Source organism: Chamaea fasciata, unplaced genomic scaffold (assembly GCF_029207755.1).
Source record: "Chamaea fasciata isolate MVZ Bird 193981 ecotype frontalis unplaced genomic scaffold, bChaFas1.0.hap1 SCAF_7, whole genome shotgun sequence".
NCBI classification, from domain to species: domain Eukaryota; kingdom Metazoa; phylum Chordata; class Aves; order Passeriformes; family Sylviidae; genus Chamaea; species Chamaea fasciata.
In genome coordinates, this window is record NW_027094092.1 from 39,734,749 (window position 1) to 39,873,696 (window position 138,948).

The 138,948-nt window shown below is 45.9% G+C and overlaps 7 protein-coding genes across 13 annotated transcripts; 3 read left to right on the forward strand and 4 right to left on the reverse strand.

The window, feature by feature from the left end:
• Positions 1 to 1,557: 1,557 nt before the first annotated feature.
• On the reverse strand, positions 1,558 to 24,636 carry AREL1 (apoptosis resistant E3 ubiquitin protein ligase 1). 2 transcript variants are annotated; one of them, XM_066188501.1, is made up of 21 exons: positions 24,571 to 24,632; positions 20,166 to 20,298; positions 19,387 to 19,648; positions 18,174 to 18,233; positions 17,294 to 17,520; positions 15,436 to 15,673; positions 14,284 to 14,453; positions 14,025 to 14,205; positions 13,058 to 13,305; positions 11,262 to 11,339; positions 10,612 to 10,753; positions 10,084 to 10,205; positions 8,287 to 8,362; positions 7,754 to 7,863; positions 7,066 to 7,245; positions 6,791 to 6,916; positions 6,467 to 6,596; positions 6,322 to 6,380; positions 6,042 to 6,131; positions 4,893 to 5,068; positions 1,558 to 4,714 (listed from the first exon to the last, which is right to left on the reverse strand). In XM_066188501.1, the coding sequence occupies exons 3-21, from the start codon at positions 19,475 to 19,477 to the stop codon at positions 4,612 to 4,614; spliced, it is 2,607 nt and encodes an 868-aa protein (XP_066044598.1). In that variant the 5' UTR covers positions 19,478 to 19,648; positions 20,166 to 20,298; positions 24,571 to 24,632; the 3' UTR covers positions 1,558 to 4,611. The 2 variants fall into 2 exon arrangements, with proteins under 2 accessions (XP_066044598.1, XP_066044599.1); XM_066188502.1 differs by lacking the exon at positions 20,166 to 20,298 and having other exon boundaries at positions 24,571 to 24,636.
• A 22-nt stretch (positions 24,637 to 24,658) lies between these two features.
• Positions 24,659 to 29,990, forward strand: FCF1 (FCF1 rRNA-processing protein). The gene is made up of 8 exons (XM_066186903.1): positions 24,659 to 24,724; positions 24,812 to 24,879; positions 25,038 to 25,109; positions 25,375 to 25,523; positions 25,937 to 26,009; positions 26,872 to 26,959; positions 27,410 to 27,504; positions 29,621 to 29,990. Exons 1-8 carry the CDS (start codon positions 24,722 to 24,724, stop codon positions 29,667 to 29,669), a joined length of 597 nt encoding a protein of 198 aa, XP_066043000.1. The 5' UTR covers positions 24,659 to 24,721; the 3' UTR covers positions 29,670 to 29,990.
• A 4,676-nt stretch (positions 29,991 to 34,666) lies between these two features.
• On the forward strand, positions 34,667 to 69,038 carry YLPM1 (YLP motif containing 1). Of its 5 annotated transcripts, none has more exons than XM_066188503.1 (21): positions 34,667 to 35,740; positions 40,896 to 41,132; positions 42,027 to 42,221; positions 43,391 to 44,133; positions 45,174 to 47,498; positions 49,861 to 49,966; positions 51,775 to 52,255; positions 53,422 to 53,514; positions 53,882 to 54,056; positions 54,209 to 54,354; positions 54,713 to 54,900; positions 55,534 to 55,596; positions 55,888 to 56,007; positions 56,289 to 56,465; positions 56,684 to 56,767; positions 56,997 to 57,080; positions 58,523 to 58,609; positions 61,631 to 61,682; positions 66,519 to 66,649; positions 68,098 to 68,277; positions 68,641 to 69,038. In XM_066188503.1, the coding sequence occupies exons 1-20, from the start codon at positions 34,703 to 34,705 to the stop codon at positions 68,242 to 68,244; spliced, it is 6,672 nt and encodes a 2,223-aa protein (XP_066044600.1). In that variant the 5' UTR covers positions 34,667 to 34,702; the 3' UTR covers positions 68,245 to 68,277; positions 68,641 to 69,038. The 5 variants fall into 5 exon arrangements, 4 of the variants coding, with proteins under 4 accessions (XP_066044600.1, XP_066044601.1, XP_066044602.1 ...); XM_066188504.1 differs by having other exon boundaries at positions 52,012 to 52,255; XM_066188505.1 differs by having other exon boundaries at positions 52,012 to 52,255; positions 54,746 to 54,900.
• Positions 69,039 to 87,420: 18,382 nt separating this feature from the next.
• On the reverse strand, positions 87,421 to 94,066 carry PROX2 (prospero homeobox 2). The gene is made up of 7 exons (XM_066186984.1): positions 94,024 to 94,066; positions 92,766 to 92,837; positions 92,545 to 92,576; positions 88,944 to 90,549; positions 88,336 to 88,511; positions 87,707 to 87,901; positions 87,421 to 87,606 (listed from the first exon to the last, which is right to left on the reverse strand). Exons 1-7 carry the CDS (start codon positions 94,064 to 94,066, stop codon positions 87,421 to 87,423), a joined length of 2,310 nt encoding a protein of 769 aa, XP_066043081.1.
• A 516-nt stretch (positions 94,067 to 94,582) lies between these two features.
• Positions 94,583 to 110,729, forward strand: DLST (dihydrolipoamide S-succinyltransferase). The gene is made up of 15 exons (XM_066188509.1): positions 94,583 to 94,707; positions 99,152 to 99,185; positions 100,520 to 100,568; positions 101,617 to 101,672; positions 102,028 to 102,102; positions 102,488 to 102,543; positions 103,242 to 103,353; positions 103,850 to 104,005; positions 104,286 to 104,371; positions 105,016 to 105,113; positions 106,967 to 107,097; positions 107,659 to 107,732; positions 108,535 to 108,618; positions 109,134 to 109,301; positions 109,768 to 110,729. Exons 1-15 carry the CDS (start codon positions 94,639 to 94,641, stop codon positions 109,900 to 109,902), a joined length of 1,383 nt encoding a protein of 460 aa, XP_066044606.1. The 5' UTR covers positions 94,583 to 94,638; the 3' UTR covers positions 109,903 to 110,729.
• A 1,857-nt stretch (positions 110,730 to 112,586) lies between these two features.
• Positions 112,587 to 120,885, reverse strand: RPS6KL1 (ribosomal protein S6 kinase like 1). The gene is made up of 10 exons (XM_066188507.1): positions 120,550 to 120,885; positions 120,128 to 120,252; positions 119,234 to 119,326; positions 118,398 to 118,445; positions 117,594 to 117,726; positions 115,346 to 116,254; positions 114,461 to 114,550; positions 114,225 to 114,307; positions 113,845 to 113,940; positions 112,587 to 113,719 (listed from the first exon to the last, which is right to left on the reverse strand). Exons 1-10 carry the CDS (start codon positions 120,785 to 120,787, stop codon positions 113,609 to 113,611), a joined length of 1,926 nt encoding a protein of 641 aa, XP_066044604.1. The 5' UTR covers positions 120,788 to 120,885; the 3' UTR covers positions 112,587 to 113,608.
• Positions 120,886 to 124,609: 3,724 nt separating this feature from the next.
• Positions 124,610 to 132,209, reverse strand: PGF (placental growth factor). Of its 2 annotated transcripts, none has more exons than XM_066188511.1 (7): positions 132,043 to 132,209; positions 131,834 to 131,873; positions 130,988 to 131,184; positions 129,462 to 129,538; positions 127,761 to 127,790; positions 127,594 to 127,670; positions 124,610 to 126,898 (listed from the first exon to the last, which is right to left on the reverse strand). In XM_066188511.1, the coding sequence occupies exons 1-6, from the start codon at positions 132,106 to 132,108 to the stop codon at positions 127,604 to 127,606; spliced, it is 477 nt and encodes a 158-aa protein (XP_066044608.1). In that variant the 5' UTR covers positions 132,109 to 132,209; the 3' UTR covers positions 124,610 to 126,898; positions 127,594 to 127,603. The 2 variants fall into 2 exon arrangements, with proteins under 2 accessions (XP_066044608.1, XP_066044607.1); XM_066188510.1 differs by having other exon boundaries at positions 124,611 to 126,898; positions 127,608 to 127,670.
• Between the last annotated feature and the right edge of the window lie 6,739 nt (positions 132,210 to 138,948).

Here is a 138,948-nt window from a genome sequence, read left to right on the forward strand (position 1 = left end):
TAAGAACAGATTTTATCCAAATCAAGCATCATTTCCCCACTTTCTCATTTAGGTATCTGAAGAAATTAATTTTCTCTATAGTTCTACAACTGAGGCAAAGCAAGTTGAGCAGAGGAACTGAATGCACAAAAATCCATTTTCCCAAGCAGCACATCCTGATACACCTCAGGTCAAGTGGCTGTGTACGGAATCAAGGATCCAAAGATATCAACTTTTTGCTATTGCTGAATATACTAGCTGGGGCATGTAGAATTCCAGCATGAAGTGCATGGGCATGATTTCTCTCAGAGCCTCAACTCCATGCCAAGTGCCAGGATAAATGGAGGCTGTGGAGTCAGCAACAGGGCACTGTCACCACTCCAAGAAATCACAAGAAATTGGAGATCAGGATGGACTATGTGAGCAGCCAGATGATATCATGCATCCTGTAAAGAGAGGCTGAAACTTTAGAACTTACTTCATGCTAAAGTAATCCAGCATGCTGAGCTCCCTCCTTCACACCCAAACAGAGAGTTTCTGAAAACTCCAGGCTCAACTTGGCCCCTTCTTATGAATTGTGCTGGTCATGGCATGTAAAGTCATGTCCGCATGGCTTGCTGTGTATCATTTTGCTCATGCCAGGTTTACTGGCAAAGTCACCTGCCTTTTAGTTCCCTGGTCCCAACTCCAGCAGCTCTAAACTCACAACATCTGCAATTCTCAGGGGACACTAGAACTTCAGTTTCAGTATTCGTAATGCCTTATGGAAACTCCCTCATCTGAGTCCAGCATAAGACAATTCTGTTGCAACAGGAGTTTTAAAGTAATACCATGACCCAACACAGTGTTAGAGGCAATCCCTAAGAATCGTATGCACCACTCACTCTCTTCTTTAGCCAGTGCTTTTGGCCTGAAAGCCAGAATCAACACGAGATGCTGGTTTCACATGTGTGAACATCCACCTAATTATGTGGTGGAACACACACAGCCAGCCAATGCTCTGCTGGCTGAGGACAGGCTAAATCTTCTACAGCCCAGAAAATAGTGTTTCATCACTTTACAGACAGAAATGCTAATAGACACAGAATCGTCTTGCAGAATCATCTCAGGTTTTAAAGTTATGATTTTAATCCTTAAGGTGTAAAGGGCTCAAGAGCCCCCTCTTCTCCTGGCTTCACCTAATCTTGACAGAACGGTGAAGCACAAGCCCTCCAAGTACCTGAAGCTCAGAGAGTCAGGTAATACACAGTGAGATGAAAAGTGATTGCACCAACTGCATTATTAATTTACATAAAGGAGTCCTTAAAATTTTTCTAGCATTGCTAGCTTTACAGCACTTTCCAGCCTACCTGCAGTGAGGCCTCGCAGTAGCCTGCAAGCCCCAACTCAGAGTTCTGCCTCTTCCCAAAAGCTCACAGGTCCTGGCTTCAGTCAGTCATTTGAAAGGCTACAGGTGGAGAACCATACCCTCCCCCCTCCACCAGACTTCTGCTAGACATCTGAAGACCTGGAGAGGCCCCTTGCCCACAGACAGCACCAGTTTGATTCCCTCAGTAAAGCCCAGAAAGAATGCTGAGCTGAGAAGGCAGCATTTTTAAAATATTTTATTTATTATACAAACTATTTACAAAATCAGCTACTACAACCACAGGCTTCCAAATTTTGGCTGAACTCTGCCAGAAATTCACCAGAGGGAAGTAGGATTTGACCTGTATCATCCACAGCTCCTGGTTTCTATAAACATGCAACATGGCCAGCAGGTGCAGGCTGAAGCCAGGCACCCTGCACCTCAAAGCAGCTTCAGGAAACACAGAACTGGACTAAGATGGTATCAGGATCCTAAGGATTTCTACAGAAGAGCCTCTATTAAGTGGCAATAAATAAGGAGTAAAAAAGGAAAGTAATGAGCCTCTGCCAGAAGTAACACACAGTATAGGTGACCAAAGCACATCCCCATTGCCAGCACTAAGGGCAGCATTAAATGTGGTTGTACTGGGAAAGGGTGTAAAGCTAGAGATAAGTTTAGAAATATTGTGGTGGAACTCAGGAACATGGGAGCAGCCTAGGGGCCTGTGCAAATAGAAGGGTTGGGTTTAGTACTCTTAAGTACCCATCCCAGTTCTGACTGCACTTGCCTTAAGAAGGAAGTCCTTGTTATCTTCACAGCTGCTGGGAAGTGTTGGGTGCTGGCTGCAATGAAATGAGAAGCATTTAGGAGCTCTTTCCAGTAGAAGTCCACTCAGTGGTCAGCTACTTCATCCTCAGAATAAAAAAAGGCCAGCTCAAGAGAAGAAGGGAGAAGATTCCTGAGGGAGATGTCACTGTCAGAGCTGGCCAATAGCTACAGGACTGAAAACATCCTCAAACAGGTGAGGCTACAATATGGAAAAAACACCAAGCTACGCCTCCCAACAAACTGGAGTTGAGCTGAGCACCACCACCTCCTCTCAGTCCCTGGAGAAAGCACTGAAGCAGTGGCATGGTAAACACAGGAGCTGTAACTCTACTGGCCATGGAAGCCAACTGCAGTATAAATAAAATGGTACCATACTCTCCACTCAAAAAAGGTCAGAACCTTGCAGAATGCAGCCTGCACTAAAAAAGGGAGAACAGCCACTACTAATGTGATCTGTCAGAGCACAACAGTGGCAGCTATCAAGCTGGCAGCCTCGCGGAACCTCGGTGCCAGTGAGGGAATGAATTCACAAGGCAAAGAAATCCCCCTGAGTAGTCTCAATGTTCAGCTGACTGCTTTTTGGCACCAAAATGGCTTATTTTTTTCTGTACAGAAGTAACATACTAAGCCCAAGAATGACTAAGATGCTGCCTTTAAAAACATTTTATAGATGGAGAATATTTCCCTCAAATTCCCAGTCAATTCAACTAAGCTACATTTGAAAAGCACACATAGTTAACTTAAAATATCCATACTGTGTTCAAGTCTGACCGGACCAGCCTGAGGACAGCAGAAGGGGACTGAAGAGGATGATGTGACATTTTATCCAATATAGTGTTCTAAAATTAGCTCAGGATGCCAGTCTGAGAATCCATTCTGGAAGAAATCCAGCAATTCCATAATCCAGTGAAAGCTTACATTGCAGGTAATAGCAATGCATTTCTCCCACTTTGACTCCTGCATGGCTTTGCCTTACTTGTAGACTGTAGAAAGCAAAGATCTTGAATTTTGCTTCACTGAAGAACTCAGTGATTCCCAGATTCCCCTTCCCTTTATTTCCCTGGGAAGGGCTCAATGGATTGCAAACTACAACAGACCCCAATAACAAGCTTACTTCTCATTCTGGTCTATCCACTCCTTTCTCCACAAGCCTGACAATGGTGGGTGCAAGCTGTTGAGCGACCACTTAAGTGAAATTCTAGTTAACGTTTTGTGCTGGAAAGCTAACAGCACTGAATGGAACATGTGGAAAGGAAAGATGAAGAAAGACAATAAGAAAGTTGAAAGGGCAGAAATCTAACTGCTCTCCAGGCACCAACAACTTCCTGGAGACTCTGACTGAAATGCAGTAGAGAAAGAGAAGCCTCAGGCTGCTGCATGATAGAGGTAGAAGCCAAGATCCTGTGGGATGCTGGGGTGGAGGTACCATGTTCTGCCCAGTACCATCATCCCAACAACAAATGCAAGCACAGTGCACACTGTAGCTGCTTATTGATCTGTCACTGGTACCACATAACATACATACCCTGAAGGTGAATGTGGGATAGGCATAGGTGCTCAGCATTGAGGGATCACACTCATGCCCATACTCTCTCTCCTGAGAAAGGGAAAAGAAGGCAAGGGCATGGAATAGCTTTCTGTGCAACATCAACTGTCAGAAACATTCAGTGGAGGAGAAACTCCTCGTCCAGTTCGTTTGCAGAGGCTAATTACCAGCCACTGCTGGAGAAGGGCGCTTCTGCTGCTGGACCCTGGCGGAGGTAGTACAGGATCACTGCCAGGGCCAGCACTTGTGCTCCAATTAGATTGTTTTCCTCTTTGGGTTACTCCCTCCAGTGGATACTGCCCTTTTTTCTCTGCGGCACAGCAACCAGAGCAAGATGGAGAAGGAGAACCAGAAACCTTTCTGGGTCAGGTACCGAAAGGATGGACAACTCTATTCTCCCCACGAGTCATAAGTGAGATACCAGGGAGCATCACTGGGGGAGTTGAGCCAAGGTAAAGGAAGTTACTAAGGCTTCCTATGAGCCAAGGCTTCCAACAGAGCTCCATGCTGGGCTTCCCTCTTCCTCCTAGAGAGCTACGGTAAAGGCAGCTCAGCAGATCTCATGCACCTCAATGTAACTACCGCTTATGAACTTCATCTTCTCACAGAAGGATGGGTATACAGGGTGCATGGAAATCAAGTATACTATCTCCTTGACAAATGCACCAGTCCTTTTGCTTTTTCACATTGAACCAAAGGGAGAACGAGGAAAAGGGAAAAGATGAGCTCTTGATGACATATTTGGGATACAGAAAGGCCACATGACATCTTCTGGATGACAAATTCCTTTACATGGAGTCTTTGCTTTGCCTCCACTGCCCAAGTGAAGGGAAGGAGAACAAGCAGAGGATTGAACCTGGGTCTTGCCCCAAAGAGCCGAGATGCTAAATGGTCTCCTGGGAAGGGGAAATCACAGCATGCCAAATCCCTCACAACCCTCGCTGATAGCTAGCTGCAGCATCTTGTGCACTTCTTCATAGGAGTCATAAGTAGGGAGGCACAGCTGGTTAAAACTGTAAAACAAAAGAAAAGTTCCATTCAAACTAGGTCTGAGAGGGAATCATCCCCATTAGCTGCCTTTAGATGGACTGACACAAGAATCACACACATTACACTGTTTGCCCATCACAACTAGCTGGTGCCATCCCCAAAAGCACAATGAAGAAAGTTCTACCACCCCAGAATACTTGCCAAGTGTGGGCTGTCGGCAAAGTACTGTGAGTTGGAGCTGCAATGATCTGGAAAGATGGACAGAGTGCAGCAAACCCTCCTGGAGGCAGCTGAGAGGAACCAGTAGTGAACTGCAAAAGCCTGGCCAGCTCTTCCTGTGTGAAACTGGAGACCACAGTCCAAAACCACCTCATGACCTGTTACAAACCAGGAAAGGTAAAGACAGGTCACCCAAGGAAATCAAGCAAGCATATTAGCAACTTGCAAGAATATCAGTTAATTGCCCTCGCAAGCAAGTGTTCTATTCACAGTCAGAACTGATTTGTTTTACCAGGGTGACACATAGAGGCAAGTTTTACATAGTTCCTAATCAGTTAAGAGATGACCCATGCCACTATCTCCCACCAATTCTTTCCCTTAAAGCAGAACAGCTTCTTCTGCTTCTGCTCTCCCCACAGAGACTTTATTTTTAGAAATACCTGCATAGCCAATGAGGTAGGTTTACAATGCAGAAAACGCACTTCCTTCTTGCACTATGTTAACTTTTTGGTTTTTCACATCATCTGGTACTTCTTCAGGCAAGTGGAACCATCCCAGTGTTTACAGATTGAAAATACAAGTTTCTATCTCTTATCATCTGGGGTGTTTTGGCAGCTTCCATTATTTTTCTAAACAAAGCTGCTACTATTCCCATACCCCTCCCACTGGGAAATGCAGAAAGGGATGAGAACCATTAGGGGGTACAAATTTAGGTTACTACATCAGTAGTACCACAGCATTAAACTCCAAACACTACATGTGGGCTGCAAGCATGTTTTTCAAGCATCTCTTAGAGATAAGTATATCACCACGAATATCTCCAGTAGCAGTAATTCCCACCAACTCTGCCTGACTCCCTGCTGAACTGTTCTTAATTAGAGCTGTGTTGGATTTTTTTTAAAGAGACCACTGTGGACAATTTTTACTTGCTGGTATCTGATTAAGCATCACCTCTGGTCAGCCAGGCTGAAGGGATCTCTCTAGGGGGAAGCATTATATCATAATGTGTGCAGTCCTGCATGACCCCTGAATTTTTCAGTTAGTCCTTCTGAAAATCTAAATTCCAAGCAATTCAGCAGTATTTGGGGTAACTGGTTTTGACAAGTAGGAAGGAGAAACCCTTTCATTTACCTTCTCGCGGAAGTGCCAAGATCCTCCTACCACTACAGCATGTGCCTTGAAGTCACAGACACTGATATCTCCAGTACCGCACATAAGCAGCTGAAAGGCAAGAGACTGCAGTCAGAAAGTCAGGAGCCCGTGAAACAAGGCAACAGCTACTGTGAAAATTGCAGATACTTAAAGTGCTTAGAGAAGAAACATTTTGGCTTTTTCCCAGATCCAGAAAGCACTCCATTTGTCATACAGGAGGGGAAGTAAAGGTAGAGCTGCTTAGGGAGGCAGCGATTACCTCAAGCTCATTCTCATCAAAAATAGCCAGGAGGTTCTCAGGAACTAATTCATTAAGACCTGGAAGAGAAGAGAAGAGAAGAGCAGCATGTGCTATGGCCTGGGACATAAAGGCAGAGAGGAGCAGGGAGCAGGCAGCATGTTACCTTTCAGGAAGTGATCCACCTCCTCTCTAACCTGATTCGCCAGCCTGTACTGTGCAAGCAGATTTAGGTACAAGATTTTGTTTTCATTGGTCACTGGTACTTGAGCCCCTCCTGCCACCAGTTCTACCACCTGAAAACAGAACACTTGACATGAGTGTGACCAGTAGCATTCTCCAAAACTGAACTCCCAACCACAAAAAAACCAAGAAAGGAGTTACTTCCCACAGTAAGCTCAATTTTCCGGGGCACAGCAGAATTCTTGGTCCCCACTGCTGCAGGCAGTAGGGGTTAAACTATCCCACTTACAGGAATAGTTTCCCTTACCTTCTCCAGCTGTCCTGTTTTGCTATACTTCTCTTCAGCAAAGACCAGATCCATCTCGCTCACATCATTGTTCAGTATGAAACACACTTTGGATTTATAGAATTCTGGGTCATCCGTTTCAAAATACTGTGTGAAAGAATAAGAAAGCAGGGACATAGAGGGAAGAACAAAAAAACCCCTTACACTGTTAGCCAGAATTCTGGGTTTGCTACTACACCAACACTCTACTTCTCCCAAAACCGACACAGGCTTCAGACAGGGCAGGGAAGCTTTACCTTGTAATGCATACGAAGTCCTATGATCTGAGCCAGGAAGGATCGAGTGAAGCGAGCTCGAACCAGTTGTTTATAAGCACCTCCCAGAGATGATTCGTAAAGACACTTTCCTACCAGGCGGCCCGCAAATTCATATACTTTGAGTCGTAAATATGTGGGACGCCCTGGGTTTGGATGTACCTGCAAAGAAGAAGCAAAATGAAATATCCAAGTAACAGACTGACTAGCACAAATAGCAAATATGGGACCATTTCAGTCACTACATCTCTCAAGCTGGCCAAGAAGCTTTAATGTAATGTCCTCAAAGACAAGCAATAGAAATAAAATGCCTAAGCCTGCGTAGGAAGAACATGAAATGTTTCACATGCACAGGCAAGAAGCTGTATTAGAGGAGAAATGGATTCTGAAATATTCAGACCCAACAAAACCTCTCAACACTTTGATGTCACCTCGTCTTGCCCAAAAATCCAGTATTTCCTGCTGACTTGCCACCCTCTACTGGTCATCCAGCCAGTTCTTTGACACTTCAGTGGGTTAAGATCATTAAGCAAAGCTTTGAGAAAGGCACTGGAAGTGACTATGAAGGCAAGCTTACAAATGAGTAAGGTAGCACACCACTTAGCAGCAGCATTTTTTAACCATCAATGGTCACATTTCTGTGCATTCAGCATAGGAACTGCAGACTCACCAGGGCCTGGTTGTTATCACTAAAGCGGGTAAAGAGTTGATTGGTGGTATCAAATAGTGCCTTACAAATGAGCTCAAACCACTCTCTGCGTGGACCTCCCCAGTCCAGAGCTACAAAATAAAACAAGCTTGGTCATACACACCGAGCCATCAGTTCAAGAGTTTCATGCATGCTGCTCAGTATTACACAACACAAGAGTTTATCACAATGAACAGGTCTGTTGCAACGTGGCACTAAACAGGGACTGCACAACTATAGGTTCTTCTCGCAAACCTAGTCCTAGCTGGTTTTCTGGTTTGCTTGGGGCTTTTTTAGGAGTAGAGGGGCAGGATTTACATAAGGTTTCAGGTCCCTACATGAACTAGGTATAGAATAGCACCAGCAGGATAATTCACTAACATTTGTGAGAAAATCTAAGGGCTGGAAAGCCATAAAAGAATGGACATACTACAAGAAACCAGAATTCCAGACTGAAACTACTCCACCATAATTCCTTTCGCTTCCTCTGCTTATATAGTCACAGGATAACTCACCTTCTTCATCCTGAAAAATCACTTCGAAGTTTTTGCTCCAGTCAGAAACAGAAAAATTTCGTGTTGCTTTAAAAGACTGAAAAATAGAAAAAGTAAATAGCAGAAACCATTACTGCTTGGCACCCCATACCCAATATGCAGTCCTGTAAAAGTGAATGGGCAAATGCAAAACTCCAATAGTCTAGCACTCAAAAGTATAAAAGTGAAAATTAGAAAAACCTAAGGTCTATTTTTTTTTTTGTCCAAAGCCACAGAAGCCAGTTCCTCATTTTCTGTTATGAGACACATTACCCACATAAAATAGAGCTCATCCTAAAACCAGTGTGAGGTCTTAGCACAAAAATATCACTCTCAAGGCTGCAGTAAAGTATTGTTTGAAGTATTAAAATGCCTGTGGGAAGGAGCAATTTCTGTAAAGCACTTTCAGCCCACGAATGAGATTTAAAATAGGAATGTTTCAAGGAGCACCACAAAATAGCTTCAAGAGAATTACTGAGTTCATACTTAGAGCAAGTCACGATGCAAAAAAGTAATAAAATACCCCAAGTGTCTAAAATTTCCTGTGCCCTGATTCTGGACTCCAACTAAAGAAAATTTCAAAAGCTACATGGCAGTCTTCAGTCATACAGGTAGTTTTGGCTTAGTTTACCCTCAAACAGGTTAGAGCATCATGCTACTCACACCTCTGGACTAAACACATTCATTGGGCCACTAGAGCTTATAATTATTTTTATTATTATCATCATCATCATCATTAATATGGCACTGGATTTATTTTGCCTTACTAGACTGCAGCAGTACTCAAGACAGTGCAGGAATTTCCGTAATAATAGGAAAAAGTAGTAATGGAAATACTATTTAGAAATGAAGTCATTTTGTCCAAGGTGTAACTGAAACATAATCTCATAAACACTGCAAGCCGGTACATGCAGAAAATATTCTGAGACACAGATTTACTCAGTATAAATCAAGGGAAATCCCAGCCATTTCTGTTTTCCTCAGAAATGTTCTTTCCATCTTTGCAACATAACTGTTGTGAGACACAGGTGGAAACAGTAAGTCAGGATAACTGCCTCCCCAGTATAGAAAGTATTTAGAATGTCACTTAAAAACTGTATTATATGAATGACTAAGTTCTATCTTGGAAACAGTTCAGGTCAGAAATGGTGACGATTTTACTAAGGGACTCTACAGAATATTTTATCATCACTCCGAACCGCTACTAGTAGCCTGTTGATGCAAGACTTTCATTGCATGCAGCTGAGGAACATCTGACTTGACAGCTTATCTTGCTGAATGGTTCTGTGCGAGAAAAACAGGAGACAAAGACTCTGGAGCTCTGCGTTCTGCTCCCAAATCTAGTCCAGGTAGACAGTCTCATTGAAGGCCTCAAGTTCCAATGTAAAGTAGGGACAGAGTAACATCAGCAGATTTCCTGCTTTTACAGGCTATGAATCCCTTCACAGAATCACAGAATCATTCAAGTCGAAAAAGACCTCTAAGATCACAGATTCTAACCTTTGACCTCGTCAACTAGACCATGGCACTAAGTGGTACATCCAGGCATTTACTGAACACTTCCAAGAATGGTGACTCCACAACCTCCCTAAGCAGTCCTTTCCAATGTTTAACAACTCCTTCTCAAGCTGCCTGCTGGAATCTGCCTTGAAACAGAGGGACGAACCATTCTTAGCATGGCTGCCCTAGCACAATCCAGTTTGGACTTCTTTAGGCACTAAGCAGAATAAAAAGACTGGAGGAAGCACTGGGCTGAAGTAAAACAGCTCATACACTCACCGACTCCAGCAGAGAGTGGCGGCTGACCTTCAGCGTGACCTTCGAATGAGGTCTCTTCATATGCACCTGACGTAGCTCTCTCTGAAAGAAGTTCACTTTGTCTTGGAAGGTTTCAGAGCCACCTGAGAAGAGTGACAATGTGGGTGAGGCCTGAGCTGTCAACACCTCAAACATCTACAGAGCATTCCTAAGATTAACTGCACAGATCAGCTTTACAGCCCAGAAGTGCATTTACCACAGCAAGGTTTGGAGACAGAACTCTCAAGGTAGTTTTGCAATTAATCTTGCTGGTATTCATACTCACAGGTGCACTTTCAAAGAGCCTGACAGAGAAGCCAAGCTGAAAAGGAACAGCTGCTATGATGAAGTACATTCACTGGAAGCACCAACAGGAACAGCGCATGATACTCCAGGAACCAGAGTTCTCATCACAAGTCATTCAGTGCTGGCAATCTCTATTCCCCAGGGAAACTAGCAGACTCAAGTGCTAACTTCCTGACTACTGTACCCACCTCACTGTCCCTTTACCTATGTTTTTATGCAGAGAGCGAATGAAAGTGGCTGCCAAGATGTTCCTCTCCTTGCAGCTGAGCTCCACAGGGGGTTGGATCCCATCATCCACCACCAGTGTCAGTAATTTGTGCACAGGATCAGGACCAAGGTATGAAAACTAGCAGCAAAAAGATGCAAGAAAGGGTAAACCCATCATGCAGAAGGCACAGTATGTTCAGTAGACAGAGCAACACCACCTGTGCTCTTAAGACTTTCTCTGCTCCCCCATGTGTATGCAGTTAACAGGAAAACTATTTCAGGCATCAAGACTCCATTTAGGAGGCTGCTTTAAACTTCACACACAAGTCTGAGGGCTTCAATGGACACAATCACAGCATTTTAGGAAGGTTATGAGGAAAATAACCAAGAAAAATGCAAAGGAATCGAGATTTTTGCCTAGCATTGGGACAGAAGGCAGGGAAGAGTGATAAGACTTGGCTCCTAGTCACAAATATTAGCAAAACTTAGACACTAAGTGGGAATTCCAGAGCTGAAATTTGTGCCATACAGTGTTGTTCTGTGGGTGGAAGCCCTTCTCTCCAAAAGGAAAAAACAGACTCTGATTCACAAGGATGACAAGCTAACAACATGGAAGTGCAGTGGCAGGTACATGGAAAGAGGCTGACCTTTGTGCCAGGACACACTCTAAAGGTGAAAAGCCGCCACGGAATGATCTTCAGGTAAAATTCTTTCACTGAGAATTGCTGAATAACCACAAGGAAAAGAGAATGTTAAATATCACACATCTGTTAAGGGTTGTCCCTGAAACACATGAGGCAGAGGACAGATCCATAAGGCCAGACTTCCCTTCAACCCCAGGAACAGGTTTCTGCAGCATTTGGCACAATACTAGAGAACCTTTAAAGCTCCACAGAACTGTAAGCAACTTGTCAGTAGGACTTCACTGCATGCATTTATGACACATGTGGGACAGCATGACAGATTTTATAGCAGTAAGCTATTGTGTTCAGTAGAACGTCACCAGTCTAATTGGAAAGTAATCTTAAGTACACTTGAGAAGCTGAATTCAGGACAGGATTGTAACGCACTGACAAAAACATTTTGGTAAAAGTCACGCAAATGGACTACTCCTATTACTCCCTAATTTTCGTGACCATTTCAAACATGTTTTAAAAAGCACTTTTAGTTGCTAAATCCATGGGATTTGCCGAAATTTATTCTCAGTGTATTTCTGCCAGAACAAATGGCTAACTGTGCAACTCCTGTCTTCTGGAGAGCAAGCTAAGATAAAATTTTAGCATCTTTAGACAAAAAGAAAACCATTTCCTGCACAAACCTTTCCTAGCTGCAATGATTGGAAAAACTGACAATCAGCATTTGTCCACAAACAAGCCAAAAATGAACAGCAACTCTTTAAAATAGCAGCATGGTAATGGTTTTCTACTGTTTCTATTTCTATACATTGAGACATCCAGGGATACAATTATGCAAACCTAAGAATCACATTAACAATTTTGGCACCAAAAGGGAGCTTCTAACAGTACCTGCTTCTGGTGATCTGCTTAACCAGGTAATGCAATAGAAAAAGAGTATGGAAGTCCAAAACAATACTCCAAGGATGAAAGGGTGTTGAGCTCACAAGGACACAGAACTAGAAGTAAGTTCTTAGAGCCGTGTGCAGCTGATTTAGAAATCTCTAGCAGCTCCCTCCATCCTATAACAGTTTCCCAGTCCTCTTTCTGCCTTTGGCAGGAAAGCAATTTCTGGATTAGTCTTTCACTACTTTGGTATTTATCCCTGCATTTTTCAGAATGCATTTGAAGAGATAGATGAACAAAATGAATTTAAATTCATTATTAGATTTAGGGGAATTTTCCTTCTAGTTTCTGAATGCTTTTAGGCAATAATAATGGAAAATAGTTACTGTTAACATATTCTTACTGTAAGAGAACTCCCAGTTTCTCCTGTTTCTTTTACTTATAAATTTACCCTTTGTTCTCTGACCATTTTTTTCCTTTTTCTTTTTAGCAAAACATTCCAGAAACAGAACTAAGACATAAAATCTGAGAAGGTGAGCTTCTCTTAAGTTGAAATTTACAGGTATCAGAAACTGAGAATAGGAATTGCAGGTCTGACCTGAAAAAAGCAAAGGAAAGGCAAACAGAATATCTATTGAACAATCAGCAGGAAAATTTCCAGTAGGATTTGGATCAGACCTAGAAAGATCCTAAAATCTAAAAACACAATCTTAAAACTTCAAGTTCTAAAATGCACTCCTAAAAGTTCCAAGGCTCATTTTAACATTTTTCTCAGTCAAAGCTCCATGTTTGCCATAAGCAAACCTTTTTTTAACCAAATATGAGGCCCCTAAATCTGGAGCTAAAATACAGAGACCAGAAAGAGCTTCAGTTACAACACACTTTAAACATGCACTCAAGTGTGGTAACTTTATGACATCTACCTTAGGTGACACATAGCAGTACACTTTTTTAGGCTTCTTCACTTTCTCAGGGGTCTGGCTGTCAGAAGGAGAATCTTCATCTTCATCCTCAATTGCAGTAGAAGGACGGCGCTGGGAGGAGCTCAGGTGCATTGGTGGAAGTTGCCACTGAGTGTTGGTATAACTAGGAGCATCGTAAAGGTAAGCTTCAAAATAAATACTGACACCTGAGGTGGACACGTTGCGTTCTACAATGTTCTTTTCATTCTCTGAGGGAAATAGATAAGAAAAGAGTTGTGTAAATCGTAATGGAGACAAGAACGAAAAAGAATGCACAGGCCACCACAAATTAGTGACTTTGATTTTAAAGTAAAGGTTATACATCCAGAGGAAAACCTGGTCAAGTGAAACTTTGATAAAGAGAACCCAGGAGTGGGATGAAAAGATTTCAAGACGGCCGTTTGTCTGTTAGTGACTGGTTGAAGAAAAAAGGCATAGAGAACCTCTCTCTCAGAGCACCAGCCTGAAGGCATAGCCGTTTGACAGACACACTGAAGTCTGGCTCACTCCTGAAGAAACCAAGAATTACAGCATTGTGGGGAAAAAAAAAAAAAAAAACAAACCCACACCCACATAGGTTACAGGCAGTGTTCTTCCTCCATGTAACTTAACATACAATACATGACAGGGTCAGATGCCAAGTACTAGCAAGCAATAAAAATTGCCTTATCTCAGAGGTAAACTTCCTGAAATAGGGGAAAAACACTTGATTTTATCTGCTGATGGAGCAGAGAGTATCAGCCCCCAGAGATATCCCCTGTTAGAAGCAAATTCATTTACCTTGGCATTTTTAAATGAATAGGCCTTCCTTTAGCAAGTAAGCATGGCCAGCCCGCAGGGGAGCCACAAACAGCTCTGCTACATAAGTGTGCAAAGCACATTGTAAGAGGACACCTGGAGAATGAATACTCCTTAGTTCTTGACTCACCACTTAGAACAATGATGTCAAAATCACCATTGCTTATGGGCTGGTTCTGGTAGGAGATGCAGGCATGGAAACACCCCCTCGAGTGCAGGGTGAGACGGAAGAACACCTCACAAGTCTGCCGATTGGACACCACGGACTTCTCAAACACCACATCAGAGCTCTCTTCTTCTTGAGGACCCAGCTAAACAGAAAACAAATTAATAAAAGGAGCTCTCCAGCTCACCTGAAGTCAAGCAGCAAGGGGTGAAGTTGCACTCACCTCATGGATGGAGAGGCTGTAATTGTGCTCATCTATCAGGGACACAGAATTGCTGGTGGGATTGTCATATTCATCTCTGGGAGCTATCTGCAGAGTGTGCTGCTGCCCACAGGTCAGCACCAGAGTGGAGAAATGGCAGACAATTTTGGTTTTGGAGGGAACCACCATTCCTGAAGCAGACAATAATTTAGAGTCAAATAAATTTCAAGGTGAAGCTACAAAAAGCAAAAGAAAAGCACCTAGGGGCACAATACCCTTGAAAATGGATCAAATCTAAACACATTCTATGCCCCTACATTGAAAAAGCAAAGTATCTGAGCACTGAAGTATATGGTGTAGTGCACACCATGTGCCTTGGATCAGAGACTTAATACTAATAAAGCAAACCAAGTTACTAGTCCTCTAAAGAATGTTTTTCTACCATTCTAACTTCCTGCTCAGGAACTTGCTCCCACTGTATGTACAAAATATAAACCAGCTGACACCTAAGAAAACCTGCAAATGCAGCTTACCAAACAAACTTTATTTGGGTTAAACCTGAGCTGCTTCTTTCTGAAGGAGTATTTTAGCAAGCTTTGTATCTATTCACAAAGCAACGAATAGAGGTCCTTTCAATGACATGTACATGAAATACAAAAGATGCCAACTGGGGTCAAAAAAACAAAAGTAGAAGAAAACAAATTTTAGATGGATAAAAAGGAAATGTATTTACAGAAGTGTGTAATCAAAGGTATCAACTGCACCAGAACCTGACAAGAGAGTAGGGTATTCAGAAAAAGAAGAGGCAAATTATGACAGCATCTCCAACTCAGATACAAATAACTCAGTACTTTCACAAACGGCACTCTCTGACTACTACACAGATTGTGAGGAAGTTACTACAAAATGGAGAACGTGACAGAAGTGGATAGGGATTTCAAGGAGCACTAATGACTTGTTCTGTAAAGCAGATTCTGTTTTGTTATGTACTGGTAATCACAAGTATGTTTTACTCATGGGTCTCTTGCTGGGATCTACACATGACAGGGGTAAAATGGTGAAGGGTAACCCCTTCCCTGTCACCTACCTATTTTAGCTGGAAACACATTTACCTAAGGGCCTCCAATACCTCCAAATCTACTTTGAATCAATACAGGGCCACTTAGATCTTACCTGGCTGGAAAACCTTGTAGTAGGGGCTGTAGGCCACATTCAAGCCACCGAGTTTTACAGTGATTTCATATCTCCCAGCCCTGCGCACAGTGAAAGCCACTTTCACCACATTGGAATTGGGCTCTTGAAGAACTTCCTGGGTTACAGGAATATCAATTGCTAACTCCACATGGCAGATGTGAACTCGCAGCCCCACAGGCCGGTGAGCAGGGAAGGGTTGCCCATTTTTATAGAATAACTGCATGGGAAACAGAGGAGTCCAGGTCAGCAAAAGCATACAGTGCACAGAGGAAGAGAAAACAAGTTGCCTTAGGGAAGGGCAAGTACCTCAGCTTAGAAAAGGAAAAATAATTAATAGACAGCTCTGTCACACAGGCTGTGTTCTCCAAAATGAACAGGGACAAGTGGGCATTGAACAGCCCCATTTGCTTTTGTGCTGGGGTTCAAATGCATGCCCTGAAAAGAACATGCCTCTAGGCATTTCCCATCTACACTTGTAGTGCAATATTAGAGCAGAAATTATGAGAACCCATTAGCAAAAGGAAAAAAGTAAAGCCATACCCTTTCAGAGAAACAAGCAGATTTTGTTCATTTGTACAGCCAAGCTCTGAAAAAACTCTTACCAATTTGTAACAGAAAACAGTGTGATGAAGATGCTAACCTAAGGAGCTGACCCAGTCTTTACTGCTAAGAAGCATCATAATGAAAACAACACATAGATAAAATCACCAAAGTGATCTCCCGGCAATTTCAGAAGGTAACATACCTCAACCACTAGTTCCTTACAAGGAAAGAATTACACCTTAAAGCTCTATATGCATGGCTCTTCAAGAGCCAGCAGCTTGTTGGCCAGAGCCTGCCTACCATGTGCAATCAGCCTGCAGTCAGAAAGAAGTTACTATTATTCCCTGTTTCTAAGTAAGGGAGGATGTGGGGCCTGAAGTACTTTGCATCTTGACTGACATCAGGAGAAACTAGTGAATGCAAAATTACTGCTGATGAATAAAGGGCTAAGCAAATGGCACACATGAGTGAAGTGGAAAGGCACATTGCTGGAACTCGTGAGTGACAGCAAGGTGAAGAAAATAAATTTAAATAGTAGGAACAGAACAAGTCCCTTTTCCCTCAATTTTTTTCACTGCCTGCCCTGGAGTTAGAATTCTGCACTCATCATCAAGCAGAAGGGTTTTCTTCACCTTCCCAAGAAGGATTAGTATGGCAACCTAGCCAAACCTTTCTTCTTATTTTGATACCCTCTTGGATGGGAAGGTGGGATAGAAAGATAGGCACATAAGCCCAGCAAAACCTGCTCAAACTTTCTCCATAGCTCCAAACGCTCGGTGTTCACTCATCATACTTCCCCTACACTTGGCCTTTTGGGATTAGAGGGAAACAAGAGTCTTTGGCAGGCTTTTCCAGGTCTGATAGAAAAACAATTTTGCAGTTAATGGGCAGTGGCCATGGAGCTTTACAGCTCTTGGGTTGGCAAAATGCCCATTCCCACACCCTCAACTTGAGCTGTACAACCAAATATAGCACCATATTTGTTGAAGTCGAGGCTCAGCCTACTCCCTTCCCAGTAAAGGAAGCAGCGCTCAGGAGAAGCCTGGTCTCCTCTGGTCCTTCAGAGGATTCTGAAGAGCGGGAGATTAGACTTTAAGAAGTGCAAACCTCAAATATACACTTACAGAGTTTTGCAACACAGTAACAGAGCAGCAGGCAAAACCAGATAGCTTGCCTATTCCTCAGTTACATCTGGCTTAGCCCCAATAAAAAAAAAACATTTGAAGAGCCCACCCCTAACTCAGACCCCTGTTCCTGCCCACAAAGCTGCAGGGAAACAAAAATATTGCCTTACATGCACTCGGAAGGCCATGCTATGGCCCACCTCATAGGGGTCCTTCCAATCCCAGGAGATTTTGCAGGACCGGGGATCAAGGTAGTTGCCTCGCACGTAGTCATAAATAGTTCGCTCCCCTCGGCGTTCCCGGTCCTCATGCTGAAGGAAGCTGACTATACGTGCGGCAAGCTCAAAGAGGAACTTAATGGTGAAGAAGAAAGCTACAACAGATACTGTGATCCCACCTGCAGCAGGGAGAGAACAGAGGGTGGTTGCAGAAGCCAAGGTGACTGAGTCAGGCTCTAAAATCCTCTCAGCATCAGCCAAAGATGCCTTTCTGTTAATGATATTCTACTCAACTGCAAATTAGGTATTTAAGGCAGATGCTATTGTGTGAACATTTATGGTTTGTGTTATGATACAAGTAAGGTTAGAAAACATCAAGTCTCTTAAAACTCTGCAAATGACAGCAAACAAAGGAAATAGTTATAGGTGGTAGAGAGTCTCAGGTAAGGCTTGTGGACATCCTAACAGAGACATAGAATTCCCTTCAAGTTGCAAGTTAGAACTACAGAGATTCCTTTAAGGGAAGCAGATAACCAGACAACTTCTGCACATCACATAATGGCTGGATTAAGAAGCATCACAGAGGCAACTCCACTAGTTCTCAGACGAAAAAGTAAGGGAATGTCTTAGGAATCAGGCCAATGAAAGAACTTTAGGATTAAGAAGAATGGTCGAGGCAAGTCTGCTAGGTGGAGAGCACAGTGTGGGGTGGCAGTAACTTCATGTTTGTTAGGTAAACTATGAACTAAAATTAAATCAAACGCTTCCAAGAAACCCTTCTAAAACCTATGGAGAGGTCGTCAAGTACTGTGGCAGCCTTTCCTCCACTTACCAATAATGTAAAACATCAGGTCCCTTCGATGAGACACACAGCCGAGGATCACAGCTGCATCTAGAACACAAAATAGGCCAAGTCCAGTCCAGTGACTTCCTCACACATACTGGCCTAAATTTAATCTGTGGTTCCTCAGAAAAAATGCCCATTGATCACCTGTCTTCCTCTCCAAGGACATCCCTAAAGCATTATTCCATAAGATTGAAATATGTGAACAGGACAACATGCTATAATTAACAGTTCTCCCTCCGTCACAGATTCCCATTCAGATTCAGGGATCTATAAGAAGGACAACATTTCATCCCTCTGAAAACAGTGACAGCAGGCTCTGGGTACTGCAGGAAGGAGCTATTTTTGGCAGGATCACCAACTTCAACAACAGTGGCCAAAGCCACTCATCCAAACTGTCACACCTACTTGCAAGCCATGAAGTTATCTTTTACTCTGATACGAAAGCACGTTACAGAGCTGCCAACAAAATGGACAGAAGCTGACCCTTAGCCAGCAACCTTGGAAGAAAAAGCTATGGAATAAAAGAGTTGCAGACAAGACCATCCTTGTTCAGAACAAACAAAATCCTTCTAGGCAGAGGTGAATCCATTTTTGCCCTGCAAGTCTACTACAGAACGTACAAACGCAACTGGAAAAGAGTCCATTTGTATTTTCCTTCTCAATTCTGCAAAGCAGAGCCTCTCTGCTGAAACTATCAGTGATCAACACAAAAGTTGAAACCTTCTGTTTGTACAGCATTAAGTTTACAGCGATTTTAAGAGACACCAATCTAGGCTCAAGTTTTCACAGAGGGGACTGCTAAACAAACATGTAGTAAAAACACCACACCCAAAACAACATGCTGTTTGGTTGATAAGACATAGCTGACAGATGGAACAAGAGCAGCAGCAAGGAACACGTGTGACAATTAGACAAAGCATTTGGCATACAGTGATGCATACAATATAGCTCACCATGTCACCATTCAGTTAGTGAGAAGCTACATTGTGCATTGAAGCTGCCTTTTTTTTTTTTAAACAAACACAAAAGGGGAGTTATTCATCAGTCATCTCAATAGCAGCAATAACGGACATCAGCATGCAGAAAGCTTAAACGAGGTATTTCCCCCCAACAATAGCCATGACTTCCTAGCCCAGCGAATCCCCTTTGCTGGCCTCGGCACATAGTCCAGCCCTCCAACCAAAGAGCAATCACATACCTTTACACAAGTGCCCATGCTCTAAAAGCCAAAAAGAAGGTACCCATTCTTCAGCATCCTTCCTCTTTGTGCCCAGATCTGGGACAAACATCAGCAAGAAGAAGCCATAGAGAAGATTATCACAGAAAGAGTAACTCTTGGAACTTGCATCACAGAACCACTGCTGCAAAATAAGGACTTGAGCACAGCAGTTTCTTCCTCTTTGTGGAAAAAGGGTTGTCCTGCAGTGCTGTTTCCTTTACCCAGCAGTTTGTTAGCTTTCCTGGAAAAGCAAAAAAAAGGAGAGAGAAGCGTTAGATGTCTACATTGTGGATAAATCTAGCAAGCAGAAACATATGAGAGGTGCAAGATGCAAGAGCATCACTAGACATCAAATCCATGAGAGCTGCTATATAAAGTACCACTGTTGATGAGGTGCAAAGCTTCACCATATCCTCAACCTCTATCTGTCACAATCTCATTTCATTATACGACCCCCTGAAACTAGCACGTTCAAGATGGAACAAAACACATCCTTGCCTCCATAGGTTTCATGGAGCAGCTAAGAACCTGCATGCTGTTCATAAAGGAGTATTAAGGATGGAAGCAAGAACTGATAGCCTAGGAGGAATACAGAGAGATTGTCTCAACAGCCAAGGATCAGGTTAGAAAAGCTAAAGCCTTGATAGAACTAAACCTTGCCAGGGACATCAAGGGCGCCATGAAAAATTTCTGTAGGTACATTGGTGATAAAGAAAGACTAGGGAAAACATGTACCCCCTCCAGGAGGAAAGAGTTACCTGGGACAATGAGAAGGCTGAGTTACTCAACAACTTTTTCCCCTGAGTCTTCACCAGCAACTGCTCCAGCCACACCAACCAAGCCACAGAAGACAAATGCAGGGACTGAGAGAATGAAGAACTGCCCGCTGCACTAGAAGATCAGAGGGATTTTTTACAAGGGCATGTAGTGATAGGACAAAGGGAAGGACTTCAAACTGAAAGAGGGTAGGTTTAGATTAGATATAAGGAAGAAATTCTTCAATATGAATAGTGAGGAACCAGACCAGGTTGCCCAGAGAAGTTGTGGCTACTCCATCCTTGGAAGTGTTCACAACCAAGTTGCATGGGGCTCTGAACAACCTGGTCTAGTGGAAGGCATCCCTGCCCATGTCAGGGAAGTTGGAATTAGATGATCTTTAAGGTCCCTTCCAAGCAGAGCCATTCTATAATCAGGTACCCCTTCAAGTCTCCATACCCAACAAAATGCTATATACTATTCTCAAACCGATTTTGCCCAGATTTAAAGGGCTATTTGTAGTCAAGCCTCAAAATAAAAGGAAAAAAAAAAAAGTTTTTCACTATTCTTGAACCACAAAGCAAACTAGATTTTGGGTTTGGTGCTGTTGTTTTAGATATTCAGGAAATTGAGATCCTCATAAGGGAGTTCAGCTTCAGCAGCACTATCCACTAAATTACAGTTTACTGTCAGGATTGAGATAGAAAAAATTAAAATTTAACGGCAAGGATTGACGCAGCCCACAAAAACCAGGACACATGCCAGAAGAAACACCACAGAGCCTACACAATCAGTATCTGCTCATTCAGAGCACAGATTACATAAAGGAGTGAGAATGACAAGAACAGAGCCAGGCTCACCAAGGCAGCTGTCTGTTAAGATAGTCACCCCTTCTGGAGATGCGATGTGCTCCTCCCACCTGCCATGCCACCACCTCAGCTGTTACTTCTTCCTCAGACCCCCCTCCTCTGCCTTCCTCTTCAGATGGCTCCTATTTCCCTCCGCGCCAATAATCATACAGATCTGGCTGCCTTTACACACATCTACTAGCCTTTCTAATGCACATGAAAATCAACCAGTAAACCTGTGCAGAGCTTTTTGGTTGCGCTGCAGAAACAGCCAGACTTTCACTGTCTTTTCCTCACCCACACCTCAAGGAAAGTCCCACGCACTCACCTATTTTCCTCCTTCCTCTACTTTTCCTCACTACAACGTTGCAGTCCCTGGGGCATAAACTCTCATTCTCCTCCGAGGTAAAGCATCAGCTTTCTAAACTCATAAATTTCTCTGTGTTAAGGACCACAGACCTAGCAATTTTCTTGGTATTTTAGTTATTTCACAGTACATATCCAAGATGTGCTACAAATGACTGGTCGAAACTCTGCTCCAGTTTGGCCTGAGTGTGGAAGCTGTGTGCTCCCTACACAGCTGGGGAATTTCACAGGAACTTATCAGTATTCAGAATCCACAAGATCTCCCTCCAGCATCTTCCAGATCCAGTCTCTTCATATCACAAAACCCCCACAACGCTGTCTCTGTGAGTTCATCTAATCAAGCTATTTCTGTTTCACTCCACAACTCCTTCCCTTCTGTGAGGCACACCACAGATCACACAGCCTCTCCCTCAAGCATAGGAAAAGAAAGATCCATCATTTAAACTTCAGAGGTTTTTAAGTCAATTGGAACCTGAATCTCTTGATCTGGTTTGCAGTATTTTTGAACTCGGTGGACACACGGAATCAGTTATCTTAGTTATATTAATTAATCAGCACAGCAGCTTGTCATTTTACTAACCCTACATGATGTGGGACACCACAAAACACCAACTCGGGTGGTCACCGGAGATGAAGTGGCTGTTATACAATCAACTTCCTTCTAGCTTACTCACTGCCAGCAGCTTTAAGGGTACTACTCTTGCAACTGGAACATATTGAGGTGAAGAAATTAGTTGCAAGTAGGTGGTATCCAAGATACGCTGCCACCCACTTAACAGAATGCAGATGTGAATTAAAACGGTATCTGTGCTGGGAACTGCCGGGTAACAATCTGGGAAATAAATTCTGAGAAGCAGCAATATAACGTGCCATTATAGCTAGGCTGGAAAAGAAGGTGCTGAATTATCCAACAGGTCTTAGTAATCTTGATCCAAGGACAGAGCAAGCGATGGTCTCCTGCCACCTGCAGGGAGAATAGGGATTTGAAAGCTTCACCTTCGTTTGACTCAAGGAGAGGTACTGGCATAATCAGGATAGACAGCCTGGAATCATAAAATAAACTGCATTAGTGCCATTGCTTCCTCAAGTCAGCAAGGAAACGAAGTTCAGTAATGGGAATATATTTAGTTTGTGTTACTGCTGCTGTTGAAGCCAGAGGAACACAGTGCAGAGCACCAGAAGGAAGCATAAGCATAACATATACAAAAGGAACTGTAACATAGTAATGGCACATTCACGTGGATACAGCTACAAAACCAGCTAGGGGCATGCTATACAGAACAGGTGTACTGAGCTCCTAGGAAATCTGCTGTGCCTCTTGATTTTATTTGGTGCACTGATAAACTGCCATTCTTCTCTTAACAACAAATCTTTAATTTTGTTTTAAAGCCTTTTTGCAGGATAATACTACCTCATCCAATTAAGATGAGAGAACCATTTATCTCTATGCAGACTCTCTCTCAATTCATGTGCACCAATGTCTACCACCAATGGCATGTCTGTCTCATGCCACTCACAGATGACTATTCTCTAGTGAAAGAGACAGTATTTTCTCACACTAAAGCAGGCACAAACCAATGAACAGGAATGACCATGAGAACCATACATTCACAGAAAACTGAAAAGTCAGCACAAAAAGCACCAAGCAGGATGCATTATCAGCTGTCAAGGACAAAAGCTGAATCAATGGTCAGTGTCTACACAGTCATTCTCTTATTAGGGATGGAATTTGTCATATGCATTTACATACAAGCTACATAAAAGAGTGGCAACAGGGAAAAAAAAAAAAAGAAAAAAAAAAAGAGAGACTTCTGTCAACTGCTTAAGTCTAAGGACTTTTCATTGCAAACAACCACCACCAGTGCTCAGCTCCTCCCCAAACACAGCAAGACAGCCAGATGGCAACTTTCAGGCCAGTCTCATCTTGACACCAAATCTGCTTCCTGAGCCAAGACAAAATTCAGCCACTTACCCTGCTGCACATCAGTGGAGAAAGCAAATCACGCCCTTCTTCCTCAATTATTTCTTTCCAAACCACTGAGGGTCACTTGAACAGCAAAGCCCTACCAACTGCATTTCCTCAACTAACAGTTAAACGAGGTATGATCGATCACTCAGGAGGAAAGTTCAGCTATGGTTTCCCTAATCAAGACAGTTTTTCTTTCAGTCTGATTTTCTTCTTCATCATCAGAGCATGAGTCACAGTTCTACAGAGGTCATCACTTCAGGAAAAAACTCCAGAGTGGTTCTTCATTGGCTGCTTTTTCTGACCACACCAGATAAAACCGGTTGTATTTGGAGGATACTAACAGCTACAAGATCTCACTAATCCCAGAAGCTTTCGTGAGAAAGGCCTTTCTTTCTCCCTTCCCTGCACAGGGCACGAGAAACCAAGTGCCCCGTACCGGTCTGAGAACTTAGTGAACATTTTCGTTCATGTGCAGAAAAGACAGTTTGGGTCAGACTAAAACCATTATGGCTGCATAAAGTACAGCTAAAATTATGCTCGTTCGCTAAGATTTCTGATCACAAATGTGGGTAAGATCTATAGATAATGACAACCCACTGCTTTTCATTAAGAAGTTCATGAGCTAAGACGCGGCAAAACCAGCACTACATTAACTCTTTTAAAAAACCCCAAACAAAACAGTCCAGCAAGCTCAAGTGAGTGGGCTGAAGACCTCCGTAACGTCCCGGCTCTGCTAAACAAAGAAGAGGGGGAAGGGGGGCGATTGGTGTGCTGAGGTTCCCCTTCCAGCCCGCAGCGGTGGTGGGCTCGGCGGGGCCACCAATCCCCACGGCCTTTCCACAGGCGCCAGCTCGCCCCCTCCTACCCGACGAGCCCCGATACCCCCGCAGCGCCGCGCAGACGGCGAGGCTAAGCCGAAGTGAAGAGCCAGAGGCCGCCACTGGGCAGGCAGAACCGGCCCTTCCTGCTCGCCGGGAGCCCCGGCCTCGCCCGGCCCCGCCGCGGCCCTCTCGGAGCCATCCCCGCCGCCGACAGCGCGGGGACCCCGCCGCGGTTGTACCGGGCCCACCGCGGGTGCTCCGGGCCGGCAGCGGGGCCGTCACCCCGGGGGACGCCCGTCACGGCGGGGCGGCCGGGCTGCGGCTGCAGCTCCCTCGCCCCAGGAGCCCGTTCCCCGCGCCGGGACCCGAGGCGGCGGGGAGGGAAACGCGCTACCGCCGTTACCGTGGTCTCCGACGACGGCCACAATCCCGCTCCCGCTGCCCCGCGCTGCCGCTGCCCGGCGCTGGCAGCCGGAGATGACGCGCTCCCGGGGCGGGCCCAGTGACGCACTGGGAACACCGGCAGTGGTGGCGGCGAGACCGGCAGGGTCAGCATGGTGAGCCGGGAGCGGGCCGGGATGGGGGTCCGGCTGGGATCGGGTCTCTCCTTGGCTCATCGCGGCTGCGTGTCCGTGTCCTTGCAGGGGAAGCAGAAGAAGGCGCGGAAGTACGCGGTCATGAAGCGCATGATCAGCCTCCGGGATGAGCGCATGTGAGTGTGGCTGCGGCTGGGCCCGGTCCCGCGCGGGGCCCTGGAGCGTCCTCGTGTCCCTCTCGGAAGAGGCGGGAGGGGGTCCCGGCCCAGGTCTCTTGGCAGCTGGCAGCCCTTCCTTATCCCTGTACCCCAGCAGTGCCTGTGTTTCTTTGCAGTAAAGAGAAGGATCGCGCAAAAGCCCCTGTGAAGAAGAAGGAGGACCCGAGTGCCATCAAAGAGCGAGAGGTGTAAGTGCTGCCGAGTCACTGGGGGAGGGGGGCGAGAAGGAAGGAAGGAAGGGGGGCCGGCCACGCTGCAGCCTGGAACTGAGGGTGTTTCTGAGCGATACTCTCAGAAGAAATGGTGCCCCAAACCGAAGGGTTGTGCTTGGGAGGCAGCAGGAGGCCTCAGGGGTCTTTCTGCTCATCATCCCTCTTTCATTCTGTGCAAGTTGAGAATTGGACGTGATGTTAAATGCAATTAACTGATTTGAATTCTTTGTTTTCCTGGCAGCCCCCAGCATCCCTCTTGCTTGTTCTTCCAGTATAATACACAGCTGGGCCCCCCTTACCACATCCTGGTTGACACTAACTTCATCAACTTCTCCATCAAGGCCAAACTGGACCTAGTGCAGTCAATGATGGACTGTCTCTATGCCAAGTGTGAGTTTCTGCACCACTCACAGTTTCTTCAGACCACACAGTGCCACAGTGTGCTCGTAGTGTGCTTTGTCAGCCTCATGCCACTGGCTGAGAATAACAGAAATCTTGCAAAAAGAGTATGTGCTATAATCGTGGAGCTGTGGTAACCCTGGCAATGTCTCTCGTTTCAGTCAAGTAACAGTTTTAAAATGCTAATCTCAGCAAGGGTAGAGTACTAATAACTTAAAAATCTAAAATTACCCTGGCATGGTCAAACTTGGTGGCTGTACATTTCATCACCTTGCAACATTAAGAGTCATCACTGTAAGTAATACATTATAGAGTTCCAGGGTGTTTCTGGGACATGTGGGCAGTATGTAGAGGTCTGGGAATAAATACTGCTTTGTTTTAATGTGGTCCTTTTTTGCATTTAGGTATTCCATGTATCACAGATTGCGTAATGGGTGAAATCGAGAAGTTAGGACAGAAGTACCGTGTGGCATTAAGGTAGGTGTAGGGTGTTCTTCTGTTTCTAGAACTTAATGCTTTAATATAAATAACTGAAAAACACTTGCTGGTGCTCCTGCACTAGACGGTGGTTAGGTTGTTACAGGGTCCTGAACTTGGTTGTATTTCTCTGTCTCTATGAGATCAGTACAGTGGCTCAAGTTTTAGAAACAAAACGCTAGGTATGAGTGCACAATATTAATCTGTAAGTCTTTTAACCTCCTAACACTTTCAAAGTAATGTTTTTTCCCTGTTTCTCAAAAAAATTAAATTTAATTATAGAATTTCTAAAAATTAATAAAGAAGTGACCCAAGTCTTACAGAACTTTACATTCATACTTCATGTTATTCCTGTATGAGTAGGTACCAAGTACTGATAATCTAGAGCCAGGTTATTCTGTACATCACTCAGATGTAATTGTTTGGTTTTTTTTTTGGCCTGCTGTGTTGTAAAGTATACGAGTGCATACCCTCAACAGCTTTGATGTTGCCCTTCAGACAGGGGGTGAAATGTCCCTTTATGCATGGTACAAATGATCACATGCCAGAAGTTCTAGTTTTTCCCACACGTAACTTATTTGAAATTACTTTGTTTGGAAATGGCCTAACATTGTACAGATTTTGAATCCAACAAACCAGTACTAAGAAATACTTAACCTATAATAACTAGACAAATTGCATTCCTTTTTTTTTCTGCAGGTCATTTCGGTTGACCTTTGTCTACCACTTACTCCATCCCTTCATCCCTTGTTTTGAGAACAGTGTTCTGTAGGTCACAGAAAGGGGTGGTGTTGTTCCTCCATACTGTGTTACTGTACTCTCTGGTCTAATTGCTGTGATGCTGCTCTTTATGTCCACACAGAATTGCTAAGGATCCCCGGTTTGAACGCTTGCCATGTATGCACAAAGGAACCTACGCCGATGACTGCTTGGTGCAGAGGGTCACTCAGGTATTTCCCTTTCTGACATTTTCTATATCGTGTTAATGTACTAAAAATTCCTGAACCCTCCTAATTACTGACTGACTTAAATGTCCCACAGGGTAACTATTAAATCTCACCAAGGAGCATTTTCAGTTCTAGCACAACTTTATTTGATGCAAGGTATTATCTTCCCTGAGCATTCTTATTGTATAGGACAGCATCAAGAAGCATCACCATTATGATGGGAAAGCTGTCAGCTTCAAAGGCTGGAGAGAGTTTCAGAGAGTTCTCGACTCTATTTTGATGGGCAGAAGGATGTTATCAGTCTGCTGCTGAAGTCTGTACAAGTCCTGGTAATGCCTTGCTAAGGACTGTCAGCCTTCTTGTGTTCAGCGAGCTCACTGAATGTTTGGTGTGCCATGAAGTCCTTTCTGGGGTTCGCTGGTGTTGAATCTGACTTGCCTTCTTTTTTTGCAGCACAAATGTTACATTGTGGCCACAGTGGATAAAGAGCTCAAGCGGAGAATACGAAAAATCCCTGGAGTGCCTATAATGTATATTTCCAGGCACAGGTAAGGGTCCCCTGACAGGAAGGAATCCTGCCCAATGCAATCCTTGTCTGACAGGGACTCTGTTACCTCATACTTCTCTCCTTCATTGACTGTAGTGCAGGCTGCAGTAAAGGGCCTGGTGTTTACACAGAAGTTGAAGTACAACTACTGGTAGGAAGGGACTGGTCACAGACCCATTTTTATTGCAGTCTACATGTTCACTTGTCTTTACCTGAAGAAGTGGTTGCTTAAGGCCAGTGTTTCCATAGATCAGTTTTGCTTACCAGCAGCAGCAGGACTACCAGGCAAATGCATTCTACAGGTTCTTGAAGAAAAGAACCATTCTTGTTTGATATTCTGTTTGGTAGCTTTGTGTACCCTCAGCTTAGAGAGTGAATTTGCTTCTTCACTAAAAAGCAAGTCAACTCAGAAGGATACTAGTGCAGCATGTTGGAAATGAGGAGCTTCACTGCTATAGATATGTAAAGTTTTAACTGATCTATAATTAGAATGTGGCTCAAAAGATTTTTCTCTCAAAACACCTTTTCTTCTTATTCACTGTGGCCATGAATTTTTGGAAAAGGCTGTCAGGGGTGGTGATGGAGTCACCATCCCTGGGAATGTTCAAGAAATAATTTTACATAGCACTTAGTGCCATGGTCTGGTTCTCAAGGTGATATTCAGTCAAAGGCTGGACTCAGTGATCTTGGAGGTCTTTTCCAATCTAAATGATTCTGTGACTTGTAAGTTGAATGTCTAAAGTTTTATTTTCTGTGGTGATCTGCTCTTAAATCCTAAGTCAGATCTTACAAAACTGCACGTTTTTTCCTTCTCTGGAGATGGTGAGTTTTTGAGATGTCTGATTGCTGAGTTTAAGGTGAAGAATAACAGCAGAATTATGAAGACTTTTTACTTTCAGAAGTAATATTTTTCTTCCTGGGGATCTGAGCTGCAGATAGAAATACAACAAAGCTTCTTGCTATTCTGTCTGCCTGTAAGCCTGCTGCTGCATAGGTGATACAAATGAATGCTTTAGTCCACTTGAAGAATCACTGTCGAAGGTACACTAGCAAAAGCAGCTTTTAATATAAGATTGTAGCAGTGTGAGTTTAATGACAAGGTTCATTCTGTTACTACGTGGATGAAACATACAAAGGAAAATCGACTTAGAATCACTTTGGAATGTTTTGCATGAAGACCAGGGGTCCAAAGGAAGACCCTCCCATTGAGTCACGAGGTTTGGTAAGGATCTCCTTGCTTTCCAAACTCCTGATGGAGTCCAGATGCAGCTGCATCCAGTCTTAGTCCCAGCCTTAGTCTTAACAGTCTCTGTCTTAATTAGAATTCAGAAGCACTTAACTACTGACTGATTTAACATTTATAAAGTGATTCAATAGGGTTTGCTACAATTATAACGGTGACTTAATTATAGTTTCAGGAAGCAATATTCATACTAGACTCAGTAAAAAGTATTTCAACCAATTCACATGCATTCATACTGACACAAAGATGTATATGTAAATGTATAAAGGTACCGGTTAAAAATTCCCCTCAGGTCCAGTGAAACACATGGAATGCCTCTGCATTTCTCAACAGGCAAGGCTTGAGTGACGGTCCTTCAAGCATCTCAGCCTTGAGACCGAGAGGTGTTCTGCTCAGAGAGAGGTGCTGGTGCAGCCATGGCAGTCCAGGAAAGCTCTAAGGGCCTTACTTGAGACCAGTGCTTCTAGGGTCACAAGATGATTGCTTTTAGTCATGTATAAATTTTACATCTTGGCCATAATCCAGATTGGCAACTACTAGAGTTTCCAAAACTCTAGTAACATTGGTACCATTCCACTCAGGCCACGACTTAGATAGGATTGTCAGAGGATGACTGACAATCTCATCCTTCGCTAGACCGACAACAGGAGTTCCCAGTACAGTTAGTGCTGTTGTTACTTTAGTCATGCAAGATTTCCTGGTATGTTCAGGGGATGCTTCACCACCTAACTCATTACACAAAGGCCAAGGCCTAGCAGGAATCTCTGAGATGGTAGTACAGCCTTGAGGAGGAAAAGGGGATAGGTGTACCACCACACCTGGGAGGGGAGCAATGTGGACTAGATTGTCTTCATAAGTTTTCCTTCTTTCTCAGGTACAATATTGAGAGGATGCCAGATGATTATGGAGCTCCTCGATTCTAACCTGTCCAGTCAAGTCATCAATGCCAGGACTGTGAGCCAGGATAAGGGTTTTTCTGATTCCAACCTTCCTGCTTTCTTCTTTTGTTGGAACTCTGCTCATATGACTGTGGATAACACCAAATGGACATCTTAACCTTGTTTTTCTAAGAAAAGGCTATTTTGAAGACTGGTTTTATTCATCCGTCCTCTGCCTTGATCTGATTACCTGCAGCTGGGAGAAGCAAGAGGATGGCAGGACCAAGCATGTGCCTAGCTCTGCATTGGGATCATTAGAAAAAGTGATCTCAGCATTCTGCATTAAATATTGATGATGCAACTCTGGCTGAGAATGAAACCACAAGAGATTTTATAAGTTCCTTACTGCTGCACCTGTAGTGGGACAGGTATTCCTTTGGGAAGCTACCTCATATCTGTTTTGTCAAATCAGAATCTACATTCTGCAGAAAAGACATCAGATCTGCACCAGTTGGTGGCTTTCTCTGGAAAAGCAGTCTAGATTTTAATTCAGAATTGATGGGCTTTTATTCAACTGCACAGTGAAGGAAGTTTAAGTGTCTTCTCAGATTGCTCTTTCTGTATTGGTTAGCTGGCAGCCCAGTCCTTTTACTTGCATTTAGAGTGGTGGAGGGCAGGGCAGGGTTGGGTGGGGATGGGTCTTTCCCTCCTGTTGGTTTGGGTTCTATGCACCTCAAAGCCTTATCACTTCTGTTATGTATTAGGGACAAGAAGTAAAATGTCTAACGGGCAAAGGTGTTAATGTGGGCTGGGAGCGCAGTCTTGTAGAGGAATAAGAACAATGCTTGCAGATAAACAGTCTTCCAGAGATCTGCAGAATTTGCTGCAGGGAAGGAGGTGGTCAGGGAGGGAGGGAAAAGAAATTATTAAGCTACATGAAGAAATGTATGGGGAAAGGTATTTCAAAGCCATAACTCTGCATTCTCGTACCTCCTCCATTATTCCTTCATTTTTAGCAGTATCATTTGCTCTTACGATCTCTGCTGTGCAGTGAGGAGAGGGTCACCAGGAGCCAATGTGCCAAAGCACACTTCCTGGCCAAAATGCTGGAGGTGTGGTACAGCAGAAGACTGAAAATTAATATTCTTAGTATAATTGAGAAAATTTCCAAACCTTAATAATTTGTAGTCCCTTACACTGGTTTGGCTGCAGAGTGGCCACAAAGGCCAACAGCATCCTTGCCCGTATCAGAAGTAGTGTGGCCAGCAGGACTAGGGAAGCGATCCTCCCCTTGTACTTGGTGCTGGTGAGGCTGCACCTTGAGTCCTGTGTTTAGTTCTGGGTCCCTCATTACAAGACAAGACATTTTGGTGCTGGGGTGTGTCCAGAGAAGGGCAATGGTGCTGGTGAAGAGCCTGGAGCACAAGTCTGATGAGAAGCAACTGAGGGAGCTGGCATTTAGTCTGTAGAAAAGAAGGCTCAGGGAAGACCTTATTACTCTCTTCAGCTACCAGAAAGGAGGGTGTAGCCAGGTGGGCATCAGTCTCCCAGGTAATAGGTGACAGGATGAGAGGAAATGGCCTCAAGCTGTGCCATGGGAAGTTTGGATACTGGGAAAAATTTCTTCACTGAAAAGGTGGTCAAGCATTGGAGCAGGCTGCCTAGGGAAGTGGTCAAATCACTGGGCCGGGAAGTGTTAAAGTGTGGATATAGTGCTTAGAGACCCACCATAGTGGTGGGTTTGGCAATGCTGCGTTAATGGTTGGACTCAATGACCTTGGAGGTCTCTTCCAACTGTAGCAATTCTATAATAGCTGGACTTGGCTGTCTGTATGCTGGACAGCATGCAGTGAAGATAATTTCCTGTCTTTGGGGAATGCTTTGACATCTTGGTAACTTCCTTGCTAGCACCATACCTCTACAGATACTGCCGAAAACTTTGGGAACATATCAGACCTACCCCTCATGCTATCTCTTCCCTTGTTGCAGGCTCACCTATTAAACATCCCTGAACTAACAGCATACTGACACTTTGAAAATTTAGTCCCTTCCAGGCTATCACAATTAAAGTTAATTTTCTCCACCTCCAGCCAAGAAGAAAGTAGCCAACAATGGAGAGATTTTACAGTTAGTATATAAAACATACATTTCAAAAATAATATCTTTAGTTTTGTTCTCTCAATCCAATCCATATTTTTGAAGTTAATGATCAAGTATCATGAACACTTAAGCCCATTCTTAGTCAATTGAGGACTGAGAAACAGTTGTAGGATTAGGTCTCTGTAACTTGCTTTTCAGAATAATTCTAGTTTTGAAAGACTTCTTTGAGTCAGTAGTTAACTAGAATTGTTCCAGTGCAAATAACTTCACTTGAATTAACCTAAATGGAAAGTGACTGGAGAAGAAAGGAATGGACACTTAGGGTAACAACTGATAATAGTCTTTCTGGTACAGGAAAGGTCAAAGGCACAGCAGTCTGATGAATTTGGGGAACATATACCTGCCAGCAGAATGCCTTTTGCAGGGACTTAATGAAAATACATGTATTTAGCATGAATGGTGGGTAGGAATCAAACTAAATGTGCTAATTTACTGAAATATTTTATTCCTTTAGCTCTGCCTTGTTTTAGTAAAAGAAGGAGGAATCTGGAATAGGTATAAGACAATTGCAAAAGAGTTGTTAGGAGGGTTGGAGGATGAGCAGAAGAAAGTATTGTCAGTGAGCAAACCTATCAGGAAATCTTCTTTGAGTATAATTGGTAAGAAAAAAACTTGGCTATTAACTCAAAGAGCCTGGTCAGAAGATAAATAGGACAGGGGAGGACTGCCTGAATGATCAGCTGCTTCTCCTGCAATGCCAGGGAACCTGTGTACCAAACACTTGGTTCACAGGAAAATATTTATTCCATGCACACAGGGGCATCCCAGTGTCTGAACCAATTTACAGTATGTCAGAGGAGGAAAGATCATTGTCACAGGAGTTTGGTAAACTAGAATATTTTGATGTTCCCACAAATGCAGAACTCTGTTAGTCCAAACCAGAAGAGAAATTCCCTCCTGACTTATCTCTGGCAGTTGGTTTAAACCTGCACAGGATTTAGATATCAGATGCTTGCAGTGTTTCTTAGTAACTAGAGAATTCAGCCTCTCTGCTAACATCCTGTCTCCTGCTGTAGCCAGTTTCCATAGCTTCAGAAGACAGAGAACATACAGGAGCACCACATAAAGAAAATCTGATAATATGCAAAGGATAGTAGAAAATAATTTCTACTCCTTTCTGGAGCCACCAGAAGGTTTAAGATTACTCCTGTCTTACCAGATGAAGAAATTTAGGCTGCTGATCCAAGATGTGACACTGATCAATTGAGGGGTAACTGAAATGTGATATAATAGTGTTTAGAAGCAGGAAGAACGTGGGCTATTTAAAAAAAATTAACCCAAACCAACATGATGGCACCCTTTAATGTTACAGACTGAACAGAATAAAAGAATAAAAATTAACATATTCTGAATAAAAGAATCAGGGGGCATAATGTGTACTTAACAGGGTTGCTTTAAGGACAAGGTAACATTGGGTAAAGCCAGTGTATCTTGTCTCATGGGAACCAACTGTACTGCAACCCAAACCAGATTTGAATATTGAAAAAGCATCTGTCAAGTTATTTGGAAGTTACATTTTGGCTTCCACAATGTGGGCTGCAAAACAATTGCCCTGAAAGTGTTTAGGTACATGTATTCCCTCATAAGGGAAGTTAACAAACTTCTTGACAATATTGAGTAACTACAACAAACAGCAAAAATAGTGGGAGAGACCTGCCTGCAGGAAATAACTGTTAGTAAACTGATCACAAGAGAACTCACATAGAGTGAATAGATCAGCTGGATAAATTAAAGGATGTTTGCAACAGGAACTCCTGATTTGAGAAGGACAGATTTTAAAAAGCTTTGTGAATAAACTGGCCCATAGAACTCAGGTATATAAATGCTAAGTACAGGACAATGAATAGTAGATGGCAAGCTAAAAATACAAATGCTATCTGAAAGTCATATTCACTGCAAGAGAAATCTAAACAGACATCCTAAATAGAAAAGGATCAATAATCACCTCTAAATAAGGAGAACGGATACTAAAGAATAGAAAAGGCAGTTCTATATGTATTAAGATAGTTTTCTTAAAGGCTGGCATCTCAGTTGAATTCAGTCAAATATTTTCTTGCAGATTCATGATGTATCTCCTCTGTGAATTTCCTGAAATTTATCAACAGATGAACATAAAATCCAGCTTTTCCACCAGATAGGATAAAGCTTCTTCTGTACCTAAAAATGTGATTTTCTTGATACTGATCCTGACTGAAAAGTCTTAGGAGCTTTCCACCACATCTGCCTTTCTCCACTGGCCAGGGATCCTTGATTCAACAGGCAAGAACTAGAGACTGAACATGACAAAAATAACTCAGGTTTTTTGTGCTTGTAAAGGAGACCAAGGAGAGACACACCGCGGTGCTGGTGTCCTGCTGACCCGTGGCCACCAGGTTTCACTGCCCAGCCACTAGGATTCACGCATACACACACACGCCCCTCTTCCCTACGGTGGGAGTTCCTCACTTGGCATAAATCATTGCTAACTGCCTACAGAACATATCTGTATGTTTAACTCATACTTCAGCGTGGGTAACCGAGGACACCTGCGCCGCCGCCCCAGGGACACCACGGCCCGCGGGAGCGCCGGGCCCGCCATACACAGCCCAGCTTGCAGAGCGCCTGGCGACCCCCCTACACACAACGGAGGCCCTCGCGCAGGGGCTCTCGTCTGTCACCTGTCCCCGTCCCATCCGGCTCAGTCCCGTCTCTTGTCCGCGGCGGGGCGGGCGGGATGCGCCGCTCCGGGCTCGCCTCCGCCCTCGGCCCCGCGCTGGAGGCGACTGTCCGCTAGGGGGCGCTGCCAGCCGCCCAGCGGGGCGCTCTGGCGCGGCGCTCACGCTCGACTGCCCGGCGGGGTGGGGCCTGCCCGCGCAGGCGCCGTGCGCCGCCCGCCGCCGCCGCCGCCGCCGCGGCCTGTGTCCGCTCCGCGTTCCGCCATGTACCCGGCCTGGGGCTTGTACGGGGCGGCTGGGCACTACCCGCCGCCCCCCACCTCTATTCCGCCCCCGCCGCTGCCCATCCCGCCCCCCAGCGTGCCGCCTCCCGCCGTTCCGCCGATGCCGCTTCCCAGCTACCCGCCGCCGGGGCCCGCGCCCCCCGCCGCCGCGCCGCCACCCGCCGGTTCCTCGGGGTTCCTGAGCCTGCAGGAGCAGCATCTGGCCCAGCTGCAACAGCTCCAGCAGATGCACCAGAAGCAGCTGCAGTCTGTACTCCTGGGACCCCCGCCGCCGCCGGGGCCGCCCCCGCCGGGGCTGCCGCCGCCGCCGCTGCCCGGCTCCTTCACCGACTGGCAGCAGCAGCCGCCGGTGCCGCCGGTGCCGCCGCCGGTCCGCAGCTACCAGAAGCAGTACGGCCACCGCGAGCCGCCGCCCCGCAAGCCGCCCCCCGCGGCCCGGGACCGAGACGGGCAGGAGCCGCCGGGCGGGCACGGCGAGTGGGGCGAGCCGATGCCCGCCGAGCCGGTGCCCATGGACATGGAGCTGTCCTCGCCGCCGCAGTCCCCGCAGCCCGCCGCCCAACCCTACCTGCCCCCCGCCCAGCCCTACCTGCCGCCGCCCCAGGCCGAACCTTACCTGCCCCCCGCCCAGCCGCCCCCAGCCCAGTCCCCGCCGCTCCAGCCCTACCTGCCCCGGGCGCAGCCCTCCCAGCCGCCGCCCTCCTTCTCCGAGCCTCCGCCCTCCTACCTGGAGCCCCCGCCGGCCACCGCCTCCCAGCCCTACCTGCCGCCTCCTGCCCAGGGATACATGGCACATCCCCAGCCCTACCTGCTCTCCTCGCAGGCCTCTCCTTCCCAGCCCGCGCAGCCCGCCCTGGCCTCCTCCATCCCTCCCCCGGTCAAGCCATCGCAGGCTCATTTCCCCCCGCCCCAGCCGTCCTTGCCCCAACCCGCTGCTGCCCAGCCGGAGGCCGCGCAAGGTGCTACCAAGGAGGGCGGTGGCACGGAGCAGCCGGACCCCTCCACCATGACTCCCCAGGTAAGGCGGCCCGGCTGGCAGCGGGCGCTCTCCAGGGCAGCGGTGGCGATGAGTCGCTGGCAGGTACGGGATGTTGCAAAGGTCTCCGAGTAAGGGCAGTTAATGAACACACCATGTGTGCATAATATTGAAAGGATTTGGACTCAATCCGTGGAAGTGTGGTAATGGCACCGCTCGGGAAGCTTCATAAAGGCTGATATATCCAGTGGTGGTGGTAGAGGTGTAACAAATGGTCGTTCCTCGGGAAAAATTGTTTAGGGAAAAGTGAAAATCCTGGCTCACTTTCTTTCTCTTGAGTGTGCGTTTGTTTCTGTAGAATGTATTCCGAAGTACAGCATGTGGACGACCTGCACCTAACCCCTGTTGGCTTTGTCTGGCCTGTTGTGGGATGCAGCAGTCTGTGTGTTGCACACTGTGGGATGTCACTTGTTTTCAGTGATTTCTTTATTATAGTTTTGTAAGGGATTGAGTTGCAATTGTCTGCCTGATCAGTGTAGAATTGTGACTATTTTAATCTTATCACACAGAGTTAAAGCTGCAGGAGTGTTTCTGTTGCAGTACATACTTGCCCTCCACTTAGACTTAATCCACATTTTGTTCTACATGTGCTTGATCTTTCAGTAAAAAATTGCATAGGACATTGGTGGGAAATGTTCTGAAATACCTTGAAGTAAAAAGTGTTATTACTGTGTGGTTTTTATGTGTACACTAGGGCCAAAATACTGCAAAATGTTTGCGTGCTTCACTTCCTAAATGAGACCAGTTCCAGTGAACTTGATGGGACCATTCATCTGCATTGTCAGGGACAATCCAGGCTTAAGGTTCAGCATGAACAGCGAGGCACGTGAGTTGAGGCCCTCAGCTATAGACATGGGTCAGGCAGATTCGCTGGGCCTTTTGCACGGGTTTAGAGTTATTGGGATCCACCTGCAAGAACAAAATTAAAGTGCATACTTTAAAATTTCTTTACTTAAATCTATTTTTTTGGTAAATTGATCTTAGGGCTCTGATTTGAAGCTAGGTTTGCAAAAATCCTATTGTGTTGTATTGAAGTAACCGACACTTTAAATTTGCTAATTGCTGGGACGCCTTTTTAATTGTGTCTGTAAATTCCATTTTTACATTTGTACCATATAACTAATTACTGCCTGGCAAAGTAGTGCTTTCAGTTCCTTTCACTCAATTTTAGGAAGTTTTTGGACAGTACTAATTGATCTTTTACAGTGATAGCATCAAGATGTTTGTTTTAGTGACAAAACCAAAACCTCAAAAAACCACATGCAGAAAGTGGTATTAATTTGGTATTGAGGCAGCTTGTTGACTTCTTAAATTATTGAGCTCAATGATAAAATAGTAAACACTCTCCAGAAGAGTTGCAAATAGTGCTTTATTGTAGTGGGCACATGGAAGCAGCAGAATACTGATGAAGTTTGCATTGTCTGGTTTATGAGTGTTTATACAAACAGCTTCTATCTTAAGTAGTTTACTTGCTCTTATTCACAATTCAGTATTAATTGAAAAGGAATATGATAATATCCTGGTCATAAGTTTGTTATAACAAATTGATACGATTTTGGCAATCTTAGGCTGTAAAATGAGACAGGATTTGGAGTAACAAGTTCTTACACAACAGGAATAGGAAAAGCTAAGTGTAGTGATGCTTTCATGGTAGTAATCTGAAAAGCTGAGTAAAGAAACAGTGTAATTTGTCATTTGTAGTATCCTATTGAGCCCTTGTTTAAGCTGGTAATTGAAAGCATTTCTTTCTGTTCTCATCCCACAGTAACAGTGGCTGCAGACAAATAATCAGTGTTTTTCTTTTGACTCAGAAAATACTACACAATTTGCCATGAGTTGGTGTTTTATTATTTTCCTTTCCTGTCTGAGGTACGGTTCTTTGCCTTGACAGTATCGTGAGTTTAGCATAGTTTCTTCCATGGGTATGTAGTTGGATTAAATTGCTGCATTCTTGTCAAATTCAGTTAAAATAGCTGTAATGTTTCCTTAACATTCCATCTGGTAGTTGGGTAATATATGCTGCTATTTGTTTACAGTATCACAGAATGCATAAGGTTGGAAGGGATCACAGGGAGTCGTCTGGTTCAGCCTCCCTGCTCCTGCAGGGTCATCCCACACACGTGGCACAGGGTTGTGTGTTCCAAACAGTTCTTGAACATCTTCAGTGAGGGAGACTCTGCAATTTCTCTGGGTAATCTGTTGCAGTGCTCAATCCTCTACATGGTAAAAAGTTCTTTCTTGTGTTCAGGTAGAACTTCCTGTGCATCAGTTTCTGCCCATTGCCCCTTTCCGTGTTCCTTGGCATCACCAGGAAAAGCCTGGATGCTTCCTCTTGGCACCCTCTCTTCAGATACTTGTGTGCATTGACAAGGCCCCTCTCAGTTACCTCCTCTCATGGCTGAACAGGTTCAGCTCCCTCAGCCTGCCCTGATTACAGAGAGAGATGCTCCACTCCCTTGGCATCTTCATTGCCCTCCACTGGACTTGTTCCAGGAGTTCAAGTCTCTCTTGGACTGAGGAGCCCAGAACTGGACACAGCACTCCAGCTGTGGCCTCACCAGGGCTGAGTAGTGGGGCAGGATCACCTCCCTCAACCTGCTGGCAATGCCCTTCCTGCTCCAAGGATGTGTGGGTATATCTGTACCTATAAATATGCGTTTATCTACATCTGTTAAAGCTACCTCAGCTTTACCACCTCACCATTTAGCAGACTGCTGTGCTCTTTAAACAGCCTCTTTGTTTTGTAAGGGTGCTAAACCATTTTTTTTTGCAATTTTCACCTGAAAAGGACATAATGTCCCCCAAAATAGGTATTGTGTTATGGCCTAGGGTCACCTATATTAACTTTGGAGTAGTCTTCTGATGTGGTCGTCACATTAATGTGTTTGGTGGTATGTCCTGTGGTCAGGAGCTGATAGTGCTGGTTTCAGTGTTCCTGTGAAATGCAACAGGCCTAGTCTCTTGGTCAGTCAAAGATGGAAAAAGGCCTGTGTTGATGCTCTTGTTTTTCTTGGTCGTAAGGATTATAATTAGACTTGAAAAATTACAAGTCCAGTTGAATGACAAGTCATGGTGAGGAGGTAAGCACCTGAGGTGAGCTCTTCATCATGAAAAATTTTCTACACTAGCACTTCTGTTTTGCTCCAGCTAAGCTGTAAAAATCTACCTGTCTGCTTTTCTCATGCTTTTCAAATAGCACAGTAATAGATGTCACTGACTCATCTGCTGAAAATAATACGTAATTATTAGCATAGCTCTGGAAAGCCCATGTCCTATTATGAGTTCTAGCCATATGTCCGGTTGGTGGAATGAGGAGGAAACAAGATAGGTCTGTGGAGACTGCAATTCTGTGGCAATAGAATATGTGCTCACCCATCATAGCATCTAGAACCATGATGGCAAATCACCTTTTGAGATAGATAATTGATTCAGGTTTTGTGTAGCTGGGGAATTACACTCCTTGCACTTATTTCAGCATGTTGTTGAAGGTTTCTGACAGAGTCTATGCTGCAGTGTGAATGCGTATCTTCCACCCAAAACTATGGCAGCTCTTCTGAGACGTATTCTTGTTAAAAAGATACATGGCAGGAATAATTGCATGATCAATTTAAAGTCTGTGTAGCGTAGTCTCTCATTTCATTGACCTCATTTCCAAGGTATGGAAGTATTTTTTTATAAATACACCTCCATGTTTGTGTTTGCTACCAAGAGAAAACAATATTTCTGATCTGAGCATGAGGTAGATTTCTAGCAGAAAGTTACTCTTCTTTTAAACCTGTTTAAGATGGGCAGAGTGATGCACTTTTGAGAAATCTAATCGGACAGCACTTACTGCTTTGATGTTGTCACACTTTTATTTTAAAATGCCTGCATCTTTTGGATTATTTTCTGTTTCTGACTGGGCTTTTATATAGGTGTTTTTTCTTAACTGTGCATGCTTGGATGGAAAGGAAGAGCAGAAGGTATAAAAGATGGAGATCAGTCACAGGTTCTCAGAGGTGATGGAATTGAGAGCACAAGAATGGTTGCACTAGGTTAGACTGAAAACTACAGTATTTTATCATTCTGTCTTTGATAGTGACTAAAAGCAGATGATAAGAGAACTTAAAAATCAAGAGTGTAGCAATGCTTTCCTAAGATACAGGAGCTGCCTTAGCTGTAAAGGATGTATTTATTTTCCAAATAAGTATATTTTTCTGAGCGATGTCTTGAATTCAGAAAATTTTAGCCCTTGGAGAGGTCTCTAGTAGGGACTCTGGTGGCACAAGACCAAGTCAGGTGAAGAGCAGCCTCCTGCAGATGTCTTTCTATTCACTTGATGCCTGATATTTCTCATATTGGAAGAGATACAGGACTGTTGGCTCTTATTCAGGTCTCTTTAAGACACTACTGCTTAAGGGTTGAGATACTTATCTTTAGTCTTTTGTTATGTTAGTGGCAGCTTACTTTTTGAAGCTTCTGTCATCTGCCTTGAGTACTATTAATTCTACCTTGAAATATTTAAAACTGAAAGCCTATTATTTCTTAAGTGGATTATTTTTTGGGTGCAACCATACCCGCTTCCCTCTTCAGCTATTGAATAAATCAGGATTAATGAGTATTCAGATGATACGTAATCTTCACTATATACTGGTTCTGATTTTTTTTTTACTTTCCTTAGCTTTGTTCAAACATCTTCACAATTTCTCAGCTGTCATTTTCAGTCTACTTGATGTCTATGTACTCTGTTCATCCTCTTCATCTCTTCTGTACATTTCCTTCTTTCTCTCTTTACTGTAGTTCTTAGATATCAAACCCTCTAAAACCAATAAATAGGGTACTCATGGCGTAACTGTTGTAATTTTTCTTATTCTTGCCTATGCTCCAGATTTTTGTTAGTATTGTTTGCTATAGTTGTAGAGTAGTAAGCTTGTTGGGGTAAAAAGTAAATTCCGCTGTGGGTTCTGTGCATCACATAGTGGTTGCTGAATTTTGATTTGATCTTCTGACATCCATTGCAATACTGTTGCTGAAGAAGTGAGTTTTTCCTCAAAACAGTTTAAAAACTTTCCCACAGTATGAGTCTAGTGATTATCATTAATGATTTTCTATTGTTTTTCTTGTGAAAACTGTTTTAGAAAATTTACATCTATTACAGGAACAGCAGCAATACTGGTACCAGCAGCACTTGCTTAGCCTGCAGCAAAGGGCAAAAGCCCATGCTCAGGGGCAGCAGCAGATGAAAAGTCCAGTAGTGAAGGATGAGCAGAGAGCAAAGTCTGAAGAAGGGAAAATGAGTGCTTCAGCTCAGCAGTCTGAAGCTCCTACTCTTAATGAATCCCTGCCTCCGGCATCCAAAGAAGATGAGTCTTCTCTAACATCCACTGAAACTCAGGTAGGCTTTGTAAAGTGATACCACGCCATTTGTGTCCTAGATGAGCCAAAACCCCAGGAAAATTAATGCCATCAAATTCTCTTGTATGCCTTGTAACAATAACTAAATGTTGTGAAGCAGTCTTTAAAAAAATTGCCAGGGCTGCACCAATTAGAAAATACACTTCTTGTATATAAAATTACATATTCACCCACACGTGCACCAAGCAAGTCTGAGCTGACTCCCCCACACCTTCCACAACGTCGTCATCTTTGTCTGTGAGAACACCTCATTATATCATTGTGCAAAATCAGGTAGTTGAGGAGTGCTGTGTTTAAGACACTGTTTCTTAATTTCTCTATGGCAGTTTGTGAATTCTGGCTCCCCTTCCTTCTGTGCGTTAAGAGTTGGTCTGAGAGCCAAGAATTTTGCCCAGAGGTTTTTTTGTCAGTGTGCTCAGTAACAGTTCCTGTATAACAGATGGAGGTCATGATTGATGTTTGAACAGTATGTGCTCCACTTTAACTTAGAGCATGCAGATTCCTACAAAGTGACAAAAATAATGCACTTGTAGTTACTTTACATCATCATGAAAAACCACTGTGAGTGGTTTGCTGTGAGTGACAGATAACATATTTTCATTAGTCTCTTTCCTGCAGGTATTGTCTATGTATGAATAACCTAATTGCCATCAGCCTAACCTTTAGATTAGACTGTTCATATTAAGAAAAAGATGTGTCCACATTAAGAAAAGGTGGGAAAAAAATCAGAAGCTGTGGGTGACTGGAACACTGAAATAGAGTAATAAAGTAAGAAACAGTGAGAAAGTTCCTGTAAAATGTGTAGTGACCAAGTGTATTTTTTTTCTGACAGAAGGATCTTGCATTTATTTATAGTATTTGGCTTTTTCTGTAGCTCAATATTGAACCTCCTGATGACCCTGAGGAGGACTTGAGATTGCAGCAGTTGCAAGCAGCAGCAGCTCAATGGCAGCAGCACCCCCATCACCGGGTTGGGTTTCAATATCAGAGAATAATGCAGAAGCACGCTCAGCTGCAGCAGATAGTACAGCAGTATCAACAGATCATGCAACAGCCTCCACACTTAGAGGTGAGACACTAAGGAGGTGGTGTTTGATATACATCCTGGGTGACCCAGCACTCAGTCTGCTGAAAAATATGTGGCTGAATAATTTGTGATGGTTGGCTCATTTGTCTAGCTACTTGTTCTGGTTGGGTAGAAGTTTATATCCATTTTCCCTACTGTCATTCAACTTCAGAATAAAAAAGCATTGACAGATGGTGATGAACCTTCAGTAGGATGAGAAATACCAGACTTTACACTTCCCGTAAAATTTTTCATATATACCTAGGTAATACAGGAGCAAAGCTGAGCACAATATTGAATTTACTCAGCTTTGAATGTTTTGCCACTGGAGAAACAATTCAGAAAGGTCAGGTAAACAGATGATTGCGCAGAGTAATTTGGAAGCTGCTCTTTTTTACAAAAATAAATATTTACAATGTTAAATGGGGATGCCAAAAATAGACAGTAAATGTAATTAAGAAAATCAGTGTCTCATTGATTATTTTTAACTCAAGTAATCAGTTGAAACCAGTATTGTAAGCTTTAAGCTTTTAAGTAGAAGTTGATTACTGCATTAGAGAGTTGAGTCAGCTTTTACTGGGTTGGTAGAGTTCATACATTAAGCATTTCTTTGTAGTTTGGACTGTCTACTTTTTTTTTTTTTTAATCTCTTTGGGTAAACCTTAACAATCTCAGGCAAGATCAAGCCATGAATATTGATATCCTCACATAATGAAAGACAGAACTCCTTGGAAGAAGCTTCATTTGTGCAAATAAGGTTTAGCAAAGGCTTAGAGAAGAATAATTGCAGACAGCTGAAGCAATTCTGAGCAGGTTAACAGCAAAAACTGAAACCTTGAGAAATAGTCACATAGTGTATATATGTGAAGATTGATTTGGGCTTTAGCCATTGTTAGGATCCAGTAATAATACAGTTTATACAGATTATAGGTTTCTTCAGCTGCCTGTTGAAGTCTTCTATACACAGATATAGTATATAGTCATAAAATATGTTAATTTTCACAATGTCTTTAGATGTCACAGTTGGTTTTTGCTTTTGTTTTGGTGTAGCTCTTCCTCAGGCTTGCGACCAAGTCATCAGAAATTGTGACATTACAAGTGATACTGAAATACATGGCTCTGAGAGTGACGGTCTAAGGTATTTTGAACCTGTTCTTGTCATCTCATTGCAGACTATGTCAGTGGACATGCAACTGCGACATTATGAGGCACAGCAAAAACAGTTCCAGCAGCTTCATAAAGATTGGGAGCGGTCAATGAACCAGCAGTGGCAGCATCAGCTTCAAACCTACCCTCACAAAGACCAGCTTCAAGAATACGAGAAACAGTGGAAAGCATGGGATGAACAGATGAAGGTCACTCAGTCGCATCTGCAGGAAAAAGTGACCTCACTTCAAAATCTGAAGAATCAATATCCTGCAAATGTTTCACTGCCACCTCCATTTATTCCATATTCCCAAACTGGTCAAGGTGGCATTCCTGTTATGCCTCCAACTTTACCTTCAAGTACACCTCCACTGGTCCCCCCGCCTCTCTCTTCAGTTTCTCAGTTATCCAATTCCTCTGTCCCTTCAGGATCCAGTTCTCAAAGCAGTCAAGCTACTGAAACACCAAGGCCAGCTCTCCTTCCCACCCCTGGTACCTATGCATCAAAAATAGCTAGTTCAACTAGCTATTCACCTTATCACTCTCAAGTAGGTTCATCCTTTGGCTCATCTGACCATGGAAAGTCTCAAGGTCATCTTAGTAAACAAACTGTAAATATTTCATCTGAACAACAGTGTGGGGAACTGAAAGGCACTACTGCAGTGTCTTCGACACACACGCCTGTTGTGCAGGATAAACCGGTGAGGTCAGGTGGATTGCTTCCAGATCCTCCCAGATCAGCACGTTTTGAAGGCCCTAGAGGCCCTAGGTAAGAATGTTTTTGTTAATTTATACATATTCCAGGCTACAAGATTTTCAGTGATTTATTAAGAAATGAAATACATATCTTATTCTCAAATCTTTCTGAGGTTGTGTGAAGTGTGTATTTGTTCAGTGGAGATTTTGTTTTTAATATATGCACACCAAGCTGTCTGTATTTATATTTTTAAAGCAAGGATATATAGAAGTCTTTCACCCGAGCATAATCTAGAGTAGATTGCATTTTCTTTTTTTTTTGGTAAAGTGCTTGGGGATGCTGCTCCTTTTCATTCGCAGAGACACGTTGCTCCTGCTTTGAAAAAAAAAGAAAGCTGTTGAAAATGTTTTATGTCTTTGCTGATTTTGTACCTGCTGTGTAATTTGATCCAAGATCTTGTTTTTTGAATGTTTTTCTTTGACACATGATATCAGGGTGCAAAAACAACATCTGTTCTGTCTTCTCATTAGTTAGAGATGGGTTGGTGTGATGTCTGCTGAATCAAAGGACAGTGGTGTTCTGTTCAGTTGTTTCTGTCCTTGCATACTCTGCTAGACTTTAAAATAATATCTTCATGGTTATTTCCCTTCTCTTTGCTTCCAAATTGATCAATCATAAATAATAATTTGTGAATTGCTAGCAATGTACATGAACTTTATATAAATGAATCATTTTCTATCTCCTGATAGCTTTTAAAAAGTGTTTCCGTTCCTGGGGATTTGTTGGATGTACAGTTCTGAACAGGTTGTTTTCATGACTTGCTAGTGCATGTCAGCTCAGTGATATACAGTGATAGACACAGATTGTCTTTCTGGGCTGTGAGCAGACATTTCTGGTTCATGTCCAGCTTTTCATCCACCAGCACCCACAAGTTCTTCTTGGCAGGGCTGCTCTTGATCCCATCATCACCCGGTCTATACTGAGACCGGGGGCTGCCCTCCCCCAGGTGCAGGACCTTGTATTTGGCTGCATGGGGTTTCCATGGGCCTACTTCTATAGGATTTTAATATGACATGTTCATTTGAGTAAAATTTATATTGTGTCATCTGTAGATTTGATGGACCTCGGGGAAGAGGATATGACAAATTTGAAGGCTCAAGACAGAGAGGACCTCGTTTTGACTCTCAGCGGTCAGAAGGATACAGGTCACGTTTTGACCGACAGAATACAGATGGACAGTCTTCAAGCAGATGGGGCTCTATCCCACGAGGACCAGCAGGACAATTTTATACAACAAATGCATCATCACATGGACACGGTTCCCGACCTAGCGGTCCACGGTGGATGGGGCCCAGGCCTCATCTGGGGCAGCAACAGCAGCAGCAGCAGCAGCAGGTACAGACAGACTCACAGTCAGAAAGCAAAGAACCTTTTACAGACACAGATGGCGATCAGCAGTCTGTAAGCAGAACGGAGTCTACTCCTGACCCACAGAGTGCAGGTCCTGTTGAGCCAAATGAGGACCTGACAGACACTCAACAGGAGCCATCCAAACCTGAAGTCAAAGAACCTAGTTCAGACCCTCCTAAAAAGTGGACATGGAGTTCACATGACCCCAACCAGCAGGTTGAAGAGTCCAAGGCACCCACCTCACCTATTCAGAACCAGAATACAGTAGCCCCTGTAACAGGAGATCAGGATTTGGATTCAGCAGATGGCCAGTTGACTGCTTCAGATAGCACCCAGGGTCTACCTGGACCAGAAAGCAGAGGAAAAGGGCCATTTATGCATGAAGATAGGGGAAAGGGACTGGGTGGCAGAGGAAGGGGCCGTGGCAGAGGGCAGGGGGATGGCCGCGGCTGGGGAATGGGCCGCGGCCGGGGAATGGGAAGGATGGATGGTGGCCGGGGAATGGGAAGGATGGACGGTGGTTGGGGAATGGGCAGGATGGATGATGGCCATGGCCGGGGTATGGGCAGGATGGACGATGGCCGTGGTAGAGGATATGTATACAGAGGCAGAGGACAGGCTAGGCAGGCATCCATCCGTAGCAGGGGAATGTTCAGGAGAGCAGGCAGCAGGGAGAGGGTGCCAGAAAGACGGTCAGGCAGCAGGGAAAGGATGCCAGATGGACAGTCAGGCAACCGAGAGAGGGGACTGGGTGGACGGTCAGATAGCCATGAGAGGGTGTTCTCTAACCGAGACAGAGAACTACCTGGACGGGCAGGCAGCTGGGATAGGGGGCGGGCAGGAAGCCGGGAGAGAGGCCCGGTCAGACGGGCGTGTAGCCGGGAAAGAGAGCCCATGCGGCGGGCAGGGAGCCGAGAGAGGGAGCCCATGCGGCGGGCAGGGAGCCGGGAGAGGGTCCCCGTCAGGCGGGCAGGGAGCCGGGAGAGGGTCCCCATCAGGCGGGCAGGGAGCCGCGAGAGGGACCTGGTCAGGCGGGCAGGGAGCCGGGAGAGGTGTCCCATCAGGAGGGGAGATAGCCATGAGAGAGAAGCGGGTAGATCCGAAACAGGCAATATGGGTAAACCCATTCACCTAGGAGATGACCCTGACAAATTGCCTCCATACCATCGAGATGAAACATTCAGGGGTTCTTGGGGTCGTGAAGATGATACAATGCAGGAGGAATTTCCTTTAGAGGGTCAAGATGACCCATCTTTGGAGCATGAGCAATTGGATGACTGGGAAAGAGAACAATACTGGAGAGATCACAATTCTGATTATCAGGATGATTCTGTAGATGCATATGATAGAGATGACAGGTTGCAATCCCACCATTCACTGCCTCCATTGTCTCCCTTACCACCACTACCTCCTTTATCATCTGATCATGACAGACGAGATTCGTGGTGGGATGACTGGAAGGGGCCAAGAGAAAGGGAACTAGAGAGAGATCTAGATAGAACTGGAAGATCCTCAGACATTTATGATCAAGATTTAGACAGAGAATGGGATAGAGACTGGGACATGAGACCTATGAATGACAGAGAAATGGGGAATCGTGACCTGGATATCCCTCCTCTACCACCATTGCCACCCCTTCCACCTCTGGACAGATATCGTGAAGATAGGTGGAGGGATGATAGGAACAGAGATCATTATGACAGAGATCTCCGAGACAGGGGAGAGCTTAGGATTCGAGAATATCCAGAGAGATACGACACATGGCGGGAGAAGCAAGACTACCTTCCTGAAAGGACTGACTGGGAGAGGGAACGGTTGTCGGATAGGTGGTATCCAGATGATGGAGAGAGACTGCGGTCTTTGGATGACCACTCAGATTCATCCCTTCCTCCACCTTCACATTCCTCTGATATGCTGGGAGCAGATTCAAACCTGGACTCTGACCCGTCCTTGGGAGGAGTGATGGTCCTAAGCCAAAGACAGCATGAGATAATTCTGAAGGCTGCCCAGGAGCTCAAAATGCTTCGGTGAGTTGCCTGGTTCTGTGATTTTGAATAGGAATCTTGTTCTGTAGGATCCATTTGCATCAACACAGTAATGGCTTCATTTTTTTTACCCACAACATGATAGTAGGAGCTCATGTGGAGCAAGTTATTTGGGGTGCCTTTGTCACAGCTTTTGTAGATGGACTTTTTTTTTCTTAAATAGATGGTTGGCCGTTTCCCTGTGAATATGGTGTTCCCTGTATGTTACTTTCCAGGTGTGGTAGTTTAGGAAAATATCTGTCCCATCACCTGACTAATCTTTTTGTTATCCTCAAATAAATTTGTAGTTAGTTGCTTTTCAGTCTTTTTGGTGGTGTCAGGTGAGTTTAGTGATAATTTCTTTGTAGTACTTACCCCTCCAGATCTACATTAATGTGGTTCTTAAGAACTATATAATTTTTTGAGTACTGCTCACTTTTAAGTTAAAACATAGGTGAGTTTTTGGTTGGTTGTTTGGTTTTTTTACAGAGCTTCCTCATTTGAAACCCAATATTGTCAGTAAACAATTTTGTCAAATTTGGTTGATCTTAAGTTCTGGAAATCAGCATAAAAGGAGCGATATAACAATTAGGAGGATATGAATGCAAAAGTTCATCAAGACTGCATTTTTAGAAAGCAGCTACTAGACTTCCTAAGGCTTTAATAAGTGTTTATTATGAAATTAGTAATAGGAGAGACTGGGCTGTATGAGGCTTTCAACAACCTAATCTAGTGAAAGGGTGGCTGGACCTGGATGAGTTTTGAGGTCCCTTCCAACCTGATGCATTTCTTGATAGAGATGTTTTGCACTTTTCTTCAGGCTGTTCTGTTTTCAGATTCGTAAGATTGCTGAGCGCCTGTGCCATATGGAAGGTCTTAGTTGCATGCCAAGAGCAAGAAAAATAATTTTTTAAAAAGGAAGAACTTCTATTCTGAATAATTTAATAATTTACTACAATTAGATTAATTCAACAGTGTTATTAACTGTGAAATCTGTATTATAAAGTAGTACTTGCTGAAAGTTTGGAGTAATAGATTATTTTCAGCTTCCTGACTTTCCCATTGCCTCAGTTGCCAGCCATATGTTTTGCTGCTTATTGTGACTAGCTGCAAGCCAGTCACTTAGGCTAAGGACCGTGGTTTGGGAATTACTATGAGAGTGATTTATTAGGGCTGAAATATTTTAAACACAGTCACTAAAATGTTTAATGTTAAAAGTAGTTACATATACATGAAAGTAGTCTTTCAAAGCCAGTAAAAAGGGGAAATACAAACATGATACTGATTTTTAATAGAATATGAGGGTAATCTTAAAATTGGTTACATTAGTACTTCTCATTAGGTTCTTGTAGGCAGATGATTTAAGTCTGAACAGTAGGAACAACTTTATGGAGATTACTTATTAATTTTATGGGCATTTTTTGAGACAAGAGTTATACCAGTAGTGTGGTACATAACTGCTTTCATCTCCAAAACTAAGCCTTCATGTGGATTTGCTTATGGTGTGTAAAACAGCATACTCTCAGCTGCAGACTGTTCTGTATTTATGATTTAGTGTAGTGCTCGGTTTACTTTTTGTATTTACAAAGCACTGTGGATTCTCTTCTTTGAGCCAAGTTCCCCTTCTGCTGAACATGAAGTTAGTTAGGGTGGTTTCTATTATGTCTTGTTACAGAGGGATCCCATTCTTAGTTGTTATTTAGAAGCTGCTTCAATACACAGAGTTATTAGCAATTGAAAAACCTAGATTAAAAAATGCTAACAAAAACTGAAGGAAAAATAAATAATATTCACTAGAACTTTGTAATCCAGAGATTGCAGTACTCACAGTTGAACCTGGTCTCTGCTCTGTAGACCATGTATTGGTTGTGTATTAAATAGTATTTTGATATGTAAACCAAAGAAGCAAAAATTAGACTCACTGTTTGGGTTTTATGTATTGGAATCTCTTGTGCTTTGTTGGCTTCAATCCTGTTACCATGTGAACCAGAGCAAGTAACTGAGAGCACTTATGTATGCATTTCCAAGGGGTTTGTTGCTTGCAGAAGGTGTTGACAGAAGATAAAAATCCAGCTTTGCTCTGTACTGTTCAAATGGAGTGGTTCTGGCAAAGCACAAAAGCATAACTGCATGTCTCAGAAAACTTGTGATCAAAAAGCATGCAGCTAATACACTAAGTGCCTCCATGGTTAGGTGGAACAGGGATTTCTGAATCACAGCACTGCCCATATAAAGCCTGCTGTGTCCTTTTCTTCTTTTGGCTTTGTCTCTGATGCTAGTGTGTTTTCACCATGAGCATTGATTTCTTTAATTTTTCATTTAAGCTACTATAGACTAATAGCACTTTCTTATGATGCATGTGCAGAGAGCAAAAAGAACAGCTAGAGAAGTTGAAGGAGTTCAAACCTGACATTTCCACCCAGGACTCTCCAAGGCCACAGAACACAAGCACAAGGCCAGGTGGCTTTCAGGTAAATTCATCTTACACTGATAACATGTTGGTAGGAATTACTATTTATGTATGTTGAACCAGTTCTACACACTGATGGTCAAATTTCTCTGTCGTATGCCTCCCCAGCAATCCTTTCAGCCTTAGGTATTTTCTGTTGAGGCAAAACAAGTTCTTCATTTCTTTAAATTTTCCAAAGCGCTTTCTACTCAGTCAGTCCACCATGCCTTCTGAGTATGACCCATCATGGACAGTTGCACATGAGGTTCAGCAGTCTAGATTGCTGTGGGATAATGTGCAAAAAGAGGTGCGCTCTTCCAAAACAGGGATGTAAGGTTCACAAGAAGACCCTGGTTTTCCTTGCTTAAGTTCTCTCACCTTGCACTGCTTTTCCTACTTCAGGAGCTGTGTCCTCTTTGAAGTTGGAAAAATTTGAGCATATGCCAATCAGAAATTAAGATATTTCGATGTACCGTGGGCATTAGCCTTTTGTTTGCTGTTTTTATTGTGAATTCTTATTACCTTCTAGAATATCATAAAGTGCATGGAAACTCATGTTTGTGTACCTCCATCCTGTTGTGATACAACTACTCCTCTACTGCTTAATTTCCTGTTTAGCACTGGGAACTCTTCTCAGATGCTTGTATTTGGGTTTTTTGATAATTCAGAAATCAACTGAACTTCTGGAGTCATGGTAACACAGGTTTGTAAATCCTTCCTGGAATGAGCAGTTTTGTTAAATGCGTATCGGAAGAGATAGCTGGGTTGAGCAGTCTTTATTCTTCATCATATCTTAACCCCAAAGTTATTCGCACCAATAAATTTAGCCATAAGGTCTTCTGGGTCTGACGTTTAGCCAGACCAACCTTTTTTTGTCCCTCCATCCAGAGAAGTGTTATGCAGTCAGTGAGACACTGCTAGTTTTCTTTTTGCCCAGGTGACCTCTTCCTTGTTTACAGTGTCTGTAAAGTAAATTAATGGAACTGATTTGCTACCGTAGAACTTCAGGTATGTTGATGCCTTTAGGAAGTTACTTCACCCAATTTTGATATTTTGGATCTCAGACTACTTCATTCATCTGCCTAGAGGTTTTCAAACTACTTTTGTTGTTCTTGGAATTCCTGCCTCCAGATATTTCTGCTGTAACTTTGAGCTGTTATTACAGAGCTCAGCTTTGTATCTACAACCATTCTGCAATTTTTATTGCATGTTGCTAAAAAAACTGCCTGTAACTTGGCATCTGCTATGATGCTGAAAACTTTTGTAATGTGAGGAGTTTCTTGTTGATATTTGGTTCATGAAGGATGTGGTTTGGTTTGGTTTGGTTTGGTTTTCCACTAGGCAAGACCTTCCAATTTCTTATGTTCTTCTCATACTGATTTTATTAAGGGCTTTCCAGATATTTCTGCTCTCTGTGAATTTTTCCAGTGGTTTCCAAAAAGAAACTGGCCTTATCAATCCTTTTGCATCTCACCAAGCTGCCCTACTTTCAGATTTTCAGCCTTCACACAGACAACAGGAATCTTTGCAGACAGCAGGAGTCTTTGGGAATAAAACAGTAGACACTTTTGAAGTGAGATAGGCCTACTGCAGCTAAAATTGGTAAGGTTATTTTGAAGAAGAAAGTAAGTAGTGTTTAAGCCTTCATGTAGTGAGCAAACACAAAATTAAATCAGGCCACCAGCTTTTAAAAATAGTCCTCCTACCTGTAGCACCTTGATGGAGGCACTAGAAAATGTGTATGATTTGACTGCCAATTGCCATTGCACTTACTGAGGATGAGAGAAGGTTAGTTTACAGATCTACATTAAAAGTGCTTTCTGCATCTAGGTCTCTTCTCAGCTATCTTCAGAGGCACCAGTAGAAGCCCAAGCTATTAAACCTTCTCCTGCTGTTATTATAAAGCCTCCCGTGTTGTTCAGACAGCCCACCCCTGTGACAAGACCAAGTGCCCCACTGGCAAGGCCTACTACACCTATGACAAGGCCACATGCTCCAGTTTCTACTCCAACTACAATCCCAAGTCATGGTCAGTCTTTAAAACCATCACCTTCTGCTGTGGAACAGGAACGCTGGGATGAGGACTCTTTCCATGGACTGTGGGACACAAATGAGGATAAAGGAGCAAGTATGGAGTACGAGTTGTGTAAACAGGAGCCAATGATGCCTCCACCTGTCTCCTCACCTGTGAAAGTACCTGCTGTCCACACCTCCATTCCATCAGCTGCACCCGTGTCCCTTCCTCCAGTTATTCCACCAGTTCCTAAAGCACCCATCATTCAGCAAACGGTGGATTATGGCCACGGGCGAGGTGGGTATTGCAGTGTATTTGACATGTATCAAAGGGCTAATTAGTCCTCCTGACCTTTTTTTTTAAAGGAATGTGTCATACAAAGTATGCATATTCTGCAGTTGATGTGTAGACTTGTGTACATTAATGATGTAATGCTGAGCAGTGCAGTTATAAGGAGTCTCTAACCTTTAACTGGTTATGACCCTGAGTTTAGTGTTTTTCTTGATGCTTTTAGAAAGAGCTATTTTGTGTTGGTGAACAGTGTATATTCCATGGCTGCTATTCCATGAATAGTGTATAGCCATGGGTGCTTCTAATAAACACAAAATTATGTGTTGTATTTAGATTGATACTGATACTTTCCCTTAATCCCTTGTAGGTGAGTATGGAAATGACTGGGCTAGAAGGTACTTCGGATGGTTACAGTACTTAGGTGTGATTTAGTGATTTAGAGCAGAATGTGTCTTTGGTGTTTGCATTACTTTTATACTGCATAATAGGTGTGAGGTATCCTCTAGCCAGAGAGGGAGACAGAGTCTGGTTCTGAAGGGCATGCACCCTGTACAGATGTTCAACACATAAGTAGTGGAGGGTTCTGCTTTTTACTATTGAGCTTACCAAAGCTAAAATTCAACACTAGTTTTTATATAGAATTCATCTCCCTCCTTTAACAGGAGTGAAATCATGTCATAAGGAAGTTCTTAAATTGTGCATTGTCATTTAGAGACTTTTTTTTCTCTCTCTAAAGTACCATAACAGAACTGGAAGCCATATTTGTTCCATTAAGTGGATATTTGACTAAAAGTTGTTAGAAAAAACGTCATTGTTGTGAGACTTTCCGTTACTATTCTTGACATTCCAGTAGTTCTGTGCATTGTTGAAACTTATAAACATTTTAATGTTTATAATTTTCTGACACTGCATGCTTCCTGTACTCACCTGAAAAGGTAGAAGTTCCATTGTTAAGATGGAGTGGTTTACATAAACACACACAAACCCACTTCAGCCTTTAAAAACCATGGTGGTGTTTATGTAAAGCTTTTTGCATTATCCATTAAAAGAAATTATGAGAGTTTGTTCTAGTCACTTTTAATACCGTTGGCTGATTGCTTTTCATAGAGGGGAAAGAAAATGCAAGACTTGTTTTAAAATCTTAATTTTTTTTTTTGTTTATTTTCAACCAGATATAACCACCAGTAAAGTGGAACAGATTCCATATGGGGAGAGGGTAACCCTTCGTCCAGAACCTTTACCAGACAGACAAACATTTCAAAAAGGTAGGACATGCTTGGCTAACTTTCAAACAGTTAGTTAGCTCTTAAGGAAAGTTGCAAGACATTAAAAGCTCGTTCAAACTAAGTAACTGTTGTTTAAGCTACAACCACTTTATTTTCTTCAGAGGTCCGTAAGAATAACAGTTTATATTTTCAAGAGGAGTACTGCAGTCAATTCCTTAGACACTTTAAAAAATCAGTTTTGTAGCTTTAAGTAGGATTGCAAAATATGGTTGCCTGTTATGGTTTGGAAAAGTGTGTCTGATTAAGTCCATCCTGGCTCACATATCATATACTTTTCTTGCACTCTTGCCTGTTGCCTTCTTTTTCCAAAACAGTAGTTAGGGTTTCCATGGGTTTCTCCCTTCAGAGCATCCAGGTCGCTACAATAGAGAAAGGGATCGTGAGCCTTATTTTGAGCGTCAAGGTAATTCCAACCCAGATCATCGGGATTTTAAGAGGGAGCGAGAGTTGCACAGAGACCGCGGTTCTGTGGACTACGAACGAGAGAGATTTGAAAAAGAGCGGCATCCCCGAGATGACAGGTACGTGATTTTGGAACACTATGGAAATCAATGCATTTGAGGCTGTATTGTGTATCATCAGGCTGTCCATTTTGCCTGTGAGATACATGTGCCTTTCACTCTGGAATCCATAGTGGAAATGCACAAAAATACACAAAATACTCTTTTGGCAGGGTTCTTCCTACTACACCTTCAAGAACTCAGTCTTACCGTGACAAGAAAGACCATCCGTCCTCCAGGCGAGGTGGTTTTGAAAGACCACCATATGAACGAAAGACAGATCGTCCAGCATATGATCATGGGCCTTCCATGTTTGGAGGTACAGTTTCTCAATCTTGAAGTCTTGCTAGAATATTATGAAAAATAATGGACTTGCAGAGGTGAAGATGAGTTGGTAGAAGATAATTGATTTGCAGTATTTGTTCGTTCAGAATATATAATTCAGGAAATTTTCTTTAGGTGGTGGCATTCAGTTTTGTTTCTCAGTGGTGATGAGATCATGAATTAAACAGCTATACACTCTGCTAAAAACTGTCTTTGATTGTAATAGGTTTAAGTTCAGAAATTGTAATTATTTTGAGGACATATCTGTGAATTTAACTTAAAATAATGAAGGTCTGTTTAAATCAGCTCAGCTGGGTATGAACATCTTAATTTTTTTATTTCACTGAACTAAGAAAATTCTTCTGTCCAAACACTGGAATTTGAAGGTGATCGTAGAAATTACCCTGAGGAAAGGATTCCTATTACTGCTCCATCAATGCCTCGTCAGCCACCACCTGCTCCACGAGTAGAAAGGAAGCCAGAATCTAAAAATGTTGATGATATTTTAAAGCCACCAGGACGGGATAGCAGGCCAGAGAGGGTGAGTATACATTCTGGAAGCAGAAATCGGTTTCTACGAAGTTCTGTATTCAGATAAAATGCTGGTGGATGTAATATGTTGGGAACAAGTGTACATTTGAGGAAGCTCTGGAAATTAGCTTAGCTCCTTTGCAAATGCCTAGAGTGTTGTAGCATAACTGTTAGGAGTCCACAGGAGAGGTAAGCCTCCTAGGAATACTCAAAGAAAATTAGTGTGTAATATTAAGGTATTTTGGCCTCTTCTGAGGTCTTCACTTTGGTTTTTGGTGTATCAGGGAAAGACTCGTCTTTACACAGAGGTTGGGCAATGCACCATGTTATATAATAAAGAACACAGTTTAGGCTATAAAACATTTAGGTAAGTTTCATTCAGTTAAATGAAAGAAATTAGTTAAACTGAACCAGATCTATAACATGCAGCATAAACTGCTGAGATGATTAACATCAAAAACTCTGAATTATGTGGAACTACTACCATTTCTCACAGCCTGGTTTTGAAAACAGACAGTGAGTGCTTGATGAGATGCAAAAGTGTGAGCCCACAGCACATAATTCTCTAGAAGAAAATCTTTGCAAAAGAGAGTCTGTTAAATGTAGTACAGTATCATATCTTCTTACACGATCTTTGTTTCAGATTGTGATCATCATGAGAGGGTTACCTGGCAGCGGAAAGACACATGTAGCAAAACTCATCAGGGTATGTAAACAGGCACTCACTGTGTAGTGCTGCTTGTCTTTTACGTGTGCTTCCTCTGCGGTTTGCTTTCTGTTTGCCAGGGTTTCAAGTCTGTTATTTCATGTTCCATGTCTTCATGTGCTAATAGTGCACTATTAGCAAGCAGGAGGGATACTACTCTCTTCTTGTTTTGAGTATTGAGCAGGGAACTTCTGTTGACCAAAAGTATTTTGAAGATCCTGTGTAGCAGAATGGAATTTTTACAGCAAAGATATATAATTTCTTTTTGCTTTCTTCCTGCTTTCTTCCCAGGATAAGGAAGTAGAATGTGGAGGACCTGCACCAAGAGTGCTCAGCCTGGATGACTACTTCATCACTGAAGTGGAGAAAGAGGAGAGAGACCCAGATACAGGGAAAAAAGTTAAAAAGAAGGTAGTCTTAATTCTGATGCTTTTCTTGACAAAGAAACAAGACATTCAGGAAAAACAGTGGCAATCAGAATTCCAGTCTGTGGGTTGGGAAGAGTGCAGAGGTCTCCGGGCTGTTTTTCAAAACAAGCCAATATAACTTAGGGTGGTGTAAGCAAATTCTTAAAAACTGACCTGGAAGGTGTTTTTCTCATACCAGTGTACTTTGTGGTCATGACATTCAGGTGTTGAATATTAGCCATTTTATGGATGTCCTCTTTCTTAATGCTTTTGTCCTTGGTAAAGGTGATGGAGTACGAATATGAGGCTGATATGGAGGAGACCTATCGTACCAGCATGTTCAAGACTTTCAAAAAGACCTTGGATGACGGCTTCTTTCCCTTCATTATCCTTGATGCTATCAATGATAGAGTGCGACACTTTGAACAGTTTTGGAGTGCTGCTAAAACAAAGGGGTTTGAGGTAATGGAGCCTAAATAGCATTTGAACTTGCTAACAGCCACATACTGATATTTCTAAACTTTTGAATGGAAAGTGTCTCCCACATTCAGGAAAAATGCTGTGGTGTAGAGTTACAAGTTTGCCTTTCTTGAAGTGTACAACTGCAGAGTGTACCACAAGGTAGAAAATTAGCTCTAAAACTTTCTTTACAATATTTAATATTGTATTTTCCTTTCTAGGTCTACCTAGCTGAAATGAGTGCAGATAACCAGACATGTTCCAAGAGGAATATTCATGGGCGCAAGCTAAAGGATATCAGCAGGGTAACTGTATACATCTGGAGTAATTTTGTGCTTTTGGGCCTGCTGTTGTTTGAAAACTGAAGACTACATAATGCTTACACTTTTCCTCTAAGAAGTACTGGTAGTTATTTCATGGGATTGATTAAAATTACTGAAGTACAGATACATCTTTTTAGCAGTCAGAAACCAAATTTTCCGATGAATCTGTTTGATTTTTAGAGGTGCTTCATTTTTGTGTGTGTTTTGTTAGATGTCTGATCACTGGGAGGCAGCACCACGCCACATGATGCGCCTGGACATCCGTTCTCTGTTGCAGGATGCTGCTATCGAAGAGGTGAGAATCTCTGTGCTTGCTAAAACTACAGATTAGGTCTATGTGACTATACTGAAAATATGGACCAAAGATGTGATCACAGCAAGGCAGTTACAAGCAAGGTACTTTAGAAAGCCAGAATCACTGTGTCAGGAAAGTGTATTTCGTTATTCTTGTGAATCACCCCAAACATGAAGGTACATTTTTACCTTCTATCACCTTTTTGAAGCTCAGATTTAGTTATCTTAGAGCAAGAATTGAAGTCACTTTGCTCTTAGCAGTTGCTGAATACCAGTTAAGGAGATTAAAGAGAATCTTAGCTCTCTTAGATTAAACTCAGCAGTTTTTACAGGTTACTGAACTATTTAGATCATATTTTGAGAAAGTAGTTGGAGAAAGTTAGATGAGGAAATAAAAAATTTTGAACTCAGTCCTCGTTTTGAGAAATAGAAACATTTAGCTGAGAATAAAGAAATAATTAACATGTAGCAGAAGGTTACAACTGCCTTTTTACTTCATTTGCAGTATGCTGTGACATGCATCTTTGGTGTGTCAGCTTACCGTATTGTTGCATTCGTCTTTGGCAGTTGTGTCAGGAGCTCTGGGCATAAATTAATATGTTAGTTGTGTGGACTTTGTGGATGAACCATAGCTGCTTGTTACTGTCAGAACAGCTCTTGGCATGGCCACAGAATCTGGTAAACTGCTTACGTAGACAGAGGGTCTTTGCAGTTTGTCATAATGTTAGCATGTTATTTTTAAATCCCCAAATTCTTGGTACTGGAAAATAGTAAACTTTAAGAGGACAACCAAATATTCCACTCTAAAATAGGCTCAGAGAACCGCAGATTGGGATTTAGAAGGTTTTGCAAATTATGTAAAGAGCTGTACATACTTGGAGAGTTTTACGTATTCCAGAGTTTATACATAAGTCCCCAGTACAGCTGTGGAGCTCAGAAAGTATTGCATTAGATGAGCAGAGTTAGATGTATGTCTTCAAACATTGTTGTATTTTGTTACGCTGAACTCTGTGGTTACTATTATTCTTTACTGTGATTTTAAAATATATAAAAGATAAAGGCTCGGTAGAGATGTTCTGTGCAGAGGCAGCCATTCCAGTTATGTATAAATGGCAAGTTTAAGAGCTTTTTCGGAGATTTCAAGTATTGAAATGTGATTGTGTGGAAGGCAAGAGAAGTAACACAAGGAGTGTATGTGAAGGAAGGGAATGAACAGATTTTGCTTTTCCCCAGAAAATCTTTGCAAAGAATATTCTTTGTCACACTGTTGCTAGAAGAGAATGTGCTTCTGCGGAAAGCCAGAATGGACACAGTACTCATATATACTGCATCATCATACTTTCTTTTCTGTTTGAATTTGGACATCTCTACTTACTCTGTTAAAAAGAAAATAATTAAAAGCCAGGCAGTGCCTTGTAAGTCTGTGTATATGCTTTGGAACAGGTGGAGATGGAGGATTTTGATGCAAATATTGAAGACCAGAAAGAAGAAGTCAAGAAGGACACAGCAGAGGAGGAAGAAAGTGAACTGGTAGGAGACACATCATCCATCCCTAACAAATTGTTCATTAATGTGTCTGAGGGAGAATCTCAGTCTTACAAGTGCCAACCCATTGCCGTTCTTAGGAGTGCGATCTTAACACACGTGTTTCTAGTAGTTTTTTACTTAAACATTTCTAGGAGAACATTAGCGATAAATCGTATTATTTCTTCCTAATTTGTTTCTAAGAATATGTGAGTGTGTGCTACAAACTATTGTCAGTGGAGCATGGTAACGTGCCTCTTAGAGACATTTTAAATTGCAGTACGTAATAGTGCTGTCTTCCAGATAATCTGTCTTCCAGATAATGTGAGAATTACATGAAGTGGAGGGATGGGAACAATGGGCAAAGATTAATTTAGCTTATTTCCTTTCACGTGTCTAAAGAACTCTCCTCAGCTGTCACAGTATATGACAACAGTTACGAAGACTGCTTTTTCTACCACGGTTGACTAACTTTGTTTGTCAGGTGGTATTTCCAAGGTGAGGCATTAGGCCTCTTGGATAAATAAAGGTTATAGAATTGCCCTGAGGACTGGCTTTTTAGGTATGTATTTAAAAGGCTACAAAAGGCTTCCTGCTGTAACTTCTTGGTATGTGTTGGAGCTGCAACTGGTCTGTGCTTGATGAGTTGAACGTCTCAAATCTTGGTTCCCACAACCAAGCAGTTAAAGTTCAATAAACAGGAAGTAACCAGAAATGTCTGAGTTGAGCAAAGTGTTTTTCCTTGATGGAAATTTATGATTCTTCAGAAGTGGCAGGTCAGAAAGCAGTTGAAATCAGAATTAAAAGAAGCTTAGGAAAAGTGGATTCTAATAAACGTCTGGTTTTTTCAACATGACTCATTTATTCTCTTTGCTAAATTATTCTTGGGCGCGGAATATGAGACCGCAGAAAGTGTGATTAGAGCATTTCAAAGACGCATTCATGTTTGCAAGCATATGGCTGCTAGTCCCATTTCCATGAGCTATAGCTAAAAGAGAAAGTTGTCTTTAGCTTTTGAGACATCTGTGCATAAATTTGTGTGTGTGTGTGTGTTTATGGGTTCGGGGGAGTGTCCTAATGTACAGCACTTATAACAATAGGCCTTTTCTTTGAGACAAAGAGAAAGCTTGGTGGTGAAAACTATGCAAATTATTAAATAACTCAAAGTAATCGGCATATAAGAATGTGTTCTATTCAGATTTACAAGATACAAAAAAGAGCAAAGTATCATCTGCTGTATGTAATCTCTGGAATTCAGTCAGTTGGCTAATCTCAGAGAATTATATCAGACAGAAAGTGGAACAGGACACTGCATTTGGTATCTTTTGCCTTTTTGAGAGCATTTGTTAAGGGTTCTGCAATTCATTTTGCTGCATTTAATCCTGTGAGAAAGGGGAGGTCTGAAGCTCCTGCCATCTGGCAGATATACTTGAAATATCCAACTGTCTTGTACCAAAGGATAAAGTCTGAATCTTTGCTTATCCTATTTGAGGACCGGGATATTGTATAGATTCAGCACACAATAGGCTGTTTCACACCATCAAAGTCACTCTTCTTGCTATTATCTACTCCCATAGGATTGTTTGTAGCTTTCAGACAATTCCTGCTTTTCTGTGCTTGATGGTATGAATTATTGATACATTTAACTTAGTATTTTCACCAGTGTGTCACCCATCACTTTGTTTAATGCAGGCTTTTAGCTGTGGTGTAAACTTTGAGCAAGCTTTAAAGTGCTAGTTGGTTTAAATGTATAAATATATGTATATACATGAAGTTTATTTATTTGTTACAAGGAAATATTGCAGCACAAACTGTTTTGGTTTGCATTTATTACAGATTTGATTAAAAACAAGAAAATCCAGAGTTCTAATAACGTCAAGTCACTGATATATGCTTGATAGAAAAAAGGTCATTCAAGGATTTCTTTAAGAGCAGTGCTGAACATAATCAAATGCAGTGTGGCTCTCTGAAATTTACTGGAATACACTAATTTAGTAACACATAGTATTAACAAATACACATATATTTTTACCACAGTGGAAGCAACCTATAAATAAAGCAGGAAAGAAGTTAGTGTAATAAAACTGGTTTGTGGATTGTTTGTTTTCTTCTTGAACTCTTCTAGAGTAGTTCTTTTCCCTCTCTCTTAAAAAACATTCTAAAAAATAATTAAATTCTCAGAGGTCTTACGTTCACTACCTTGAGCTTTTTTATGTGGTTGCAGAGGAATATAAGTACTTTTATTCCAAATCTGAACAGCTGAAACAAACGTTGCTTAGTAACAATTTACTTGTCAAAGAATATAAAAACCAAAGATAACAAGAAGCTAACTAAAATAAATACCCTTTTGCCAAATTTATTTTCATTATGCTCATTTACAAAGAATAAACTGGCTAAAGATCGTTATGCATGGTGACATTATTTATAGGGAAAATTGTCTTATAAGAATCATTGCGCTTAGAGTACTATTTTAAAATGAAAAGTAATACATAAATCCTAGTGACTCAGCAGATACTCTTATTTAAATTTTAAAAAATTGTTTAATTGTGGATTAACCACTCATACATGAATTTAATATGTCCCTTTGAAAGGAGTAAGTGAAGCTTGTGTGTTCTATATCTGGGAATGTGTCCATAAAACCTTTTGGTAACTTTTTCATTTCTGTTTGTAAAGCTTTGAATATGCTTTATGCCTGAAAGTTGTGTTGCAGTGACTTTGCCACCTGGAATAATACAATACAGTAACTGCACACAGTGCCTTTGCTGTCTGTTAGACTTATTCTGGAGTTCTGTGTTTGCAGAGGGCAGCACTCTTGTAATGATTTGCAAGGGCTGCTGAAATCACTGAATGGAAAGTGGATGCAGAAGTTCTGAAATACCAAGTAATTGGTCCCCATCTGATAATGAGAATTGTGCCTTACAAAAATAAATACCTTAAGGTCCCATTATAATGCTGTTTCCAGTTCAAAAGTGATATGCATATGTGTCTCTCTCTAATCCTCCGAGCTTCTTTCTGTGTATGATTTAGGGTTACATTCCGAAAAGCAAATGGGAGATGGACACTTCTGAGGCAAAGCTAGGTGGGTATTTATTTTTTCCTGTTTCTTATAGTTGGTATCTAATGATGTTTGCAAGACCTGAATTTTTGTTTTTACTGTGCCTCCTTACAAAGACAAATAAATGGATTGATTTCATACATGTGTCTGAAACTGAAAAAGCGTCTATACAGAAAAGGAATTTGTCTTCTGGCAGAGGCAGGAGACTTTACTACTTTCTAATCATCCCTGTTTTATATACTCATTAATTGTTTTTCCATCTGTTCAAGGAAAGTATTTTGTCTTCAAATTTTAAAAAAACAGTATTTATATTCTTCATCTTTCCGTGTTTATTATTTTGATATAAGCAAAGAGTCAACTTACATTGCACTGTACTCTTTTTTCATATTGCATACTTTCCCTAAGTGTCGTCAGTAACTTCTTGCATTCTTGGAGACATGCCTCATAGCTGAACTGTACTCAATATGTTTCTCACTTTTCAAAATTGACATCTGTGAGGACAAAGTAGTGGCATGCTTTGAAATTGGTTCTGAATGATTAGGTATCAGTATATCTTTTCAGTCTTAGGCATTGAAAAGTTAAAGGTTCATTATGCTTTTCAGTTCCAGGAGAGCAATAGAATTCTTAGTATTATGCAAAATGGACTTTCTAGGAGCACACGGGCACAATTTTTGCTGTAGTTTTTTGTTCTCATTAGTGCTGATATTAGAATTCTGTCAAAGTCAAAAGCAACTTTCAGGCAGAAATGCATGCACCATGGCTGTGGTGAAAGGATTATCCATGGAGAGGAGTTTCAGGTCATTATGATCAGTTTTATCGTGGGGATTTTTTTACTGAACAGGAAAAGTTGTAAATGCAGGTTTTGTGTAGACAGTCTGCTCAGAACTGCTATTTTTGTATCATGTCTGTGAGAAGTCACAAATACCTAAATAGGACACAGCACGTCTTAACATTTTGAGGTTTGCTGCTTCATGTGTGGTACAGCCCTGTGCATCATAACTTTCCAATGACCAAAATCACAACTGCACTATAGAAATAGCATTAGAAGGTCTGGCTTACATAAAGCAGCCTTTCACCTTTGCTGTTAAGGGCTTAGCTACACCATCTCTTCTGCTGCTGTGCTCTCTTTTCAGTCATGTAAGTACTTGTGAATTATATCAATGATGTGCAGTACAAACACCTGCAGTACAAGCAGAGGCATCTTGTACTCAGTGATTTTGGCCTACCAAACAGGTAGGCATTTAGACTAGGATTGCTCTGCATTTTTGTTATAAGCAATGATTTATTTAATAATGTAAAATTATTTCTTAAGCTTATGCTAAGAACTGTGTTGCATTTCCTTCCATAATGAAAACTCCATAATGTAAAACACATGATTTTTATATGGTCTTCACTTAAATGTAAAATGGGGAGCAAGCAGCAGAGTCACTTTTATGCTGAAGTAAGTTACTTGCAAGGCTGTTGAAATAATCCTTCAACAGGCAAACTTCATTAACAAACTCAATGTTAGCATGCTGCAAGATGCAGATCCAGGTGCTGAGAAGGGCTTTCTATTAAATCTGTATTCACAATTTTACTTTTATAACTACCCTCTAGATTCAGTTTTTTATATATATAGGACTATAGATTAAAAGTAAATTCTAACTTAAGGGGTTTTTTAAAAAAAATTCTGACTTCAGTTTTCTTTAAAAAAAACATTCCTGTGTAACAAATGCAGTTTCCTTGGAAAATTACTCTGTCAGGACAGACAACTTTCAGCTCAAGGTGTACATTAGAAGCACTTGCAGTCTGTGAGTAAGAATTAGTATGTTTAGTTCACAATGAGACTTCACAGTAGATGACCAATTATAGCTAATTCTGGAAAGGCATGTAAACTGTGGTATGCATTATTTACTCCAAAACTGAGTTATTTTCTGGGATCTGACCTGCCCATTAGGATTATTGCCTTAGTCCCAGAGGGCACACATTTGCAGAATGACGCAAATGCAGGCTCCAAAAAGGATGCTCTGAGTCTTGTTTTACTTTTTTGTTTTCTTTACAAGTAGATGTTGTTACAGGAAAGCACAGTAAGATCTCACCGATTGTTATAAACCTCAGAAAATGTCTGAAAAGTTTGAGTTTTTAGCTGCAAACACTGACTTGTGACAATGGCCTAACATATGCCCCAGAGCTCTCACTTTAACACAGATTTACTTTATTCTTACATTCCTCTTGAGTATGTGTGTGATTTATCATTTCCTTATGTGCTGTGCACAGCCACAATTTTATTCTGAAAGTCTGTTCATGGGTCTTCTCAGTGCATAGTGCACACAGGTTCTTATATTGAAATTTAAAGTAATAGGCTCTCATTTTAAAAATTTGACAGTAGTGTTTAGTGCAATGCTCTGTTTCAAGGTGCAGCTCAGTGGCAAGTTGTGCAAACTCTCAGGGATGAAGAAATGAGCTCTGGTGTAGCTGAAACTTCGATACTATTGTAAAATTTGCTCTAGAATAAAATGCGATTCTACATAAAACTTTGTGGCTTTTGTATAAGAAGGGAAAATTTTAACTGATTGATTTATTTACGTTTTGAAGGTGCTAATTAAATTAGTTACTTTCAGATGTTACTCTAAAAATTCTAAAGGTGAGTTTTTAAATTTTGGGGGTTTTTAGAAGTGCTGCTGTTTTTTTGTTTTTAAATTTGAAATGATAAAATGATGTTCAGTAGTTTAAATAATCATCAGCCATAAATAATCACAAGTACCAGTGTTACAAAATGGCATCTTGTCACATTTTCAGAAAAGAATATTCTGAAATAACCCTTTGTGGCAGGTTTTTGACATTTGTGTAGTGTCTACTGCATGATACATGTACCTTGAACAGCAATAGTATGGATGGAAGCAGACTCCTTTGGAAAAGCAATCCATCTTCAAATATGGAAGGACATAACATTTTAAAATAAATTCTGTGTAGCAGTAACAAAAAGGGACAGAGGGGAACTGCATATTCAGAACAGCTTCTGAGCTCCTCTACTGATGTTTGAGCATTACACATTTCTTGGTGGTGTTTTCAGTTGTTTGGTGTGCAGCAGGGAGTGGGAAACTTAATTTTGGTAATGAGGTGAGCTTGCATCATAGCTTCCTTCCAACAGGAATATGTCTGTCTACAGGTATTTGCCAACAGAGAGCTTCTCAATTTTCACTTCTTCACGTTCCTAAATGCTCCTCAATGAATTTGTTGATCTCCTTTTCAATGTTATTTTTTTCTGGAAATGCTTAATGCCACAAATGATCTACACTGAGTGAACGTAATACTGAGAAACAGTGCAAGTACGTTATGTGCTGGAGTAACAGAGGAATATTGTATAAATCAATTTTGTCTTCTAGAGGGAGTGTCGCCTTTCTGTGGAGATTGAGCATCAAATTTGGCAGATTTTACTTAGAGCAAAAGAAGAACTTAACTAAAACCTGTTATAGATACAAATATTCTGAACATTTTTTCTAAAATGTTGGCTATTTTAAGAAGCAGGGGGATTATAATGTTTTATTAGAAGAAGTTCTGTATCTGTTCCAGGGAAATGGGGCTAAGATTGAGTCTTTAAAAGGTTTTGAGCTGTACGAGGGAGAAATAACTTCATTAGTTTATGGCCTTTAAATTATACTAGCATGTCTACAGTACCATTGCCTCACGCTATCTCCATTGTTACTCTTCTCTCTCCCATATGACGTAAAAAAACTCATCTCTGAATTGAGCTTCTTTAAGTACATACCTTTGAACATCATCTTCTGCTATCCAGAAAATAATGCTACCTTGTATTTGGTCTGTTTCTGAGGCCTTTTGTGGGTGAATTTAATTACAACGGTGACTTCTGAAACAGTATTTCTGACCTCACTGGTGATGGTTTAATGAATGTAATTGTCAAGCTTAGTGTTCCTTCTACACATACTTGAATTGTTGGCTTATAAATTGGTAGTTTAAATCAACAGAAGTAACAGAATTTCCTTTCACTTGTAGAGCTGGTTTTCCTTTTCATGCTTTGTTGTTCATAATCTTACAACGAATGTTTCATCTCCTTTCCAAAGACAGTTACCACATAATTTCAAGAAGATGTTGTTTTTTTACTGAGAATCAGTGTCTAAAGAGGAACAAAATTTTAGAACCTAGGAATGGAATTCTTTCTCCTTATGTTGTATTGGTTCAATAAGAAAAAGAAGAAAATGAGGACTATTGGACAAATGTACTGCTCAAATATTCATGACTGACCTCTTACACCATGAAAGAAAAAATTCTGAGATATTTTTCTCCCAGTCCTGGAAGACTTTTTAAGTGGTTTGCCTTATGGGGAGAGAAAAAGAAAGGGGAGGGTCAGGCTTTTCAAGGAGCATTTTGTTTAGCAGAAACAGTATCTCAAAAAGTTGTCTTTGATGCATTAAATTATATAATTGCCACTTGTTCACCGATACTGCATGTATGCCATGTTTGACACAGTATTGATCCCCAAATTTGGGGAAAATGCTACTGCTTTAGTATGGTGTTCAAATACAGGAAGATGGATCTGTGGTTCCTAGCTATTGTTGGCTGTATTGTACCTGTAAGGACAGACTCCATATAGATCCAGAAGAGCAAACTTTTCCTCCCTCATATAGAAAACAACACTGAATGTTATCACCACACAGTTAACGTGAAAGATCAATAAAACTTGAAAACTGTGTTGAGTCTTCTCTAGTTTATTTCACCTCTCATCACTACACCTGTCAAGACAAGCTGGATGTACAAATTCTGCTGCTCGTTCTTTTGAAAAGTTTTCCACTCTCGTCTTGTTTGTGTGAATAATAGAAAAAATAATCTCCCTTAACGCTGAGGCTCTGTGTTTGTTCTCAGACAAGCTGGATGGTTTGCGGACTGGCACTAAAAGAAAACGTGACTGGGAAGCAATTGCCAGCAGAATAGAAGATTATCTGCAGCTTCCAGATGACTATGATACACGTGCTTCTGAACCTGGAAAGAAAAGGGTAATAAATTTTCAAATGACTTTCTGTGTATAAGCCTTTAATGGTCTCTGTGAAATCAAGTCATTCAATGTCCATGAATATGGGAATTTCATTGACTCACTTTTCATTTTGCTGTTCCATTAGATTCTGTAAAAGATTATGCTTGCAAGTAGGGTCTTCCAGAGGTAAATGTATTAGTTATAAGAGAGCTAGGAATTGTAGATAATACAGATTAACTATGCATGACATGGTCTGAATATAAAATGCTGCATGTTTAAAATCTGTTATGAAAAAAGGGGGAAAATCATACAGGGAGATGAAAGAGAGGTTAAGAGAGGTAATTTTTTTTTTTCTCTCCAAAATAGAAAGACCAGCTTTTGCCACTAGAAGGAATTTGAATTTATTATCGGTGTTTGGGTATTGTTTTGCTCTGTAATGTCAAATAGAAAACTGATAGTACTGGACAGTATGTCTGAGAGAAATGGAGATACTTAAGGCATTGGCAGAGGAGATGATGGTGGACATTGCTTATCCATAGAAATGCCAGGGGAAATCCAGGTAGATTGGATAGGGATGTGCTGGTGGAAAACTGATGAGGCTATGTTCCCCACTAACACAGGGGCCTGAATGAGACTAATCAGTATGGCAAAGAACTCTTTCACTTACTGTTTTTTCTTGTCCTGCAATGGTGTGTTTCAGCTGAGTTTCTCTGTAGCCTTTCTTCGTTGCAACTCTCCCTCCTTCCTTCCTGTTGCTCTCCCTCCTTCCTTCCTGTTGCTCTCCCTCCTTCCTTCCTGTTGCTCTCCCTCCCATTGGTGTCTTGTTTTGGGGGTTGTTCACTGTGTATGTTTGAACAGGATAAATGCAAGGAATCTGCATTACCCTGAAGAGGTGCAGTGCAGATATGGAGACATAAAGATGGGGAAATAACGTATGAATGAAAAAGTTACTTAGTGTAAAGAAATAGTGGAAAATTTTGAATAGAAATATATCACAGAAGATAGAGAAGAAAACTGTCCTTCATTTATTTATTCATTGCTGACTTGCTCTTCAACACTCTCTTTCCGTAGTTTCATAGTCATCTTCTAGATGTTTCTATTGTGCAACTGAAAGGCGAATTTCCCAGAAAATTAAAACACTAAATGAGTCTTGGATAATTCTTCCTGCAGAAGGCGTTGCTTTGAACAGAGAAATAATTGTAGTAGTTACACTTCAACTCTCAGAACTATAGCACTGAAATGGAAAAAGCTTATCATCTATACCTTTCTTCTACTCCATAGAACACCTGGTATATTCAATTAAAAATAATTTCCCTCTTTACCTATCAGAAAAAAAAATAAATAATACTTACCTGTTGTAAGGAAAATGAGTATAAATTAGTATTCTTGTATTCTTGCTTGCAGTGGAAAGCCTAGACTCATGTCAGGATTTCTTGGAAGATTATTGTACTGAAATGATGTTCTCCATAGGTGCGATGGGCAGATCTAGAAGAAAAAAAAGATGCTGACAGGAAAAGGGCCATCGGTTTTGTTGTGGGACAAACCGACTGGGAGAAGATAACAGATGAAAGTGGTCACCTTGCCGAGAGAGCCCTCAACCGCACCAAGTACATATGAAAAAGTGGTTAAGTGGATTTTTGTGCCTTTAAGGTAAATATTCAGCCTTCCTGTGTACTTATAGCCTTGATGTTTTGCAAGAGCTGAGGCTGCAGTTCACCCCATTGTTAGAGTTCTCCCAAACAAGGCTATTTGATTTAGAATTTTGTATAAATAGGTGTCAGCTGTGCCTATGTCAACATGCACCCTTCTGTACAGCACCTGACCATAAGTAGGAAGGATTATCAGCTGTCAAATCTCCCAGCCTTATTACAAGGAAGCTTGTGGTTTCATTAAGAGTAGTTTAGCTGTGTATCTACTAGTCCTGTTGAGTTCAGATGTTGCTTATTATATCTTAATTCTAACCATGTTAATTGCTGGTTTATGTGACATAACAAACTTTTCCTTTCTTTACAGGCCATTTGCTCTGAGGAGAAGTGAACCAAGGTGTCATGAGCATCTTGCATGGGTCATGTCACTCCCACCTTCACAGTTTTTCTTTGTTACTTTAGTTTCAGCAATTTTCTTGAGATACTGGCAGATAACCAGTGCCCTCAAAAAACTCATTGAATCCCACTGCTCCTAAGTGAGAGACAGTTTACTTTTTAATATTTTTGGAGGGGAGGGAGGGGGAGGGTCAGTAGTTTTAGCTGCTCTTTGTGGGATAAAGTGGAAGGATTAGACAGATGTTACCTCCACTGTACCATCACAGAATGTTTATCACCTTTGCTCTGTGGATGTTCTCGTTTTATACTGTATGTACCTTGTAGCTTACTGTATTAGGAAGCAGAACAATAAATTTCACTATAAACTCGGTGTTCTTGGTGAACCATATAGTATGTTTTTTGTTTGACGTTTTAAATGTGGTCTGTGTTCACATGTTAGTGCTCAGAACCATCCTTACCTGGAAGACGTACTGTGCTCATGTACTGTCCCTGTACAGATATACTGTCTTAGAGGTTTTCTACCTGCTCTTCTTCTCATAGACAGATCCATTAAGACCCCAGGTCTTGCTGGCCTTTAGGAGTTCATGTTCCTGGAAATCAGGAATATCATCATGTTTGGATCATAGTTTCTCACTTATGTCAAATTTTCATTACTACGTGAGTATGAATTGTGTTGGGTGGTTCTGTAAGGTTCAAGGTAGCAGCGTATGAAAAACTTTTCTTTAATCCTCAGTATGAAAACAGATACTACAGAGTTCTCTGAGGGGCAGCCTAGAAAATTGGTTTTGGTTTTACTATGTCTTTTAGTCAACACTGATCTCTCTTCAGGGTATTTCATTCCATTCATAAGTCTACTCAGTCATAGAGATACATCATTAAAAGAAGTGACAAAGACCAGAAGTTATACCCTCCTTTTCCTTTGATAAATGTGTTAAGCTTGATTTAAAAAAATAAAAAGATGAATGAATAACAGTCCACACTATTAAGAGTGGTACAGATTCTTCAAAAGTGCTGGGATGTCACTTCTGCAGAGCATCAGGTTTGCTGATGAAAACTCTGTTTTGTCCTTCCAGGTTTCAAAGCAAATGCTTTTCATTAACAATGTTGTAACCAAGAAAGGGGTTTAAATCTGAAAATAATTGCTGTTTTAATGGTGAATTGAATTTTTTCTCCTGATCTTTCTGAGGGAAGAAAATGAAGTCCTGAATTTTCCTTCTCTGTTGAGTGATTACATTGTGCTTTGCATCTAGGTTGGTAAATCAGCTTGTGTGGTGGTAGTTCAGGTTGTTAAAGGAGAGCATGCATGTAATAGATGGGTTTGTTTGCCATTTGAATGTTTTGGTTTATTGGCTGCTTCTCAGCCTTCTCTGTGGTGCATGATTAAAAGCTCTTTAGTAAACAAGGGGAATAGCTGAACTTGTATTATGCCCTGAATATGTTTATTACAAGAAAATTGAGTTCCCTGAATGTAGCATTTTTAAAATAAAAGGTATTAAATGCACATTTTCCATATACATGTACTTTACATAGCATACATTCTCAAAATGTTGCTAAGTAAGTAGTTTTTGAATTGTGACAGAGAATTGTTGACAAAGGAAAGCTAATAGTTAAAAAGAAATGAGTACTCTGTATTGATGTGGAAATCAGGTGAGCTTCACTATGGGGAAGTTACTCTCAGGTATGTGTAAAATGGATTTCAATCTGTACTCAGTTTTCCATAACAAAACTGGAGTTCTTGTGGCACACCATGAGTTGATGCTGTTTCTTGACTCTTAAGAACTGATAGTGATTTTGTCTGTATTTTTGCTAATGCAGCTGTACCAAATCCTTTTCTAACATTTTTCCTTCCAGACTAAAGACTACTTCTGCAGCATTCAAATGGATAGTGTCTGACAGAAGTTTCAGTATTGTTTACTGCTTTTATGAATTTTGAAATTATTTTAACAGATAACACTGAGAGGTTATGTCATTCTGTTTATTCTGTGGTGCATGTAGAACTAAAGAAAAATGAGCAGAGAATATACATAAAATTATACTTTACTCAGATGAGAACAGACAGAAAATATATCAATCTTGAAGTTTAAAACAAAATTCTGTTATGAAAACATACTGTTGTAGAATGTTATCAGACTGTTTGACCAGAAAAGGCTGAAGGGCTTGGGTTTTGTTGTTTTCGTGATGTTCAGAAATTTTCCCCTTCTTTGGTACAGAAATACCAATATATCCATAATCTGCCATTTGTTTCAGTTGGTTTGAATGTTTAGCAGATTAGTCTTCAACTTCTTGATGGGAAGTGGCTCTGAAAGAAAATAACTTATGCCAGAACTACAACCTATAGCAGAATCTACATACTCTAGACATCCAGTGACTGAAGAAATCAAACAAAAAGGAAAAATTCATCATTGCTGCTGGCAGAACTGAGAATAGCTTGCTAGTCCCTTGCTTGTGTCCTAACCAGAGGTTGGTGATTAGTGATTTTGCTTTTGTCTGGGAAGTCCTTCAGTGCAGAATACATGGTCTTGATCCTGATTTAGTTCTTACTCATTTGCTCGCTGATATTGTCAGTAGAACCTTTCACAGCACTGAGCAGAATGAATACCAACTTTCATAAATAACTAAATACGAAGATATGCATCTCGCACTCTCATATAATGATCCATCTTTGACCATGCACGCAATTGTGCTGACTAAGTTGAGCAGTTTCTGTGCATCACATTGAAAAATTCAGCTCTGAAAAAAACATCTGCTGCTGCAGAATGGAGTTGCTACCTTCTCAGCAAAGTTGACTGTTAAAACAGTATTTTCTGCAAATTGCAGTTTCTTACGACGCTTCAGTTTTTTTCAAGTCAGTTTGCTTTTCTAATACTGAAGCTACCTGTCTCATGAGAGAAGTACCTGGGGGTTTTGCAAGGGAATGTGCAACATGCTGTGCTATGTGAATAGAGTACAGTTGTCATCTTCAGTAACCTTGTGTTTTACTGTAGGATTGCTCATTAAGTGTGATGGTCTGACTATGGTAAAAAAGAGTGAAATAACAGCTGAGAGTTCAGTTCTCACCTGAGATCAGTTCTAGAAATTTGTTTTTCTGTTTCCTCAAATGTTTACGTCGACAAAGATAAATAACTTACCTTGCAGTATTAGATCCCAGAGTTTAGAAGGGGAGAATTGATACTGGTACAAATTAGTTTTACTTTTCACACATCAAGTTGGGTTTGGCATTTTTTGGACTTTGATTCAATCACCTTTGTCAACTCTGTCCATTGGTTTTTCCTTGCTTGTCGATACATAGAATACATCACTGCTCTTATCTCTTTGTAAGGCATTGTTTTTAACTATTTTCAGAAGCCTTTTAATTTCTAAGCAACCATTTAGGTAACCATGGAGGTGCTGACTAGGATTTCAGTAGAGGCTTTTCTGAAAGGCTTGAATTGGAAAAGCAGAGTTGTGACATTACACTGAAAGTTATATTAACCTATCCCCAAAAAGCCTACATCTAATGCACTTGAGTAGTTAAAAATTATCATAGAACTGTATGTTGCAAGTCACATTAGAAAGTATGATTCCTGCAGAAGAATAGTCTGTAGGTAGTGTGCTTTTAAATGAGAGAGAAGAACATGACCTCACCAGCCAAAATCAGTTTTTTCCCAATTTGAGATTCTAACATCATCAGACTGCTTTGAGAATCCTTTTCAAAGGAATAAAGTAATTCTGCCTGTGGGACACTTTGCTGTCACCTGAACAAATGTATTGTTACCAGAAGAAAAAAATACATTGTTCATTTATATAAATGCAGCTGTCATGGTGAATCATTTTGTGCCCTTAGGACATGATTTCCCTTAGCAGGTCGTGCCATTTTATTATTCATGTTGCTGCTCCCCACACAATACTGGACAGACCTTGGGATTTGAAGAAACATGGTTGAGTTGGGTTTGGAAGCAGTATGTGCTTTTTTGCAGTGTAGTTCATGCTGTCTATGGCAGCATGCAGCTAGTTAACTGAGCTGACTGAACTAAACGCCTGGAACTCTCCTGGAGTATTGTAATTCAGCATACAAGGACTGGAAAGGAGAAGCAGTACTGCATTTTCTTTGCTTGTGGAATGTTCACATGGCATGCATCCTCAGGAAGCTAAATAATGATGGATATGTGGTTCCTTTCTGTTATGTCTCTCTTCACTATTTAATGTTTCTCAGATTACTTCTGGAAAGTAAGTTCTAAATTCTGAGCTTGTGGTCCATTGACAATTTGGGATCAAACTGCAGCAGGACAACTGGTACACTATGAGGTAAAATATTTTAGGAGCAGAGGTGGCCATCACAATTGAGATCTCTATGCTTGCAGCATCAACTGTTCTTAAACTGTGGTTATACTTAGTTTTCTTGTCATAGTAGAAATGAGAAGAAAAAGAACTAAAGTTTCACAGGATTTAAAATATGAATGGCACATTTCTGATTTGAGCCTCTCGGGCAGTCATCTTTGTTCTCTCATAAAACTTGAATCAAAATTGTTTTCTCTTCTGCTCATCTATTTCTACATGTGTGAGTCAGAATCCTTCAGCAACTAAAAGACCGTTTACTCCAAGGAACACTTCTAATTTCTGCTCAAGATTAATCACTTCTTCGTGGTGAAACTGTTTTGTTTTATTCTTACTTGTGGAGTGTTCTGGCAATTGCAATGTCTCTTCCAAATTTGCATGGTACTGAATCTGCAGCCTGGAGCCTTAAGTCTTCCTCATGCATGTAGCTTGGAAAATTAATAATGACAGTATTCCTTTCAGGTGAATTATCACCTTCTAGTTGTTTAATACTCCTTGGAAGAAGAATGCATTTTTATTCATGATTTTGCTTAAATCAGGTAAGCCCAAGTACTGTTATCAAATAAAGGCACAGCAAGTGACTGCAAATGGAGAGGCAAAAGTGTTTTGAAGTTGCTTATATTTTCTATTCTGTGTTAAGTTTCTAGGCAGGAGGCTCTAGTCTCTTTGAATTGTAGGATTTAGTATTTCAATATGCAAAACCAAAGATGTAAGGCTGTCTTGGTGGAAACGGCACAGTTTCATTTTTTCCTAAGATTCTTCTGCCTTGTGGAACTCTCAGATTAAATCTTGTTGGGAGGGGAGACCTCTCCCTCCAGCTAGTGCTCTGGAGTGTCAGTCAGTCAAGTGTTTCTCCATACTGTTTCCCTTGTTCATGTGTACAGGGACAACTTTGGTTTCCATAACTGGTCAAGATACACCTGTATGAATGGATGTTCAGCTTTACACAAAGAATTCCTAATGCTTTGCATTAGGGTGGCATCTGAACTGTCTACTGTGACCAGTATATTCCTGTATGAAGTTATTGCTTCAACAATAACTGTTCAAACAGTAACAGTACTGTTAGTACTCTCAGGAATACATGAAGACTGCAAGGTTGTCATTGCTTCACCAATTCCTGTGATGTTGCTGTCTTTGGAGAGAAGTTATAACTGCAGTGGTCCTTGGGGGGGGGGGGGGGGGGGGAGGGGCGGGGGAACCCCAAAAAAATTACCAAAAACAAAAAAAAAAAAAAAAAAAAAAAAAAAAAAAAAAAAAAAACAAAAAAAAAAACCACCCAAAAAAGGAGAAGGAGTTCAGTTACTTTTGCTGTAATTATCAGAGCTGGAATCTGTCTTTTGTGGGTAGAATATGCTAGCAGCTCCATTGTCTGAGATGTCTGATTTAGCTACTGGCTGCATATATGTTTGTGGAGGAGGATCTTACATTAATCCCTGCCATTTTTTGCCTGCAGGTCAAGAGTATAGTTGAGCAAGCTGATTTAGAAAGCAGTTTGTCTGGAAGAAGCTCTTTAAGGGTTTCATGTAAACTGAAATATTACCAAAGGAAAAAAAACAGTCTTTCAAATCTAAAATTTTTCCTGTTTAAATCTTGTAGCATGTTAACTCTCTGGGATTAGTACAGAAAGGAAACAGAGCTGCAAGTCTTCCTGGTGTCAGAGTGTAAATAGCCTTTAACTGCAGAAATACTTGTATTGAAAATTACTTTAGTGGTGACATACACTGTATGTGGATGACAAGATATCTTAAGCAGAATTTTAAAAAATATTTTTTTATTCTGTTTTGGTAAATTTGATGCAAATAGTAATAAAAGTTTTCTTTTTCTGCTGTTGCTGACCCAGGTACAACCTTTGCATATATGTGGCTTCTGGTTTTTTGAGAAGACCTTATTACTTTGTGAAGGACATAAAACCTTGCTGACAAATACCGGCATTGTTCCAATGTATTCATCTGGGAATGCTCAAAACTCTTGTGCAAGCAATGGGTCTTTACTGCTATGCTTTGAGGTGTTTGTTTCTCCATTTCCATTGAACTACAGTTGCCAAATTCTTTTCATTGAAGGCGTGGACAGATCAACTAGTCTGGTAGCCAGTCTCATTGTACTCCTCAATTAGTCACACAGAAATCAAGATTTTTCAAGTAATGACAACCAGATGGCACTAAAGCATTGAATTCATGTTAGGATTAAATTGGGGGAAAAAATGTGATATTGATTCCACAGTAATTTGATTTTTGTAGTTTCGTGTTGCCTGATACAGTTATAAACCAGTAGCTCCTACTTCATGAAGGAAAGTGGCCACTTTCCTATGAAAAAAAATTTTAAATCAGTGATTAACACTGTGCTGTTGTGTGGAGTATCACTTGCAGTCCACAGTCAAGATTTTGTGCTCCATTGAACCTACAGGCTGTATAAACATGAAATAAGATCTTTCTTCTCCTTTAATGAGAGGCATTAACCTTATATGGTAATATATATCCTTCTAAAAACCTTGACAACTGCTGATTTCTAATGGAAAATGGGATTTAACTTGCTAATAGCTGCTTTTGGAGTGTAAAGTCTTTAAATATATTGTAGTAAGAAATAATACTTCTGAAGCCTTCCAGAGTTTTTTATTGCATCTTTTGTGGGGTTGGGATTTTTCTGTTGTTTTTTGGGGGTTTTTTGTTTTTGTTTTTGTTTTTTTTTCTTCTTTGAGTGAAGAAAAATAAGGATAAATACACAAGCCAAAACACTAAGGATAGTTCTTGTAGAAGAACCTGGTAACTTTACTCTGGCTAAGAAGTCTCAGATCTTCAGCTTGATCCTGAGGCACTACTGAGGTCTGTCATCATGAAACAAGCTTGCAGCTCTAATGTGAGCTATTCAAATAGGTTTCCACTATATACAATATGATTGCTGCACATTTTGCAGGAGGTACTTTATAGTTAGGGAGGAATGTGAATATTCTTTTCCAAGAAGTTTTCAACCTCCGTGTTGCTTTATTAAGAATATAACTATTTGTATTTCCTTTCCCTTTTCCCAATAGCCAGAGGAAATCTGCTGTAAGGCTGAAGGGATGGCCCTGAGGTCAACTTGGGTATAAACGTCCTCATTTTTACTTCAAAGCCTGCTTATTATAGTCTCATTGCAGTGTATATGGTTCAGATGTAGCTCAAGAAGAATATTCAGGTGCCTTTTAAGCAATTCTTTTACGAATCTTTTGGAAGAGACACTAAATTGGTGAGTATGCTGCATTGCTAGCAGTATGCTAACAGTGCGTGCCTCTTACGTTCTATTTAAAGAGAGACTTGGAGCAAAATAAAAATGTAACTCAAAAGCTAGATTTACCTCAGTAAAACCAGAAATTACTGTTTGACTTTGGTTCAGTTTTGGGGAGCTGTTGACTTCTGTGACCTTCAGTAATAAATCTTTCTTCATCACCTTTCTTATCACTTGTATCCAATGCTGGCTTGTAGAATGTTATCTGAGTCCTGCAGACTTCCATCCTTCTCTTGTTCCTTGGCCAGACTTTTAGTAATGTGCTATGTTGAAGGAGAGGACTTTCTAGAAGCTAAAACTGGCACAATTTCTGTTTTGCTTATGCAAAAATGCTGACCGTATCATGTCCTGTTGCACTCTGCTTGGATAGTTTTTTGCATTATACATGTAAGTAATTTAATTTGAAAAGCTACAGTTGTCCAGGGCATTTCTCTCTCAAAGGCTGTTCTTCACTACATCTTCTGATGCAGCAGCAGCTATTGCAGAGTTTTGGAGACAAGTTCCTCAACAGTGTCTTTTACTGCTGAGCAATCTCCTACAGATTGTCTTTCTCAAGGAATATTGCAACATTTCTCTCTTCATTCAGACATTTCTTTTTAGTGTATGGAGTTTTTGGTGTTAGGTTTTGTGAACAGAAAATGTGGGTGCTGTGTTCTTGTGCATGGGCAGTTGTTTATCATTCCTAGTGAAACAAAACTTCAGAAATACACACTACTTACAAGTCTGCATGAGGTCCAGGGTTAGTCATGAGATGACTACAATCTTGCAGGAGTGTAATATACATTGGTTTTTCTTTTCTGGATTGTTGTGGCATTTCCTTTTATCTTAACTTGTCCTTGGCTATGTGCATCAAGATGAGGGACAGCTTTTTTCAACAGTGAAAGCTGCTTGCTAGCCTTGAGGTACAAGAGAGAAAAAAAAAAAGAACTTCTTTCTTGTGGTAATTAACTTACTTGGGCATAATTTTTAAATGCATTTTCTAGTACAGGTCATGAACAAATATGTAATGCACATCATATGTACATTATATAAAACTTAAATATGTGATGATGAAATTGGTTTCCTTTATATTCTGTTCTCCACCTGGATTAGTCCTATCCAATGGAGATTTAAGACCTATACATGGCCTTCGCAGTCTTCTGCACTGATATTTTTCATGTTTCAGACTTTGCTGTGATTTTTTTCTCAGTGTTAGTGTCAAGTTGCATACACCTGGCAAGTAGAGTTCAGTGTAGCTAAATGTATACATGGAGTCTATATGTAGTAGAGACATTACTAACTTTCTGCAGTATGTAAGTGCTTTTCTTTTTTACTTTTTACTAGTTTCACTGTTCCAAATCTTTGATACACAAGCAATAATGGAAGTAGTGAGTTTAAAATTATTAAAATATTTTACAAATATGCATAAGGTTGGCATGTTTCCTGGCAAAAAAAGTATATTTGGCAGCAAAATCAAGACGGAACAATATTGTAGGGAATTTTGGGAAGTGTAAAAGGGTAGGAATACATTGTGAGAAAATAAAAACTGGGGTTCAGCATTCAGTGTCAGATTCCTCTTTTTTTGCTGATTTTCTAACTGTGATAAAAGATGAAGGATAATATGTAAAATACCACTTTTGCAATTAGGCATCACATTTTTTTGACTTACACTGTTACCAACTGGGGTTTTTTGGGTGGGTTTTTTGGGGGGGTTTTTTGTTTGGGTTTTTTTTGGTTTTTTGGTTTTTTTTTTGGCTGTGTTTTTTTGCTGATGCCATCATCGCAGAATCTGGTTTATTTTAAGAGCAGTTCTGCTTTTGGAAGCAGCAGCCTGGCAGTCACTGACATGTTGTCCTTGAACCCTATGCACACAGGGATTCCGTCCTGTGCCCAGGATGTGTCTGAGCCAAGCTCTGAACAGTTAATGTGGAGCAGATAAGCCCCATTACCTGAGCAGGAATGGCACAAAGATGCATGTCTTCAGGGATGCTTCTCAGAAATCACCTTGTAACTCCTCATAGATTAATTAAGTTGATTTTTATCTAGTCCATCCTCTTTCATTTTGCATTTGGGGGGATGCTACATCTTCATGTCAGATAGTGGATGAATGTCTTATAATTTGGGGCTGTGTATGGTGTGGATTCATATGCTGAGGCACACAGAATGTCTGAAGCCATTCTACGGTCACATGTATTGATAACATAACTGTGTGCTCAATCTTATCAGTGCAGAAATGAGTTGTCATGGCAGGGCACTTTTCCCATGCTACAGTTCTGTTTAAATGTCTTATGGAGAAAAACACACATTGAAGAGGCATCTGCATAAACCCTTTCCTCCCTGTTAATTCTCAGTACTCCTTTATTTGTACCAGGATTTAGAGCTATCATATGTAGATCTTCCCCATGTAGAACCTGATTTTTTTGGAATGCCATATTTACCTTGTCGTCAGTCCATTACTTCTAAAGACTTCTGTTTTACACCTGCATGATATCTGAGTTACATCTACAGTACCTGCATTTCTCTACGCTCTCTACCTCCTCCCCCAGATTTCTTAATTATTATTTTGTATGTCTGAGAATCTTTTCTTAACTTTGGCTTCCAGTCTGCTAGAGATGTTGTGTTTTGGGTGTGGACTTCTAATTCTGTGGTTTATTTCCAGTGGAAAAAGCCACTGGCTACTTGCAAACATACGACCATTCAATAATAGACTGAATAAAGACAATTGAACTGGCATCAAACGGAGCTGCTTTGTGAGATGGTGAACTGAGTTTTGCAAACTGCTGAAGCAGCAAGGTCTTGGATCATGACTGTGTCTCAGGGATAATGCAAGGGACAAACTTTTCTGAAAAGGCCTTTTTGGGGCACTACACACTGCTTTCAGATGATGTCAGTGCAGTGCTCCCGAGGAACACCTCCCACACTGGTTCCAGCATCGTTTACAATGAGAAGCTGGACTGCAGCTGCAGTTTACAATGAGCAACAAAGCACTGCTGCTGCCACTATTTGCAAGAGAACAGTCTCTGCAGAAAAAACAGTTGGATGGCCCTGAGGTTGATGGTTGGCTGTGGCTGACATAACAGGCCACACAGTAACATTAAGAGAGGTAAGATCTTGTGGTGGTAACTGCAAATCTACTGACTGACTTAATGAGGCCTTCATACTCATTATTTGTCAAATTGGAATATTCCCACATAAATGTTGGGCTGTGACTCATGACACAGTGAAGAGCAAAACTTGATTTTCATTGCCAATAAATTTGGAGGCAAATGGTCACAGATGGTGGTGTGAAGTTCGGAGTATATCAATACCACTGTGCTTGTTACCAGGGAATGGGATAGTCATTGGTGTTGCTGAGTGTGTAAAGGAAAGAAATTGCCTTGGTTTTTTTGTTTGGTTGGTTTTTTTGTTTGTTTGGGTTTTTTTTGCTTGAAATACCCAACGCAGTTTTATAGAAACAGCCTTACAGCAACTCAGGAGAAAGATGATTTTGTCTTAGCTACTCAAGAGTTTACACAGCAACAGTCTGTTCTGCACCAAACAGATGCTCTGTGCCGCTGCGATCTTCTTCACTGTAGCTTGTCAAGAAACACCAGTCCAAAGATAATTCCTCCTAGCGGGAAGTGGCCCCTTCTAGAGAGTGATGTGCAGTCATCTTTTTGAGTAAGCCCAGCATCTGCAAAGGTTTTGTTTCCCTGGTCAGCATGACACTTCAAATGCAGAAAAAGTTGCTGGCAGTGTCCTGGTTACATTGCAGGTTGGAAAATTCTTCCACAAGGAAATCATACAGTGTTAATGGACATGTCTCCAGTTAAGTGCCAAAATACGGGTGAGTATAGTATTGTCACTTCTTTACATTTCAATAAATAATCAAAGGTCCATGAAGTTCTTGAAGCAGAACCTTTGTCACCAGATCGAGCACTCCCACCTTGGCCTGGTCTGTTACGACTTTGTTACAGCCAAGAACCTGTGCCATGAATGCTTTCACTGAGAAGACCATTACCAAGATGGTGTTTCTTACTTCCTGATGCTTCCAGTTTCTGCAGAAATTGCCCTGGTCTTTTGGATAACATTATTTATTAAAAGTTTAGTCAGAAATTGAGGTGGTTGCTTTGAAGTTCAGGGTTTAGATAGCTGCAGAGTAAGTGGTTTGTTTGAAGTCACAGAAAAAATGGTTTGTTTGAAGTCACAGAGCAGTTAAGCACTGACAGCAATGGTGACTCTGGGTGCTGCACTGGAACTTGGGCTTTCCCAAGAGGTTATTTGAAGAGCACTGCCGACTAAAAAGGACTTGGTGTTCTGTGCTCACAAGGAAATGCCATTGTATGGGCACAGCCTGCCTCAAAAGAAACAAACTGAAAAATCTGTGGGCTCACAGCTGCAGCCTGGGACATTGTGAAACATGAACAGGTGATAGTTCTGCTTTATAATGATTGTGCAAGAGAGGAAAGTACTCTGGGTTTTAAAAACACCATTTTACAGCATTATCTTTTAGTAACTGTAGGTACTATTCCAAAGGTGTTTCATCTAAAACCAGCCTTTGTAATTGTTTTTATTTCAACACAGGTTGCATTGCCAATCATAGGGACTCAGTACATGCAGAGATGCATAGGGCTGGCCTCACTTCTCCCTTGAGCATGAATTCTCGGTGGCTTTTATTGTTCTCCTTATAGTTACTTTTTCTTAAAAACCTGGAAATTAGAAATGAAAAACAATTACTTAAGCTGTTGAACATTCTGTGCTTGCTCTCTGAGAACCAGATGAGGAGAAGTTTTATATTGAGATGTATAAATACGTTTATATGCGTACATGTTAGGTATTTAGCTTATTTTTTAAATAATACAAAGTATTTTTTATCATTTTTTGTGTAAAGCTATGGATGACACAAATGTGCTTTGAGAAATCCAGTAAAATATCTTCCTTGAAGTTTCACGGTTTTTCCTCTATTTGTATTTTTCATATTCTCACCTTATCACTTCACCGCTTAGTTCTAGCTGCTTATTTTCCATGATTGCAGTAAGACAAAAAGATGGATGCTGTTGGGTACAGACTGGCACGTTTATAAATGATCCTTTTAAATCTACTAGAACAACTAGTGAGAAAGCAATAAACACCAGTAGGGAGTTCACCTCATGTCAGTTGGACTTTATGCTGTGTCATTAAGAGTTGCTTAGTAGATAATCTGTAGTGCCTGTTTTATTGGGTTAGCAAAAACAAGAAGAGTGTTTAACCCCTGTACATAAAGTGAAAATTACCCTATTAACTTTTAATCAGAAGCCTAGTGCTGAATAACATTACCAAATTTGGAAAGCCTGTAGAAATACTGCAGAAGATAATAGGTGGGATTGCTTGCTGTAAAAATGCTAAAAGCCATCTAAAAATGAGAAAATCAGAAATTTTCTCAAATTTTTGGACTCTCTAATGTTTGCATGTTACCAGGAAAAAAGGAAAATCATGGGACTTAATGACATGACTTCACCTGCCACTCAGCAGCCTGTACAGTTAGATGAGAAGGAATTAGTATATGAATATAAACTGTGTCCTCACAAGTGTTGAGTGCTGACCTAAATCTGCTTTTCCTTTAGATCTGTGCACAGCTCTCCCTGGTTTTACTTGAATAGCCATTCTCAAGCCTTCTCTCTCAGGCTTGCTTTTAAAAATGGATTTATTGGTTTGGTGTTTATGTATGCATGGACATGTGTGCTTTTTGTCTAGCAGCCTGTCTGTCAACTTCTCCAACCCCAGTCAAACCCCCCCCCTCCAAAACAGGCACCAACCTGTGGGGTTTGGGTGTTGGAGACAGCTTCCAGCAGAGGCTGATTGTGCTCTCACTCCCTTGTTTACCCTTGATCACAGTATCTCCTACAAAAGCCCCTGGGCTGCACGATGGCCTCCCTGTCATGGTGCACCAGCCTGTGGTGTCTTGTCTGGGCAAAGCTCCCAATCTCCCTTTTCCACCATGCTCATCTCTGCACCTGAGCTTTTGTACTTGCACCTGAGCTGCTACAGCAGGCTGGTGAGCCAGGGCACCCCTGGCTGTGTGGCTCCTTTCCCACTGTCCCACCATCAAAACAGGGCTTTTCATTGAGTAAGTCAAGGGAGAACTGCTCACCTGACTGCTGCTCTGAAGCTGGCACATGGCAGAGCCCCAGTTTCCATCTCCTGGTCCATGGTTCAACTAATACATTACTTCTTGGTGTGCAAAAGGGAAAAGCTTTTGCTATCAGCTAGACATACCAGTCTGTCCTGAGTGACCCCATAGCCTGTTTTATCCTTAAGGCTGCTCTCCACAATCTTTGTGCATCGCTTCACCTTCTCCCCAGGTGGTGCTGGGTCTGCAGCAAGGGGCAGCTCTGAGCATGAGAGGCAGGGGAAGGGCTGTCTTCTCCAGAGAAAAGTCAGATCTCTCAAATGTGGTAATTGTACTATAACCCGGATTAGTCTGTCCTCCAATGCATGTAATGGGACAGCAAATACTGAGTTTTCATGAACATGGGCCACTGGCTCACCAAGGGATACTTATGGCGAGAGCTGCCCTGATGTCAAATAAGCATCTGAAATGTGTATTTGAGGGAAGGACCCTTTCACAAACATTCATTTGAGCTGGGAACTTCTAGAGCTGGTTCAGTCACAGTAGACAGGTGCAAGTCATTAAATGGAAGAAAAGAAAAAACAGATATGTTTTACTGTCAGTTTCCCCCAAGCTATTTTGGTACACAGGGCAAACATTCACTAGGAACTTACTTCTTCAAGCTCTAATTAGCTACACATGAGTAATAAGGGCTCTTATGGTAAGTGTTAACATAGAGGAGTACGGAAGGGCTCTCAGGCCCTTGCTAGTTTAGTCAGTGTGGTCATACCTCCCTTTTTCGGCAGCTGCAGCCTGGAGGCAGGAATCAGTGATTTTAAATATTTAGCAGCCTTTGCTGCTGTACAGCTGTGTGGACTCGCTGTGTTGTTGTGGATGGGCTAGGGATGCGATTGGAAATGTAAAAGGATGGCCCTGAAGAATTGTTCCCAGAGGAGAGAGTTAGGGTGCCTGTAGGCTTTTTGCATGTACCACAGAAATTTGGATAGAGGGAAGGAAAGGATTTTTTTATTTAAAGATGAAGCTCAGCAGTAGTGACTGCACTACCCAAATTGCTTCCTTGGCTAATTAGTGGGAAATGGTGAAGCAAGAGCCCATCCTAGCCTGGGAGTCATGACCATAGTCTCTGGGCAGCAGCTCTCCCTTCTCCCCTCAGCCCTCCAAGCCAACCCACTTTTTCAGTAGGAATCTGTCTGTGATGGGCACCCATTAGGCTTTGTTTGAAAACTAGCTTCTATGTCTTGGGTACAACTAGGACATAATTTACATTTCACACCATACCCTGCACAGCACAAGTAGTGAAACCTTAATTTCACAGAAGCATAGAATATGCTGAGTTGGAAAGGACTCATTAGGACCATCAACATTCAACTCCCTTCTCCACACAGGACACCTGAGTTACACCCTGTGTCTGAGAGCATTGTTCAAATAATTCTTGAACACTGTCAAGCTTGGGGCTGTGACCACTTCCCTGGGGAGCCATTGTCAGCACCCAACCACCCTCTGGGTGAAACACCTTTTCCTCATATCTAAACTGAACCTCCCCTGACTCAGCTTCATTCCATTTCCTCAAGTCCTGTCACTGGTCACCAGAGAGAAGAGATCAGTACCTACTCTTCCTCTTTGCCTTCTGAGGATGTTGGAGACACACAACCAGGGTTGCCCCATCCCAGGTGCAGAGTCCAGCACTTGCCCTTCTTCAGCTTCATAAAATTGGTGATTGCCCATCTGTCTGATTTGTTGAGGTCTCTCTGCAGGACCTCTCTGCCCTCAAGGGAGTTGTCATGGGCAAACTTAGTGTTCTTAGTATTCTTTTGAGTCCTGAGTCTAAGTCATTAGTGAAGATGTTGAAGAGAACTGGAGCCCTGGAGAACCCCACTAGTGACTGGGCAGTGTGGAATTCACACCCTATTTTCCTCATGCTTCAGGCTCCATTGCCCCTAGAATAACTCCAGCTTTCCCCAGCTGCCAGCAGATGTACTGCCTTCTCCCTATCAGTATTTGTGTGACCTAGATAGGAGGAAGGGCAGTGTGAGCTCCTTCTGTTTCAGCTGGCTGCTGCTTTACAACGCTCTCATAAGAGCACAAGGCTTTTTGATTCACCTCACTAGACTTCAGCAGTAGAGTTGTGCATGTCTGAATGCAGTCCACTTGCTTCCAAACAGACAAGTGGCCCTGGAGGAGGCAGGTGCACCCCAGGCTCCCCAGACAGGGTCTCTGCTTGCAGGAGGATCATAGGGTGACAAAAAGGTGGGTAGATTCTACCTCTGACACGTTTGTGGTCTCTGTCACACTTGGCTGAAGGTAGACAGGGGTTAAAAAGCTGCTAAAGAAGATGTCAGCTAATACAAGTGCCCTATGATCTTGAGTCCTTTGCAGTCTCTCCAGTCATGCTGGGGGCTTTTTTGTTGTTTTGTTTTCTGGGTTTGGTTGGTTGGTTTGGTTTTGTTGTTAATCGGGGGATGGCTGGTTTTTTTGGGGGGTGGTGGTTGTGGGGGTTTTTTGTTTATCAATTGCAATCCAAGACAGTCTATTTTGGGGTTTCTTTGGTTTGTTTTTTTACTTATTTGTTAGATAGAAAATCTGCATGGGCAGAATTGAAACCATGGATACAAGTAGTGAGACCTCATCACAGGCAAAGGATAACTGATGCCAGATGCTGTTTGTCATGGCCATACTGGCCCACATTTCACAAAAAACAGTGTAATACACAGCTCTCTAGTTCCCACTTGTAATTACATGGCAACCACTGGAGCAAAAATACTGCTGCAAATAGTCCAATCCTGTTAAATGTCTTCATTAATGATCAGGTTGTAGAGTCCTTCCTTACTTGGAGATACTTAAAACCCCTTTGACAGGGTCCTGGGCAGCCATCTCTCAGTGGCCCTGCTAGAGCAGGGGATTTGACAAGATCACCTCCCGTCATCTCTACAACCTCAGCCACTGCATGACTATGATTTGGGGCACTGTCTGTCCTCGGTCCCCCACTTGCTGTTTTGCTGACACTCATGGACTTGCATGTTACCACAGGAAGCAAGAAACTGCTACCCCCACCAGGAACTCTGTGTAAAAAGGCTTTATTTCAGCAGGATGCTTCCAGTAAACCTGTACCTTATGCTCCCTTATTATTTAGCTACAGACAGATGAATTTGCTGACCCTTCCCTGAGCCAGGCTATCATTTCCCTTTCCAGCAGCTTTGGTTTTGCCTATCCAAAGCATTACTTAAGCTCCGAGGTCGTTACCGTCTGCAGGAATGGCACATTCATGGTACCACCAGCAGCATTTATCTGATGTTGTACATTTGAGTCCAGCACCCTTAAGCTTTAGGATATGTCTCTCTCTGCCTCCAGCCCCTCCCTTCCTGATCTTCACAAGCTGCACTTCAGAGCAGACTAACCATGAGGCATTGGGGTGAGGGGGTAGGTTTAAAGGAGCTAATGTTGGTTAGTGGGGCATTTAGAGATGCTGGCAGAAGGACTGCCCTTTGGCTGCAGTGTTATTTTTCCCAACAAAAAGCAAGAAACTCCTAGGATAACTCTTTAGAACAGACATGATCAAATAGGTCTATAGGGATGTAAAGGGGTAACTTAAACAATTTATTTAAAAAGCAATCAAGTCAATTTGGTGTTGAGGTTGTAAAATGTACAAACTTGGAGAAATAAACATACAAAAAGCAGCAGGAAATCTGGGTGGCCACACTTGTGATGTGGGGAACCACTGTCAAACTGCCCCTATTTCAGAGCTGTGTCCTGATGTTACCACTTCAGATGCATTGTCTGTGGATCACAACTTGTGTTTCTCTGATGCTGGAACTGTGATTTTGCTCTCAAGAGTCACTTGCTGCACTCTACACTCTGCACAGTACCAGCTGACACAGCACACCCAAAATTATCTTGGGCTTTTCCCACTCTCCTTCTCCCTGAGGGTTTTATGTGGGTATATTGTTGCTCAGCACTGCCCTCCCAGTGCCCTCGTGCCATGCCTCTGTCAGGATTCCCTCCTCTTCACAGCCTTTTCCTCTCCACTGCCACCTCTGTCAGGATTAGAGAGCCTTTAGCATAAAAACCTTTCACCATGCTCCATCAGGTAGAAAAGTGGTCACTAAGTCTTGGCCACAGGGTAAAGAAACCTCCTTGCGTTTACAACCCTCACAGCTATGGGGTTGTAGATGTCAAGGCCCAGCTCTTCCCCAGCTTGTGTTAAACCCCCAGGGACTGATGGATGCCAAATAACATTCTCCTCTTTCACCAAGGGCAGCATGCAGAACAGAGATGCTTGAGGCAGTTTTGCCAGCAGGAACACGATGTGAGAGAACATGGGTGGGTGTTTAACATGGAGCTGTCCTCCCAGGTGATGGGCTTATGGAGGTTCTTTGGAGTGCCAAGCAGTGCTGGCTGTGCACCCTGCTTTCCTCCAGCATCCCAGAGAACACCGCTGGGGTCACACACCAGCTAGGCTATGGCACACAGCTGCATGGGAGGGCGGGGGGGGGGGGGGGGGTCTTGTCTAACAGCACAGGGGAGGTAGAGAAGAGTGTTATTCTTGCTGGCTATAACAAACATAGTTTTTACATATCCCAGACAGGAACAACTATCCCCATGGAGTGCTTGAAATGCTGGAATTCACCAGCTGTTTTCTTTGGACACTGGTGTGCTGTATCTGGACAGAAACTGAGTCATGCTTTTGGACTCAGTACATCCGCTAGTCTGCTATGCCAAGGAAACTTTGCCCACTACTCGGACTTCTTCCTGTTTTATAAACAGCAAGGCTGTTTGCCCTTGTTTGTGACCCTGTGGAAGAGAGAATGAAGGCAGCTCAGCCAGGGTCATGGGGAGAGCTGGGGCAGGGCAACTTCTCAGGCTCCAACCTAATGGCTTCATGTCTGTCCATCCTTTCTGGTAGTCCTCACCAGTTGTGAGCAGCAGAATAAAATACACAGCATAAAATCCCAGTACATGAGGCAAGTGATAGGCCTCACCTAAGGAGCTGTCTTACAGAGAGCACATGGCCCTCAGAGAGAGAATACCCCAAATAACAGGTGCTGTACAGAGTGCCCATGAGGTGCTTAGCACATGGTGGCTGCACACAGCACCCAGGGCTGCTTTCACAGAGACTCAGCTGTGGAGCAGTTCCTGGGAGCAGCCAGCAGCTTTGAACCCTTCTGGGATATCACTGTCCAGTTTGGAAATAATTTTGTAAATGGGTTTCTTCCAGGAGGGGTCGGCATCCTTGCCTGCTCTGACGGCACTGAAGAACTCCTGCAGTGTCAGGCTGGCCACCTCCAGGAACCGCCCTGGCACCTGCAGCAAGACAGGCATCAGCCAATGACAGTATCATGTCATGGTTCCTCCTTACCCCTGCAAATGCCACCACCCCCTTCCCCCAGACCCCATTCCTCACCTCGAAGTCATTGCCCTTGTTATAGTGCATGTTGAGGGCACGGAAGAGCTCTGAGTCCCGGGAGACCTGGAGAGTGCAAGCATCCACAACACCCTCCAACAGGGCCTGCCGGGCAAACTTCTCCACCTGGATGTAGTAAAACTCACGGAAATTGCTGAACCACTTGATGAGCTGGGAGGTGATGCAGCGGCTGAACTGGTGGGGGGAGAGCCAGAGGATGCTGTTATGCCAGCTTGGGTCCTCTCTACCCACGAACCCCTGCAAACCCAGCCATGCACTGCTGGACTGGCCCAAACCCAGCCCTGCCCCAAGCCTGCAAAAGCATCAGCTGGAGCAATGACATTGGGGTGTCTGAAGTGTTCTTCACACTGAGATTCGGATCCCAGCTGCCCTGCAGTGGGACGGCACATTCATGGTGTGCTTTAATCTGAATACCTCAGTTGCACAGAGTGAAGAGCCGACAGCCCAGGTCTGCCACAGCCCTGTGCACCTGCTCCTGGGCAGCCCCTGCTGAAATAGGTGCTGTCCCACATCTCCTGCCAACAAGGCAGGGGACACAAGAGCATCCCTTTCCTCATGGTTCCCCATGGAGGCCTGCCCAGCATCAGCTCTGACTGCTGCCCTTTTACCTGCACATCAAGGAAGTAGGTCTTTAGCAGAGTGGAGCTGGGGTAGCGGGTGAAGAAAAACATCAGCTTGGCCTTCTTCAGGTGCCCGGGGGTCAGCGCCTCCTGCATGTGCCTTGGGGTCAAGGAAAGCTTACACGTAGCAAACCCCGAGCTCAGCATGTCCCTGAGCACCACCCCTGACACACACGCCCAGTGCCCAAGATAGCCCCTCAAGGCATGCCAGTGGGGCAGAGGGGGTTCATCCTTGGCTGGACAGCCATTGCTTTTCCCCTTGAGAATCCCTGAGGATTCCCTAATGCTCCCCACAGGACTTCACAGTCTTGTGGGAACCAGAATTTCCATGAGACATCTGTTCATGGTTTAGGATGACAGGACCTCCAGTATGGCCCAAGAGCAGGCTTGGTAGCTCCTGGCTTGTATTCATGGCTGTGCTACAGCATCTGACCAACCCTGAGGAGTGGCAGTGCCCTCCGTGGCTTAGGACTCTTTTCCTGCCCACACCTTTTTAGCCCCCTGGGGAGCAGCAGGGACCTTGGTCTTTCAGAGACCGGCAGGGACAGTGCCAAGCTGTGGGTCCAGAGTACAAGGGGAGCACATTTCCCAGGGACCTCTAGCTCCCCCAAAGGATATATGGGTCGAGGCAAAGGGTGCCCCATCATTTGAAGCTGGCATCTCTCTGTGGCCATCCCTGGCAGCCGGCAGTAGTGCCAGGCTCTCCATGTTGGCAGGGCTCAGGGGCAGGGGACGGTGCTGCTGCTGTCTCACAATTGATGACCTCAATTTAACAGTTCCCCAGTGTAAGTTGAGGGGCTCTGGACAACCCCCCTCCAGAGCTGATGGGCTCTCATGAGAGTCACTGCCCCAGAGACTGTGCTGCCTGGAGCCCAACAGCTGGCTCAGCAGCTGGCTGTGCTGGACAGGGGTGGCTGAGCCCAGTGAATAACCCATGCTGGGTACCCAAGAGGATTTTCTGACCCTTTTTGTACTGAAGGAGCCAGCATAAGAGCCTGGGCTCTTCCCTGAAGCTCCCGGCAGGACCTCAGCCTGGGTCGAGCCCAGGGAGCCTGGTGCATTCATGGGAGATGGCTTAGTAAGTGGCTTTCTGCATTTCCCAGCAGCAGAATACTCTCTCCTGGCATCTGGCCCCAGCAGCAGAAGTCTGTGATGCTGCTTCTGGATGTGGCCATCTGTCTTTGGCCAGACAGTCTTCAGGACAGAGTCCACTACCTGGGATGTCACCACAGCCAGCTCGTGCTTCAGTGCTTGTGAGAGTACCCTCACTGCCGAGGGCAGGCCACCCGTGTCACCTCTGCCCTCAGCCTCCTCCAGCCCACACACCTCCAGGACGCTCCCTCTGAGAGGCACTTTGCAAGGGTTGCTGGTGGCAGTGGCACTGTCCTTGTTCAGACTGTCTTCAGGCTTTCCAGGCAGTGACTGCACTTTCTCAGAATCTTCCTGGGTTTGGGCAGCATCCTCAGAGTCACAGACTTGGTAGAACTTCTCCTGAAGCCGCCTCAACTGCTGCTCTAAAAAGCAGAGCTGCTCTTTCAGCTGCTGGCAGCCCTTGGCATGGGAACTGCCCTCTGTGGGAGACACTCGTCCAGCTGCCCCCACGCCCTGCGGGGGCACCCTTGGCTTCCTCTTGCTTTCCTGGGGCATCTCACCACCCCTTTCCCTCTCATGCCTGAAAGCTGCCTCTCTGCTCGTGTCAAATGCCTGAGAGGTTGGTGGGAGGCTCATGCCCTGGATGATGCTCTCCACCCTGGCCCGCTTGGCTTGTAGGTGCTGGTCACAGAGCTGCTCCCGTGGGTGCTGGTTGGAGAGCTGGTCCCCATCACCAGCACAGGGCACAAGAGCCAGGTCACAGGTCCTGGGAGAAGCCAGGGCTTGCACTTCTTCTCTAGGACATGCACTACATTTGTTGTCATGAGGCGGGGCCACTGGCTGAGAGGAAGCGAAAAGAATGGTGGGATCCAGGTTCCTGCCAACCACTGTGTGGCTGAGGAGCTGTGGTATCAGGGGTGTGCTGGGGGAAGGCAAGAGAGAGTCAGTCGGGAAACAGGGCTCCAATTTCAGCCCCTGGCCATGCCCTGAAGTGACACAGTCTGTGTCCTGCTCAAAGCCAGTCCTGCTGTCCATTGTATCTTCTTCCTGCCTGGACAGACTGGCAGGATTCCCAGATGTTTGATGTTTCAGCCTGCTAGTAGGGTGGAACTGGAGAAAGAGCAAGAAACAGGACCTCATACAGCAGTTTTCCAAGCATGGGGCTAGAGATTTTTTTCTCCCAGATTTCCATGGCATTCCTGCTCCCCTGCAAAAACTATTTCACCAAGGAATGACCCAGGCAGAAGCCTCCAGGCACTGCAAAACCTGCGAGCAGACTGTCAGATGTCACAGGACAGCAGCAATGCCCTGGACACTGCCACACCTCCCACCTACCAGCCAGGCATTCATCGTGCCCGGAGTACATTTCACCTGCTTTAGGCCCCGCAGTGCCTAGCAGCAAAAACTTCCCACATCACCAGCTGCATCTGCACCAGAGGTATTTGGAGCAAACTGCCCACGGGGCTTGTGGACTCAGGTATGAGGGCAGGGAGCACCAGGCAGAGCCCTCTGCCACATACACCTGGGCAAAGGAGTGCGTTTGTGTGCTCCTGGGTGTTGGCAGAGCACAGAAGAGCAGCTGCATTCCTGGTGAAGGCATTCACGGCACGCAGCCGGCTTCTGCCGGCTCCAGCACCTGCCAGGAGAGCCCCCAGGGCACGGGGGTGGGTGGCAGCCCTTGGGGGCTGGGCCAGCACAAACAGGCTGGTGGAGGAGGGCACAGAGAGGGTAAAAGTGCAATGTGACCTGCTGTAAGCAGGATACACCGAGATGTTCAGGCTAACACAACATGGGGGTCCTAAGTGCTTGGCAAAACACTGCGTAAAAGAAATGAGGATGGGGATTATCAGGGAAGAGAAAAAATACTGAGCCAGCAGCCCCAGGCTTAAAATTGTCATGCTGGCTCCAAGCAGGGACCCACCCCCTCCACTCATCCCTGCTTCCCTTTGCAAAAGAAGGTGTAAAACATTGTATCCTGGGCAATTACACAGTAACCGTCCCTGTGGGATGTTTCTTCCTTATCCACATAAATTAGCAGTAGCTTTGCGTCACTAAATTAGGACAGCTTTTGTCTTTTCCAGGCTCCTTCAAAGTCTGAGATTCTTTTGCTATTCCCAGAAATACCTGATCATTTTCAACACCATCGGTCTCTTGCCCCTGTAACTGCTCCATGCCAAGTCCTCCCAGCAGTGTAGAAAATGGGTTTCTTCTCAGTGGTTTTTAAAAGGTTGCCTTTCTTCAAACACGCCTGAATTCCAGGCAGGTGTCTGGGAGAGCTCTGCCTTTTGCAGAGCCATAATCTTGACAAACCATGTATTTTCTGGGTTATCTGACACCACATGTTGTTCTGTGTTTCCTCTCCCCACCTGTCCTGACCTTTAGGCTTTCATTTTCCTAAGAGTCTGCTGTAGGGTCTTTCAAACTGCTCAGTTTATCCACAGCCAGCACAAGGCCGGGATGCCAGCATCTCTCAACATGATGCCTTGCCCTTGTGTTACAAGCTTCACCTTTGCCTGCAGCTGCCTCTCAGCCTGCCATCTGCACCCATCAAAGTCACACAGCAAACACATTGCAGTCAAAGATTCCATCCACCCTTAATCCTTTCCTTCATGGTGTGGTCTTGTAACCTCACTTGTTTTTCTACAGAAACACCTTCTTCCAGCACTTGCTCACAATTTCTCTCATCTGCTGTGCTCAACAGCAAGGTCTTACAGGAGCTTACCTGTCCCCTGTGATGAGGCTTCCCAGCCCCGCGGAACCTGGTTGATACACCCCTTTTAAGCAGATCACCTCAGGGCTGGCAAGGTGACCTCCACTTCCTTAAGGTTTCCAGCACCACCATTTTTCTTCTGGAGATTTGGAGGGAAGGAGCAGAGCCTCCCCTCCCAGCCCGCGGCAGCTCGCTGTGAGTGGCCTTGGCTCCCCCCCCACAGCATCCCCGGCACCGCAGGACCAGAAGGTTCTGCCCGAAGCAGACTCCTCCAGCTGATGCAGCTCTTTCCCCACAAACTTAACAGGTGTGTGCTCTGGTTCCTACTCTTGCTGGCAGCTTTCACTACTGCCACCCTCCAGAAAACTAAAAAGCAGCCGAGACTCCTCTCTTACCTGAAGAAAAAAACAGGAACCAAATGAAGATGCTCAGAAGAGGAGGGCAGTGTGCCTTCTCCAAAACTGAAGCCACCCCACACGGGCTCCCGGGGTGCTCCTCGGTGGGACAGCCGCGCACGGGGCAGCGTGCCGTCCCTCCAGACGGCAGTTCCCCCCAGAGCCTTCCCCAGCCGCCGCATCCCTCTGTGTGGTGGCAGCGGGCCCCGGGAGCGCGGTACCCGCGGGCGGGCCCCGGGAACGCGGGATGCCGCAGGGGCAGGGCCGGCGCGTCCTCCCGCTGCGCTCAGGGCCTTTAAAGAGGGAGTGGGGAGGCCGGAGGCAGCCAACCAGCTGGGAACGACTTCTGAATATGCAGATGGACATCCAGGAGGTCAGGTCCAACACCAGCGTCGAGCCACCTTCCCTGCCGTCTCCCACGCTCCTAGCCCCTGGACCCAGACAGGCAAGAGCTATCAGGTGCCGAGTTGCAGGTTACCCAGGTGGGCAGAGGCCCAGAAGAGCAATTTTCACCTGGAATTTGACCGGAAACCCCATTCAGGACTCATGATGGTCAACTGTTGGTGAGATGATGCAAATACACCAGGGTGACAAGCAGTGCCACAGGCAAGGAAGGAGCTGGGCCAGATCCCACCAGCTACCCATCTTGCTTGGAAAGTGGACAGGCATTTCCAACATCCCACACCATGGGTGCACGGAGGCATTTTGGCTGTCCTGGAGGTCTGTAGCATAGGACATGGCCAAGAAATGCGACAACACAGGAAAAGCAGCAACACAGAGTCCCTTGTTTGTCTCAGGATGCTTTAGAGGCAGCACCACCAGAGCTGGCATCACTCCCAGCTGAGCACATCCTGACCCCAGCCTGCCCCAGCAGCATGTGCGGTTGTCAGACGCTTCCCATACAGGAGCTGTGGGTGGGCAAAGTCTAGCCTTGCGTGCCACTCCTGGGACTTTGCTTCCACATGCTTACTGAGCGTGGCAAAGCTTAGTGTATTCATTGGGTAGGCAGGAGACTGTGGCTAAAAGCAGCTGACATCAGGTGGTCAATATTGTTCAAGGATATTAGCCTTCGAAAGACAGATCACAGAGAAATCCCTGGCAGAGAGCCTTTCTGGTTCAGTTACCTTTTATTAGAGCAATCACCTCATCCTCAAAGCCTCAGAGACTATCCCCTGTTGATTTTTATTCAACATCTTTCCTTTGAAAACGATCTCATATTTTGAAGCTTGCAGTTTACTGTTCATGTATTATTAAGCAGTGGCTAAATTAAGTACATGTGCATGACCCAGACTTGGCTCCTTGAGAGATGACTGACTGCCAGACCGCCCTTTATAACTATCCCAGACTGATTCTCTGAATCTGTAAATAGGTTCGTTGGGTTTTCTTCCACCTGTGGTTCCCTGCTTGGAAGCAGGCAGAAAACAGAAGCTGGCTGGGGAATTCTCAAATTCAACATACAGAGTACACCTGAGGGCTTACTTATGGACTCAGTTTCCTGTTTGCCATGGCGAGATGACCTCATTGCCCGTTTCTAACCATGCAGCATCCCACTGGGAGATGCTTGCGGCAACATCATCCCACACGAGCTCAGCCCCATGGTTTGCCAAGGTGAGCAGGAAAACCACGGATACAGCTGCCCTGCAGCAACCCAGAGCTGGCTCAAAGAAGAGCGTCACGAAACGGCACTCTTCGTACTGCATAGGGTTATTTATTACACATATACGTATACTATTATTTATAATAACGCCTATATGTACATACGCATGTGTTTATTTAAACATATGTAATACATGGTTATTTTATATGTATGTGATCTACACATAATAACATTTAATATAACACATATTACATTGAACGTATTAATACATACATTATTATATGTATGGTAATATATAGGAATATTACGAGTAGACCCTCGTCGCCGGCCGCGCCCTGCCCCTGCCCCACACCCCGCCCCCCGCTCGCGGTGGTCCCGCCCCGGCTGCTCCCCCCGCTCTGGGGAGGTTGGTCCGGCCCCGCGCGCTTCCGCCCCGTGCCGGGCCTGGTTCCGGTGTCCGCCCTGCGGCCCCTCCCGCCGCCGCCGCCGCTGCCGCGATGGTGCCGCTGTGGCGGTCCCGCTGCCTCGGCCGCGCGCTGGGCCGCTCGCTGCGCGCCCTCCGACAGGTACGGCCCGCGGGCCCCGGCCCCGGGGAGCGGGACAGCGAGGGAGGGCGGCGGCCAGGCGGGCGAGGTCGGCGGCGCCAAGGGCACCGGGACGCGTCCCCTGGTGCCCGGCGCTCGGCGCCGCCGCCCCGGGGACACGGCAGGGCCGGGCACAGGGAGGGGCGGCGGGCCTGCCCCCAGCAGGGGCTGCGGGGAGCGCGGCGCTGCCCCTTCCCAGCGGGTGCCGCTGCCCCGCTGCCGCCCGGCCCGGCGCGGCCCCGCGTGAAGGGCGGCGGCGCGGCGGCACCGGGCAGAGCTGGCCGGCGGGAAGGGCTCCCGGACGCCGCCGCTCTCGGGCTCCGCCGGCCCCGCCTGTCAGCGGCGGTAGCATTTGGGGCCCTCGCTGTTGGCAGCCACCGGCCTGTGCTGACAGAGACCCCCCCGGGCGGGGTGCGCCCGGTGCAGGAACGGCGACAAACCGGTGTGCGGTTTGTTGTGTAAATCCTGGGCTCGGTTTTCGGGGCAGTCAGCGAACCGCTGCAAACGGCGGTGAGCTCTGCTGGCTGCAGCGTGGGCTGACAGAGCGCAATAGCTGCTTAACCCTGGGGCTGCCCTTGGCTGACTGCGTCCTGTCGTTCGGTGACTGCTGCACACATCTTCCGTTTAAACAGCAAACATGCACAGCTTCATGTGCGCACACATAAATGCGCTTGCCTACAGGATGAGAAAGATCACTTCTCTCCCAGTGACCAGCTGGAGCCTAAGAGCATGAGACTTGATTTTAGACATCCTGTAAATGTAGGAGACTAAGTGTTGACAACCGATCGTAATGTAATGACACGTTTGTGTTTGTAAATGTGTGTGTATACATGTAAAACTGCATCATGAACAACTTACAAGTAACTGTATAGTTACAGTTTGTTATACATATGTGTAGAGACAATTTGATTATAATGCAGTTGTTGAAGCTTGTTGAAGTGGCATTTTAGCAATATTTACACTTTGTCAGCTCTCGGTGATGCTGTGTAATTATAAAGAACAGAGAGAAGTCAGAGGGAGTATTCAAACCTTTTACAAAAGTAGTCTGAAAATCAGGAGGTTTTAGGCTGGATGCTAGTTAACCTGTTAGATGTACTGGAAAAATTGTTGTAGTAGTGGTGTGATTTCCATTTGAGCAGTGATACAGGAAGTAAATTTTTGATTATGATAAGTATTATTTATGATTATGATATAGGCTTTTTGGAGAGATAGAAAGATATTCCAGAACTTCACAAACCTCTGGTGGCAGAAGTGAGAGCAGTAGATGTACAGAATTCAGAAGTGGAGGATTGAATGGGAGAGGAGTGGAGTCAGTGAGGGTGAGGAAGGGTTGACTGGATTTTGACTGTCTGTAAAAGAAGCAAAGGTCCTGGGCTGATATCATGTAGAAACCATGAATGTACATCAACAGCCTGTAGCACATAAGAGTCGGGGCAGGGGCAGGCAGACATTGAAGGATACGTGAAAAAGTCCGGGGAAGAGCTAGTCTGGAAAAGACTGGTTTGATCAGGTGCTGTGTAAAATGCTTTGAGAATCAAATCCCATCTGGTCAGGAGTTCATAAAGAGCTTTTTCTTCCCTGTTTGATCCTCTGCTCCTGCTGGAGAAGTTCTGAGCCTATTGTCTTAGTAACAGTATTCTTCAGCATTGTTATCTCCATCCCATCTTGGCATCTACCCTCCCATGCTGTATATAATTGTTCTGATACCCATGAAAGCCATGCAGTGGGGTTTTCACGTGTAGCAGTGGTTTGTGCTCATCCCTGTTGAAGCAGCAGCTGCTTTCCTCTCAAGAAGCCGTGGCTGGAGAACCAATTGCTGCTTTGCCTGTTTTTGGAGCTGCACAGCACTGGCCTTCTGGTTTGCCCCTGTTGAAGTGAGCTGCACTGTCAAGTTCATCAGATTCCTTACCTGAACTGTCCCTCACTGTTGGTATACAGGCTGTTGCTTTAGCTGATGTATTCCATCATTTATTTCAGTGTGCAGTGACCTTCTGGAAGGTGATGGCTTTTCGAAAGGTGTGGCTTGGGGCGGTGCATGCCAGGGTCACTTTGACGTAGTAACAGTTATAAAAACAATTCTGAGAAGTCATGTGAAATTAGAGGGAAATATTAATCACTTGGTACATGAGTCACTGACTAATTAGACCAAGACTTCTTTCCCCAAGTGAAGGCTGTCTTTTTAAAGTGACCCAAAGGGCTAATGCCAGGTACCAAAACTGAAATATTTCCATTCTCACTGAAAAAGTTCCAATAGAAAGCAGGGGGCAGATTTAGCCAAGTGGTCCAGGAACAAATGCAATCAAAATGATTCCTTCAGGGAAAAAAGGGAACAGGGAGCAGCCCTGTCCGGTGTCTCCTGAAGCTGCATGTTCATCTCTGAGGTACTGTACTTAAGAGATAGACACACAGCAGTTCTGCAGAATGTAAGCCAGAGAAATCACTGTGTCAGTGTGGCTTCCTCCTCACATTAAGCTCTTTACCTAATTTCTTAACCTAAAAGACAAAGGGTAAACTGATACCGATTTTTTCCTTAATTTTGCTGCAGTTGTATAATACAGACTTGACACCACTGACAGAAGAGAACTGCAGATGTTTTTTCTTACAGCGATTTATTTTAGGATAGGCCTTCTAAGCTTTCCTTTTTGTTTTCACTCCACAGCATACTGGTCCTGAGCAAATAAAATTGTCTGGTTTTGCTTCAGTCTGAGGCTGTTCCTTTCTTAACAATTTATTGCCTGGGATGTTAGCAATGCCTTTAACCGCTTTTTTTAATAAAACACCCAGGGAAACATTAATGGGTAGAGGGGAACTCAGGTCGCTTGATACTCAATTTGTGACTGACTCCATGCTATCTGGGACACTACGGAAAGTGGGAAAAATGTGATCAGTACAGAGTGCTGAGGATTGTATTGCTCTAGACAGCTGACCCAGTGGAGTTAAGTTGGAGTTAGTCATACTGACCCTGGCTTAGAGCTGACTGTGCACAAACCAGATGTGAATTAGCAGGGGCCAGTGCTGCACCAAGATTAGGCATTGTAGCATTCAGGATGACTCTACAAAGTCTGCACAGTCCTTCCTGCTTTCCCTTACCCAGCCAGACTTAGGGCAGGGGCTCCAGCAGGCCCTGCCAGAAGTTGGTTTTGCAGGACTCTTGGTTCAGGATTGTTGATCCCTGCAGTGAACTGGCCAGCAGGGTTGTTGCATGGTGGTGTGCTGGAGCTTAGCAGCAAGTCAGACTGGCTGCCTGCATCCTTGGCACAGCTAATCATAACTCTGTTGAATTGCCCATTGATTGTTGAGTTCACTGTGTGTTAATATCCAGCAAGTCAAATCCATTTATAAGCTTGGATAATTAAACCACCAAGGGCTTGATTCCAGGGCCTGTGTTAGTAGTTTTGATATTAAGTGTTCATTGAATATGTTTTTGTATGCTGCACCTGTCCTGTAGATGGTGTGCCAAGTTCAAGTATATTGTTGGTTCTTGGTGTGTGTTGTCTTGCCACACAGCTCCTAAAATTATTTTGATATTTACGTCAGTTGTGTCCCATCCAGCTTGCTTTGCTGAAGCTGAAATCAGGGCTTGTATGCAAACTTCACTTCAGATGCTGAAGGTGTGAAGGAAATCTAACTTCTGCCTTAGCTGCTGGATAAGAGTGCTTTGAGCTCTTGAGCTGCTATTGTTCTAAGCCAGTGAAGTGCATTTCAGTTGTGTTTACGGTGCTATTTTCATATTACTTTTAAAGAGCTCATAGCTTCTCCAATCCTGCAGGTTTGATGTGAGAGAAGTCTGTAATGACAGTAGGGGAAGTAGCTGGAATATTTTGAAATGTCTTCTACTTTTAAGCACTGTTATGCTGAGCTGGGAGTGTAGTCAATGATTACACAGGTATGAAGTGAAACATCCAAGAATGTGGAATTCCTGGCTAACTGACAGCAGTAGAAATTTTGCCACTGAGAGGAATTTTGGCCATCTGGAGTTCAAAGGCTCCATAACTTTAGAAAAAAAAATGTAAAAACCCTAGATGCTGCATTCATGACTGTAGGAGTAACATCATGGGATGTTTTTTCATCATATCCAATAGCTACCCTTTAACTCCTCATTCATAACAAATTTTATTGAAAATCTGTTCCTTCTTAAAGAGGAAAGTCTGCATGAGAAGGTCAAAACTTCTGGATCCAGAACTGGCAAATGAAAGCATCAAATTTAACATCACTGCATCACAAAGCACCCTGGGAGGAGACAAAGGATAGAGAAGGGCAGAGGTACTCTTCTGCTCTAGCACATTGTGGGAAAGTGGCATGACTGCAGACTGGAGCATGGGAATGGTGGGTCCTGTGTGTGATTCAGATCTCAGGGGAAAACCTAAGTCCTCCTAGGATGGGTTTGTCTTCTTGCAATACTGATACATCCTCTTATCTCTGACAGGGGAACTGTACTCTGGCAAGATGCCCTCTGTCTGGTGAGTCTTACACTTTTATTTCATTTCAGGCTACCTAGAAAAGGACAGAGCTGATGATGGAGGTTGGTAATAGGTCTGACTGGGGTTTATTTCTATCAGTCCTGTAGTGAGGAAGCAGTGGAATGAGCTAAGTTTCCATGGGAGTGCCTCCTTTGCCTGAGGTACATGCTGCCTGATCCATTTGGCTCTGGTGAAGATGTCACAGCAGCAGCACAGTGTATTTCAAGCATTACAGTGCTTGAAGCACATGCTGTTGCAGAGCCCTAGCTCTCTAATAAACTCCTTTGAAAATGATGGATGAATATTAAGTGACGTGTCAAATCTAGTGTGCCTGTGAACTCCAGTTCAGTGCTTAAACTGTTTTTCCTTAGAGCTCTTTTTTTTTTTTTTTTTCTTTTCTTAGCTGTACTGTGTTTATATAGCATTACTTTGCTCACTTCTGATTCCACTTTGAAAAACCATTTAAATCTGTTTATCTTTTTTGGAACCCTCCAGAGTTCCAGTATCAACTGTTTAGTAGGGAATGGTGTAGAAATTGTGTTGCCTTTTTAAAAAACAGAGTGGGGAAATGGTTCTTCCCTCTGGCATTGTGTAATTGAGATAATTATGTTCTCCAGTTACTACTCTGACTCTTCAAGATCAGTCTGGAAAACTGCCCAGTGCCCTATAAGAGACAAAGGACAGGAGTTCAGTTCATAATAAAATTGCAGTGTCAGGGCATGTGAGCAGTGTGGGAAGGGGACAGTGGGGTTTGTGAAACTGGGAAGCTGTGCATGTATTTCTCTATTGCGAGTTTTGGAAAATAATTTCTCTGGACAGGGAGCGGGCAGAGAAGCAGGATGATGGTGGCTCGTTACTGTGCCCTACACTCTCTTTTCAGTCCTTTTTTTCCTCCTTAGCTGTCTCTACAACTGTGAGGCTTCCTGAGGGTGCCTCTTACAGGGCTGCTACCTTGCTCCTACCCTTCATATGGGTGTGGATAACTCAGCAGTCCTGGAGGTAGTTCCTCATAGCTCTTTCCTGGTTTTGCACTGAGTGGGGTATCTGCTGCCTTGTTTGCCCTTTTCAAAGTTATCCTTATTAGCTTTGTTGTCAAGCTATAACTGTTTTCCCCATGCCTATAAGTCTAGATGAAGACAAGACCACTGTTCTTGGCAAGCTCTGGGCAGGTTTGATTGCACTGAGGTGTCTCTGCATGGATATCTTCCCCATTTGGTCCCAAACTTCTTTCAGGGTGGGCAGTGGTGCCCTCTGCCTTCTTTTATCTGACAGGGATGCTTGAGGGCTGGACAGCTGGATAACACTGCTGTGGGTAACTCCTTTCTCATTCACAGGTGTGTCTGGGAGCCAAGGACTGGCTTACACAAACAGCAGGAAGCTTGTGTAAGTATCCACAAGAAAAGTGTCATGTGGGGAGAGTGGGGCTGCTCTAGCCATGATAAGGTTTGAGGTCTGAGAAACAGAATATGGTTGGCTGTCATGAAATCCTTGTGTGCATCGTAGGAACGTGGGGCTAGCCCTGACAAAATCTAGGTTTTTCAGATTGGGAGCTGAAAACAGGCTTTGTCTGCAACCAGATACTGAGACAGGGAAGGGACAGGAATGAGGAAACCAGTGATAAATGGATTTCTGCTCTTTGATTATCTGACAAGAGGTGTTGGTTGCTCCATGATGGTCTCCTGGTAGATTTTCTGTCAGGAGAAGTGGGGTCATTCACAGAGCTGTTGTTCATATGTCAGGGTTTACATTACTGAGATGGTCTTATAAAAATGTGTTTGGGGAAATAACCATTAGAGTACATGCATAAAAGCCTGAAATACTGGTCTTTGTTTGTACAAAGTAGCCTGTGGTAGAGGAAATGCTAAAGCACGTTTGTTTCAGTTTTCCAAATGTGATATCCGTAGATATAAAAATCATCCTTTGGCATGACTGGGATTGCCAGCTCCCTGTGAAGAAACATAGTGGAGGGAAATAGCTTTTTGGATGCGTTGCCATAGGCAATTTATGGTACTTTTTTTTTTTTTTTTTTTTTTTGAGCAATCTAACAACTTCTGCAGATGACAGTCCTAATCTGGAGGTAAAAAAATTGTTGCTGCACTAGTCTTGGCCTTTGCATGGGCTGGCCTGGTCACCCTTTAATCAGTATTTAAACCACAAGGGTTCTGTTGGGTTGTCTGTCTAAATTAAAATTCCATACATGAAAAATTCTCATTGAGTTTCTGAGAGCACTAATGATGGTAGGATGTAATGTTTCCTTTTTTATTGGATTGTTGCATCTTGAACAGTAAGTAGGAGTCCTTTGGAAGAAATACATCAACAGCCAAGCAGCCTTTCACATCAGTTAAGGAAATGTAAATTCTGTACTTGAGCTTGGTGCTGGCAGCCTACAGAGGAATGTTCTTCTGTGTTCATACTTTTCTCTTTTCTGCAGAGTAAATAGCTCCAGTGTCTTCACTGTCCGCTACTTCAGAACCACTGCGGTACATAGTAAGTAAAAACTCAGGAATTAGTGTGATGCTTCTTTTGTGACCTCTGGCTGTACTGCCAACAGCTACCTTCCATCCTTGGTCAAAGCTCACCACTGTCCTGCCTGCATGGATGACTCAGGGTTTATAACCCCAGGGCCCTAGAGATTTTGTCTAGCATTCCTGTCACAATGTGGCTTTCAGTCAAACGTGAATTTCTCTGGTGTTTAAATGCTGATCAGTGTTGAAGCAAGGAGATGGACAGCAATTGATGTCTGATGGCTTGCCCGCTTTAGCAGAGTTGTGATAATAAGAATGAAGCAGTGCTATAAATTTTTGGCTCTGAATGCAGTCAAGTCTGTTTGTTTCTCTCACAGGGGATGACGTGGTTACGGTGAACACACCAGCCTTTGCAGAGTCAGTCACAGAAGGAGATGTCAGGTGGGAGAAAGGTAAGCAGTTGCCTCTTCCCTGAATTTCTCATTGCTGTTACTGCTGTGTTGGGGATGCATTACAGTTCACTGGCTGACATCCTCATCTGTGCCTTTCAGTCTGTGGCAAATGAGGTATTTAATTGCAGCTCTCCTAAGGGGTAAGGATTGCAGTTACTGCCTCATTACCTCTCTGTCAGGGGTGTAATGTTGGATGAAGGGAGATGTCTAAGCTGGAAACAGACTCTTAACTGTGCAGTAGCTTGCTTGATCTAATATTTTCTTTAGAAGTTGTGGAGAGCTGGGGTGAACAAGTTATGGGTTAGTGTGGGAAACTGCTGTGGGTAAAGAGGGGAGGCTGGAGCACACCTCCCTCCTCACAGTGGTCTTCATATCTGTCATTCAGCTGTTGGAGACACAGTGGCGGAAGATGAAGTGGTGTGTGAGATTGAAACAGACAAGGTAGGAGTTTCTGGACCAAAATTTTTCTAGTTCTGTAGCAGGTACCTTGTATGATTTCTCTCCTGCTAAGAGCTCCTAGAGCCTGCAGGGCCCTGACTGTGTCTCCTGCTCTCTTCACGGAGAAGAAGTTTTCTCATCTAGTATGAAAACTTGCTGTGCCTTAAGTGAGAATTATTGATAACCCTTACTCATCCATTTGATTAATCGTCACTGGTGTTGATGTCTATTGGAGTTGTAATTCTACTTCTCCGTCCAGTTTGAGTGCTTTGAGTTTTGAAACCTGTTTGTGTTTAAACAAAGGAGAAATCTGCAAGCCGCAGGTTGTCTTCAGATTGTTTTAAATTTAGGCTTTAAACTTATCCATCCCTGAAAGTACTGTTAAGCCTTGAAATTCTTGCCGAATTCTCTGCCAAGTTCTGTTTTCAGCTTTGCTGTCAGGAAGATGCTGGCAGTGGGTCAGTTCTGGACTGTACCCTGGAGATCAGGCTATACATTACACTGCCAGCATCTCCTAAAGCTTCTAACTATTGGCACAAAATCCCGGTGGAAGGTATGAAAAACTGGTGCAAATAGTGTGAGACATGGCTGGTGTCTGTGCCAGATAACAATGTGTATCTGCACTTATTGGCATCTTCTCTTGGGCACTTGTTCTCCAACCAATGTTTAGGAGAATTTCACTGATGTTCTTTTTTTTTCAGACATCAGTGCAAGTTCCAGCCCCAGCAGCTGGTGTGATTGAAGCCCTTTTGGTACCCGATGGTGGCAAAGTGGAAGGGGGGACACCGCTATTCAAACTCAGGAAAACTGGAGGTAAGTCAGGCATGTATAACTTGCACAGGCCTTTGTGTTTCCACCAGGTTTTTTCTGAAGATTAAAGCAAAGCATTTAGAGGGATCCTGAGTGAGGTTAAATAATTCCTCCATCTGCCTCTGTAACTGGAAGAAAGTACTCCTATTCTGTTGTCCATTAGAGAAGCATCATTTTAGTCCTTCTGAGGGGGCTCTTCCCTTTTTTTTCCCTCCTGAGGAGACATAGCTCTTAGCTATAACTAGTTGAGAATTCCCCTAATTCCCTTCTCTGCCCTCTTCTCTGTAGCATCCAGCCTCCTCCAGTTAGGAGGTCAAGGGTGTTGTTGAGTAAAACAGTTTCACAAGGGCTTTCTCTTGTCGTGACTTCTGTCAGCTCAGTAGTGCTGAGAACATAAAGGCACTCTGCCTGAGTGTTTACTTTTGTTAGGTTGGTTGGACTCACAGATCTCTGCCACTGGAAGCTGGTGCCCTTGCCATGGTTCTTCCTTTTCTTTCAGCTGCTCCTGCCAAGGCTAAACCAGCAGCAGCCCCTCCTCCTCCTGCAGCCCCTGAACCTGTAGCTGCTCCTGCTCCTCCCCCTGCTGCAGCACCAATTCCCACCACAATGCCACCAGTGCCGCCTGTGTCAACTCAGCCCATCGACAGCAAACCAGGTGAGACAACAACCATTTGTTCCTCTTCTTGAGTCTCTCTTCTTTGGGTGAGAGTGTGTAAGGTTAAAAACAGCAAACAGAGGCCCTGTGGTGGAGGCCTCCCACAGTATTGCCCTGCATGCTTCAGACTGGATTGCTCTGCTATGCCTGGAACCTTCCCAGCCTAATTCAGGGCTGCTTCCATACTGTGTTGCTTAAGCAAGGAGCTGAAATGTGCTTTCTACCTCAAGGCTTTTTCCACCTGGCTTCTGTTTTTGACTGATGTGTTTTTTACCCTCAGTGTCTGCTGTGAAGCCGGCTGCACCCCCAGCAGCAGCCCCTCCTGGGGAGGCAGTGCCCACCAAAGGTGCCAGATCAGAGCATAGGGTAAGATGTGGGAGCAGGGGCCTTGCCTGCACTTCTGTTGCTAGGTGATAATCTCTGGTGTAAGCCCTCAGCTTTCCGGATGTGTCCATATCCACCTGTACACACCCAGCTCAATAGAGCTGTAACAAGTGGGGAAATTCTCTGCTTGAGGGAACCACTTATGAGTGGTGTGGAGGAAGAGCCTGGACCAATCTGGCACAGGTCTTTTCTAGGCAAAAGTCTTGTCTTGTGCTCTGCTGACTCAGGACAGAAGGACTCGGTGTGATCTGCTTGGTTTGTCCACAAGGCCCCAGCAAAGGGTTGAGGCTGCTGAAACTGCCTTGTGCATTCTTAAAACTGCTTTCTTAGCAGTCCTGCTCTTTTCACATTAGCCACATAGAAAGCTATGCATGCTTGGAGGTCTTGAGGAGTGCAGAGGTCAGAAGTAGCCGTGATGCATTTCACCACTGCTTTCTAAGTAAATTGTGTTGAGCTGAGCAGTGAAATAAGCTCCTCAGCCCACTGTGGTCCTGACCTAGAGTGAAAACCTTGGCCCTAGGCATCTAGTCAATCAGATGGCAAGAGGAGGGCCTTTCGGGTTTCTTTTTCGTTTTGCCCTTGGATGAGCTTGAGGCAGCTTCTGCTTATACCTTTTTAATTTGCAGGTGAAAATGAATAGGATGCGTCAACGTATTGCTCAGCGACTGAAAGAGGCTCAGAATACTTGTGCCATGCTGACCACTTTCAATGAGATCGATATGAGGTGAGGAGCAAACCTTTTTTCCCCTCTATGAGTAGAAACAGATGAAGGCAGTAATCTTTAAATAGCAGTCAAAACCTTGCAGATTTTCCTTGGAGAGATTGGCAGCATGTCTTTTGGAACCTCTTTCTTAGGTGTGTACCACTGTCTGCACAGCTTCTTCAGGACCATGTTGGTGGTGTTGTATGAGGGGTTATATAGCTTCCTAATGGCCTGTTGTTCCTTGGGAGCCATCTGCTTCTTGTCATAGGGGTAGTCTCTGGTTCCTCTTCTCTGGGCTTTTTGGTGGGAGATTGGTAAATGTTGAGCAAAAGACCAGAAGGGGCTATTATCACTTTCATATAATGGCTGTTAGAAGACAGCAAGATGTAGCATCTGCTTTCTGCCACTCCACCAGGTTACTGCTTTTTGATGTATTTGACTTCCAGCGAGTTAGTTCTCCAGGGCTCATCAGCCTTTCAGGGGAGCATTGCTTAGGCCTAAGGCCTTTGCTGTCAGATGGTGCAGCTTTCCAGAAACAGACCAGCACCCTTCCCCATTCTCTCAAGCAGCCGGGGAGCTCCTGACTCAAGTGTTTGTGTGGACTGAGCACACTAATGTCTTTGGAGGGTGGGAAGCTTATGTTACAGTGCATTAAGGGGAAATTGTGCTCAAATCAAATTGCCTTGTGAAATCCTATGCTACTCCTTAAGACAGAACATGTAAATATTTGGGTCTCAGAACAATAAGGCTGGCAAAACAGTCTTTATTGGAGGGAAGTGCTGCAGCTTTATCTCCTCTCAGAGGCTCATTGAGGTGTCGCTTTACGCCAGCCTGGGGCTCTCATTGCATCTGGTAATGTGGTTTGGATTGATTACTGTGAAGTTGATTCGTGAAGACCTGTGCTGGGGCCTCCTGCTTCCCAAGGGGGTCAGCGTCTAAAAGGAGGAGGCCTTAATGAGCCAGTTCCATAGCACGCTGCATCCTCATTGCTGCAGTCCTTGTGTCTTGGGAGGCACTAATGTCTTTGGGCAGTAATCCTAACCCTAAACAAGGTTAGGCGCAGGAAAACAAACACTCTGAACCATGGAAAATCCTGCTCCTTGGTGAAACTGTCTCTTCAAAGACTCAAGGTTTCTGAAGGGGGAAGGGATGAACCATGTAATTCCACAACATCTGGTATTAGCCTGGAATAGGCAGAGCTTGTAAACACAAGCTTGGTTGATGTTTTGTAAATGGCCTCAATTTTGATTGATAGAAACAGTGGGAAAACATGACTTGTCTGGTCAAGAGCTGTGGGTGGTCTGGCACCCACTACCATAGCACCTGGGAAAATTCCTTTCATATTCACTCAACTCCCAAAGCCAGAGAGTTGGGTACAAAGGTGGTGGTGTGCTGTCTGGTGTTGAATTTGCAGAGTGATTGAGGTCTTTTCTTTTGATCACTTTGATTTCATTTCCTGCCTGTTCATTGCTTTTGGCATTTCTTGTTTTTTTCATCCTTCTATGTCAACCCAGCCACACCTGCATTTGCTGTCTATGGTGCCACACTGGTATGAGCAGTGGTGTCTCTAGAGAATAGGTGGCAACATCAGGCCTAAGCAGGAAATACTCCATGCCCCATCTTGTTTCTGTGCCTGGCAGTGTGGCCCTTACAGGTTTACCCTGGCTGTGGAATTCATGGTCCAGGACTAGTTTCCATTTATTCTTAGACCCATGTTCAGCACCTGTGGTACATGAAGGGTTTTGCAGCAGACTGGAGGTTTCCCCCTTGGTAGTGCAGATTTGCATCCTTGGGGCTGGCACTGAAATCTGTTACAGAGTGAGGAAACGGTGTTTGCTTGGACTCCCCATTTACCAGTGTTGTGTGTTTCGCAGCAACATCCGGGAGATGAGAACTGTGCACAAGGATACCTTTCTGAAAAAGCACAACCTGAAGCTAGGTTTCATGTCAGCTTTTGTGAAAGCTGCAGCCTTTGCTCTGCAGGACCAGCCTGTTGTGAATGCAGGTGAGTGGTGACCCTTTCTGGTGACTTGCATGTCTAGGCAACACAGCAGAATGGGGGAAAGCTAATAGCCAAGTCCATGGCAGGAGTAGTAGCTTGGAGAAGCAAGTCAAATACACAGGAGAAAGGGGGACAGTGCTGCATGCTGCAGCTGATTTGCTAAAGCCACTTATGTAGGTAGAGGACGGCTTGCCAAGAGGGACTCCATTAGGAAGGGGTAACAAGAGTGGGGCTCGGGCCATGCATATGCAGCCTGTAGAGGGCAGAGCTGGTTGGGATACAGGTGTCTGCTGTAGACACAGTGCAGTTCCTGGGGGTGTCAGAGGTGCTTGCTGAAACACAGAAGAACAAAATAACCAAGGGGAGAATAGCTGAGGAGGACTGAGCTATGTGGGCTGTTGTCTTTCTGTCTGTCCTGGTGCCTCTCCCACAGTTACAGCGAGGGCTCATTCTTCTCTGGAGTTGCATTTAAGCTAGACATGAGCAAGTTGTTATGATTTTGTAGCCTGTCAAACCCTTGATCTCAGGTTCTGTATATGTAACAGAAGTTTTTTCTCTTTCTAGTGATTGATGACACGACCAAAGAGATTGTGTACAGGGACTATGTGGACATCAGTGTCGCTGTAGCAACTCCCCGAGTAGGTACCTTGGATGCTTTGTCCATGCTTCCCACAGCCTTTTGTATGGGATGATCATGTACTTTGAGCCAGTTCAGCTTTGTGCTCTGCTGCAGCAGAAACTGCTGAGATAGGTTTTGAGAGAAGATGGAGGAGCAAGAATATTCTGCCACTATATTCACCTTCATAAGAGATCTGATAACAGGGTCAATATAAATCTCAGTTGTTAATGACTAGGGGACAGGTTAGGGAAACCCTTTCTTGTCATGCCTTCATGACATAGTCAGTAAAAGCTTTGAACGTCCTATCCTCTGGCTAATTTTGCTGTGCTGTTCCACAGAGATGTTTCTGTCCAGGAAGTATGGGATGGAGTTACAGATGTTGAATTAGCAAATTACCTTCTTGATTAGAAGGTTCTGCTATGAGGCAGAGGTTTGATGGGGACTGAAGTTCAGTCACTGTCTTCTCCCAAAGTATAGGGGAGGCCCACCATAAAGAGGTGAGAGAAAGAGGTGCCACCTGAAATCTCCCAGTGCCTCATCTGGGAATTTGTGGAGCTGGCTCCAGACAGACCTAGCTGATTTTATGAGATAGGCTAACAAAGGCAAAGATGATGGCTCAGTTTAAGGTGTCAGCCCTTGATATGTGTCATGCCAGGTTTCCTGTCAGGCTGCCAGGGTGTGAGGCTGCTCTACCAACCCACTGCTGTGGGCTGAGGTGGAGGCAGGAACTCTCTGGGACTGTGTCCAGATTCCTGCCCCATGACAGCTATCTGTGTGTCACTGCACTGAATTTGCTATTCATGGACCTTGCTTCTCCCCAGGGTCTGGTGGTCCCTGTGGTTAGGAATGTAGAAAACATGAACTTTGCTGACATAGAGCGTGCTATCTACGAGCTGGGAGAGAAGGTAAGGGAAGTTTTCTGAAGAGGGTTGGGAGGAATGGAAAGAATTGGAAGTGCTGGATTGGCGTGTATTGATTTGGTTTCTCTGTGTCATCATCTCTGACCTCTAAGACACTGAGCTGTGCTGTGGGGAGTGATCCAGTTACATGTCTGGCTGTGCCTCTGCCTTCTAGGACAGCTCTGCTTGCTGCCCTTCCAGACATGGTGTAAAAAAGGTGTAAAGACCTTTGTCTTTAGAGGCCAAGACTGAACTGCCCTGGGGTAGAAGTCCCTGTATCTGTCTCCTGCAAAAGCAGGAGTTGGAAGTGAAGGCGAGAGGATCCTTCCCCAAGGCCACTAGATATTCACTCTAAGGACAGGATGCATTTTCAAGCAATTTGTGCTGGTTTTCAGCTGAACAAATCAATAAGCAAAGCTCTTGCAATTATTACTTATTCCTGGAGAGAGTGGATGTCCAAACCCTTATTCTTTGCTCTCTGTGATCTGTGTGGTTTTCTAAGACCTTACTTTTACTTCTAGGCACGGAAGAATGAACTGGCCATTGAAGACATGGATGGTGGCACTTTCACAATCAGCAATGGTGGGGTTTTTGGGTCACTCTTTGGAACACCTATCATTAACCCACCCCAGTCTGCCATCTTAGGCATGCATGCCATCTTTGACAGGCCTGTGGCTGTGGGAGGCAAGGTAGGTGGACCTGCACAGGGGGTTTTTGTGAGCAAAGGACAGGGCTCAGCAGACTGAGGACCTTTTTCTAAGGGATTGGTGTCACTTCTGAAATGCTTTTAGTATGAAGGAGGAGCAGAGACTAATGGGTATAGGGCACCTTTGCTGGCCCTGGTACTTGCTTGAGCTGTGCAGGGGACTTTGTCCTATCTGTGAGTGGGCAAACTGGTTATACTCTTCTTAGGTGTGGGAAGCAGGAGGTTGTAGCCTTTGTGATAGGGAACAGTTCCAGGAGGGGACCTGATCTTGTATGTGGCATGGATCCCAGCCTGGGTGGGTGGGTAGGTAATTTTGCCAGGCAGGACACATCCAGGAGGGCCTGAACCCAGGATTCGGGGTGGTAAAAAGCCAGGTCTTCCCTGAGTTCATCGGAGGGGCCCAGGCAGGCAGGAGCAGTGAGCTCACTAATGGCCGTGTCACTCCTCAGATCGAGGTGCGGCCTATGATGTACGTGGCACTGACCTACGATCACCGGCTCATCGACGGCAGAGAGGCCGTGACCTTCCTGCGCAAGATTAAGGCAGCGGTGGAGGATCCCCGCGTGCTGCTGCTCGACCTGTAGGGCAGCCACACCCCCACACCACCCACCCAGGACAGGGCCGCAGCACCAGCAGGGACAATGCAGGGCATTCAGGAACTGGCAGGGGTCATTCCAGTCTTTCTCCCTCCGCTGTGATTGGAGCTATCCCAGAGGGAATTACGGGGATAGCTCCTACCTCCTTTCCTATTTTGTTTAATGAAGGTTTAGTATCTCACAAGAACTGCCATGCAGTGGCCAACCACTGATTGGCACTGCCTTTCCAGAGCCATCTGTGTGGCATCCTCTCCCTCACAGCACCAAACTCTCACCTCTAGCTTGTCCTATACCACTGGAAACTGCTTGCTGCTGCTGTGCTAGGGTTCCCTTCCCTGCCCTTCCATGGCAGGTTCAGCTTTATTGCCTAGCACTAAGGTTCCTGGGAGGGAGAGGAGAGGCTACTGTCCTGTCCCATGTTTTGCTTGAAAACATTTCACACTCATCTGCCTTGCAAGGGTGGTCTGACCCCGAGGCCACTTGCAGGAAAAGTTTTGGTCAGAGCAGGGCTTGAGGTAGGTGTCATGCTTCTGGCAGTGCCCTAGTTACACTCCCTCCACAGACAGTAACACGGGGTGGCAGCACCCCTACTTTCCCTTGGAGATTGTCTTTCCCCAGCCCAGTCACTGTGGCATGAATGTTCTTGTCGGGGTGGGCAGAGCCCGTGACCTCTGTGGAGGCAGCACTGTTCCTGGGGACAACCCTTTCACCATTACATGCCCGACATGGGAGTGAGAACTGGCCCCCGGCAACTCTCCTTGGCTCACAGCTCACTGGTGGTGGATCTGACTGCTGGCTTCCTGCGTGGGGGCCCTGGCCTGCTCCCAGCACATCCACAGCTGGGGGGGCCAGGCCTTTCACTGTCATGTATATCCCAGCCCACGGGTGCTGGTTTTGGGGGGAGGGGGGCAGTCCTTAATCTGATAGCGCACACATGAATTGAGGGGTGAGGGGGTTGCTAGTGCCTGCAGAGTCTATTACTCTTACCCCCTACACAGAACTTGTAACAAAAATATTTAACACAGCGGATTTTAAATGAAATAAAACCGTGCAACGACTGCAGGGTGGAGTGTGTTTGAGGGGGTCAGGACTCTGGCATCAGCAGCATCCTGAGCATAGTGCAAGAGTCCTTTTATCTGGTGGTGAAAGAAAAGAGGCAATGGGAACTGAGCCCATCGCTGGTGGAACTAAATTGAGTCTTCTCTGCCTGTGAACGCTGCTGTCCTCAACCTCTCTGCCAAAGAATTGGCTCTTCCCAGCATAAGAGGTGGTTTTTGGGGCTGGAAATCATCATTTTTTAGCAACAGAACTGTTACAAATGGTGAGGAATTCCCAGTGTTAGCTAAAGGGCATGATGGCCAAGAGGGAGACCTGGGACAGGCTCATAAAGTTTTCCAGAAGTTGGACTTCTACTGCTGCAACAGGGGAAAGTTGTAATTCATGCAAATGTGGAAAAGGCTGTTGCAGAAAGAGAAAGGAAGCAAGAACAAGGAACAGCAGAAGCTGTCTGGTGCTGGGTGTTTCCCCAAGAAGTTGTCCTCATTGGGCCTATACAAAATCATTCCTGGATCATGGCAGGGTTTTCCCACTCTGACATCCACTTCACACATGGTTTACCTTCCCCAGTTACAGTTGAAGAGGGCAGTCCCTCCTAACAGAAAACGATTGCACTCACAGCTGCCATGTGGATGAAAGAGAGCAGTTCCTAGTACTAATGCCTGCATTTTCCTGGCAGCCAGGGACAAAAACAGAGTGCAGAGTCAGCTTCTTTTGCCTGGCCCTGGCTAAGGTAGCTTAGGGGAAGAGGAAAAAAACCCTTCCTTGTTCCGGGAAGGGTAGAGTCTAATTCTCTTCTAATTCTAAGTCGAGTGAAAGAGAAGATTTTGAATTAAAAATGCTGCTTGCACTCAGCCTCTGAGTTCAGGATTCAGAGGATCCACCTTGCCTTTGTACATGAGTCTGGGGAAGGCTTTATTCTATCTGGAGCTGCAATAAATGAGGCCCTTGAACCAGTTGGGAAGGGAATATACGGTCAAGCTCTTAAAAAAATGCAGCCTAGCAAACTGCTTTATTTAATCTGCCCTGTCAAGGTTTGCTGTAAGAGAGTGCTTGAAGCTTCCTTTTTTCTGTTGGGTGACACTCATGGCACTGAGTTGCAAGATGCCTTGCTGTGGCTTTGGACACAGGGTCCTTCCTCCTGAACCTCCACTGAATCACAGGGCTAGGAGGCTTCTGGGCAGGGGTGCATGGCTGCAGCTGGACGGTTCAGCCAGTGTGGGCTGCCATGGAAAGGAAGAGCTTCTGGCTCAGCTGCTCCTGCTCTCTGGCTTCTGTGGCGTTAGTGGTCAGCTCCCTGCTCAGTCCTCCAGTTTCTGCACAGCAACTGAGGTGTCCGTACCTTTGCTGCTGTGGGAGATGAGTTTCTCCAGACCTTTGCTTCCCTCTGGTGGACGAGCACTCCTGCTGCTGCCTGGAAGGGTGTCTACTGCTGCGGGCAAGCAGGAACTGGAACCAGCTAGCCACAGAGACATGTCGCTGTTACCAGTGGTTCCTTACCTTGGGAGATAAGTGAGCAGTGTGGGGGGTGCTGAGAGAGTGGGGCCAGAACTGCACTGTTGCCACTGCAAGCTCATTCTTCAGCCTGTGGCTTTGACTTGCACAACTGGGCACAGCAGCCTCCACCTTGGGCTGTCAGCAGACATATGTGTTTGTGCTGCTTTTTCTTTAATCTAGAATGTACACTTGGCATCCTTCCCTCTGTGCTGGCTCTCAGAGTTCACCCCTTTAAACCCTCACTGTGTGGTCTGCCAGTGGAAAGAAGCACCCAGGCATGGAAGGCTGGAGCCACAACGCAGAACAATGACAAAAGGCTGGAAGAAAACCCAGCCATTTCTCCCAAATCTGAGCTGCAGCCATACAGCTGTGCAGACCTGAGAGGCTGAGGCAGGCAGGAGCACAGGGGCAGAAGGCCAGGTACTCAGTGCCAGCTTCTGGGGTTTGGCCACGTGGCTGGGGGTGACAACAACCCAGGACACCCAGGCAGGTTTCAGAAATAGATTTGGGGCTCTCTGTCACTCAGCAGGCTTAGCCTACACCTGGCTGGTGCAGCTCAGAAACAAAAGGACTCTTCTCTAAGTGATATTGAGTAGTTTATTTTTTCAGAGGGGGAGAAGAGCAGAGGGCTCCTTATCTCACTCCTGCAGCAGGGATGAGCCACACACACACGCACTCAGGGAGGGGCAGAGACCACAGGCTTGGGCTCCAGCCAGCAGGGCCCAGAGGGGCTGCATTTGAAAGCCACAAAAAGTAACAGAGCAGGGGAGTCACTGTGGTAGCAGCAGAGGTAAAAAACACAGGGAGGGAGTTCCAGGGCACGGTGTTGAGCTGAGGAAGGGATGCCCCAAGAAGGGGAACACCACCTCTTCCTGGAGGTGGGCACCCAGGTTCCTTTTCCCATGAGAGAGGACCTGGAGAAGACAGCCTGGCCCAGCCTGACGCCCCCTCTTTGGAGATGCCAGCAGAACAGGAGCAGAGACAAAAGGACATGTAAGGCTGCAAAACCTCATGTGTGCCCCATCTCAGGGCAGCCCTTGAGGCAAGCCTTCCCCAGCAGGCCATGCTGCCAGTGCCACCTGGGGTCACAAGTGCCAGAGAAGCAGCCCAGGGCCCAGCTCCTGGAGGAAGGACAGCCTGCCTAGCCCACCAGCTTGTTCCACGGGACTGTGCTGAAGAAGGAGTGAGACTTCAGCTTTGATATGCCACCTCCTCCAGAGCCCAAGCGCCGTTTTGGATTGTACTGCAGGAGCTGCAGAGAAAGCAATGGGACAGGAGGATGAGGAGATGGGGACACTGGAAAAGGTACCCAGGCTGGACCCTGCCTTTCCCCAGCCTCTAGTTCCATTTTCCCTCCCATCTACCCGAGGCCCTCACCTCAGTGAGCAGTGATGTAGCAGCCAGGCTGAGGCCCTCTGGCAGATACAGCTGGGTGTGAGGCTGAATCCCTGAGGGATGGTTTTGGGAGAGTGGCTGCAAGAGGCAGAGGGTGATGGTAAGCGGAGGCACCAAGGAGGGTAGGAGCACCCTGTTGAGTCTCCATTGCCACATAACCCCAGCCCTACACAGCAGCATTTAAAAGCCAGGGCCCTAAACACCCACAGACCATGCACAGGCACTGAGAATCATGTGTCTAAGGGAACCTGGCCAAGAACTAAGCTGCCAGCAGGGCAAGGCACCCTCCCAGCCCTACACAGCAGGCAGCCCTTGAGCCTCCTCCTCCCCTGTTCTCCTTGCACAGCTCCTCAGCCTCTTACCACTCCTGTCAGCAACTCATACAAGAGAGAGCCAAAGCTCCAGCAGTCAGCTGCTTCAGTGGGCTCCATGATCCCCCCCACTTCTGCAGGAAGAGACAAAGAGGGGTTAGAGCTGGAGGCAGGGAGCACCAGGGGCCACATTGTGCCTGGCACATCTCACTGCCTGCGGGAGGTCCCTCTCTCCAATTGCTGCCACTGGGCAGAGGGCTGGAGAAGCCAGGGGACATGTCCCTTACCTGGAGCACTGTACAGTTCTTCCCGTGCCTGGCTGCAGTAGTGGGGCTCCACCTCTGTCCATTGGCCAAAGAATGTGAGACGGACATGACCTGCAAAGCAGCACCAGAGTCAAAAGCAGGAAGGGCTTTGTTCACAGCATGAAGCCAAGCCATATCCCTGCCACTGGGAACAGCCAGGGCACTGGGCCCCTGTCATGCCCTGAACACAAAGGCACCACACACCCCCCCACTGGCCTCCCAGGGCTTGCCTAGTGTGCCCAACAGATGAGACTGCTTAGGTGGGCTCCAAGCTCACAGATCTCAGTGCAGGCTATGGTAAGGAAAGAAGTAAGTTTTAAAGGGAAAGGGGGGAGAAGGTTAGCTTTCTCATTGTAAAATTCCCTGCATCATTCTTTTCCTAAGCAATTTGTAGCTCTCCATTTTGTCCCAGGTGTTGCCAGCTGAGCAGGGACTTGCACTGACAGCAATCCCCACAGCTAAGAGGAATGGAATGGCTCCAGAACTCTCCCAGCAGGCAGTTACTGTAAACAGGGGAAAACTAACCCACTAAACCCACTAACCTCAGGCACAGTTCAGTTGGTCTCAGCTTCCCCAGGCTGGGATTTCCCAGGCAGCCAACCCCCACATGGGAGCAGGGGCAATGCATTTCTGTGGCTATGGCCCTTGACTCTCCTGCTGCAGAGCTATCTCTTGTAATAATTACTTGGAAAACCTAAGTAATATCACACTTTCAATTTCAGAAATACCAAACCTTCCCAGACTCCCACCCTCCTCCAAAGCAAGCACAAGAAAGTCCACATCTTCTGGAAATGGGGCAAGCAGTAGTCTCCCAGAGGAGAGACCGATTTTCTCCTCCTTGGGGCAGCAGCATGGGGCATTACCTACCGGCTGTGTCAAGCAGCAGGTTCCTGGGGTTGAGGTCTCGGCACAATACACCCTGTTGGTGAAGTCCCTCTAAGGCCAGGAGGATTTCTGCTGCCCACAGCTGCACCTGCTCTTCGTTGACAGCCCACGCTCTCCGGTTGTGCCCGTGAGAAGTCAAAGCCCTGCATTGTCCCGATGGTGGCTGTTTGCTGAGCTGGCCACAGGTCAGGCTTGCTCCCCACAGGGGCTCCCACATGGCTGGGTCAGGCACAGTGGGTTTGCCAGATCTGGACAGGGCAACTCCTGCAGAAAGCTGCCTCTCACCCAAGGCCAGGAGGGGCTGAGCCTGGGAGGCCTCAGACACTTTCTGAGCTGGCAGTTGCCCTGGCCCTGGCTGACCCCCTCCCATAGTCTTTGGTACAGGGACAAGCCCTTGGGGAAGCCTGGGGCCTTGTTGGGAGACTGTTCTCTCAGATATGCAGCCTGTGCCACTGGTTAGATCATTCCATGGGTAGACAACCAGGCCCTGGCTGGCAAGGTGGCCAGGGCATTTGGCTGACACTCCTGGAAAATGGTCCACAACACCAGACACAGTCTGTGTCACACTCAGATCCTGTCTTCCAGGTGCAGCCCCCCTGCCACCAGCAGGAGCTAGGAGAAGCTGGCAGTGGTTTCCTGAGCCAGAGTCTGTGGGGCCAGGGGACTGCTCCTGAGGTAGTGAGGCATCAGTGTTTCCCAATACTCGGTAGTTCACAGAGCCTGGGAGGCCACTGCCTGTCCAAACAGGGAGGATGGATACTTGGCTGCCACCCTGGGAGTTTCCCACACCATCCTCTGTGCCATGGTCCCTCAGAGCTTGAATGGTGTTTGAATCAGCACAGTCCTGCTGGACACAGTACTTGGAGCGGAGGTGAGACCACAGTGTCTCCCCTGGAAAGCAGAAAAGAGAGCAAGTGATGAGGCAGAAAGTATCCCTGGTTCCCCCATCAGGCCCAGGCCAAGGCCCACACAGTGGGGTCGCCATTGAGCATCATTAATCTCCCCAGCAGCCAAGCTTAAGTCCATGCAGAATACACCCCTGCCCTACAGGCACACCATGCCCAATGTCACACCTTCCCTAGGACCTGGCACACCTAAGTCCCATTCCCTCCTCCTTTAGCAGCCCTCTCCCCAATCTGCAGTCTCCTTGATCCCACCTCTGCCACTTCCACGTCACAGACAAGGTACATACTCACAAATGCTCCTGATCCCACCACCATCCCCACTTTTCCCTGAAAGCTTTTCCTTCCAGTGTGACAGAAATGCCAGAGAGCTCCCACAGCATGGCATGGGGCCATGGTCAGCAATGAGCCAGAGCTGCAAACCCTGGAGCCCACAGCATGTTTCCGGGGCTTCCCAGCCTCACTACATTCAGTGCTGGCTTCTTTCTGTAAACTCATCCTATAGCAATGCACAAGGAGTTGAGCCTGTTCTCCAACACATCAGCCTCCATTTGTCATTACTGGATTCCAGCTGCTGCTCCCTACACATCCATTCAACCAGCAGAGAGTAAATAAGCTCCATGGGACAAGCCTCCCCCTTGTCATACTTCTTCACCAGGGTCTGGGACAACCTCAAGTATGCCGCCTTGATGTACCCAAACCCCAGTATGCTCACTTCCCCTTATGCCCTAATTTTCCATCTCCTCTCTTTGGTATGATCTCAAAATCCAGTGTGACCTTTTGAAAAAAAAAAAAAAAAGTTTTACAAAGGTCTTGTCAAAAGATTTTGTTCTGCAGCATTCAGGTGAACTACCTCACTTTGTTTTCCTTCTCCATCACCTTCCTCTTATGGTCAGACAATGCCAGTAAAATGAAGAGGTTTTTCTTTTTAAGATGCTGGATCACATCAACTTTGTTACTTAAAGGCATGGTCACTCCCTCCCATGAGGCCCGGTGGCTCATCTCTCTAAAGACTAAGGCTAGTTTCCACATAACACACCCACACACACACAGCCTCTTTCTCCTTGTAGGTCTCCGTAGGCCCATTTCTAGGTTACATCCCCAGCCAGTTCTTATCAAACCTCTTCAATTCACAGCTGAACAGCTCTGTTCACTAGGTCTCCAAGCCCTGGTACCCACCGCCCTTCTATGAAGAAGACAGTTTACACTATCACTATAAGAAACAGTCCCAAAAAAGGAGGAGAAACATACTTTAGATTTTAAAGAAAGGACACTTAAAGATAAACCAGGATGCTTCACAGATGGGAGGCAGGGCTGTCCTCACTCACCCTGCACGTGCTCCAGATGGAGAAAGATGGAGTCCTCACTCACATAGTAGCACAGCAGCTTGACCATGAAGGGGACCCCATGAGGGATGATGGTCTGTCGCTCACGTGTCTCAACGTGGGATTTGGGGAGGCTCTGAGGAGGTACAGGTAGATGGGTGGTACAGCATGGTAGGGACTTGGACTCTGTGCAGCCTAGCACCTGGCGGGGCTGGAGGCCAGCCAGAAGGGATTGTGCTTTCTACCAAGCCACATGGCTCGTCCCATGTCACCCATGATGGAGCTCACAGGGAGTCTGTCAGTCCCCACCACCCAGCTCTGATAAGGCAGCGTTCTGCAAGGCTCTGCCAAGGTAGGGCACTCCACATCTGCACAGCTGCTCCAGAGCAGTGACTCCTCTGCAAACACCCTGCTCCCTTCAGGGAGGAACCTGCCATCCCAACCCTTTTTCCTCTTCCCCTGGAAATGGTGCTTCTCCTTCTCATGCCAGACCCTCCTTGTCCAGTTACTGGACAATATTCTAGGACTTGTACTGAGCAGACCTCACAACCTGTTTCAGGGGTTGACACAATTTAACACAGGCTTGAAGTGTTACAAGTCAGAGATACCGATGTCCAAGGAGAACCACTTCCTTTCTGATCACAGAGGATTGCTGAGGCAGCCAAAAGAAGATTTTTGAACCATGAACTTCATCCAGCCTCTGAGAGCTGCAATTTTTTATCCTCTCACCTGCCCCAGCCATCAGCTTGGACAAGGTGGTCCCAGCCTGAGAGGGAGAAGCAGGCAGATAAAACTGAAAACACCCACCTTGAGTATAAAGGTCTCACCAGTGGCTGGATCCTGGACGATCTGCACCTGGGGCAGTATACACAGTACTGGTCAGAAGTGGTGACCCAACACACAGCCTACAGGAATGACCCAAGGGACTCAACTCTGCAACTGAAACAAAAATCCCACCCAACTGGAAGAGTTTTGTGAGGCTGAGACCCCTGTTCTTGAAAGACAAAACAGATTATTGGCAAGGAGATAGCCATACAGCCAAGAAGCAGGAAATTAATTAAACAAGAGCCAGTTTTACTTCTTCACACTGAAGGGTTTCACAGTGCTCTTTCTGGGCTCAAACCTGGGCCTCAGCAAGACGGGAGGATCACATCAGTCCTGACAAACTGAGATGTGTGAACAGCAATGGAGATGTGTGCCATGTGTGTGTGTGGATACAGTAAGCCTGGCATCTTCATTCCAAGATGATGAACTTCTCATTAGTTTATTCATCCAGATAGTTCAGCTTCTGCTGAAGTCTAGATTATCCACAAGAGTCCACCATCGTGGCACCTGGGCATCAAACACAATTCCATATGTGGGAAAGAATGAAATGCATAAACCTCCCTGTAAATTTCTTGGGCAGCCTGGTAAGCAAAAGTAATGGCGACATTAACAGATTTCCCAGTTAACTCCTTCAGGGGTCTTGAGTCCTCTCCTATGAATTTTTCTGTGTGGGAATGGTGTGGATGGATACTCTAATATTGCTTGATGGATGTGCTGAGGGCTGGCACCCCCATTCCAGCTGCTAGGACCCTCCAGCTTATTATGCTCCCTTTGGTCCAGACCCAGCCTCACCCCCCATCTCCGGGTCAAGTCATTACCTTATCAATCAATCCCACAACCTTACACCGTCTCAGGTTCTCCACTGCTGAGCTCAGTGTCCTGATCGGCCGGAAGCGCAGGCTGCTGTAGCCCTGCAAGGTGATAAGAGAAATGCTGTTATCCATTACAGTGGGTGAAAAAAGTCCCTGCATTTTCCAGAGGAGGCAACAATTCTGGTCAACATGCAGAGACAACACTCCAATGGTCATGATTCATTTCTAACATCAGCTGGACCATTTTCTTCACCAACCCCTGGATTTCTAAATTTTTTAGGGAAAGCTTGCACTTGCAGCAGAGGTAAAAATCACCAGAATTTGACGATAGACCTGGACTGTTTCAGCATTAAGGAGATGGGTGTGGAAGGTAGTTGCATTCTTCCCACTTGCCCTGCTTTGCCCTGCCTCACTCCCTTCTCCCTTCTTTAACCACCTCCTTCCCACAATTCAAAAAGCAGACATTGTCTTTGGTTTCCATACAGATGGAAACAATGACGGATGGGAAGAGGACATTTTTAACATTTGACAGGGTGGTTCCCTGCAGTGGCTTCAGTCTCCACTAAAATGTCCATAACCCACCATGGTGGCAGCAATCTAAGCATGCACACTTTGGAGGGTGGGGTCCTGGAGGCACCCTAGGCAGCCTGGGCCCACCGCAGCTCCTTGATCCAGGCGGGGTGAAGAGCTGCCAGCTCCCTTGCAGCCACTGGCAGGCCAGGACACTCGGCAGCTTGATGCATCTGCCGTTTTCTCTACACCATCTTAGTGTGGCATCTGGCAGAGGCAGACAAGGACAACCGGGGCTGCTTTACCTGCGTGCCCACACCCCCACCCCCGTTTCCCAGTGTCACAGAACCGCTGCCATCCCGCCCGTGCGGCCCCACGCCAGCCCCTCACCGTGGCTGTGGAGTTGCCGCCCCCCGCCGCCCGCTGCAGGTGGCAATTGAAGATCTCCTCGGCGCGCCGCAGGTACTGGGTGATCTTCCGCTTCACGGCCTCTCGACGCTCCTTGTTGGGGTCAACTGCGGTCGGTGCAAAGAGTGGGTGTGAGGGGCCGGGCCCGGCCCCGGAGGACTGGCCACAGTCCCCAGGGGGATGCCCCAGCCCTCTCACCCTTCTCCCGGTAGGGATGCACTCTCTGGACAGATGCCCCGGTGCCCTCAACACGCTCTCTAGAGGGATTTTCCCGTCGCCTCATCTTTATCCCTGCAGGGATACCTTGGCCCCTCACGGGACTCCCTATATGAATGCCCTGGTCCCCTGGCCTGGCGTCCCCGGAGGGATGCCCCGGTCCGCTGCCCCCGGGAGGCCGCACACACCCTGCACGCCGCGGAGCAACACGTCCACGCCGTTCTGGTAGTGGTTGAAGGCCTCCTCGTAGTCCTCGCTGACGTCCCGCTCCAGCGCCAGCCGCAGCTGCCGCGCCGCCTCCACCAGGTAGTCCCGGCGCCCGCCGCCCTCGGGCCCCGCCGGGACGACGCGGCCCCGCAGCTGCCCCAGGTAGACGCGGGCCTGCGCCAGCGCCCGGGAGCAGGGCTCGGCCTCCGCCCGGCTCATGGCCCCGCGCCGCCGCCCCGCGCCGCCGGCACACCGGGAGCGGGGCTGCGGGGTCAGCCGCGGCCCCTTCGCTTACCGGCACGGCCCGCCCGGCACGGCCCCCCCGCCCCCGCGGCGCCGCACCTGGGCAGCGCGGCAGCCAGCATCCCCCGGCACGGCCGGGCGGAGCGGCAGGGGCGCGGCAGGGGCGGGCGGTGCTGATTGGCCGCGGATGAGATCATCATCATCATCATCATCATCATCATCAATCACCACCCCCCTCCATGCCCGGGTCCCCCCGCCGGGGTCCTGCCCCCGCCCGAGACAGGCGCTCCACCTCTCCGATAAAGCGCGACGAGCGCCCGTCGCTCCGCTTGCTTGTCATCCTTATTCACTATTCATTGCCCATAATTAAGCAAACTCCCGTTCATTAAATTATGCCTTTGCCGCCGCGTTTCCTTCCTCCCATAATGCGTGATTAGCTGTATTTTAATTAGCCTTTGTCTCTGCCATCCGCCAGACTGGTGCACCCATCCCAGCAGCTCCTTGCTGCCACAATTAAGGTGGTCGGTGTCCTGCCATTCATCATGGCCAGCCCAGGGTACCCCTGGCTCTTCCCGATTTCCTCTCTCAAGTGGATGCCACTGGCCCTGACACTGGACTCTCTGCCCATCCCTTCTACCAGCTCTTGCAGACCCATTGGGTTTTACAAACTTATTCCAAATGTACAGCACAGGGAACATCAGCACAAATGCATTAAGATGCATCAAAGTGACAGCATAATCGAGATCCCAGCTGGTGGTTAACAAATGCTTTGTATGGAAACAAATGCTTTTGGTGGAAAATATCAGTCTTTGGCTTATTCTAGAAACATGTATTCCCAGCCTCCTAGACTGGCTTTTTCTTGGAAGGCCAGGAGGCCTTGCAGGGCCTGCTAGATCACTGCAGTTACTAGCAAAGGAATTTGCTGAACCAGGAGTGCTCAAGTGGTTACTACCAACTGGCCAACTGGTTTGCTGTGTCTGTGGGATGGCTGGTCCCAGGTTAAATAACTGCCTTACCACAGGCATGACAGGGGACCTGCAAAGGCAGGAGCGCTGGAATGAAATCTAAGGGTTACCCTTAGAAAAACTGTGCTAAAGTTGTTTGGAAAGAGGGAGGTCCCTGCATCCTTGTCCATCCCTTGCCAACCTATGCACATGTCCCATTGCAACAGGAAATGATCCTAAAATGGGGGTTTTCATTTTGTCAGGAGCTGGCCCTGTGCTGTGCCATCACAGCCACACCAGCCAGGTCAGTCACTGTGTTCAGCCCCTGCTCGACCTGGTATTTGCTGTGGGACTGGCAGAGGGGGCACCCATTTGTGGGTGACCTGTGATTACTTCATACCCTGCACGCACTTGGAGGGGACCTCCCCCAGCTCAGGTGCCCTGGGCAGATCTTTTGCACAGCCCAGCCTGCTAACAGAACAGGACAGTAAAGCCTGTGCCCAAAGCTCAACTAGGCATCCAGCAACCCAACACCGTCTCTCTTACAAAGACCATTTCTTTGGGAGTATGAAAGTATTAGCTGTGCCTCAGAGAGCAGGTCTAGGAGGATGCAAAGCCATCTGCTTTGTAAGACAACTCACTGCCCAAACACAATCGGTGTGCTTGGTTTTTTTGTTTCTCCTCAAAACGCTTCTAGGTACCTTTTCCAACCTCTGCCTAACAGAGACCAATTTTTTCTGCCCAGCCTGTTTATACCCCACAGTCTCTGGGGTGTTTTAATTCCCACTAGAGTCTCGAGGCTCCTCCTTGAAGTGAAAAGTTTGAGCAGGCAAGAAGTAAAGGAGAGCCAAGGATGAGAGCAGGGGTGCTGCTGGCACAACTCACCTGCTGGCTTCAGCAGATCTATGTGGGCCTGGAGAGGACAGAGAGCACAGGAAAACCACAAAATCCAGCACAGTGTATCTGTAGAGTGGTTTGGATATTGAGGTGATGGTGGCAGGGAGATGTGTGAAGAGGAGTTGCCAGGAGGGTACAAAACTCGGTTAATTTCTTCATCAAACACCTCTGAAGTGGCCAGAAGAGAGTGAGCTGAAGGCATCAGCAGGAAGTGCCTCAAGGATGTTCCTGTGAGGAAAAGCCTTGGAAGGGAAGAAGACTTGTAGCAGCCCTGAGGCACAACTGCCTTTACCTGTGGGCTTCCAGATTTGCATGTCAATGCTGGACAGAGGACATTAAATTTGGGGTGTTGGAAACCTGGAGGAAGCAGTACCATCACATTGGGGGATTACTTTTCGATTAACCTGTTGAAGAACTTGTGGTGCTTGTTGGAAAGTGGGAATTGCCAAAGCAAAACCAGCACAGACAAATAACAGGGAGGGGAGTGAGAACTGCCTTTTTTCTCACAGGCTAAAAGTGACACATAAGAGCTTGCAAAAGCTTAAAATATGCTGAGACTGCAAGCATCACTGGCTTCAACAGGCAGGATTATGCCAAACTTTGTGAGGATGCAAAAGACCTGTAAGTCACAATCAAGAAATTAGGACCTCAGTTTTCTTTATATGCATGGAGACACGTGGGAGAACTGCAGGGGCATGGCTGGGAGACTGCTGCTGGGTGGCAGAGCTTTGATGGCATCCTGTGCTCAGGGAGACTAGAGGTAACCAGTGAAGTTTTAACATCAGGGCTTCATCAGCTACGATGCTACATCTCTGAGCCAATCCCCACATCACCTTCATAGTTACTTCAAAAAAACCATAAAATGTTGTTCCTGGTGCATAAGGCCGCTTTATGTTTTGTCTGCCTATAACTATCCTCCTAAACCATCTTACTGCAGCTCTGGCTCACAAAGCCTTGTTAAACAAACCTTTGCCCTGTAAGGCTGGAAGACACAGGGAGCCCAGGGGCGCTGATAACCCAGTGGTTTGTTGCTCCTGGGCTCTGTGGGACAGCTGCCTGTCTGCAGGTACACAGATAGGGAAAGGATGAGGGATTTGGGAGCACTGGGGCTGGAATAGGTTTTCTGTCTGTCCATGGTGGATGCTGCTGGCTTTGGGGCTGGGGTATGTCAGGGTCCCTTTACAAGGGCATCAGTCTCCCCCTACAGCCCCACACTGCAGTGCCTGGGGCACATGGAGTTCTGTAGATGTAGCTGGCCTTGTCAGAGTGCTCACACATCTGCTGGGGCCAAGGAGGGCTGCCAGGAGCTAGGGGTACAAAAAAGCTACAACTGGGACCACATAGAGGAGGGACAGGCTCTCAAGTGGTTGGTCCACTTGAGAGGAAACACGGGCGTTGGACACAAGCCCTGAAGCCAGGAACATCTCTCTCCCCCTCAGAGCAGCAGTCCTCCACCCTGATCCTCATAGCTCCATTGAGTGTGATGCCCTGCTGGAAGTCCGTGCCGCCTTGGGATCAGTAGGGTCTTAGGACTCCCCCTCTGGCAGGGATAGGGAAAGGAGCTAGCATTTCCCTAGGCGTGTGATGCCCGCAACAGTCACAGGAACTTCAGGGGCTAGGGCTCATTGGGTTCCTGTTACCTCCATGGAGCTGGAAGGAGCCATGACAGCTGGAGATGCAGCTACTAAACCTCTTGTGTAAGTGATGTTTCCCCCTGCTCCTGCCCTGCTCATCACGGCTGCAAGGGGACAGCCACATCCCCCCCAGAACCCACATTCTTGCTGTCCAACACCCCATGCCACAGAAGGAGCAGGGGACAAGGCCACACACAACATCCAGGCAGCTCAGGTAATGGAGGGAGAGAAGAAACACAGGTGTCCGTGCAAGGCAGGTGCCTGGCCCTGCCACATCTGATGGGCAGAGCTGCCTGGAATATCTCAGTGCCAGGCAGCAGCCGAAGAGGTGACACCAGACACCAGGAACTGTTTGGAAAAGCCACTGTGTGTTAGTGTGTTTGAATTTGTTTTAATCCTAATCATCAGTCACAACCCCCTCATGTTACACTGATAAATGTAACATTATTTTTATTAATTAACATACTTGGATTAATGTAACTTCCTTTTTTAAACATTTAATACTACCGGGGTATTAAAAACAATACAGAAACCATCACATACATCCTCAAATGCTGCACATGGTTCTCCTTGGCCTCAGAGCAAAACCCAACCAGGCAGCAATGACACACAGTGATAGGGAAAGCCTGTGTGGACCAGGTCACCACATGATCCACACAGACTTTGAGTGATATGGGACGGGGAGCAGCGAGTTCCCCTCATCTATGAGGTAGTGAAGGAGGAACTTCATGGGCTGTTTTTGAGGCAAAGCCCATGTAGGCGGTGCTCCAGGATACTGTGGATGCCTGGAAATGGGATCCAAAAGGGATCCAGCAAGCTCCTGAAAGATATGCCCAGCTGCACAGTTACAACTCACACAATCCATTCCCTGCTACATGGTGGCAGTATGCAGGTTCACATCACCTCAACACCCACGTCCAGCTTTCCCTGACAGGGATCTGCCCTGTCCCAATGACCTTGTGCCAGCCTCAGGCAACACCAGCATTATGACTTAGAGAGTCACAGGCAGCCCTGTCAGATCTGGGAAGGAGCCACCTTGGACCCCAATTCTTGCTACGTTAGGCTCCACCCTTGTTCCTCAGAGCTAGATAAACCACAGGCCCCATCATTTAGCGGTAACCTTGAAGCCTTTGCAGATCTTGCCCTCCAGTCTTTTATTTGAAACTGTCAAGCATGATCCTTGATTTTGTTTTAACCCAGTGCCAGGAGTGCCCCACAAATATGCAGGTGCCTACTCACCCCTAGGGTTTCCAGCTATATGCACTGCTCCAGGATGTGGCTTGCACAGATCAGCATGGGATGCATTTGGCAGACAGCCCCAGACCCCCTGCAGCAGGGGTGGAAATGGGGACAGGAGGAGCCTCAGGAGAACTGCTTCAAGCATGGAAAACCAGGGGCTGTGGCTTCCCCTAGACCTGGGCAGAGAGCTGGCTGAGTGGGAAAAGCAGCAAACAGCAGTCCCCTCAGCCACCTCGATGAGGGCCACCGGCTCCTTATACCCTGAGGGTGTTCCCAGTAAGGAAAGGGGGCCCCAGGCCAGCCTGTCCCCATGTCAGGTAAATGACCCTTGGTGGGGTATTTCCTGAGTGGACAGCCTGCCCCCCAGTGCCCTAAACTTTGTATCAGCCCTGCCAGGGAGGACAGGGCACTGAGCCAGACGTTTGGACTGGGGTGAGAACAGGATGGGCACGGTGAATAGGGAGAGGAACCAGTCCCACACTGTGGTGTGGAGAAGGGCAGCTCGCCCAAGGGCCTCCCAGTACCCAGCTGAACTCCAGCACATGGACAGCCCTCAGCCCAGGGAGCAACCTGCTGATTTCCCATCTCCAGCATCACACCAAGGGCAGTCCCTTGGTGCTGCAGGATTGGTGATGGGGACAAACCCTGGGTCACTGCCCTCCTCCAGCCTGAGTGGGTGCCCATGGGGAAGTTCCTTGCCTTTCTGGAAAGCAGACAGGAGCTGCCAGCTCTCATGTCTGACCAGCTTTTATTGAGCAGGGCAAAGCTGGGATGTAGCTGTGAATACAAGAGGAGCCCAGTCCCCTTCTCTTCCCAACCAGAACAGCTTCCCAGGCAAGCTCCCTGGCACCTGCCTGGGCTGCCCTGTGCCAAAACAGGGACGGATGCAGCCCTGCAGCCTTGGCTGCCCCGGATTTCCTTCCTCCCCAGCTGCAGACCGCTGGCAGGACAGAGAAGTTGTGCAGATGCAGCCCTGTGAGCCATCTCCACTCACTCCCACATCACGCTGTCCTCCCCAGCCAGTTCCATCAGCACATCCACCAGCTCGGCTCCTCATTGCCCCTAGAATGTCCTCAAACACCAAAACACTGCTTGAGCTCCTCATCTTCAGCCCCAGGCTTGGTCAGGAGTCCTTTTTTTCTTGCTGCCAATGCGGCAGATGGGGCAAGGGAGTCCTTGGTTTTGGGCTGTTCCCAGCAGGGCCAACCAAGAGTAGAGTCAGCTCTTCTGTTCTGGAGTCCTGCTCCCAACTGCAGCTTGGAGGGATATGACTCCACAAGTCCCCCAAGGGGAGAAAAGGCAGCTGGCTCAAACCCAGGTGTCAGGAGCGAGGCTGGGGGCAGGGCAGAGGCTACCTGCGTGGTGAGCCACATCTGCAAAGAGAGCAGGGCACAGGGTGAGCACTGCCAGCATGGGAGGCTCACCTGCTCTGCCCTGGATCCCCTTCTTTGTGCCTGGCCCCTCTGACACAGAACTGCAGGGGTAAGGACTGCAGGCAGCCTCTTCATGGGGAGAAGTGAAGGTGATGGGGCTGGTGCTGGTTGAGCCCCCAACAGCAGGCTTCAGACAAAAGGGGGAAATGCTAGAAGAAAGTGCTAGCCACAGGTGTCACACCTCAGAAGTGCCCACAATGACTCCAGCCTGGGCTGTTACAGCAAGGAGTTTGAGAAAGTGAGATAAAGGACGGAAAGAGTAGAGTAACCCAAACAATCAGTCAAGGACAGCAGTAAGGACACAGCTGGCAGCAGGATGAGGCTGAAACTGGAAATTCATGAATCCATGAAACTCCACACGGTCTGTGATGGCAACAGAGCTAAGCACCATCAAGTCACCCAGCCGATTCATCCCCATTCTACCCAGCTTTGAGCTGCTGAGCCTGGAGACTACCAAGTACGTATTGAGTCTTCAGTTCAAGGCCTGTTTCCCCACAGCCACTGTTCCCTCCTGCTTTCTTCTGTGTCTGCTCTGCACAAACCTTTCACTGCTCATAGTGTCAGTGAACATCTAAATGCTTAATGAAGACACACATCCCAAGAAAATTAACCCAGAAGACACCACTCATACCTACCCCTCCTCACTTACAGTTCACAGTCTTTCCGTCCCTTCTTGTCTTGTCTTCTCTTACCTCGGCCCTTGGACCTCCTCCTTCGAAAGGAAAGTACCACAAGAAGGGCTGATATGTTGGAGATGAGAACCACAATCCCAGCCAGTAACAATGCCCCTGATGTCACTTACCTTCCCAACCTCATCAGGTCCTGCCGGGGCCTGCAGAGTGGGAAAAACGACAGAGAGAAGTGGTTATTGGGCAATGCTGCGTGTTGAGCTGCAGGAGCTGGTCCATTGACATGCCCCAGTGCATAGCCCAATCTACCCGTTATCATTCATGTTTAAAACAAACACAATATCTCTTCTCTTGACCTTACCAACCCCTCAGTCAGGAGCTGATTGCAGTTGGCAGAGAGAAGGCAGAGACAGCAAAGGAGCCGGTCAGATTGAGTGACTACCCTGGAGATGTGCCATTTTGCCAGTGAGGCTGGGGAGGGCAAGTTCAGTCCTAGATGCTCTCAGTGACAGCTTTCCCATCTTGTTAAACAAGGTGCAACACCCCGAGTAATAAACGTGGGGGATTTGCTGCCAAGTCTCAGTAGTGGGTTCTCAGCCATGACATGCCCCCCCACAGGGGTCACAGCCGGGACATCTGCCACGCCTACACTACCTACAAAAGGGAGTGATGCACAGGTGTGGAAAGCGGATTAGGAAGAAGCCAAAAACTGCTGCAGAAGGCAGCCTGCACAAGTGCACATAGGAGATCCCCTGGGAGTTAGCCTACGTAGGAAAAGCACAAAAGGCTTAGGAAATTCCCTGCATAGGAAATAGCTGGAAGCAGAGAAGGAGGTAAGCAGCACATCTGCTTCTTCGCGCTCCCCCTTCTGCATCTACTGACAGACTTTCCAGACAGAGACTGTGTGGAGCTGGGTCTGCTCCAGCACAGCTGCTCACAAACTGCAGGGGAATACCAGTCTGGGAAACCTCAGGATCTTCTTCCAGGCAAGGATCATGTGTAATGACTGCCCAGCAGGACACTCATCCCCCCCAGTTTTCACAACACTAAATGACCCCTGCATCATGATGAAGAGTGATTACCAGGACTCCTCATGCAGGCAATGCTGGAGTCTCTACGGCAAGGACCAGCTGCAGGCGGCATCGGAGCTGCTCCCACAGCATTGCAGTCCTCAGGCAGAGGCCCCATCCTGCCCAGGCTTTCACCACTTTTGGGACACAGTGAGCACCCCAAGGGGTTGACTAGGTGCCAGGAGTCAGTGGCAGGTTGGTGCTGCACATCCATTCCAGGCCAGCACTACGTATCCAGGCCAGGTTGGCACTGCATGTTTTAAGCTTTCATTTGCTGGCTTGCATGTAAACTTCCGCTGTACCCCCAGGTCTGTATGGGGCAGTCTCCCTTAAATGGTGGCCTAAGACTCAGTTGTTGAGCTTTCTCTTTGGGCCACACTCACACTCAGGCATGTCAAGCCATGGAGCTCCCTGCTGAACCACCACCTTGGACGTGCTGCCACACACCAAACACCTGCCTCAGAGCCACCAGCCTTGCTCCATTACCCACAGGCAGATCCTGTGGCTAAAGGAGCATATACCAGGCATGCCAAGGCAGCTGCAGGGATTGAGAGCACAGCCCTGCAGACAGTGGATGGTGTCTGACCTGTCTTCACAACAGCATGCACCCCCTCGTCTGCGGGGAGCAGGTGCAGAGACGTGGTGCAGCCCGCAGGTGAACAAGGGCCCCAAGCACCAGCAAACCCTAGTGCAAAGACAGCAAGAAGGGGTCCCAGCACAGCCAGGGTACCCACAGGGCATCCCTGTTCCACACACAGGGTGAGCTGGCAGGGTTGCTCTTGCTGGAAGCCAGGAGTCCCTTACCTGCACTCGCACTGCTTGTGCTCGGTGAACGCCATCTCCACATAGGGTGCCTCCCCGTTCGGCTTTATCTTCAGAAGCTGAAAGAAGAGCAAAGGTTACTTCTCAGGCAGTAGCAGGAGGGGGCTGGAAGGACTCCTGCACCACTGCCTTGCCACCCCAGGCTCTTGGGAAGATGCATGTCTAACCTGTTCCTCGGGACCTCCAACAACAGAGGCTCCACCTCCACACGTAGGCAGTTCTGGCCAGGCCCAGCTGTCCCAGCAGCTTGGGAGGCTCTGCTAGTGCCGCCCCATGTCTTCAGGGCTTTAATTTAAGTCCCATGGTCTTGGGATGTCCCAGCCTCAGAAAAGGTTTTTCAGTCTCTGCCTTTCTGGAGAGCTTTCACATATTTGACCCCTTGGCACACCACCTTCCTTTTCTGACAGAAATATCCCATCCCAGTCATATTTTTCAGACCAGTCCCATTGCTGCTGCCTCCTCCTGGACCCCTTGCCTACAGTAAGGAGTTGGAACTGACTGGACTCAGTACCACAGTGTCTCCCCAATCCAGGGGTACAGGATACACCCTGTCACATGTCACAGCCCAGCCTGAAGTTCAGGTTGGACATCCAAGGGCCTTACAGGGTATGTTCATCATTGGTGTGATCCACACTAGCCCCTGCAGAAGTGTCAGGCATTTCCACCCTGTACACAGCAGCAGGATCCCTCCCATAGAGGGAGACCTGTGCTTTGGGAGCTGCCTCCTGCTCACACCAGGCTTTTGATCGACCTCAGCCAAGAGCTTTTGGAAACTGCCATCCTGCCTTCCAACCTCAGAGAGACCAAAATCACTGGTGATTTATTGCAAGCATTCCCTAGTCCATCATCCATGGCAAAGCAGAGCTTTTCCCTGGTCCCTGCAGCATCAGCAGGTTGATCTCTGGCAGCTCAGTGCAAGAGCTGCAGTGTGAGGACAACTGCTGCCTGGTTCATGCGGAAGAGTCAAACAGCCCAGGATCTCCCACCCCACATCTCACAGCTCACACAGTGGTGTCTGAAAATACGGTTGGCTCAGCCCTTCACACTCACCATGCCCCAGTGTGGGGACTTTCACTGTCAGCACCGCCCCAAGCATCACCTGATACAGGAGACCCTCACTCCTCCCTTCAAATCAAGGGCAGTACCTACTTTGTCCCAGCAGGCAGTCACAGGCAAGTGGAGCACCGCCCCCCAGCCCCACCACAGGACAGGAAAGGTCTGGAAAAATGACAGCAGTAAGCAAGACAGACCACACAGAGAGAAGTCCGGGAAGGAGGGAGTGAGGCCAGTACCACCAGGGGTGACACCTGACCTCAGGGGCAAGCCCAAAGAGCAGGCAGAAGGACCCTACTGACTTGGCATGCATATGAGCAGTTTTAAGTCCTCTCCCTCGCTAGCCACACTGCTACAATGTCTAGAGAATGCAAAGCTGCAAGTTCCCCTTCCCGGCGCTTGGTGAGCAGCCCTCCACCTCTCCGGCACAGCCCCGGCCCCGCAGCAGCACGTACCTGCATGGTGACCGTGCTTGTCTCCACGGGGACGCAGCGGAGACCCTCGTCCCCACAACAGCCTCCACAGCGCTGCAGGGAGACGCAGGAGGGTCTGAAAATGTACTCCACCTCGTTGGGGAATTCGGTAATGACGTCCACCAGCTGCTCCAGAGGCCGGCAGAAACTACGATTCCAGATCTCCCGAAAGGTCAGGACTGCAAGAGACAGGGACAGGGACTATAAGGAAGCGCCCAGAGAGGCAGAGCCCAGCCGGGCCGCTGCCGGGGCAGGTGCAAAAGCCGCGGGGTGTCCTGCAGCCATCACGGAGCACAGAGAACCAAAGGACCACCTCGTGCTCCCACTAAGTCAGTCACCGTACTGTGCACATCGCCGTGCGGGGGCTCACACAGCCACCCCAACAGGCTCTTTCTCCCTCGATCCGCCAGCTCCGTCTTCTGCCCAGGCACGCCGATCACCCCCGACCGCCGCCGCGAAGGGGCTCCCCCGCTCCTCGCACCTCGCTCGGCCGGACAGCAGTCCCCGGGGCTTTCCAGCAGGGAGAGCTGAAGCGGAGTGCTTCCACCCGGGACCCCGCATGCCGGCAGCGGAGGGGCGCCAGTCTGGGTGTTGGGCTGCGCTCCGCTCCGGCCCGCGGCGGTGCCCGGTGCCCGAGGTGGGCCGGGGAAATCAGGTTGCTCCGAGCGTCGGCACGGCTCCCCGCTGCCTCCCCGGTTGTCACCACGGGACTCCAGAGGTAACACAGCTCCGGGTGGTACCCAGCGCGCCCCGGCCTTGCGCGAAGCCCTCCCTGGGTTGCCGCCCCCTCCCAGTCGGGGCATCGGCGGCCGCCCACTGCCAACTCACCGGGCGACTCCGTGCTGGCGGTCCCCCGTTCCTCCAGGGCCTGCAAGGAGGGAAAGGCGAGCTCTGGAGGGGCAGCACGGGGCGACCCGCCGCCGCCCCCCGCCCAGCGCCGGGAGGAGCTGTCCGGGCCGTCGCGGCCACCGCAGACAGCGGCACCGGGGGCCCGGGCTGCCCCTGCTCCGACCCCCCTCCCGCCCCTCGGCTCTCACCGGGGCGGGCGGTGCCCCCAGCGTCCCGGCCACCAGCAGCCGCAGGAAGGCGCCGAGCAGCCGCATCGCCGCTCCCGCCGCCCCGGTACAGACTCGGCGCCGCCACTACCGCCCTGCCGCAGCCGGCATGCCGCCCCGACGCCGGGCCACCGGCCCCGCAGTGCCGCCTCCGCCGCCGCCGGGCCATGGGAGCGCGCCCCGCTCCACCGCCGTATTTCACCGCCACCGCCCCGCCGCTGCCCCGCCCCGGCCCCGCCGCGGGGCGGGAGCAGGTGCCCGGCCCCGGCGGCCGCGGGGGCGGCCGGTGCTCCCGGGCGCGGCGGAGCCCCCTCCTCCAGCGCCCCAGCACCGCCCCCGGCCATTACTCTGTCGGGCTGCCCCGGCGCTTCTATTCATCGTCCCGTGCACGGTGAATCCCCGGCCGGCGGGAACCACCGGGGCTGTGTTGGGCTTCTCGGCTTGCTGTTTTCGCTGCTCCATGCCCATCCACTCATTCTGTGCCCACCTGGCTCCCCTGCCCCCATACAACAGCCCCTTTTATCCTCTTCATTCCTCTGCTGATGCCCTATTCCCACTCAGACAACCCGTGACTGCTCACCCAGCCCCTTCCCCTCAAGCTGCTCCGTGCCTGTTCCATCAGCCCCTACCGTTGGACCCCTGTCAGAGGATTTCCAGCCCCCCCCTCCTCCACCCGCAGGGAGAGCATCCTGGTTCTGGTCTACAGCTCGGAAGGGAAGGGGGCACAGCAGGTCTGGGGTCAAACCCTGCTGCCAACCCAAAGGAGCTCTGTGGCCTTTTCTGTTCTATTTTTAAGCCCCAGAGGCCAGGGAAGCTGGAACTATGGGAGGTGTGATGAGATGCCAATAGCAACACGATCCCCCGTGGGCCGCAGGTCCCATAACAGGCTCTGTGTCCGTGCCAGGATTCACATTTCTGTCCTCCTGGGAGAATGGGGAGGCTGCTTCAGGGCTTCCCTACCCAACACCATGTGAGGTCTGTCCCTGCAGCATAAGGATGCCAATGACCTGCTCCCAGGCCTGTGGGATCCGTCCCCAGGGGATGCAGGACATGCCAGCTGCCTGTCCTCAGCCCCGGTTGGACCACGCAAGTGGCACCAGCAGGAGCTGGGCTCAGTCAGGAGCTCCTAGGCATTGGCACCACTGAGTGTGTGGCAAAGCTGCCGGAGCAAGGCCTGGCGAATTAGCACGGAGATGCTGCAGAGATAAGCACACAGAAAATCCCAGACCCACCGAAGGGAGGGTGTGCTGCAGTTCATCACTCAGCAGCACAGCACCAACTCAGCAGCTGCTGGGGGCTGCTGTGTGTTCAGTGACTGTTCATACTCCTTCTCCTGGCTGGGCAGCAAAGAGCAGGTAACATCCTTAATGTGACGGCAGGCGCATGCCTATGCTCTCCCTCTGCCACCCTACAGACCCTCCTGGGCCAAGGGGACCCCCTCCCCACTTTCCCAGAGATGGCTGTGAGATGGGGTGAAGAGAGCATTTCCTCCCACCCGAGAGCAGAGGCTGCTTTGAGTAGCAGCTGCTGCCAACTCACTGGACAGACAGAATCCTGTTATTGCAAAGACCGTGACCACACGGGGCCTCATGCCTGTCCTTGCAGGAAGGTCCCTTGGGGCCACCTCTCAGACACAAGGCCAGCCTCTGGCGCTGGAGCAAAGGGCTCTCCCCCAGGAGCTGTGTGGCTGGGGAGATCAGCCCTTAATTGCTGAGTGCAGTCCTGTTCCTGGTCTGAAGCTATTTCCTCAGAGGCCTTGGGCAGAGTTTACATTCCTGGGATGAGCATCCACTTTCTAGGCAGTGTGGAACAGGGACAGGAGAAGAGAAATAATATTTGGACACCGGTAACCTGTGATCAGCAACATCCTCCTGCATATGGGAGAAACATCAAGCTGGCTGAGGTCACAGTTGCTTGCTTTGCCCTCTGCCATGCTCCTCCCTGGGGGGCCAAATCTGCCCTTCCCCAGCTGCAGGACAGGCTGGAGGTCGAGCTATAAATGCACCAGCATGTCCCTCATGCCGCCTCCCACTCGGCTCTGGGGAGCAGAGTTACGCACTTTGGGAATAAGGGACAGAGGAAGCTCAAGGAACCAGCCAGGGATGTAAGGCAAATAGAGACATTTCCTTAAAGAGCAAATGGGAGCCTCCCCTGCAGTGAGCCCCATGCAATGACTGCTGACTGAGAGCATCACCTCGAATGTGCCATTGCCTGCCTGTGCCACCTCCCTGCCCTGCTCACGGAGCTGAGGAAGGGGGTGGGTGCGGAATGATGGTGTGTCCTTGCTGTGGGTGAACCCTGACTGTCAAGCGGGAAAGGCCAGCCCTGGCACCCAGCTGCAGGCATGCCATGGAACAGCCCTGCCAGGGAACAGGGGCACCTCCGTGGCTCCTACACCTTCAGGGTGAGGGGCAAGAGCAGGGCCCCTGGCTGCCCATGGGCACTGAAGAAGCCCAGAGCAAGCAGCTACTCCTCCCTACAAAACCCCACTCTGCTCATTGCAGGCAAGGTCTCTCTTAAGTAATCTTTTCCATAAAACAGCCCCATTTCAGCATCAGAGTTCTCTCACGGGCATCTTATCCCCTGTAAAATCTCACCTTTGGCATCTCACAGGGAAAGAACACAACAAAGACTTGTCCCTGCATCATTCTTAAGCTGACTGTAGCCAGGACCTCCTGTGTCACCCCTGAAGCCCTCAGAGAACACCTCTGAAATCCTCAGGGCATTATTTTTGTTCTGCTGCTATTTAGGACACAGGACTCAATCTCACCAAAGCTGTAGGCTTCTACCAAGGGAGGGCCAAACCATCCATGATCCAGTGCCCGGCACAGTCACCCTCTTGTGTTTGACCCCAGTAGGCAAGAACCCTGCCAGCAGCTCCCTGTGCCCTTCACTGTGATGGGACTCCTGAGGTCGAAGCAGCATGAGAATGTAGGGCACTGGGCTCCTCACACCTGCCCGTCATCTCAGAGCTCCCATGACTCATCCTCACTGTTTCATTTGATTGCTTTCTCTGGTTCTGTGATTTCTTCTTAGAGAGTCTCCTAAGCTCCACTGTCAGTGAGCCAGTCCATAGCTAGCACAGAGATAAACCGGGTCAATCATCTGCTGTTTGTGTTTCCACAGTGATAATGAAGATGGGAATGGTCTGGCTGGGGCATCCCCAGCTCCAGCTTCTTGGCACAGAGGGAACCCAGGCCTCTCTCTCAGAAGACTGCTGCTGACTTTTGAGAAATGCAGGGTTCTCCAGTGCCCTTGCAGGCAAGCAGAGCTGCACCAGTGACCCCTGAACAGTCAGTGTTACTCTTCAAGGAAACAGCTTGCGAACAACCTGCCTGGGCACCTGGGCCCTGAAGGACTCCTCAGAGCTGTGCTGCAGCAGCTCCAACTCTGAGATGCCCTCGGCAGCACATCCCCTGTCCCTGGCGGCTGGCAGCGGTGGCGTCAGTGCCTCTCCCAGCCCAGGTGCGCAGGGGGATGTGTTTGCTGAGGGGGAGGCTGACAATAGGGGGAAATGGGCTGGGCTGTGCAGCCCAATGGTGGTGGCTCACAGCCCCGGCCACTGCTGCCCGCGGCAGGCGGAAGCGTCCGGCCTTAGTCAGCCCCGGCTGCACGTGGCAGGAACTCTGCTGTTTGTTTTGGTTCCTGGGGAGGGGAGCTCAGCCTCCCTTGGGGACCCATAACCAAAACTGCAGGCACCTGACAGTCCAGCCCCATACCTGCGGACATCAGGGTCTGGTCCCCACGGGTCACAGGGACTGCAGGCTTGCCTAGGTCAGACATGAGTTTTGGAGGGGCACGGGATGAGCACCAGGACTGCCTGAGAGCACTCCAGGTAGAAAACCCAGGCAAGGGGAATCGTTGGGAAGCCTGGGTACTGCTCTCAGACAGAAATCCCTCATGAGGGCAGGGACGATGGTACCAAGGATGCCCCTGAGACTGCCAGACTCAAGCCCTGGGAAGCCGTGGCCCTCTTCCAGCCAGTGTTCCAGGAACAGATTAACATTGGCAGACCTAGCACCACTCAGCTTAGCGCTCAGTGGCCAGTGACTGGGCAGCCCCATGCTGCAGGGACTGAGCAGGCCACGGGTGTTTGCAGAAGAGCACAGTCCTGGGGCAGGGTGAGGCACTGGAGAGCCACACCACAGCCCCAAGCATACGTGGGCACCTACAGGTAAGCGTTCTGTCAGCAAGCACAGTTACTGTGCCAAAACAACAGCCCCATACACATGAAGTGCCGAGAGACCGGAGCAGAAAGCAGAGACAGTGACCACAGCACAGCTCACCCTGCTCTGTCCAAGTTCCTCTCCTGAAGCCCTGGGTGGGAGCTGTGTCTTCAAGTCCCAGAAAGCCTGCAGAAGTTTCTCTCCAGGAGCTGTAGAGTGCTGTGCTTGGGAAAAACAAGACTGAGGGCAGGATGGACTGGTGCAGCAGTGTGCATGACCTTCTGTCAGCGGCAGAGACAGAACACCCTGGGCCCACACCGACTGGAGACACAGGGTACAGCAACCGTGGGAGGGGTGAGATTCTCCCAGCAGGAGCAATGCAGCCCTCTCCTCAGGAAAGAGACAGAGGTTACTTTTCCACCAGAGAACCAAGCATATTCAGCACATTTATCACATTTCATTTACCCTGGGGAAAGGGCAGTGAGCACTGAACAGAGAAGAGAAGCACACAGGCACAAAGCGGCTGCTCTGCTGCTGCTGCCCCTCGTCTCCAGCTTTCCCAGCCCAGCCTATCGGTGGGCAGGGGCTGCTAGGCGCTTTTCTCCCCTGCCAAACTGGAACTCGATCCACACCCAGCCCAGAGCTTCTGGCTGCTTATCATGTGGATGCAGTTCTCCTGCTTTTAGTTGTCATAATATTGACACAAAGCAAAATAATAGTGATGGCGAGACTCTGCCTGGCTCTGGAAGGCAAATAGGCAAGGAGACAGGGAGTTGCAGACTCCACTATTGTGTGGGACAGGGCAGCAACCAGGGCTGCTTCCAAGCTCTGCTCCTCAGCATCACTCCTGCTGATAAGGGGGGCATGTGAGATGTGGGCGGAGGGGGATATAAGCTCCACAGCACACTCTCCCTGCTGAGGAGAGTGAACGTGTGTATCGGCAGGGCTTCATCCCACAGGCTTTCCTAGAATGTGGGTGGAGGAGTGGCTCATCTCTCCCTTTCCCTGAAACCTGGCAGCCGCTGAATAGCTGCCATCACCCGCAGCAGACAATGAGCAAAGCGAGCCCGGGGCCAGCTGCAGCGCTGGGAGCTCGTGAGCAGAGGAACTGCGGGGAGCTGGCTGGTGACCAGGAAGCAGCCCAGACTGCTGGTGTCACGGACCCCTTGGTGACCACAAAGCGTCCGGGCCACACTTTGTCTCGATCCAAGGGCCTGGCTTCCTGCAGCCCCACCAGGTTTGCTCCGGGGTTTCTCTGAAGCCAGCCCAGAGGGATGAGCCCCCAGCAGCACCTCCTCTGTGGCCCAGCCAGCCTGCTGTGCACCCTCAGAGTGGTGGCAGGGCCACAGCCAACATCAGCATGGTGCCATTGAGCCTTCTGAGCACTTGTGCCTTTGGTGGCAGCAAAAAAAAGTCAATGCCTTTTCAGGGTATAAAGGTCCAGGACACTAATAGCAATGCTGAGGACAACAGCTCCCACCCAGCTCTGTGGCATGCTCCCTCATCCCTTGCTAGATCTTGTTTTCCTACATGACACACAGTGACTTCCCACACTTCCCTCACCTCTTCCTGACCAGCCTGGCCTTTGAACCAGCTGCCTCCAGCTGCCTGTATCACGAGGGGAGACCTGGGCTACTGCCATAGATGAATGAGCCGACGAGTGAGGCTCCACATCCAGGGCAGGCATTTAGACACCAGCTTCCCATGCCTCTCCCAGGGGCTGGGAAGAGCAAGAGGCAACCCAGCCTGGGCTGCTTCCACAACAAGCCCTAGAAAAACCTTCCCAGCCTTGGTCTCTATTTTTAAGGCTCCTAAAAGGAGGGAGGAGCAAATTACAAACTTGCTGGCAGGAGAGATGGTCCCTGGGCTGGATTCAGAACCGCCTACTCATTTTCCATAGGGATTGTGGACTCCATTGGTACCGCAAGGGTCTGGCTATGGGCTTGGCCTGCCTGTGTGTGCTGTGCTGACGTGAGGATGAGACAGCAGCCACTTTCCAGGCAGAGACAAGCACACGTACACGCAGGCGGCCAAGCCAGGAGCTGCACCAAATCCTTTGCTAACCTGAGGTACTGAATCCATCCTGTTATTCCCCTTTGCAATCCCTACTTGTTTCCCCTTGGCCACCCAGGCAGTTATGGCAGCCAGGCTTTCGTGACGCTGACCAGTTTAGGAGACAGTTCTTACCAGAGTCATCAGCGAAGACCAGCAGAACACGTGCCCTGGTACCTGCAGCGTCTGACGTGAATTTCAAGCATGCCAAAACTGCCGATGACTCAGACTTCGTGTGCGTGCTCCTGAAACGCCAGGGAGCTCAGTATTACAGCTATTCACGTACCTGCATTTGATCAGCAGCTGTTTGTTTGGGCTTTTTCTTTCCCTGGAAGTGTGAGTTTTAAACATGCATTCCACACTCAGTTCAGCTCATCATTTCCATCCCCTTCACTTACTAAGTGACCTACTTTCTCCCCTGTAGCACACAGAAAACAGTGGTTTGGGCTCCCTTCAGCAGATTCACTCCTGCCTCTATGTCTGTGACTGCAAGAGCTTTAGTCTGGACTTGTTTTTGTCTCAGGCCTTTGAGCACGGGTTTTCCAAAGAGCAATCATGTCACACCAATGATGCCTCAGTGCATCCTTCCCCTTAGTCAGTGCTTGGTGTTCCCCCTCCACCCATGCACTGTGACCTCCTTAATTCAGTCACTTGTGCTCAGCAAGTGGCT

What these genes read in the sequence shown, in the direction of transcription:
- DLST (XM_066188509.1), top strand. Translation starts at nt 94,639, where the DNA reads ATGGTGCCGCTGTGGCGGTCCCGCTGCCTCGGCCGCGCGCTGGGCCGC. An exon ending in CGCTGCGCGCCCTCCGACAG is followed by an intron (nt 94,708 to 99,151) that starts GTACGGCCCGCG and finishes TATCTCTGACAG; the next exon opens with GGGAACTGTACTCTGGCAAG. An exon ending in GCCCATCGACAGCAAACCAG is followed by an intron (nt 104,006 to 104,285) that starts GTGAGACAACAA and finishes TTTTACCCTCAG; the next exon opens with TGTCTGCTGTGAAGCCGGCT.
- YLPM1 (XM_066188503.1), top strand. Translation starts at nt 34,703, where the DNA reads ATGTACCCGGCCTGGGGCTTGTACGGGGCGGCTGGGCACTACCCGCCG. An exon ending in CAGGAGCTCAAAATGCTTCG is followed by an intron (nt 47,499 to 49,860) that starts GTGAGTTGCCTG and finishes ATGCATGTGCAG; the next exon opens with AGAGCAAAAAGAACAGCTAG. An exon ending in CGGCATCCCCGAGATGACAG is followed by an intron (nt 54,057 to 54,208) that starts GTACGTGATTTT and finishes CTCTTTTGGCAG; the next exon opens with GGTTCTTCCTACTACACCTT.
- PGF (XM_066188510.1), bottom strand. Translation starts at nt 132,108, where the DNA reads ATGCGGCTGCTCGGCGCCTTCCTGCGGCTGCTGGTGGCCGGGACGCTG. An exon ending in CACAAGCAGTGCGAGTGCAG is followed by an intron (nt 127,791 to 129,461) that starts GTAAGGGACTCC and finishes CCCACTCTGCAG; the next exon opens with GCCCCGGCAGGACCTGATGA. An exon ending in GGACGGAAAGACTGTGAACT is followed by an intron (nt 126,899 to 127,607) that starts GTAAGTGAGGAG and finishes CTCTCTTTGCAG; the next exon opens with ATGTGGCTCACCACGCAGGT.
- RPS6KL1 (XM_066188507.1), bottom strand. Translation starts at nt 120,787, where the DNA reads ATGAGCCGGGCGGAGGCCGAGCCCTGCTCCCGGGCGCTGGCGCAGGCC. An exon ending in GTGAGACCTTTATACTCAAG is followed by an intron (nt 117,727 to 118,397) that starts GTGGGTGTTTTC and finishes GTACCTCCTCAG; the next exon opens with AGCCTCCCCAAATCCCACGT. An exon ending in CCTGCTGCTTGACACAGCCG is followed by an intron (nt 114,551 to 115,345) that starts GTAGGTAATGCC and finishes GCTGCTTTGCAG; the next exon opens with GTCATGTCCGTCTCACATTC.
- FCF1 (XM_066186903.1), top strand. An exon ending in AGCCTCCGGGATGAGCGCAT is followed by an intron (nt 24,880 to 25,037) that starts GTGAGTGTGGCT and finishes GTTTCTTTGCAG; the next exon opens with TAAAGAGAAGGATCGCGCAA. An exon ending in TGGTGCAGAGGGTCACTCAG is followed by an intron (nt 26,960 to 27,409) that starts GTATTTCCCTTT and finishes CTTTTTTTGCAG; the next exon opens with CACAAATGTTACATTGTGGC.
- AREL1 (XM_066188502.1), bottom strand. Translation starts at nt 19,477, where the DNA reads ATGTTTGTCCCAGATCTGGGCACAAAGAGGAAGGATGCTGAAGAATGG. An exon ending in CTCTCTGCATAAAAACATAG is followed by an intron (nt 10,206 to 10,611) that starts GTAAAGGGACAG and finishes CACTCTTCTCAG; the next exon opens with GTGGCTCTGAAACCTTCCAA. An exon ending in CTTGGCACTTCCGCGAGAAG is followed by an intron (nt 5,069 to 6,041) that starts GTAAATGAAAGG and finishes GGTTTGTAACAG; the next exon opens with GTCATGAGGTGGTTTTGGAC.
- PROX2 (XM_066186984.1), bottom strand. Translation starts at nt 94,066, where the DNA reads ATGAGGTCATCTCGCCATGGCAAACAGGAAACTGAGTCCATAA. An exon ending in TTCCCGGGGCCCGCCCGCGG is followed by an intron (nt 92,577 to 92,765) that starts GTACCGCGCTCC and finishes TCCTCTTCTGAG; the next exon opens with CATCTTCATTTGGTTCCTGT. An exon ending in GTTCCTGTTTTTTTCTTCAG is followed by an intron (nt 90,550 to 92,544) that starts GTAAGAGAGGAG and finishes CTCTTTCTCCAG; the next exon opens with TTCCACCCTACTAGCAGGCT.